Source organism: Chiloscyllium plagiosum, unplaced genomic scaffold (assembly GCF_037043375.1).
Source record: "Chiloscyllium plagiosum isolate Xiang-an unplaced genomic scaffold, Cpla_swu_hap1 HiC_scaffold_43, whole genome shotgun sequence".
Taxonomy (NCBI): domain Eukaryota; kingdom Metazoa; phylum Chordata; class Chondrichthyes; order Orectolobiformes; family Hemiscylliidae; genus Chiloscyllium; species Chiloscyllium plagiosum.
The window spans coordinates 14,495,841-14,620,648 of NW_028270181.1; the positions used below are offsets into that span (position 1 = coordinate 14,495,841).

Consider the following 124,808-nt stretch of genomic DNA (forward strand, 5'->3'; position numbering starts at 1 on the left):
CTAACCTACACATCTTTGGATTGTGGGAGGAAACCAGAGCACCTGGAGGAAACCCACACAGACAGCTTTGCAAGGCTGGAATTGAACCTGGGTCCCTGGCGCTATGAGGCAGTAGTACTAAGCAGTGAGCAACTATGCCACCCCGTCTCTATTTTTTATAAGCAGGATAATGATTGAAACTGTTGTGAAGAAGGGTCAGATTGAACTCAAAACATTAACTCTGTTTCTTTCTCCACAGATGTTACCAGACCTGCTGAGTATCTCCAGCACTTTATGTTTTTATTATCAATGACTAAAATACATCATTAAGTCATCTGTATGTGAGTATTTAGAATTAGTGAGAATTAGAGAGAAATAGAGAATTGCAAATAGCCAGTTGTACTCAGATATTCAAGTTAGAATAAAAACTAAACAGCTAAAATCATAGATATTCAGAGAGTAAAACTATATTTCTGCATGTGAATCTAATATAAAATAGTTGCGAAATATTGCACATAACCTCATCAGGTATGCTTCATTTGCTTAAAAGTACGTACATACTTTTATTCAGTATCAGACCCAGTGGACTCTGCAAAAGATATTAACAACCTATTTATTATTATTAAGGGACTGTATCAAACAGTATTATTCAATTGAACATAAATGACCTTCAAACAAATGCTACACTGAAAAACATAATGCTTGTTAAATGGCACATGTTACATTAACATGTTGCAGTCGCTGTATCCTAAGGATAGATACCTAGAGCAAATGCCAGAAGTACACTATGTAGAAGGTTAATCCAGATGTAACCTAAATTTTGATCGATGTGCATCAGTGAGATGAGACTATGTAAGCAGCTTCTAGATTTTTTATTTCAATGTGCTGTTATGTAAAACCATCATCTTCCCTTTAATGGGAATTGATTTTAGTCAGGCTGCATTTATACTCCTAAGGCATTTTATAAAAACCTAAATTTCACAGCACAACTGTCAACAGATAATATTCCATTCATCAAGTTTGCACCAAATATATCTGAAGGGAAGCATTCTCATTTGTCCAGTACATACATACCTACAAACATAAAGTTTGGCCAATACACTGTCTTTAAAATTCCTCTCATTTGAGCTTTATTCTTGTTTTTTTTATCTTAGGGTCCATTCATATTCAAGTTTGTTCTATTTACTGTTAACTTCTTTCTTTTATTTATTAATTATTATTTGTGCCCTTGTGTATACAGTTATGCTCTCTGCATGTTGGTTATTCCCTTCTTAGAATGGACCAGTTAATGATAACTGATGATAACTGCCATGTTTTATGTCTAAGGATTTTGTTATCAAAATTCAGGACTAGAAGAGTTTAGCTAGAAACCAGAAGACGTTATTCAAAGCTAAGAAAGTTTTCAGTTGTGTGAATAATCAAGGAAAAGGCCATGAAGCTCGCAAGATTGGAAACTGAAAGAAACAGTCAAATCATAGAGCCACACAACATGGAAAGAGATGCTTTTGTCCAACTCTTCAGTGCCGACCACGTTTCTAAAACTAGACTTGCTCCACTTGCCTGTGTTTGGCCCATTTCACTCTCAATCTTTCCTATTCATGTATCTATTCAAATGTCTTTTAAATGTTATCCCCCACTTCCTCTGACAGTTGATTTCAGATATGAACCAGCCTCTGTATGAAAAGGTTGCCCTCAGGTCAATTTTAAATCTTTCTCCTCTCACCTTAAAAATATACCCTTTAGTTTTGAACTAACTAACCCTAGGGAAAAGACCTTTTCTACCCACCTTCTCTATGCCCCTCATGATTTTCTAAACCTCTATAAAGTCACCCTTTAACCTCCTACACTCAAGTGATAAAATTGAGCCTTTCCAGCCTCTCCTTATAACTCAAACCCTCCAATCCTTGCAGGATCCCAGTAAATCTTTTTTGAACCCTCTCTAATTTGATAATATCCTTCCTATAGCAGAGCGACCAGAACTATACTCAGTACTCCAAAAGCAGCCTCACCAACCTCCTGTACAACCTCAACATGATGTCCCAACTCCTATACTCAATAATCTGAACAAGGAAAGCAAGTGTGCTAAAGACCTTCTTAACCACTCTGTCTACCTGTGACATAACTTTCAAAGAACTATATCCCTGAACTCCTAAGTCTCTCTGTTCCATAACACTTCCCCAACCTTAACATTAATTGTATATGTCCTGCCCTTGTTTATTTTATGAAAATGCAAATTAAACTCCATCTTCCACTTGGAAAAAGTAAGGGCTGCAGCTGCTATAAGTCAGAATCAATAGATGTGAAGCTGGAACAGCAGGTCAGACAGCATCCGAGGGGCAGGAGAGTCAACGGTTGAAGCTGAAACCCTTTGTCAGTACTGGGGAGAAAATGGAGGGAAGGGATTTGGGCTGGGGGCAAGGGTATATTTGGACTGGGATGGTGATAGGCAGATACAGATGGGAGTTATTATGATTGGTCAGTGGGAAGGGTGGAGCAGATGGGTGAGTAGAAAGATGGACAGGTTAATACTGCTCGGAAAGGTGAGGAGGAGGGGTGGGGCTAGACATAAGATAAGGCTGGGGGAGAAGTGACTTTGAAGTTGGTGAAGACAATGTTGAGGCCATTGAGCTGTAAGCTTCCCAAGTGAAATATAAGGTGTTGTTCCTCCAGTTTCCACTTGGCCTCACTCTGACAGTGAAGGAGGCTAAGGATTGGTATGTTGCTGGGGGAGTGGGAGGGAGAATTAAAATAGATGGCAACTGGAAGGTCGGGTTGGTTGATGCGTACAGACTGCAGATGTTCCGTGAACTGGTCCCTGAGTCTGAATTTGGTCTCCCCAGTATAGAGGAGACCACATTGTGAGCAATGGATGCAGTAGATGAGGTTAGATGATGTGCAGGTGAATCTCTGTCAGATCTGGAAGGATTGTTTAGGGCCTTGAACAGAAATGAGAGGGGAGTTATGGGGGCAGGTGGTGTACCTCTTGCAGTTGCAGGAAAAGGAGCCGGGTATGGTGGAGAAGTTGATGGGGAGTGTAGAGTTGACAAGGGAGTCGCAGAGAGTTGACAAGGGAGTCGCAGAGAGAGTGGAGCCTGTGGAAAGCAGGCAGTGTAGGGAAGGAAATATATTTTTGGTGGTGGGGTTTGATTATAGGTGGCAGAAATAATGATGCATTGGATTTGGAGATTATTGGTGTGGTATGTGAGATTAAGGGGACTCTATCCTTATTGTTGTTGTGGGAGGGGTATGAGAGCAGAAGTGTGGGAAATGGAGGAGATACAGTTTGAGGGCATCCTTAAATACTGAGGAGGGGAAATTATGGTCCCTGAAGTAAAAGGATACCTGAGATGTCGTGGAGTGGAACATTTCATCCTGGGAGTAGATATGGCAGAGGCAGATAACATTTTTGCAGAAGGGTGGGTGACAGAAGGTGTAGTTGAGGTGGTTGTGTGAGTCAGTGGGTTTGAAATAGACATCAGTGATACTGGAGTGCAAATTTGGTCCCCACGTCTATTTCTTGTGCCTGGATGAAGAACTGGTTGTCGAAGGTGAAAACGTTGTAGTCAAGATTGAAGTGAATGAGTTGAAGGATGGTGCCTAGAATTTGGCACTTGTTGTTACTGAGGACTATTTTGTTCTATTTTGTTCAAAAAGCATAAAATTTATAGACAGTCAGTCAATGTGGCATTTTATAAATTCCTACTTTGGAAATAAAACCAGTCTGTCTCTAGGTTAAGACACAGAAAGACTCCTGCAGAGATTTTCCTGCACATCCAAACACCTCATCTACAGTGCCCAATGTTTTTGATGTGGTCTCTTCTACACTGGAGAGGCAGGATGCCAGCTTGTGGAATGTTTCAGAGAATGTCTCTGGGACACATGCACCAACAACCCCACCACCCTGTGGCTGGGACTTCAAACTCCCTCCCTCTCCGCCAAGGGCAGCAAGTCCTGGGCATCCCCCACTGCCAAATCCAAGCCACCTGATGACTGGAGGAAGAACACTTCATCTTCTGCCTTGGGACCCTCCAACTACACCATATCAACATTGATTTTACTTCAGTTTCTTCAACTCCCCTCCCCCCACTTCATCCCAGACCCAACCCTCCAACTCAGCACTGCCCTCTTGAACTGTCCCACCTGCCCATCTTCCTTCCCACTTATCCGTTCCACCCTCCACTCCAACCTATTACGACCACCACCTCCACCTGCATCTACCTATCGCCTTTCCAGCTACCTTCCTCCTAGCCCCAACACGCCTCCAATTTATCTGTCAGCTCCCCTTCCTCCAACCCCTGCATTCCTGAAAAAGGGCTTATGCCTGAAACATCAATTCTCCTGCTCCTTGGATGCTGCCTGACCTGCTGTGCTTTTCCAGGGCTACACTTTTCAACTCTAAACAAGACCTCACACTTAAAATGCATTGTCTGACCTGAGATGTCACCTCTTTTATGTTTATAAAACCTTAAGTTATCTCAGGGTAGTGACTTGAAAAAAATTTCGGGATGTGTGTATTAATCAATTGAAACCTGCACCTCCATTCTAACTGATTAAAGATTTAGCAGTGATCTTACGTGTGTTCAATTCATTCACATCAGTTGTATGACCCTTTGATCTTTTACTTATAAATTCTGTGTCTAAGGTCTCCCTCTCCCACTAGCACCTAAAGAAGGAGTGAGGCTCCTTGTGTTTTCAAATAAATCTGTTGGACTATAATCTGGTGTTGTGTGACTTTTGACCTTGCCCAACCAGTCCAATACTGGCACTTTCACATCACAGTGAAACGTGGCTGTCATAAATTTGATTTTATCAACAAGAATTTGTTCAAATCTATTTATGTTTTCCCCTTTATGCTTTTATCATCTCTGCAGAGTTTATGTTATTTTTTGTTTTGTGCTCGTCATACAGTCCTAATTGAGGATTATAATTTAATCTTCACTAGTTTTGACAGTTTTTATTTAGAAATTAGTTATGCTTTATAATAAACTGATTATTTCGAGTTAATTAAAGAAACCTAGTGAAAGTAGTCCCTGTCATTCTGGATAGCATTACTAAAGAGAAACAATTGGTAGTTTTGGTGATTGAATCACAACATTTGCACTAATGGAACAATTTGTGGTATAATACGCGTTGATTACCAATACATTCCTCTAATCCAAGTTGTAATAAATTTGATGTTGACAGAATATACCCAAAATGACTTTCTCGTAAGGTAGGCTTTTCAAATGGTTTTATATTCAGCAGCCAACCAGTTGTAGCCACAAACTAAAATTGCAAAACACATAGTGTTACATAAACTGCAGAGGTTCAAGAAGGCAATCACCACCATCATTTCAAGGGCAATCGGAGAATGACGACAAATATTGCCCTAGGCAGGGATGGCCACATCCTGTGAAACAATTTTTTTTAAAAAGCACATGAACTAAGACATCAGAATTCTTCAGTACACAAACTTTATTTATAAAAACAATTTGAAGTACAAATCAACATGTTTATCACATGTTCACAAGAAATGTACTAAACTCATTTCTCATTTCTGCTTTCTCTTAATATCTCAGTTTTATTGCCCATGACCTTTGGTAGTAGTATCAACTAGATAGGGAAAAGAGGGAGGGAGTTTGACATGAGACCTACATATTTTCAACCACAGTATGGATGAGTATTATGCACATTCATCATTATTCCAATTTTAAGACATGCCAAAAATATGAATCCCTCTCTTCGCCAATGGTCGTATCAAAAAATCTAGTTTCTCTGCTATTTCCCTCGATAATGATTGCAGATAAGCCAGAAATGATAAATGTTTTTAATTAGATTCTCTCCATTCTTCCTTCCATTTTAACACACTGTCTGTACAATAATAGATTAAAAATATTTTCTTTAATCTTCTACCAACTTACTGATGCTACACTTAACTATATAGGCACAAATTACCAAACCTATCTAAAATAGAACTGGGAGATACAAGTGATAATTTAGACTGGAAGGTATGCTCCATTATACCTACATCTTAGCTTGGCCATGAAATGCCTATGTGGACTAGCATGGATTGCCTAGAAAGTTTGTAATAAACATTTCCTTGTCCTGTTTTAATAAATAGGTTAATCTTTGAACGTGTGTCCACTAAAATTGAAGAATTTTGAATGAGCACATAAAGCATTTGTACATCAGTACCTTGTGGTGCAAATTTAGATGTTAACTTTTGCTTAAATCTACCTCAGAGTCTTTTTCTGGTTGGCAATAAGAACGTGAACCCATTTAGCACCCTTAATACCTGTCCTGCATTTAATAAGATCATGGTTATACATCCACCCTTAAACTTTAATGCATTAATTTATCACATGCTATCACTGATATTTCATTTTCTTAACATTGCATGGTCAGTATTCTAGAAAGTGGATCAAGTATATTTTCACAATACACACTTATACTCAATTGCATTACATCATCAGACATTTAGGTTAATATTGCCAATTTGAACGAAATCTCTGCAATTGAAACAAGGTACATCTTCTTGCAGTCCAAAAACATTTTACTCCTTTTTAATTAAGAGTGTGCTGTAGTGTTTTCCTCAAGTATTCCCCAGCAGGGGGATCCATTTGCCTTCAGTAGCTTTAAAAGAGTGGAATGCTTTAAATTAAAATGCAGGTTACTCAACATTTCTTCAAGCATACGTTTAATATGATGCCATTCCTTGGTATTCTGAATCAATGTTTGAAAATTACTGTCTCCATTCATGAATAAGATCAATATTTGGGGATTAAAAGAAGGGGTTTATCTAATATCTAATATGTGATGGTGGTGGTATAGCTGCAAAGTGCACTTCTGACTGAGTTCCACTTTACTGAATATTCTGGTCTCACCCACATTTCCCCCCCTTTGACACTCTCCTCTCTCAGACCCCCAATCTCTCACTACTCAATAGCCATGCATCTGTTGGGGCAGCATGTGAAACAGTCAGCACATGTTAAAGTTGAATTCCCTGTTCTGCAGGAGGCTGCAGTAATCTGATTCAGAGAGTAGAACACATAGATAGGCACGCAGATTTTGTGCCTTTATAACCTGTGGAACTTTTAAACTTTGCACAATGTAGAAAATCAACGCTTCTGACTTGATTAGAAACCTTCCCATGTAGCATTTCAATCACATTATTTTAAGTACTTTATAATAGCACGGATATTTCATAAATATAGCTTAGAAGCATCTTCATTCTTTTTCTGTTCGAATCGTTGTTTAAGCTCTGACACCAGGGCACTGTTGATGTTCGACATCTTGCATTTTGCCTGTTGTGGGATATGGGACCCCTTGGAGCTGAGTGATCCCGACACTGTCGGCAGGTTCCAATCTGGCTTGTTGAGACTGGTCGGGAGTATGAAAGATTGAGGAGGAAGCAAAGGTGCACATGGCAACGGAAGTGGTGGACGGTTACATTTAGTGCTCACATCTTGCAAATGGTGGTTGGCTTCAGAAGCTGTGAAACCAATGTTTCTTTTGCCTGATTTCTTATTTTGAAACCATTTAGATCTGCGAGTCTTTGATCTATGGCGTGGCCTTTTCTTTATGATACGCCTCACTGGGCCAACTCTGTTGGACTTTTTGTTCCGCCAAAATAAGATTGTCGAAATTAAAATTGTCAGCATCACAAAAAAACAAACTATGCCAGCTAGCACTCCTAGGGTTTTCATAGGATTATCTTTAGATTGCAACAAAAAGTCTGCCATGTGCCCTTTGCCTGAAGTCTGTAAAAGAGTACAAAGAAAACAAGTGATTTAGTCCCTTAGACTAGGTTTTTCATTGGTGCAACACTTATTTACTATTTAATCAATATTCTGTTTTGTACATCATTTTCTCAAGTGTACAAAAGCCTCACTTGATCTTGCTTCCCTAGAGCAGCATTAATCATATTCCTCAATCATATCAGGCTAAGGTGTGATGCCAAATTCAATAGTCGAGGAATGTTGTTCGTCTCCAGTTCTCGACTAGAATAGGTCACAAGTGTTACTATTAGCATGTAACGTAGATTCATTTACTTTAATTTAAAAGTAATTTCTTCCCTCCTAATTTTAAGTCCTTTCCTTTCATAGATTCTCCAACTGCATGCTAGATAAGTAATCTCCGACTAGGCTTCTAACCAAAGGCAGCTTTAAGTCACTCGCTAAAGACAAGTGCCAGTCATTCAGGATGACTTGTGCTGTGAGATGGCACCTGTCTCAAATCCAGTGATGAGCAGGATTAAAGCTTTCCATATGGGAAAACCATGGTTGACATTGAGAATGTTGCTGCATAACATTTGGAGATTTCCACCACATTTGTGGAATATATGTGGCATTATATACCCAGTGCAGGATATATGGACAGTGGTCCTCACAATGCAAATTTCTAACATCCCATCCAATAAATCTGAGTACTTTCCATTAGCTTTTGTACTCTTGCAAAAGATCACTGCATAGAAAGCCAACATCCATCACATTTCCATGTATCACTTCTGTACTCTTTTACAGACCTGCACAGTATTAGCATTGGAAGAGGAAATAAAAAATTTTGTTTGTATCTACTCTGACATACTGTGGACATCTGCAGGTACAATCCTGCACCATCAAAGAGAGTGCTCTAATCAGCCACTTTTCTTTGTGCAGGTCTCTTGACAATCTTTCGGATCTTGCTGCTTGGGTGTATTCTGGATCTTTTCACAGTTTTCCAGAACATCAGACCGGATATAATTACTGTTAGAGAAACGATGAAGGTGACCATGCTCAAACAAATCCTAAATATTCGCCAGGGCTGGTTCCTTAGGCCCAAAATATAAGAGTTTAGCCTTGATTTAATCTGAAAATGTTAAAACATTGGATTTCAGTGTTAAAGATTGGAGTGTGGTCAATATAGTGTACTAAGATCAGCTTGTACAAATGCAGGATATTCAGCTGTTAAACATTATGACACTTAAGTTTTAAAGCAATCTGGAGATCCTTAGGTAGTGAAATAGAATCAGCAAAAATGTAGAAATGTTTACAAAATGCTCTTCAGTTTCCACTTTACACAATTTTAAGCAAATGAAGTTAAGAGATGAAATTTAAAACTAGTTTAAAAATATTACTTTCTGATTTCAATGTTCACCCAGCTGGGCCTGCGATCAGGGATTTGTGCCTACCTGCACGCTACCATAGGTTTGCCTCCCATTTACTGACAAGTGCACAAGAGAGAAAACAGGCTTTTGTGGAGAACTTTCTTCAAACACAAAATCACTCAGTTTATAAAATTGCCTTCACAGCATATTCCATCTATAAAGGTAGAAATTTTATCTCAATAAATTAATGGTTTTTGAATGCTACAATGATCATTTTTGCCTTTTTACAATTGTTGCATGTTATTGAATTGAATGTAAACCATGACTGCTTGCTACAAAAAGAAAGGTATAGTGCTTTTCATGATCACTGGACATCTCAAAATTCTTCACATCTTTACAATGAAGTACTTTTGAGTGTAGTTACTGTTGCATTGCAAGAAATTAATAACTGATGGAACCATATATATCTTGATTGGATGGCACATTTCTCGTCAAGATTAGCGTGGTGCTGGAAAAGCACAATGGGTCAGGCAGCATCAGAGAAGCAGGAAAATCGAGGGAAGGGCTTTCTTGATGAAGGGCTTTTGCCCGAAACATCGATTTTCCTGCTTCTCGGATGCTGCCTGACCTGTTGTGCTTTTCCAACACCATTCTAATCTTGACTCTAATCTCCAGCATCTGCAACACCCACTTTTGCCTGGCACATTTTATAGCAATGTACTTCTAGCCTGACCATAATTCAATATTTTACTTGCATCTTCTGTGAATTAGGACAGAAGATTAACACTGAGACCTTTTTCCAAAACTGTTTCTATTTGGACTTTGAAGAGAAAACAGTGACTGTGTTTTTCAGTCACAGATAGCCTGAATAATCCTAAAACCAGCCTTTTGTTGGTACTTGAGAGGAGGAAATCAAATTTCCTTGCTCATTCTACCTAACTTTCCCCATCAAGACCATGAATGAGAGCACCTATTTCAGGACAAGGTACCCTTAAATTGGAATAATCACTGCCTCGTGAGACTCATGAGAAACCATGTCATTGAGTCACACTATGCTATAACTTGATCTGACAGCACTGATGAGTAATCAGTAGATTCAAAAGATGATGGGATGTCTTGTTACTTTAAATTATTAATACCCATTCATGCGGATCATTCAAATCTGTCAGACTGAAGCAGTTTAGAATTATATAGAATCCTATACTGTGGAAACAGGCCCTTCAATCCAACAAGTGCACAACGAACCACTGAAGAGTAACCCACCCAGACCTATTCCCCTATCCTACTACTCTATATTTACCCCTGAACACTATGGGCAATTTAGCATGGCCAATTCACATAACCTGCACATAACCTTTGGATTGTGGAAGGAAACCAGAGCACCCAGAGGGGACCCATGCAGACACGGGGAGAATGTGCAAATTCCACACAGACAGTGGCCTGAGGCTGGAATTGAACCCAGGTCCCTGGTGCTGTGAGGCAGCAGTGCTAACCACTGAGCCACCATGCCTTTACATTCTTGTACAGTTTGCATGTACACCTTCAGAGAACATGTACTTACCTCCTCTGTAATGTCGATCCTCACAACTGCTGTTGTGCTGAAGGAAGGAGAGCCTCTGTCCTTAGCTAGCACCACTAGTGACCACTGACAGTCTTTGTTTCTGGTGATGTTGTGAATGACCTCCAGAGATTTGATGTAGGACTTCAGCACAATCTCCCCTGTGGCTTGATTAATGTCAAAAACATTTGCAGGATCTGCTTGCATTATTGAGTAATCTACAATATTATTCGGTTCTTCTGCATCTTCATCTTTGGCCTACAGTAAAAGTACAGACACAATTCAAGAGATCACTTAAAAGTGTGAGTGAATTGCAAGGTGTTGGTGACAGCACTACTTGTGACAGAACTGAACTTCAAATGTTTTTCAACTGTTACGCTGGGCAAAATATTTTCCCCCTTTATTGATATCTGGAATTACAGAAAGATTCAAATAGCAGGGATCTCTACTCCTCTTACCTGCTCTAGCTACCACCCAGCAATGGAACAATTAGTCCTGAAGCCTATTAGAAGGAATCATTCTGTATTTTTTTTTGTTTCACCTTTGCAACTTGTAAATAATCAGAACTGTGCTAAGGAGATCGTTGATGGATGTAGGACTGTAATATATGTGCTTTAAATACTTCACTATTACATCTTCTCAGTTTTGAAGTTTTTGTGATGTTGGTTCAGCATGCTATTCTTGAAACCTTCATCCATCTTTTTACAAACCAGAGGTTTGATTTCACTAGCATACTCATGGATGTATATGACACAAATCACACGAAGAACAGCCACCCGTATTCTATTCCATCTTAAACCCCAAATACTATTGATCCTGTCATCAAGTACCTTATCTTCCTTTGATTGGATATCCACCAGCACATCAATTATTGAATCTGTATCTGTTTTCAAATCACTTTATAGACTTACTCCGCAATGCTTCTTGCAGTCTCCTCCTAATCCAATGTTGTATCATATTGCCTTCAACTGTGCTCTAATATTTGTTCCCTCTCTACGCTTTACACCTGAATTTCTGGTGTCCATGCTTTTTCACTCCTATGCTTTTTAAACCTTTCCATCTTCCTGCTTCCTTCTATTCTCAAAGTCTCCTTAAAACCCTTCTCTTTCTCAGCATCCAGAAATTCACCATGTGACTGGTGCAATCCAGTCCCTTGGAGAGTACAACGTTTTTGTCATTGCCAACACCAACACCAACGTATTGTTCACCTGATCTGATCGATTATACTCTCAAAACTAGTCACAGTCGGTATAGCTAACAGTAAATAAAGTACTTGATTGCGCAGTGTACTGATGCACCATGCACTATGGAACTTTGGGTGGGTCATTTGCTCTCACGTCCCTGGAAATCTGCCTTTCTTACCACAGAAGGTGTGAATCCTTTCAAATCTTTCCTCATTGTGCTTGAGCCCTGTGAGATGGCTGACATTAAAAATCATCCTGGTATGACCACAAATCCAGAGCCCATTATTCTCTAACAGTATCAATGCCTGACAAATATACTCAACCTGAAACTTCAACTGAGAAATGCAATCTCTGTTAACATTGATCTTATTCACATCTTGTATACTAAGGCAATAACATATTACATTATTTTGTCATCAATTCTTACCTCGACTTTCACAGGCAATCCAATGATCATAACTTTCTCCAAAATCCCCTCACTAAATTCTGGGTAGTGATCATTGACATCTAGAACTGTTACAAAGACTTCAGCCAAGCTATGCTTTCCTTCCACATCTGCCGCTTTGATGTGAAAATTGTATCTAGATTGTACCTCAGCATCCAGCACAGCCCAAGGCTGAGTGTATATAATCCCCGTAGTTGGGTGAATCAGAAATCTGGAAAATAAGAATTCAGTAAAACAATAGCCCTGTTTAAAAACACACACTGACAATAAAATGCACTGAGCAGCCTTCTTATTATGTTGTTCGGATGAAATGAAAAGTTTCTTACAATTAATATACCATTCCCTCTGGTATCCTTGTCCCCGCCCCTTTTACTTCTCATTTAGATGCCACCCCTCAGTACATCATCTAAAGCCAGAATGTTATTTTCACACAGGCATTAATGATCCCTGAGCTGTACCTCACCTCTCTCCAGTCCTCCTCTTGTTGTTAAATTATCAGACTGTTTATCCAATTGCAGTACTGGGTGAGCAGACATTTCCTGCAAATAAATATTGGGACATTGTTTTCAGTCCCTACTCTATTCCCCTAGTTACCAACTCTATCCTTGCCCCTGGCTACAGTTTGAGATTAAACTAGGCTGTTTACAATCTTGGTGTCACATTTGATCCTGAGATAAGCTTTTAACCATATATTCATATACATTAATCTCTAAAACCAGTTATTTCCAACTCAGTAACCATGTTGAAATAGCCTGTCACTGTTCATCTGTTACTGAGACCCTTGTTCTTGACTTTGTTATCTCTGGGCTCAAATACGCCAATCTTTTGCTGACTGGCCTCTCATATTCTACTTTAGTAAACTTGGCATCATCCAAAATTATACAGCCTGTTGTCTTGACTCTCAGGGGTTTCATTTCCCTACAACTCTTGAGTTCACTGGCCTACATGATTTTAATATTCCCATCCACATTTTCAAAACCTTCCATGGCCTCACACCTCTCTATCTCAGTAAGTTCCTCCAGTCGCACAGCCCTCTGAGATATTCTGCTCCCCTAATTCTGGTCTCTTGTGCATCTTCAATTTTAATTGATCCATCATTGGTGGCTGTGCAAATGGCTGCCTATACTTGTTACACCTCTTCACCTCTACCTCTCTCTCCTTGTATAAAACATTCTTTAAAATTTATCTTTTTGTCTGAATTTCTGGAACATCATGACATTATTTTGTTTTAAAATGCTGCTCTGAAGCACCCTGGGACATTTTATCACTTTAAATGTGTTAAATAAATATGTCATTCTTGTTCAAATATCAATTCAGAAGCTTTATAATTTACTGTAATGAGGATAAAAAGAAAGTTTAAAGGAATGTCTTCATACAAACAGCTGTTGGAGAATGGAGTGCTTTACCACAGGAGGTGGTTGAGAACATAGCATTTTTTAAGGAAAATTGGATAACCATGTGAAGCAGAGGGAGATGCAGACCAGTAAGGAAAGAAGAGAACAATTTAATATGTAGAGCTTTAGCAAAGATTTTTATAGAATCAGGTTCTGAATATTTTAAATGTTTATGATTCTGAGTTTGGGGAATATTTGGGTTGAGAAGTGTAATACTTTCCATATTGAGCATGCATTGTCAGTACTGTACACTGATAACATCTCTACCTTTTCAGCTTAGTCATCTCATGGGATCCTACAGTGGTGTTCACAATGTACTAACCAAGTTAACTGCTGAGTCCTTAAGGATGGCTTACACAAATATAAGCTTCAAAAAACCATCATAAAATGTGCTGCAATGAGTTGGCCAATTGCATATTAACAGAAACACTCAACTGAGCAATGAAAAACTGTCAGTTCTCTGTTAATTTAAGTTGATTGATGCTGAGCTGTCAGTTAATGCTATTTGATACAGTTCAGAATACACCAGTGTGAGAAGAATCTGTGACAATCTTATATATAAAATGTTTGGGGCCCATATGGCACAGTGGTAGAGGTCCTACCTCTCAGCCAGAAGCCTAAATTCAAGTTCCACCTCTTTCAAAGGTGTGCAATAACATCTCTGAATAGGTTGATGAGGTAACTATCTATACAGAATACTTAATTATTGCAACTACAGAATGGTACAATATGGAGTATGTCTAAGCAAATATAATAATTCAGACTAATTGAGCAGGTACCTTTTGTGCTGTAGAATTTTATATACAAATATTGTACTATTTAAATGATAGCACACGTAAAGTTTATTTTTCAGCATGGTTTTTCAGTTGGGGAAATGCAGTTTAACCCATTGTTTTAAATCTCAGCATTAAAACTTGATGACAGTACACAAGAGTCTTGAAACATTTTTCCATCTGTTCTAAATGCACAAACTGAGGGTCGATTAGTCAGCTCACATGCAGTTCAGGATTACTGCTAACACCACAGGTTTGGTTGCTGTTCCATCCTTCCTCTGCACCTCTACCCCTAACAGTCATATCAGCAAGCCAGGCAGCATCAGGGAATATAGAAGTCGATGTTTCAGGTGTAATCCTTCTTCAGGTTAGACTTGAAACATCGATTGCTACACCTCCTGATGCTGCCTGGTTTACTGTGTTCTTCCAGCCTCCCTGCCTGTCTATTTTGGATTCCAGCATCTGAAGTTTGTCTTTGTCCTGAACAGTGGTATCAGCAGATAATGAGTCAAGGACGTGCTTTTGGGAGCTTGCGCACATAGGAAGAAAGATCATTCAAACTACAGTAATGTGGATGAATGCCACTAGAGGGACAGATTTACCAAGTTACGAATTAACCTGAATTTGAAATTAAAGTGTATGAATGTTGCTAAAAGTATCAGACAAATTCTCCCAGCCCCTGAATGACATGGTTAACGGTGAGACAGTTGGGAAAGTACAACAAAAGTTTAAAAAAGGAGATTCTCGCTATCAAAGAGAAAAGTCCAACTTTGCACATCAGGATTAATCAGCTAGATGAGAATATCACCAGTGACTGACAAGGAGTCTATTTGCTTGCATTAACATCTCAGTATTATCTATTCAAGCCTCGTTAATATGTAAGTTGCTCTTTTCCTAGGCAGAGAAACGAGAGAGCAACAATTTCCAATACAAAAGTCAGAGCGAATACCTTGCAACTCGTTGATCTTGTAAGGTCAACCGGATACTCATCTTGGTCAGCAGTCCGCCCAACTATTAAGAAACTGAGTGTGCTGAACCTGGCTCTGCTTGGCAAATGCCAACTATCCTTTGATATGACACAGCCAGACCCAGGCACAACAACACAATACCTATGGTATTGGTGGACTCTTACAAGGTAGGATCCAATCTCCTAAGTGTTGCTGACAAAACTGGCTGCTCCTCCACTGTCAACGTGAGCATTTTGATAACATTATTAATGGCAGACATCATGGCTTACTCTCATGCCTGGAGATAAACCAGTGTTTAATAAGCAGTCCCCTGCGTGCCACTGACCTGATGCATTTCTTCCTTGGCCAGCTACAGTGCTGTGCTCACCTGAATGTAGTCCCAAGTGTAATCTAGCTGAATACCCACTGAATATCAATGCCTGAGCTTTTGAACGGTGGCAGTCTTGTCAATATTTTCAAAGAGGTGGAAGAGAGGGTGACATTTGGAGGGACTGTTATCTTCATGATGCAGACTGTGTAGGTGTAGCTCTGAAGAACAGTCATAGGACTCAAAATGCTAGATTATATATATATTCCCTACAGTGTGGAAACAGGCCCTCCAAGTCCACACCGACCCTCCGAAGTGCAACCCTCGTCACACTCATTTCCCCTACCATACATTTACCCTTGACCCTATGGGCAATTTAGCATGGCCAATCCAACCTAACCTACACATCTTTGGATTGTGGGAGGAGAATGTGCAAATTCCACACAGACGGTCACCCAAGGCAGGAACTGAACATGGGTCCTTGGCACTGTGAGGCAGCAGTGCTAACCACTGAGCCACTGTGCCATCCCCAACTCTTAACTCTGTTTCTCTCCCTCCAGGTGCGGCCACAAACCTGCTGAATTTTTCAGCACTTTCTGCTTTTATTTCAGATTTCCAGTATCTGCAATATTTTATGTCCAATTACAATTAAAATGAAATAGAATTTTGTGAAGAATGTAATTTGGACATTGCTTTATAATGTTCTTGAACATTTGTTTCAGGAAAAGGCCTGTTTGGCATGTTTATTCATCCAAACTGGACCAGCTGACTAAAAGCTAAGTCATTTACTGTGACAACATACAAACAAACACTTGGCCACTGGGACAATGAAGCACACTTAGTTCACTGTACACTTAGTCTGTGAACCACTTTACTAAGTGTACATTATTGAGAGACTTGCCTAACAAAGAATAAAGAGCGCAATGGAGAAAGAGACACAAAATGATGGCACATCAACCCTGAAATTACACTGTTAGACTTGTGAGTATAAATATTGAAGACGCCTGATTGAAATTCCTGTCATTGCCACTTTTGGAGTTGTCAAACAGTTTAAAATAATTTTGTTCATAAAATGGGAGAGAAAGGAGTTTCAGACAAATGCAATACAATGAGAAAGTCTCTCAGCAAGGCAGCAGTACCAACAGAAATGCTTCAGGAGACATTATAGTTATTCAGATTATGGTTTTTATAATTTTAAGATTGTGCGCCATCCAACACTCACATCAGCAGGTACAGCTGTCATGTATGAATGAATTTAAATATTGCTGATGAAAAGACACAATTAGTTAAAATCTTTCATCTCATCAGGGCAATTTGCAAGAAATACTCTATTTGAGGAGGATACTAATTGATTGTCAGCCATGAAGAATGCACCAGTTAATGATGACTAACAGTGAGTTGCTAACCTTTTTTCATATTTATTCAAGGCAGGTTGACTTTGATTGGTCAAGTCTAGTGTATAATAACAGCATAAAACAGCTAGCTTCAACTGTTGCTCAAATATTGCTCACAGGGTAAATGCTGTATCACCTGTCCTTTGTAGGGAAATTTGCAAAGAAAAACACCTTTGACCACAAGTCCTTCAGAAAGTGGTCAGCAGTTAGCATCTTTGAGAACCTGTGGGAAAAGGAGAGGGTGGATCATGTTGCATGGTTCCGTGATCAGACTGTCAAAGTCGTTTGGCAGAATGCCTCATCACCAGAATGTTTACTTGACATGCTACTATACAAAGTTGAGAGAGTGCTGGAAAAGCACAGCAGGTGAGGCAGCATCCCAGGAGCAGGAGATTTGACGTTTCGGTTATGCGCCCTTCTGCAGTCTCCGCTTTCACCTATGATACTATACAGAACCAAACTGATTTGTGGCAATATATATATACAAAGATATTTTTCATGAATAAAGTACATTTTTGAAATAAAAGATTACTGGGCACTTTTCCAGGGTGAATAGTGATGGCCTCTGTTCCCTCTAAGTCTGTGTGGCCGCACAGCTGCTCAGAGGGTCCATGCATACTGATTGGAGTACGGATGCATTGCCTTGCAGTTCTGGAAGCTGCTGTCGTGCATGGACCTCAGAGATTCACACTGGGGAAGCAAAAACTAGAGAGAATGTAGGTGACAGCCTCGGGCCCATTCATGACCTTGCACAAAATTCAGCAATGATCAGCTCAGGGTGGCCATTATCCTTTGATGTGCCCTATTTTAGCATCAGGCGTACACAGTAAACAATGGCTTGGGCCATGGTAAACAACAAAGCTTCTAACAATTGTGTCACTTGCCAACCAATTGACAATCTCTTCTCATGCACTACAAATGTTGTTTTCCCTTTACTTTGTATTTTGTTGGAACTTGCCCTGATGAGCTCAAGACAAAAAGCTTCAACAAAACATGTATGTTTTATAGCAATACTGAAAGTTTTGGGCTACCAAATGACAACTTCTAAGTGAATTCCACAGCTGGCAGGCTTGCTATTGTGGAGTGCACCGTTTAAAAACAAATCCATTATTTTGAATGCACACTGGTACTTGTCTCCAATCTAATAATGATAATTTGTTGACCACTTTGATACAGGACAATGTACAGTGGGATGTCTTGGAGATGCCAACATTTCAAAGTTGTCCAAGCATTAAAGTAAAATAACTCCCCAGAGTAGCCCTTTATTTACACATGGAAAGTCTTTGACTCTTGTCTCGTCAGAGTCAGCTCCCACAGTATCAGAATCTCTGATACGCCTCTTTTCTCTGACAGCCAGTGCTCCCTGATCGTACCAGATTAACAGCCCCAATCCAGGAACTCATATCCTATGAGGTCCAGCTGCCTGACCTCATTATAATCACAACAAAAGATTAATCACTTGGAAGAAAATAAACACATTTTCTTTTTACTTTCTTTTTGAACAGTTCAGGAGGTCAATGGCAAAAGTGTGAGGGTAGGGAGTGCTTGGAATCAGGAGCTCAATGATTAAACCTCGAGGAAGATATTCACCTGTGCCAACAGCCCTTCCAGGTGAGCCCTGCATTGAGTTGAAGCGTTTTTGTGTTCTTACCTACTATCGGGGGAAGAGAATGGATGCTAGGAGAACATTTCCTCTGTGCATTATTTATAATGAAATTATAAACTCATTTAAAAAGAATGGATTTAAAATTTTTGGATCCTTGACCCACCCCATAACAGAGTGAGACCTTTTTTTTTAGATTACTTGATTAGATTACTTACAGTGTGGAAACAGGCCCTTCGGCCCAATAAGTCCACACCGACCCGCCGAAGCGCAACCCACCCATACCCCTACATTTACCCCTTTAACCTAACACTACGGGCAATTTAGCATGGCCAATTCACCTGACCCGCACATTTTTTTTGGATTGTGGGAGGAAACCGGAGCACCCGGAGGAAACCCACGCAGACACGGGGAGAACGTGCAAACTCCACACAGTCAGTCGCCTGAGTCGGGAATTGAACCCGAGTCTCTGGCGCTGTGAGGCAGCAGTGCTAACCACTGTGCCACCGTGCCGCCCACTGAGCTGTCAGCTGCTCAGGCTATTTTTCCCATTTTAAATCTGCTGAAGATAATCTGTGGTCAATATTGAGCTGACTTGGTTACAGGGGGGTCAGGACTGGCAGTTAAACCTCCATGGTTTTTCAACTTATCGAAAAGACAGAGAGGTGGGCAGAGGGGGTGGGGTTGCCTTGTTAGTTAAGAACAAAATTAAATCTATGGTATTGAATGACATAGCGTCGGATGATGTGGAGTCTGTGTGGGTGGAATTGAGGAACCACAAAGGCAAAAAAAACATAATTGGAGTTGTGTATAGACCTCCTAACAGTGGTCAGGACCAGGGACGCAACATGTACCGGGAAATAGAGAAGGCATGTCAGAAAGGCAAGGTTACATTGATCATGGGAGACTTCAATATGCAGGTGGACTGGGTAAATAATGTTGCTAGTGGATCTAAAGAAAGGGAATTCATGGAATGCTTACAGGATGGCTTTTTGGAACAGCTTGTCATGGAGCCCACAAGAGAGCAGGCTATTCTGGACCTAGTGCTTTGCAATGAACCAGACTCTATAAAAGATCTTAAAGTAAGGGAACCCTTAGGAAGTAGCGACCATAATATGGTAGAGTTCAGTCTGGAGTTTGAAAGGGAGAAGGCAAAATCGGATGTAATGGTGTTACAGTTGAATAAAGGTAATTATGAGGGCATGAGAGAGGAACTGACTAAAATAGACTGGAAGCAGAGGCTAACCGGGAAGACAGTAGAGCAAAAATGGCAGGAGTTTGTAGGTATGATTGAGGACACTGTACAGAGGTTCATTCCCAAGAAAAGAAAGATTAACCGGGTAGGGATTAGACAACCTTGGCTGACAAAGGAAGTCAGGAAATGTATTAAAGAAAAAGAGAGATCCTATAAAGTGGCTAAGAACAGTGGGAAATCAGAAGATTGGGAAGGATACAAAAGCAAACAGAGGATAACAAAGAGTGTAATAAGAAATGAGAGGATCAAATATGAAGGTAGGCTAGCCAATAATATTAGAAATAATAGTAAAAGTTTCTTTCAGTACATAAGAAACAAACGACAGGCAAAAGTAGACATTGGGCCACTTCAAACTGATGCAGGAAGCCTAGTGATGGGAGATAAGGAAATAGCAGGAGAACTTAACAAGTACTTTGCGTCAATTTTCACAGTGGAAGACATGAGTAATATCCCAAAAATTAAAGGGTGTCACGGGGCTGAGTTGAGTATGGTTGCCATTACGAAAGAGATAGTGCTAGAAAAGTTAAAAAGTCTTAATTTTGATAAATCTCCTGGCCCCGATGGGATACACCCTAGAGTACTGAGAGAGGTGGCTGAGGAAATAGCAGAGGCATTGGTTGAGATCTTTCAAGAGTCACTGGAGTCAGGAAAGGTCCCGGATGATTGGAAGATGGCTGTTGTAACCCCCTTGTTCAAGAAAGGATCAAGGCAAAAGATGGAAAATTATAGGCCAATCAGCTTAACCTCGGTTGTTGGTAAAATTCTAGAATCCATCATTAAGGATGGGGTTTCTAAATTCTTGGAAGAGCAGAGTCTGATTAGAACAAGTCAACATGGATTTAGTAAAGGGAGGTCATGCCTGACAAACCTGTTGGAATTTTTTGAAGAGGTAACAAGTAGGTTAGACCAGAGAAACCCAGTGGATGTGGTCTATCTAGACTTTCAAAAGGCCTTTGATAAGGTGCCACACGGGAGGCTGCTGAGCAAGGTGAGGGCCCATGGTGTTCGAGGTGAGCTGCTGGGATAGATTGAGGATTGGCTGTCAAACAGAAGGCAGAGAGTTGGGATAAAAGGTTCTTTTTCAGAATGGCAGCCGGTGACGAGCGGTGTCCCGCAGGGTTCGGTGCTGGGGCCACAGCTGTTCGCATTATATATTAATGATTTGGATGAGGGAACCGGGGGCATTCTAGCAAAGTTTGCCGATGATACGAAGTTAGGTGGACAGGCAGGTAATACTGAGAAAGTGGGGAGGCTACAGAAGGATCTAGACAGGTTGGGAGAGTGGTCCAGGAAATGGCTGATGGAATTTAACGTGAGCAAGTGCGAGGTCTTGCACTTTGGCAAAAAGAATAAAAGCATAGACTAAATGGTGAGAAAATTAATAAAGCCAAAGCACAAAGGGATCTGGGAGTGCTAGTCGAGGATTCTCTCAAGATAAACATGCAGGTTGAGTCCGTGATTAAGAAAGCGAATGCAATGTTGTCTCTTATCTCAAGAGGGTTGGAATATAAAAGCAGAGATGTACGACTAAGACTTTATAAAGCTCTGGTTAGGCCCCATTTGGAGTACTGCGTCCAGTTTTGGTCCCACACCTCAGGAAGGACATACTGGCACTGGAACGTGTCCAGCGGAGATTCACACGGATGATCCCTGGAATGACAGGTCTAACATATGAGGAACGGCTGAGGATACTGGGATTGTATTCATTGGAGTTTAGAAGATTAAGGGGAGACTTAATAGAGACGTACAAAATAATACATGGCTTGGAAAAGGTGGATGCTAGGAAATTGTTTCCGTTAGACGAGGAGACTAGGACCCGTGGACACAGCCTTAGAATTAGAGGGGGTCATTTCAGAACAGAAATGTGGAGACATTTCTTCAGCCAGAGAGTGGTGAGCCTGTGGAATTCATTGCCATGGAGTGCAGTGGAAGCCGGGACGCTAAATGTCTTCAAGGCCGAGATTGATAGATTCTTGTTGTCTAGAGGAATTAAGGGCTACGGGGAGAACGCTGGTAAGTGGAGCTGAAATGTGCATCAGCCATGATTGAATGGCGGAGTGGACTCGATGGGCCGAATGGCCTTACTTCCACTCCTATGTCTTATGGTCTTATGATGCTCACTGTCAATAGTTGTCTTTATTGGGCTTAAAGTGAGAGCACACTAACTCAAGATTCCCTCTGACTAATGCACCTAACACTAGTGAGCAAACCCTAGTCATGCCCTACACCAAAACATATCCCCTCTCTCCACTCAAACCTAGCTCCAGATAAAGGAAGACTGGGTGGAATACCAGCTTGATTCCTCTAATCAAAATCTGAGCTGTGATGCCAACTGGGTGAAAGTATGTTGGATTTAAGTTCCACCCCAATTTTTTCCTCCTGTAACAAATTCTCCACAAGTAATATCCACTTCCACTGCAGAACGTATCAGCCCAGAACGTATTCATAATTTCATTTTTCATAAGAAAGCTTCTCTTGTTGAACTCGAGAATGTATATAGTTCATCAGGTGATGTTGACAGACTGGAAAATGATTTATGCTACAAAACTGAAAAGGTGAATTTTCTTCACAGGAAGATCTGGTAAATGTTCACTTGTTTGCACATATGTGGAGGCAAGAGTTACTGTTCCAATCATGGTGTTGCATAGAAGAGTCTTGCATTTATATAAAACATGGCAGCCCTTTTGAACTATATCGACACAGATATTTCGGCCATACTGTCCAGAGCTTTTGTTTGGCTGTGGTAATGATCCTGGCTGGTTCGGGGATCCCCGGGAGGAGGAATCCCATATAAATTTGGGTTTTATTATTTCTTGATGTAAATCTATTTTGAGCATGTATCTAGTTATTTAATTATTTGGTTGTTTACTGCTAGTAATGTATGATATCCTATTTTATGTTTTGGTTGTTTGTAGGATACATTAGTGTTAGTTGGGTTTTTTTCCCTTTTTTTGTTATTTTTTTTCTTATTTATTTAATTCTATATTGGTGCTTACACTTGTTTGTATTACTTTCGTAATTTTGTAAAAAAATCTTTAAAATTTTCTTTTTTCACTAAAAATACCTTTAAAAAAAGGAAGAGTCTTGCATTTTGATGCAATTTACATTAGATTTGGAAATAAATGAGGAAAACAGACTTCCCAGATACTTATTCAGCAAGCCAGTGTATCTGTCAAGGGAAGAATCCAATCAAAATCCAAGCAATTTTAGTTTTGTTTAACTGGATTTTGTTTCTAATTGCAAAAATTGTGTTACCCATCCCTCCACCTTTTCTGTGAAATGAAAAGCAAATCAAAAACATTACTTACAGATCAGCTCCTGTTCCATATATGGAATACTTCACATCTCCCCACATTTCTGAGTCGGCATCATTTGCCTGTGAAGATAATCAAATTCTAGGATTATGACAACATAAATACTATTTATATAATTATCTATTTGATAGTTAATTACCAGCATGCTACAAAACTAAATAGAAAAAGCAGCTCGCAGTCACTTAATGCCACATGTTGAATGGTTCAATGACCTGAATTGCTACCTTACATCTGAATTGTTCCCTTACTTTTGTTCTCCAAATTCCATTTGTTTTGTTCATAAAGTTTAGAACAGAAAATAAGAATTCTTGTATACCTTAGGCTTATTTTGAAAATATATTTACCAACATAAAGGGAATTGACATTAGTGAGCAAGAGGGAAGATGTGTACTAAAGGAGGGTCACTTCAAATGCCAATAGATGTACAGCAAACTTTGTTTTAACTGGTACCTAATCAAATGGCACCCTTGATAAACTGGCAAAAATTATATACACCAAATACCATGATCTAACACAATTATGCTGTAAATGAAGTATAACAGTGTTGTGTATACCTCCTGCATTAGATTGGATTCACTACAGTGTGGAAACAGGCCCTTTGGCCCAACAAGTCCACACCGACCTTCCGAACAGCAACTCACCCAGACCCATTTCCCTTTGACTAATGCACCTAACACTATGGGCAATTTAGCATGGCCAATTCACCTGACCTGCACATCTTTGGACGGTGGGAGGAAACCCACACAGACACTGGGAGAATGTGAAAACTCCACACAGACAGCTGCCCAAGGCTGGAATTGAACCTGGGACCCTGCTGCTGTGAGGCAGCAGTGCTAACCACTGAGCCACCGTGCCGCCCACGTTTCTGTTATTTACTGTATGTTTTACTCTGCTTTTAGGAGGTGTGTTGATGATTTTACACAGATGTTTTGAGGAATGTTCATGCCCTCTGATGCCTTACACCAGTTTTGGAATTTCCAGTTTGCAGGCTCCAGTTGCCTCCTCTTCACCATGGATGTGCAATCCCTCCAGTTGCCTCCTCTTCACCATGGATGTGCAATCCCTCCAGACATCCACCTCTACCAGCATGGTCTCAGGACTCTCTGCTTCTTGGACCAAAGGCCCGAACTGTCCCCACCCCAACCACCCTCCTCCACTTGGCTGAGCTCGTCCTCACCCTCAACATCTTTTTTATCTCCTCTCATTTTCTTCAGGTCAGAGGGTTGGCCATGGGTATCAACATGGGCCCTAGTTATGCCTATCTCTTTGTGGGGTATGTGGAACAATCCTTTTCCAGTCCTATTCCAGCCCCCACCCACAACTCCTTCTCTGATATATCAATGATATCATCAGTGCTGTTTCCCTTTCTCATTCCGGAATTGGAAAGGATCATCAATTTCACTTCCAATTTCCTCCCTGCTCTCACTTTTACCTGGTCCATCTCTAACTCCTCCCTTCCCTTTTCTCGACATCTCCGTTTCTATTTCTGGGGATAGACTAGCCACCAATATCCACTATAAACCCACTGACTCCCACAGCTACCTGGACAATATATCCTCATATCCTGCTTCCTATAAAAGATCTATTTTATTCTCCCAGTTCCTCCATATCTGTTGCATTTGTTCCAATGATGCCATCTTCAACAAGGGAGCCTCTGAAATGTCCACCTTCTTCCTCAACCGAGGATTCCCCAGGACAGGGCTCTCATCTGGGTCCAACCTGCACTTTACCCCCGCCCCCTCTCTTTCCTCCCACAACAGTAATAAGGTTACCCTTGTCCTTACCTCCCATCCCACCAGTATCCACATCCAGAAGATCATTAGCCACCATTTCTGCCACCTCCAACGAGATGCCACAACCAGACACATATTTCCCTCCCCTCTCATGTCTTTCTTTCACAAGGACTGTTCTCTCTGGGATACCCTGGTCCACTCGTCACCCCAACACCTCCTGACAGCTCCACGGCGCCCTCCCCTACAATCACCGAAGGTATAACATTTGCCCATTTACCTCCTCCCTCTTCAGTATCCAAGAACACAAACATACCTTCCAGGTGAAGCAGCGCTTTACTTGCACTGCACACAATCTAGTCTATTGCATTTGGTGCTCACAGTGTGGTCTCCTCTACACAGGGGAAACAAATCATAGACTGGGTGACCACTTCGCAGAACAACTATGGTCTGCCCACAAAAACGACCGTGAGCTTCCAATCGCCTGCCACTTCAACACATCACTCTGTTCCCTGGCCAATATCTTTGTCTGGGGGTTGCTACAGTGCTCTAGTGAAGCTCAGCATAAGCTTGAACAACAGCATCTCAATTTCTGTTTGGGGACCCTGCAGCCTTTGGGACAATATCAATTTCAACAACTTTAAAGCTTGAAGTCTCCTGTATCCTAGCATATATATATATATACACACACACACACAACCTTGTAATACATAGTCTGTTATTATACACAACGCATTGTTAGCCACTAACAGTCTCCATTAACAGCTATTTGTCCTCCTAGCCAAATCATTATCCACTCCTTTGTCTGTCCAATGGTTTTTCTCTCTCTCTGGCTCTACATCCACCTATCATTTACTCCTTACCCCCTCCAGGAACCTATCTTCTGCATAAAACCCCATATTTTCCTACCTACCATCAGTTCTGAATAAGGGTCACATTAACTATGATTTCTCTTCACAGATGCTGCCTGACCTGCTTAGCTTTCCAGCAATTTCTGTTCTTGTTGTTGATATCTCGAAACTTTGCTTGGGCAGGTTTTACTGCATGATTGATTATTCAGAATATTTGATCAATTACACACTCCTGATCCTGTTGGTGTCAGTTATTAAAAAGGTTGCTGCAGCTGCTGGATTAACAATCTATAGGTCACAAGTCAAAATTTCATCAGTGAGATTTATAGGCCAGCACCAGAGGATGATTATATTGATTGTATTGTTGTACAATCAGAATTGTTCACTAACATCCCTCAGGATAGGAGTCTTGCTAACCTTGCTGGACTAATTTACATATGAATCCAGTTACTTTATATGTGGTTTGTGATGGCAGGGAAAATAGAAATGGCTATTAAATATTATATAATAAAAGGTGCTTAATACATATCTATTACATTTTGGAATTTGAATTTCAAACTAGATTCAGATGGACCTGTGAAACTAATTTTCTTTAAGAAGGTCATAAAATAATTTGTAAAGTTTCCTAAATACATCAACTTCAAGGAAGCATTGGATTATAATCAAGAGTTAGGGAGCACCCCTACGGTGTTAATGGATAAAAAGTTTATACTGTTGGTTTATGTTGTATTGAGTAAACACCTTAAAATAATTACAAACAAAAATAGAAATTGCTGGGCAAACTCAGCAGGTCTGGTAGCATCTGTGGAGAGATAGCAGAGTTAACATTTCGGGTCCAGTGACCCTTCTTCAGAACTGGCAACTCTCTCTCACTCCATGGTTGGGATGTCACTGCCAGGGAACCCAATTGTGGGGAAGCCCTGGTAGTGACCATTTAATATTGGACTTCACTCACTGAAGATTTTCTGATCATAGAAGCCCTACAGCATGGAAGCAGGTCATTGGGTCCATCCAGTTCCACACCTCCCCTCTGAAGACATATCACCTGACCCACACTCCCCCTCTATCCTTGTATTTTCCAAACGCTAATCCACCTAACCCACACATCCCTGGACACTACAAGCAAATTAGCATGGCCAATCCACCTAACCTACACATCTTTGGATTGTAAGAGGAAACCAGAGCACCCGTGGGAAGCCCACGCAGACATGAGGAGAATGTGCAAACTCCACACGGACAGTCAACCGAAGCTGGAATTGGACACAGATCCTTGGATCTGTGAGGAGGAGTGGTAACCACTGAGCCACCGTGCCACCTATCAAGTTGGTTTGCGAAAATCAGTGCCTATGGCCGTTGTTGAATCCATTTAGAGGAGGCAAGATTATGACAAGGGAACCCTAATTTAATTTCATTTGGATTTCGCAGCAGGATGCTCTAATCAGGCTATTCAAGAATGAAGAGCAATCCAACAGGGTCCCAATCCCACATCCATCCACTGTGTTACGACCCAATGAATACTGGGTAGGAGTCACGTGTTGCAGTATACCAAGGAGCCTTACAAACAATCATACTGCTGGGCTGAGGTCAGCTAACTAAGGCCAATGGAATGAGACCCGGAAGTGCCTCCCTTGTTTGCAGGAATCATCCCATTGCTGAGACATTTTCACAAATTGGGGTAGGTAAGGGGCTAACATTTCCGGTTTGCTGGAACTTTCCAACTCCAGATGAGACAAGATTTGCAGCTGAAACATAGGCACTGAGGGGAGGGAGTGGGAAATGAAAGGACAAGGTAGAGGTGACTGCTTTAACCCACAAGGGACCCCCAACTCCAGTAGACATGACTAATGGGCCACGTCTATAGCTAGAGGACTCCCCCTTCATGTTTGTGGCCCAATAGCATTTCAGAAGTCACCTCTGTTGTGAAGTGCTCTCTCTTTTTCTCCCTCTTCAGTAATTAGCACCTCACCAAGGATCAAGGCTTGCAAACCATCCCACCATCCTTAATGGAACAGTGGGTGTTCCCTCTGGCTACTAATGGCCAGTGTTGGGTGGCTATGGAGATGCACATCTGATCCAACATTGTAGCCCCAACCCCAAGTGGAAAATCTAACCCTAGATGTCAAATTTGGGACTGGCAGATCAGGGAGTTTAATTAGCCCACTGCCTCAACCAACTGAGCCACCAGGGGAACTACTTAAAATAAATGTTTGCAAGATTATCGAACAAATATCCTTCACTTACCGTAACACATATAACAGGAGAACCCCCAGGAGAGTTTTCTGGAATCCGTGCAATGTAGAACTCGGAAGTGAATTTAGGAATATTGTCGTTTGTGTCCAGCAGCTGAATGATAATGTCAGCCGTGGAACTAAACTTTTCTGGAGTGTCTGATTCAATAGCAAGGAGCTAAAGGGAAGTGACAATGCATTAATTGAAGTTGCAAAATCTCCAAAACTAAAATAAATTTGACAAAAGTTGCTCAGATAGTATAATTCACTTACCTTAAAACGAAACAATTGGATTATTTCATAGTCAATAGCAGTCGAGTTCTCCACTATTATTGTGACTTGTGCCTCATTGATGACAATTTGGGGAATAATGCGGAAAATACCATCGGGGCCCTCTAGCCTGAGGTTGAATTGTGCATTTGTTCCCTGAAGTCAAAATGTCAGAGATTTGTTAGGTCTGTATTTATTACTGCCAGCACATTAAAGAAATTCTGTCCTAAGGAAGATGTTTAGAAAATCTTTTCTTTACTGAAGATTTCTGCACAATTTTCTGAATCCTTCACAGCCATGACAGCAAAATGCCTATACAATTGTAAACAAATGAAAACTGGTCTAGGGAAATTGTTTTGTTTAAACATCATGCCCTTTTAATATTTGGCATAGGGAGGTTTTTACTTATGAAGCCTTTGAGCACTCACTGACATTTTTTAGCCAAGGTTTAATTGTCATTTAAATTTGATTCAGTCAACAAAATTCAGGAAATGAAATACAAGCCTACAATCCGTTATACAGTATTGGGCTGATGAATCAGACAGGTGTGTCCTCCAATGGTCCCAAACAGACATTAGTCCTTCATAAGACAAACAAGTCCAGTTAGGACACACAAGTTCCTCAAGGCCACCTAGGAGCCTTAATGATAGATTAGCAGGGACTGGACATTCTACTACCATAAGAGTGCACACTCACTCCAAAATTCACTGTTTTACAGGGAAGCATAAACCCTCAGAAATTAGTTGCTTTCAATACATGATCATGGTATATTAGTTTTACTGCATTCTATAATTTCTCAAGTCTTTGCTTAAAGATGGAGAGATTGTAAACATTGTCCATCTAAGCAGAGAGAGCTAGCATTGATGTGTAAAGATGATGTCTAATTAAGCTAATAGGATTGTTTTGAAGAAGTGGCTAAAGCAATGGTCAAGGGGTATGCCTATTTCCAGAAAAAACATCAATAAAGTCCCTCATAACAAAAATAGTAGTTACATTGGAAGCCCATGGAATTGAAGGTTAATAATTGACTTGATTAAAAAATTAACTGAGCAGTAGGAGACAGAGAGTGAGGCATAATGGGCATTTACTCTAACTGGAAGTGCCTCATTGAATCCCAAAGGAACCTGTGTTGGGTCTGAACAATTTACTGTTAGGTGGTTATTTATGGCTGGCATGGACATGATAGGCTGAAGGGCCTTATTCTGTGCTGTGGATCTCTATGATTCTATGGCTACAACTCTATAACAGTGGGTGCACAAGTTTCATGTGTTTCCTGGAACTCGGCAGTGAAAGCAAAGCAAGTGATCTGGGGGATTGAGCAAATGACAGGTAAAGCACTGACCTCTCACACTTTCCTGCGCGCTTGTCTAGTTATGTGAAATACTTGTGCTCACAGTACTCAATCTGTGAGTTTGCTTTGACCACTTAACAAGTGATGTCTGTTACTTTGAAGATGACTTTCATTGCTTGGGAGACTTCGCCTCTAAATTCCACTTGCCACCAGATCAGCAAAGATACCACTTATGCTGCTTTAGTTTGGGTGTCAATGATTTGCCAAGCTGACTTGCAGTAATAAAGGATACTCCTGGTTTCCAATATAACTCAGGTGTCAATCTGAACAGCAACCCAGAAAATCCAAGTGTGTCAACAGAAAATACTTTGTTAAAAGCAAGAAACAGGTACAGAATATTTAGAATGACTAATATTATCAACTGACTGATAAAAATAAAAAAACAAACTTCACTGCAAATATTTCTAACATCACTTAAGAGCAGAGATTTTGAAGGATTTTTTTAAACCAGTAGATGGCAATCTATTTGTGAGATAATTTTAAAGGGATGCTGGCAGAGACCATTTTGCAATTCCATGAAAATTCATAAAATGGAATTCTCGTTCCAAATCGTGCCCTCTCAAATTTAGTCTGTGATGCACACTGTAAACTTCAAATGTCAAACAAGTAGACAAACCTGATCAGAGTCATTTACTGTTATTTTCAGTCCGCGCAGTATCTCTCCTTCCGGGGGATGTTCATGCATTGTGATCTCAAATTGTGACTGGGGACCATTCTCACCATAAAAAGTGGGGCGATGATTGTTGAGATCCACCACTTGGATTGTGACCATAGCTGTCATAAACGTTTGTGCATCAACATCCGGATTAACCTCTGAGGCCTTGGATGAATCACAACAAAACATCTAGGTGAGTTGTGTCTGCATTGTTACATTTCACTATTTGCATCTGAAGGAACACATGTTGATTTTTGCAATGACACAGGATTCAAAAGCACCAATGCAGTGCACTGTGGAAAGGGATGGTGCACTCTATATTCACTAAGATTACCATTTCAGCTGCATTACTGTGGAAGTTCTAAGTCCAAATATTTTTTGATTAGAAAAAACACATTGAACTGTTTTGGAGTAACAGCAACTTCAATGAATCCCTGTAGAAGATTGAATCCCTAGCTAGTTATGATGGTAATGCATGGACACTGATTTCAATGAGAATTCAGACTTTCTTTCCTCCAAAGAAATACGACCCGTAGAAGTTCAAATTATGAAGTTGTGAAAAGAACATACGCAATTAAAAAGTATGAGGTTAAGTGAGAGGGCAACACTTCAGTAGATAGAGAATATCAAAAAATATAAATTGTCCACTTTGGCAGGAAGAGTAGAAAGGCAGCATATTATTTAAATAAAAAGAGAACTTTGAGGTGCAGAGGGACCTGGGTACCTTGGTACATGAATTACATGAAGTTAGTCTGCAGGTACAGCATATAATTAAGCAGGCTTTTAGAACATTGTTGTTTATTTCTAGGGGAATAGAATATATACCGAGAAATAAAACAAAGAACTACAGATGCTGGAGTTCTGATACAAAGGCAAAAAGAACTCGAGAAACTCAGCAGGTCTGGCATCACCTGTGGAGAGAAATCAAAATTAATATTTTGAGTTCGGTGACCTTTCCTCTGAACAATCTTGGTCTCTTTATTTACCAAAGAACGTAAATGGCAATTCAGAGAAAATTCACCAACTGAAACCTTGAATAAGGGACGTTCATCTTATGATACTCACTGGAGTTGAGAAAAATATAGACCTTGGCTTATTCAGAAATATAAGATCCTGAGAGGTTTGCTAGGGTGGAAAGGAAGTTTCCCCTGTGGCATAGACTAGAAACAGAGGGCACAGTGTAAAAATCAGGGGGCTTCTATTTACGGTAGAGATGGTGATGGGAGTCATGAATCTTTGGAACTGTCTTCCCCAGAGGACGGTGGAAGCAGATTTGTTGAATGCTTTTAAGTCAGAGGTAGATTCTTGGTAGGCTTTCAGAGATGAGTGAATGGTTGGGGCCACAATCACATGATGAAGGGTTTATGCCTGAAATGTTGATTCTCCTGCTCCTCAGATGCTGCCTGACCTGCTGTGCTTTTCCAGCACCACACTCTCAATCCACAATCACATCGGTCGTGATCTTATTGAAAGGCAGAGGGCAATCAAGGAGCCAAATAGCCTACTCTTGCTCCTAATTAATTTGTGCAGACATTACAATGCACAGATCAATCCTCTTAAGTTTTAAAGTCCCATGGAATTCTTTCAAAGAAGAGAAGTGGAGACCTCCCTGGTGTTCTGGTTAATATTTATCCCTTTGCCAATTTCACAAAAATGGATTATTCACAGTCACATTAATCTTTGTAGGACCTTGATGTACGCAAATTATTTACTGTGCAATACTTTATTGTCTGCAAGGTGCTTTGGGACATGCTGAAATGCTATAGTGGAAGGTACTATATAAATGCAAATCTTTCTTTCCTCAATACTGCTTGATCTTTGCTTCCAGCTCAGCGCAAATGCAAACGGTGATCTTCAATCTTCAGCCAATAGTATACCAGTAAAGGAAGATGAGGGAAGGTGTATGATAGAGATCAACTCATTACAACAGCTCCTCTCCCTCTGAGAAAATCTGACATCTCTGCTGAAAACATCAGGTGCTGGGGAATCATAGGGTTGGTACTTGTTTTACTGTTCCAATGGAAAACATGTTGAATCATCAAAGAACTTTGCAATCTCTTTATCAAGAAGTCAGCTACTAGTATAGCTGAATTACTGTAATTTTATTTTTACGCAATTAACATTACTTGTATTTTAATCAACCTATTTTTAATCAATTAGTATTGCAAAATTACTTTAATTTTATTTTTATGCATTAACACAACTTATATTTTTAATCAATCTATTTGGACATGTTATGACACACCTCTAGCATAGGTGGGTTCAAACATGTATGCCTGGCCTAGTGCTAGGGATGTTACCATGAACCACATAACTTCAATTATCCTGTAATCATCTTCCCAAGGTTTCTTCAAAAATATCACAGGCTCAAACATTTTATTATTCTCTTACGCTATATTCAAGTTTAATTTCAGAGAACTGATTGATAAACCGTTATACGACTTCAAGTAGCACAATTTGAACGTTTTTAGACAAACATTTAATATATTTGTTTGTATCAGTGTGTAAGTCAGTCATTGTTCAGACACACTGTATGTGTTTAGACACATTGCTGAAAACCATGGGTCCCACATTGAACAATTCCTGCATCTTTACACTTGGTAACTTAAATGATTTGGAGGTGCCAGTGTTGGATTGGGGTGGACAAAGTGTTTATGCCTGAAACGTCAATTCTCCTGCTCCTCGGATGCTGTCTGACCTACTGATCTTTCCCAGCACCACACTTTTCAACTCTGACTCTCCATTATCTGCAGTCCTCTGGGATGGACAAAGTCAGAAATCATATGACATCAGATTATAATCCAGCAGGTTTATCTGAAATCACACTCTTTTGAAACGCTGCTCCTTCAACAGGTGACACGATCTGATGAAGGAACTGCACTCTGAAAGAATGAGATTTCAAATAAACTTGTTGGACAATAACCTGGTGTCATATGACTTCTGACTTTATAACTTAAATGGACAGCAGACCCTGTGTTGGATTTGCCCACTCAAGCAATCAGCTTGATTATGCCATAATATCTCTCATAAAATAGTGGTACAAAACACTTCAGGCACCTTCAATATTCATATCCTTATACCTATTACATGGCTGCGGTTATTTATGGATTTTATTGACCCACCTGAATTAGAAGTTTGTAAATGTCCTTCTGAAGAAACTCTGTGGTTCGAAGGAGAGTAATAGCCCCAGTTGTGCTATTAATATCAAAAGATCCATCGTTTCCTGTTAAATTGCACGTTATTGATAGATGTGAACAATACTAAAATCATACAAGTCCTATTTTACCAAGCTAACCATACAAATTGAAATTTAATCTGATTGTCACTTTTATTTGCACCATTGAATCAAGGATACCTCACTTCCCGCAGCAAGAAAACTGTTTGCTCCACCTACCATTTGTTTGGGAAGTTGTTTGTTTCAAAATTCTATGCACTTACTATTTTTCTTTTTCTAACTGGACAATGTGAGCAAAAGAGAAAGAAAGTGAGAAGGAGAATTGTACCCAAGCCCTGAGATTGATTGACGACTTGAAGATTGATGCAAGTCCCCGATATGGATGTTCACAGGGATTGAGTCTTTATAATTAAAGCCAGATTCAGATCTCCAGATCACGCCACAGACCCATGTTACAAAATTCTAAACCCTACAACCAGTCAAGTTGTGACAAAACTAAGATTTGCATTTATTTGGCAATATCATGACATTTGAAGGTACTCTCCAGCCAATGAAGTACTTTGATTGCATGGCCACTGTTGTAATGTAGGAAATACAGCTGTCAGTTTGCACACAGTAAGCTGCCATAGACAGCAATGTGATAAGAGCCAGGTATTGTTTTTGTTATGCTGACTGAGGGATAAAACTTTCAAGGAAACTATGGGGTCGTTTCCATCCACCTATACAGACTTAGCTTAACACCTTGTCTATCACTCCTAATAAAAGTCACCACAGACTTACTGGATCATAAGGCTGCTCTCCTGTTAGAGAAAGGCAACTGATGGTGGCTTAACCAGAGGGTTACCACACCTCAAGCAAGGGGAAAGGTTGAGAAGGAAAATCCTTAATGGTGACCTCAGCCAGTGTGGTAATTGAACCTGTGCTATTGGCATCAGAGTGCATTGCAAACCAACCATCCAACCAATGGAGCTAATTGAATCACCAGTTCTCCCTCACTACTGCACCAATTGAGCTTGTACTTCAAAACTAAAAAAGTGGGAAAGGAAGAAAGAAGGACCAGTGACATCAGAAAGAGCAAAGAAGAAATATATACTTAATTCACACATTGCATTGGATGATGAGTGCTAGTTACAATTTCATGGGAATGTGTGTAATGACTGTTGCTTTTATTGCTGTATAATACTGCTGTGAAATGATGAAATCAGAGCTTCATGCATTAAACATTCACTGAACTATGTAATCCACTTTCTGCTTCAATGTTTCCTTGTATCTCACAAAGAATTTCACTGTTCACCAGCTCAAGACCTGGCATGAAGCAGCTCCAGTCTAACCTGGTACTTAATGCAGAGCATGGTGCATGTATGGAATGAGTTACCAGAGGAAGTGGTGGTGGCTGGTATAATTACAATATTTAAACGCATCTGGATGGATATATGAATAGGAAGGGTTTAGAGGAATATGGGCCGGGTCCTGGCAGGTGGGACTAGATTGGGTTGGGATATCTGGTCGGTATGGACTAGTTGGACAGAAGGGTTTGTTTCCGTTCTGTCCATCTCAATGACTCTATGACTCTATTGCTGGTGGGGATAAATGAAAATCAGATTTCACATCCGGTAACATCACTATCATAACGAGTAGAAAGCCAATCACTGCACAGCTTATTACTGAGATTCCAGGTTTATGGTTTCAATAGCCACTTACACCAGCATCATGGAGCATTAGTTGGCTCTTTATAAGAGTCAATGCAGCAATTTTCTGGAGCGGAACAATAAGCTGGGAGCATAACAGCAAGGTAGGGAGCTAATACAATAATCATGATTCTTCAGCACATTATTCCTATTTCATTGAATTCATCTCTAAAACTTAGAGGTGGGTTCCTTTTAATTTTGAAAATTCTCAGCATGGTGTCAATTGGTGCTCAGACACTAGAATTACATGTTAGCAAGCAAAAAGCACACTGAACAGCCCTGTTCAATTACCGAAGTCCATGAAGGTCAAACAGGATAAATCAGCAATTTTTAAAAATGCCAACAAGGCTAGGCTGTCTGGGTTTGAACACGTAGATCACTCAAACTTGGGACTCTATAGACCCACACAGTGTGTAGTCAAACATTTCATACAGGCCACTTGCATTCTGGAAAGGTTGAATCAGTTTCAATTAGTTAAGGGCTAAATGTTTAGTTATATTGTAACTGTTAAATGGGGACCATAGATGTATGAAGGCTGGCTAGAAATATAAAAGCTGCAGTAGCAACAATATAGAGTTGGCCTTTGGTGAACTAGAGACAATGCCTTTGAAAAACATAAAAGTCATCATAATCTTCCCAGACCATAGGGCTCAGAGAGAAATGACTGGTGGTGGTTGACCTAAGGATCACCACATCTTAGGCAAAGGGTAAGGTTGTGAAGGGAATCCAATATGTTAACTCCAGCTGGAATAGAATTTGAACCCACACTGTTGGCATCACTTTGCATCACAAACCAGTTGTCCAGCCAACTGAGTCTACTAATGTCCCCTAATTGCCTGCAAAGGCTGTGAGAAAACAACAGGTAATATAAGACACCTGTACAGTGAAGTGTGGGAATGGTAATATGGATGTTGTTTTGTTTTGTACAGAAACTGGAAGTGTTTGCAACCCACAAGAGTTTTACATTTCACGGTGATAAGACTGTTCTCCTTGCATATGCATGAAATGAACAATCGTTAGCCTGATTCCTGAAGTCTTCTATTATCTCACTGAATTGTATGATAACACTTACCGTGTGCAATAGTGTAACGGATTGGATTGGGGTTCCCACGGTCTCCATCATAGGCCATCACAGTAAATATTTCTGAACCCTAAAAGGAAATCAAATAGACAGTCTGTATAAAACTGAATAATATGTTTTGGCATACATTATTGATGTCTGTCTTTTCTGCAAATTTTGATTATTTTCTCCAATATAGTTCTGTTATGGACCAGACCAAACCCTCTCAAAATATTCAGAAGATAGTCTAGACCCTAACTTTTACTTGTTTTCAAGGTAAATGGAAGATATTGCATTCCAGATGCAATTTGATTAATCAGACTACTGGATTTAAAGCAAAACATTTTTGATGTATCCACTATAGTTAAAATACAACAAAAGAAAAAAGAAATTGGAATAAATTAACTCTGTTGGAAAACTTAACAGAATAATTGACACAGTAGCTATTACTAATTAACTGTTCCAATATAGAAACATCCCATAAACGCACCCTTGGCAGAAGGTAAATTCAGAAAACAGATGGTCTCACATGCAACTCCAGTACCAGGGAGAGAACCCACAACCTTGGCTGTAACAGAGAGGGGAAGAAATAGCTTTCAATTCCTTAAGACCCCAACAGCAACTGCTGAGAGCTAAAACTAAAAATCCTGGTTCTGTGGGAGCTTGACCACACCCATTCAGGTTGCTTCTATTGTTCTAACTTTTGAAAAAAAACCTAAGGCCTCACAAGCTGTTTACTCTAGCAGATCTGGTAAATTGCTTGGCAACTCCGTTTTAAAACCTCTCTTCAATTAAAAGGACAAAATATACCTCTTAAAGCCATAGTATTGTCACAGCTCCTGTTCACTTCATGCTGTTCTCCTTTTGGCACCTCTTAACAATGACACACTCACAAGTACAAAAGTATATTCTTCCTCCATACTTCAGTGTATACTCCTTTATGTATTATCCAAACATATTTAAGTATTTTCTTACGCGTATTCTCCAACAATACCTTAAACAATTTTAACTCTAACAATGGCATCATCCTAAGCATCAATATTTTCAAAGTTTGTTACTGTTCCCGAGTTCAAATGGCTGATCAAACACAACCAGAAAACTCTTGGAGGTTTTTTGGAATTAAGCTATATAAAATAGCACTACGTTTGACTTGCCACTTTTCTGATGCTTAACCAAAGCAACCATGTGAATGCTAGCCCCTGTTTGAGAATAATAGTTATACCATTGGTGAGAAGGTTGTGGGCTTATGTCTCACTTTAGGGACTTAAGTACAGAATCTAAGTTGACACCATTGTACGGAGGAACTGTTAGCTTTTATTTTAGATGTTATAGCAAAATCTGTCCACTATGCAGGGGCTACATCTGAAAGTGAAATACTAATGGAGAAGAGAGTTTCAAATTTATCACTAATTGCTCAAGTCATAAAGTAGTTATTGGCAAATTCTTATTATTATTTTATTAGATTCCCTACAGTGTGGAAACAGGCCCTTCGGCCCAACAAGTCCACACCGATCCTCTGAAGAGCAACCCACCCAGACACATTCCCCTAACTAATGCACCTAATACTATGGGCAATTTAGCATGGCCAATTTCACCTAACCTGCACATCTTTGACTGTGGGAGGAAACCGGAGCACCCGGAGGAAACCCATGCAGACACGGGGAGAATGTGCAAACTCCACACAGACAGTTGCCTGGCGCTGTGAGGCAGCAGTGCTAACTGCTGAGCCAGCGTGCTGCCCCAACTCGGTCCTCAGCGGAAACTTATCATTGTTTTGCACTTTGGCTTTGAATTCTTTATATGAACCATCTCAACTTATATCTGAACACATGACTGCTAAATGTACAGATATTCAGTTACAGCATGAATGAGTACGTGATGAATCACTACTCACAGGTTCGGTATCTTCATACACGTATCCAAAATATGGTGTGCCAGAAAATATGGGAGGAGTGTCCTGAATATCCAAAACATTGATTGTTACAGTGGTTGAGGAAGAGCAAATTCGATGCATTCCTCTCAACTTGCCACCTCCATCCTAAAATAAAATTGAAATCATATTATGGACATTAGCTTTCTCCAGATGCCCCTCCAACCTGACCCCCACTACGTCAGTTTACCTTGGCTTTAACAGTAACAAAGTGGGTCGTAGACTTCTCAAAATCCAGAGTTACACTTGATTTTAGACGAAGGACCCCACTGTATCGATCCATTGAAAACTTGTTCTTATGCATATTCTGGAACAGAATGTACAGAAGGAGCAGCAAATCAGAGATGGAAAATAACTACGAGAATCTAAACAGTGAAAAGCTGTTGAGCAAGAAATCAGTTTTTAAAAAAAGACAAAACTTTAGTTAAAAGTTCACTATTCATATTTTAAAAACATTGCATAAATAAAGGGGCAATTTTAATGCTTCCATATAATGTAATATGAATAATATTGAGTCAGACATCTCCATACACATCGCCTGAGTTTACTTTTCACTTGAGGTCAACAGAAGGCATCTGAGATCTCAACTCTTTCATTTTTGGCAGAAGTTAAAATAACTCCCAACATCTCCCACAGATACTGTGGAAAATGCTTCATCAATAACCCAAAACTTTGGAGCCTTTCAGGAAATTCCACATTAACCACTCAGTTGTTTCCAATGTTCCACAATTACTTAAGTGTTTTCCTAATATTTGTTTAGGCCTTTCTGTTTCCTGCTGAATTCCGTTGTTTACACAGCCTAAATGGATACTCTGCCCTTTGGATTTCTCACAGTTATTAATACTGATGTCAAGTCACAATATCGTAACAACAAACACAGAAACATGGTCACTTTTGCCCTCTTCTGTTAAATCGTACTGTTTATGTGAAGAAGGTCACATTTCCTCCTTGATTTCTTGCGTGTGACAACAGTTTCATATCAACAGTAACTAATACTGCAATAGAGAATGAATACCTGCAGAAAGTAAGTGACACTGCCTCCAGATCCATTGTCTTTGTCCACTGCCTGCACCTTGAATATGCTGGTCCCCGAAGGGGTGTCCTAGCAGACCCCAGTCCAAGAAAACACATTAGTCAATTTCAGATTACATTAATTTGTCAGTTGCCAATTAATTAATTAATTAAATAAGAGATTGTTCCTAAAAGAAATTTACCTCAGGGATATTAATGATATAGGGTCTATTAATGAACTCTGGGCACTCATCATTGGCATCTGTTACAAGTATTCGAACCTTCTCGACAACCTGAAAACACAAAGAGTTCTCCATCTATCATTTTTCACTGAAAGATGATTTTGCAGACCGGTTCACATGCAACTCAATCCATTGTTTGGAATCACAGATAAGAAAAACCATGTTGTGCATTTTATGCCTAAAAGCAATAATTAGACGTAAGTATCTTCCCTTGAAAAGAATTCTCACAAAATAAAGCCTCCCCAATCAATGTGACACTGAAATTAAATATCCACCCTAAATGTTCCTGAATTGTTGTGCTCTGTGAAATAACACTATGTTACTTGAATAACATTGTTTCTCAAAAAGATATTTCAAAATGAAAGAGAATTATACCACAGAAGTATTGATAAAATCAACTCATAAACACATTCAAACTATTTTGCTAAATCAAGACTCTGTGCTGGCTTGCTCTAACTATGATTTTTAAAATAAGTTGCAATTAACCGCAATATTGTTCCTAATTAATTTTAAATGCCACAAATCACAGAGACCTATGCCCAAGACCATGCCATCATGAAAAGGAATGTATTGCCAGTGTGATGTTGAAATACATCCATGTTTGGTGAGGAAAGACTCGTGCAGACTCTAGCTCAAAATGGTTGCTATTTTGTCTTCTGTTTACTTCAGTTGGTGCTTTGAGAGTGTTATCCTCTTCTTGTGCTTACGTATATATCACCCATCTGTACAAGCTAGGAAGATTAGAATCTTGAAACCTAGCACTGGCAAAGCCTCTGATGAGATTATTGATAACTTGTATTTAACACAGGCTGCTGTCTTTCAAGCCACATGCATAGGTGACAGAAATTGTTAACTATTTCTCCAGCTCAAATATCTCCTAATTATTGTTTTAGCTTTGCATCTCGATTGCTTCATGATGTCTTCTAGCAATGTTCTCAATGTCCACACCACAGTTTTTAGCCTCACTCTTACTGTAAAACAGAAATGTGACAGATAATGGAAGGTACGTCCCAGTGTTCTGTAACTTCCCTACGGGTGAAAAGCAATAGGACAGTGGCTGCCAAAATAGAGGGATAGTATAAAGCATGTATGTCAAATGTACATCGAGTGCAGACATCAAGTTAGAGACGCGGTGGGGAGATTCAAGTTGTGAGGGGTTCCAGTTGGAGGGATTCAAATAATCACAAACACAACAAGCAGATTATTAGATGAGGAGATGCAAAACACTGGGATCTGATGAAATAAATTCTTGACCCTCATTTGGCTGAGAGTTAGTGAGACAAAGAAACTTGTTGACAATTGCTTTTGGTAATATCTCAATGGATAGGTAATATATCTGCAGCATTTAGGGTACTCATTGAAGCATTTATTTTAATTGTTATATAGATGATGTCTTGGACTTTAAGTACATGGTACTTTGCAATGTGTAAGACGTCTTACTTTATTCACACTATCAGAAATACCAACAAGTACTTCAATTTCATCTTCTTTCTGCAAAACAAAAACAACATATTCAATATTATTGAATAGAAAAAGATGGTCATCATTATAATAGTGTTCTCTTAGCTAGGAACTTCAATCTCTATAACCATACTTTGGGAAATTTCCTCCTTGGTCTTAAACTCTAGACTTTTCCTGGATTCAATGGTCAAAAGGCAGTCAATGTGCATAAGGTAATCTGACATCCTGATTCCCATTACCCCCTTCCAGGAAAAGCTATCTAACCTCTAGAGGACAGATTCAGAGAAGGTGGTGCCATTGTAATTTGGAGTTTGTGGCTGTAAACACAGTCACTGACCCATATAGTTCCTTTAAAGTGGAGCTGCAGTGTTGATAAGATGGTGAAGAAGGCGTTTGGCATGCTTGCCTTCATTGTGCATTGAGTATAGGAGTTAGAACATCATGTAAAGGACATTGATGAGGTCATATTCTGGAAGCAAAAAAATTTACTCTTATTTTCAAGTTAGAAAGCATTAGATAAGTATATGAAAAGGAACAAGGGAGAGTATGAGTCATAGGGTCATAGAATTATACATGACAGAAACTGACCATCTTGTCCAATTCATTCACACTGACTAAATATCCTAAACTGATCTTGTTCCATTTGGTAGCTTTTGGCCCCATATCCCTCCAAACCCTTCCTGTACATGTACCCAAATGATGTCCCTTTAGATGTTATAATAGTACTACCCACCTCTATGTCCTCTGGCAGCTCTTCCATACACGCACCACCCTCTGCATGAAAGTTGCCCCTCTGCTCTCTTTTAAACCTTTTTCCTCTCACCTTAAACCCACGCCCTCTAGCTTTGGAATCCCCTACTCTGGGAAAAAGACCTTCATTATTCACCCCATCCATGCACCTCATGATTTTATAACCCTCAGCCTCTGATGCTCCAAGGAAAAAGTCCTAGTTTATTCAGCCTCTCCCATAGCTCAAACTCTCCAATCCCAGCAACACCCTTTTAAATCTTTTCCTTTCAAGTTTAACAACATCTTTCCTGTAGCAGGGAGTCTAGGAACTGAATGCAGTATTCTAAAAGTGGCATCACCAATGTCCTTTACATGACGTCCCAACTCCTATACTCAATGAACACTGAAGGCAAGCATGCCAAACGCTTTCTTCACCACCCTGTCTACCTATGACTCCACTTTCAAGGAGCTATATACCTGCAACCCAAGGTCTCTTTGTTTGAGGGAAATGACAACCAGATGAGATTCAAGTAGAACATGTTGAAAAGCTGCTACTAGCATGGGGCGATGGGCTGAATCTTGCAGTTTCTACAATTCTATAATTCTACAGTAATGGTCAGTGTCCACTATCATTGAAACAACAAATATAGTAATAAAACAAAACAGCAAAGAGCTTTACCTCTCTGTCCAGCTCCTCCACCAAAGTGACATCTCCTGTTTGTGGTTCCACTGCAAAATATTGTTTTGTTCCAGGTTCAAAGGTCATGTGGTAAGTGACTGAATTTCCCTCTGGATCTGTGCCATTTAAAGTGTACAGATGTGATCCTACAGAAAAGTTAAACATTTAGAGTTTGTAACAACAGAACAAAGTTTTTGATAGTGATTTACAACTGGGGTGTGTTAATTCAATTATATTTTAGTTCTCAGATGTTTTAGGGCTCAGATGTTTTATGGATTTTTTTTGTTCATGGGACATGGGTATTGCTAGCTCAGCCAGCATTTATTACCCATCCTTAAATGTCCTTGAGAAGGGCATCTAAGCTGTTATGAGAGATTTGTAGGCCGTAGCAAAGCCTAAGATGAGTGTTAATTTTCAGTTTACTGTAGAGCATGTGCCATTTTCCTGCACTGCTGACAACCCCACCCATTACTTTGCTAATGGTCAAAGGGCAGGGTTGGAATTCTCCTCGCTTTTATGGATAGAACATACTTAGGTAATTTTCCACATTGCCTGTGTTGTTGCTGTCCTGGAACAATCAGGAAGCAATAACAATGAACCAACAATAAAACTTTTGGCTTATCAACCTTCAAGCACTTTGAAAAAAAACCTTAGAAGGTGACATGAGACAAACATATCAAGTGCTGAATGGACCATATAATATTATAATCATAGCTCTAAACCACATTCTTGTTTCATAGATTTCCATGGAGTCTGACAGTATTTTTTAATGAAATGCTCGGTAAGGGCTTGATTCCAGCCTCAGAGTTTGCACATTCTCCCTGTGTCTGGTGGCCTCCAGGTGCTCCGGATTCCTCCCGCAATTCAAAGATGTGCAGGTTATGTGAATTGGCCATGCTATATTGCTCACAGTGTTCAGGGATGTATATGTTATGTCCATTAGTCAGGGGTAAATGTAGAATAATAAGGTAGGGGAATAGGTCTGCGTGGGTTACTCTTCAGAGGATCAGTGTGGACTTGTTGGGTCAATGGCCTCTTTCCCCAGAGATTCTGCAATTCTATGAAAACAAAACAACGACAGAGCTTGCAACTTTGAATGCAGCATCATGCATCATTTGAAGAAACTACCAGCTAGGACAGAGATGGAGACATGTCATTTTGTTTTGCTGTCATGTTTGTCATTGCAATGGTGAGGGACACTGATTGTTATTATAGAATTAACAAATAGCAACAATTGCAATTTACAAAGAAGGTACTCAGCCCATTGTCCCTGTGTTAGTACCATCTTTTCAATTAAGTTATATTTGAATCTCATTTGGCTGTTCTTTCCCTCATACTCTCCTACATTCTTTCATTGAGGACCTTGATTAGTTTGAAGAAGGAAGACAAGGTGGGTTTCTGACACGCACTGAAGGAAGAATAGAGCTGGTGCTTCACAAAGCGCTCACTCCCATTAAACATCCTGATTTCATTGCTCAGCCATTTTATAATTCCGGATTCATGAGGCCAACAAAGTAATGGAAGATATATTCTGAACATGGGCTAGTGTGAACAACTCCTCTCACTGCATATTGAGAGGAAAGCTGTCTGTCGTAAAGAATCAGAAGTGAGGCAAGACAATGTTTTGTGCAGTGAATTATAATGATCTGAATGCACTGACTGAAAATGGTGATGGAAGCAAATTCAGTAGTACCTTCCAAAAAGGAATTGGATACATATTTGAACGGGAAATATTCACAGAGCTGTTGGGAAGGAAATGTGAATTTCTTGTGACGAAACAATTCTTTACTCAGCCATAAACATTTAGAAATAGAACTGCATGAGCGGTTAAACACAAATCCATTATTATCTCTTCAGAGCAGACCTCCTCTGTGGGCACATATGTGTATGGTAGGGGGGCAATTTACACAATGCAAATTTCAATACATAGCAAGAACAAGGGAGTGGGGTTAGTTGAATGGCTGTTTCAAGAAGCCAGACCAAGCATAAGGGCTGAATGGCCTCTTTATGTGTCCGGCCATTGAATGGTTCAAAGATTTGATGAGGGATTGAAAAACCTGCTGCTGAATTGGATATTGTAATACACCCAAACAGAATCTTCCAAAACAACTCTGTGATATAGGTATAGATATGACAAGGACAGTAGATGTAAATGAACAGCAAAACCTTTGTTCCCGTCCAAGCTCCATACCAACTTGACTTGGAACTATATTGCCATTCCTGCACTGCTATTGGATCAAAATCCTGGAATTCCCTTCCTAATAGCATATTGCCTGCCGTACACAAAAGGACTGCAGTGACTTCATCCTCTCCAGGGCAATTAGGGTTGGACTATATATGCTGGTCTCTCTCGTGATGCCCACGTCTCATGAACTAATGAAAAAGCAAAGAATGTGTTACATTTGCTCGGGATTAGTGACCTGAAGGATTGCTTTGCTGGCAATATACCAGGTGTAGACTTATCCACCAACAGTGTGTTGTGTCTAGAAAATAGAAGAGGAACCTATGCAGACCTGAGTTACCAATAGTTCTGGAATCTGTCACTGACTTTGAGACCTTTTGGCTGCTCCATGTTAGGGTCTAAAATATTCAAATTCATCCATTTCAGGAAAGTAAATTGTGAATTTTGGTCATCAATTTTTCATAAATACGTACTGAGCTGTAAACAAGTTGGAGCTCTTAAAATATCCTCATAAAGGAAAGATTGAGGGGACTTAGAGTCATAGAGATGTATAGCACAGAAACAGGTGCTTCAATCCAACTCAACCATGTCGACCAGATTTCCAAAATTAATCTAGTCCCATTTGCTAGCATTTGGCCTATATCCCTCTAAACCCTTCCTATTCATAGAGTCATAGTCATAGAGATGTCCAGCATGGAAACAGACCCTTTGGTTCAACTTGCTCATATCGACCAGATAACCTAACCTAATCTCGTCCCATTTTCCACCACTTGGCCCATATCCCTTTAAACCTTTTCCTATTCATGTACCCATCCAAATGCCTTTTAAATGCTGTAACTGTACCAGTCTCCACCAATTCCTCTGCCAGCTCATTCCATACTCTCTGCATGAAAATGTTGCCCCTTACATCCCTTTTATATCTTTCCCCTCTCACCTTAAACCTATGCACTCTAGTTTTGGACTTCATATCCTGGGAAAAAAACCTATCTATGCCCCTCATGATTTTATAAACCTCTATAAGGTCACACCTCAGCCTTCAATGCTTCAGGGAAAATAACCCCAGCTTCTTCAACCTCTCCAAGCTCTCCAACCCTGGCAACATCCTTGTAAATCTTTTCTGCATCTTTTCAAATTTAACAACATCTTTCCTATAGCAGGAATACCAGAATTGAGCACAGCAGACCAAAAGTGGCTTCGCCAATATCCTGTCCAGGCACACATGACCTCCCAACTCTTATACTCAGTGCACTGACCATTAAAGGCAAGTGTACCAAACACCTTCTTCACTATTTTGTCTACTGTGACTCCACCTTCGAGGAACTATGAACCTGCACCCCAAGACTTCTTTGTTCAGCAACACTCCCCAAGACCCTACCATTAGATGTATAAGTACTGACCTGATTTGCCTTACCAACATACAACACCTCACATTTATCTAAATTAATCTCCATCTGTCATTCCTTGGCCCATTAGTCCATCTGTACTCTGAGATAACCTCCTACACTGTCCACCACACCTCCAATTTTGGTGTAACCTGCAAACTTACTAACCATTCCTCCTATATTCATATCCAAATCATGTATATTTTCTGCAGTTCAGAAGAATGCAAAGTGCTCTCACAGAAATCCACAAACTTCTCAAAGGGATAGACATAGTAGATGCAGAAAGAATGTTTCCCTATGGTGTAGAGTCGGGATTGAGGGGACAGAGTCTCAGAATAAAAGGCAAATTACTGAGGAAGAGAGTCTTCATCAGAGGGTAATGAATCTTTAGCACTCTCTGCACATAGCACTGTGGAAGCTCAGTCATCAAGTAAGCTCAAGACAAAGATTGGTATATTTTGAGTACCTAATATCATCAAAAGATATGGGAATAATACAGGAAATGATCAGCCATGATCTAGAATGGCAGACTGGGCTGGAGGAGTGAATAGCCTATTCCTGCTCCTGGTGTTACAATGCAGAGAGTATAGGCTGATACGCTTAACAGTTATTGACTAAGTGCAATTCTGGCAACGTTTATGAGTGTGAATGACAATCCTATATAGAACCTTTCATAACCAATGGTAATAATTGGAGAATTGTGCACTGTGAACTCTTTCCTGATTTCCCAAGATCTGTTGTAATAACCAGAAAATTGGCAGTGTCATGAATTATAAATTCCACACATCACACTTGTTAATGAAACTATGTATTCGGAATAAGCTTTACAAACGTTAACCTTTGAATATCAAAGAACTATCTCAAATACATACCTATAGGCGTATCCTCAGGAATGCTCAACATAGCCATGTTCCCATTGGTGCTGTTTGGTGCATTGTCATAGAAGTAAGGAGCATAGTCTGCTAGAACTAAGAGGAAAATGAAAGTCCTTGTTAACTGATCCAAAATTTAACAATTATCAAATGTGTTATGCCACAGTATAATATTCGCATTCAAAATTATAAGTCTAAGTTATTTATAAATACCATACCAAAACCTAATGATTACTGGATTTTATTCAGAAGCAACAATGTCAATATGGAAGCAGTTTCATGTCTCTAGATGGAAGTGTTAGCTAATTGGATCAGTTTAATCACAAATAAACTTTGAAAATAATGGCAGAATTTATTACATTAAATATATTTTCTGGTAATATTTATTGTCTGAAGTGAGGAACAGACATATAGGAAGGAAATATAGAGTTTGTGAAACATCACAAGCTTGGCAATGGTCAGAAAACAATAAATACGATCATGAAATGTCTACTAAAATGACCAAACCTGCTTCCTAAAGCTAAAATACATTAAATCATTCACTCAAAGAAATTGATGCTATTATTTGAAATGAATATTTGGATGGTACAGTACCTGACATATGTGAGAATTGCATTTAGGATTATTGGGGATTACACAGTTTTGATCATTCTAGTTCAGACCTTATTTTTAACACATGTAACGTAGAGAAAATGTACTTACGTAGGGAGATATATGTCACAGCTAGAAGAATGGCTTGCTGGTATATCTCTACATACTTCATTATAGCACAATAACAGAGTTGATTTTTCTGAAGTTAATATTAATGTTATTCCAGAGGGAGCATTCTGATGACCAGTGGACAAAATCTAGGGCTGGACAGAGGAACCAACAGCCACTAAGATTTTAATCCGATGAGTCATCGCCTCCAAGCAGAGTTGAAGCAGCTTTCTTATATAAATCCGTCAGCCAACTGACAGCAGATTTAATTCTGCAATTTACATGATTGGGAATTTGTGTCTCTTCCTAAAAGAAACTAACCAAAAATTCTTGGGGTGATCTTTATTTTTCTTCATTTGTGCAATGTTGGATTCATTGCTGGACCTGCATTTGTTGCCTGTCCCTGATTTCCCCTTGAAGTGAGTGGCTTGTTCAACCACTTGAGAAGGCAGTCAGAGTCAACCACATTGTTGTGGTTCTGGAGTCTCAAGTAGGCCAGACCAGGTAAGGATGGCAGAGTTCCTTCCCTAAAACACATTAATGAATCAGTTTGGCTTTTATGACAATTGACAATGGTTAAAATGCTTGCCATTAGGCTAGCTTTTAATTTTTTTTTTGTTTATAATTGAATTCCGATTGCATCATCTGTTGTAGTGGATTCAAATCCTGGTCCCCAGAGCATTATATTGGGTCTGTGGATCTCAGTAACTTTGTCCATCTTGTTAAGATTACAGAGCAGTGCTAGCTTTTTGTGAGCTATTCTTACATTGAACAATCCAAAATGATTACAGATGAGTGTGAGTAACAGTAGGAATATTTATCATTTAAGGAATAGGTTTCTGCAACTTGTCCCTCTTATTTTTTTTGACTACCTTTTGTTTCCAGTAGGTTGAGGCATATTCATTGTTTTTCAAAGACAGCTGATTGTGCTAATGTTCTTTGTTGATGGTAAATTGTATAATATTTCCCATTGGCTTTACAATTAAGGTAGCACAATCTTCAATGAGAAAAAAAATTAAATTGCACAAGAAGGTGCACTGTTAACAAAGTCCAAAAATTCAAATATCCTATCATGTGAAAGAAAATCCCAAAGCAACACAACTCTTCTTGTGGAAAAGATAAATCCACCATCAGAAATGATTTTAATTAGGCCTGCTTTCTGGTGCAAAATGGAATGTCTATGCATATATGTGCAATGTAGGCAATTGGCCATTAGGTATTTTTCATAGAACGACAGAAAAGGAATTCATGTTTATGTGGTTGCATTCAGATTCTCAAGATACCCAGAATGTACTTCACAGCTGAAGGATTATTTTGAACTATACCCACTGTTTTTTGGAATGCCAATATGGCAGCCAACAGGGGCACAACCAGTAAGGTGCCAGAAACAGAAAATGAGAAAAAAGGCTAGATAACCTATTTCAGTGATGGGATGAGGGATAAGGATTGGTCAGGACACTGGGAGAATGCAATTAAACATCTCTGAACACTGCTATGGAAACTTTCATGCTCAGCTGAACATTTATCATTGGAATAATGCATCAGATATTCAACAAAGCTTTATTGAGGTGGTTGTGATAAGGTTTTCATGTCTTGTTGGTGATAACCTTCAAGATTTTACTGGGGGTGAGAACTCCCTTGAGTGTCATTCAAATTCACCCAGGTTATTATTTCCATTGAGCTTTCTGCAGAACAATTTAGGGCGGCACGGTGGCACAGTGGTTAGCACTGCTGCCTCACAGCGCCAGAGACCCGGGTTCAATTCCCGCCTCAGGCGACTGTGTGGAGTTTGCACGTTCTCCCCGTGTCTGCGTGGGTTTCCTCCGGGTGCTCCGGTTTCCTCCCACAGTCCAAAGATGTGTAGGTCAGGTGAATTGGCCATACTAAAAATTGCCCGTAGTGTTAGGTAAGGGGTAAATGTAGGGGTATGGGTGGGTTGCGCTTTGGCGGGTCGGTGTGGACTTGTTAAGTCAAAGGGCCTGTTTCCACACTGTAATGTAATCTAATCTAATCCCTAATTTATTTCAACATTTCAGCAACTAAGAGTTGAGGATCCGAGCAGCAGGTTAATTGTAAATGCAAATCTTGTACCAAACTGAAAAGAGCCACCATCTCTATGAGAATTACAGCAGCATTTGGACTATTGAATGGGCTTGGTTTAATTTGTCAGATAGAGTTTTGCATCCTCAAGAATCAGTGTTAAGACAGTTTCTAATTGGATAAACTAAAGTCTTACTGGGTTTGGATGCTTTGATTGAAGAAATCATTATTAGTTTCATTTCAACACTACTTTGTGAATTTCCTCGTCTCTCTGTGATGCTAGATGTGATCATGGATACAATTCTATGGGCACAAGTATCCTTCAATGCTTTGCCCAAATCGCCATTATTCATTAACCAAATGTGATGGTGAAATGGTCAAAGGAAGAATAGACAGCCACGCATGTGTTCACTTGCAGTAAAGATCACTGAATGGTAGTCAGAATGTTGGTTTGTAATCAGACACCAGTCAAGTTGAAGCTTTCCCATAATTAAGTTGCTCACTGTTGGACTTCAAGTGCTAAAGACCTTCTAATACTTACCCTTTTAGAAACATGTGCTGTTCTCATTTGAATCTATTCAGTCAACCAATAACCTGGTTCAAAAGTTAATAAACAAGAAAGATGTTTAAGTAGCACCTTGGAGCATTAATATGCTGTATAAATGCAAGTTGTTGCTGTTGGGATCTCAGAGTTCCAATATGTGCAATTTGTACAGAATCTAAATGAGCCAGTAAATGATAATCCACATTGACATCTACTTGGAAGTTATAAATAACTAGCTCCAATAAATCTCAGATTCCTCAGCATTTTCTAGTAAACTGTAATAAGCAGGTTACGTTCTAATCTATTGGAAACTTCCCTCAAAATCAACCTCCAACCTCCTGCCCTTGCCTCCTTCAGGATGACACATTCAAGTGGTGATGGGTCACCTCGTTGTTCATCTTCTCTAAGCAAAGAACTGTTAAAAAAATTTGGCAGAGAGGCTTCTCAAGCTATCAATGCATTTGAATCTCCTACCATTTAAATGTATATTTTTTAAAAAACTGTCTGTGGTATTAAAATAAATCAGAGTTTGCTGTTCACTCTGTTAAATTAAGATTGATGTCAATCATTATAGATTGGTACTGCTTTTCTGACTTCACAACAATTCATTATCACATTGGGGTGCCTAACTGCAATTTGTTTGACAGTTCCAAATGATTATAAATTCTTTGAAGTGGGACTAAGAATTCCAATGCTTGAATTCATCAGGGATTAAAGAAAGGCAAATATGGTCAGTATGTTTTATCAATAACAGTGTTTCTTTTAGAGAGGGAACAAATGAACTTGATTTAATGTCAGAATGGTTCCTGAGATCTGGCCATTGTCAACACTGGGTGATGTGACATGATATGTACAAAGACAAAGAATGGTGGATAGGATGCATGGGTTGACCATAAACTGGCACTGTGTTGACATAGGAAATGTAAAGGGCTATTGGATTTAAAGGGCATAGGTTAGCTTGGAGTGCATAAAGCACTGTGTATGTGTGTGGATAAGGTTATATATTGGCATGGAGTGTATAATGGGTTATGGAGGCTGGGTAATGGGGCATTCATGAATGGATGAGGCAGAGGGAGTGTGAGGAAGGAAGTAAGAGGTAAAGGCTGTAGCTTGCTTTATTATTGCATATGATGATGGCAACACTGGCAAGATGAACATTTGTTGTACATCACCAGTTGGCCCTTCAACTTCACCTAATTGCCTTAGGGTAATGAAGGATAGGCAATAAATGTTGGCCTAACCAGTGGCATCCACATCCTGTGAACTAATTCGTTAAAAACTGATTAGCTCTCAAAGACATTTCAGTGGACATTTAAGAATCAACCATATTGCAGTGGATCTGAAGTCATATGTTAGCCAGACTGGTTAAGGACAGCAGATTTCCTTCCCTAAAAGACTTTAATGAATCTGCAGGGATTTTACAATGGTTCAATATTTGCCATTAGACTATCTTTTAATTTCAGATATTTTATTGTTCAAATTTGACCATCTGCCATGGAGGGTGGTGGGGGAGAGGTGGGGGCTTCATGCCAATGTCCCAACATCATTAGTTTGGGGTTATGAATCCCAACACCTCCTTTATCATGGCTTCAATAATGAGGTGCGCCAAGTCAGGCATTCTAAAGGTCTGGGGTATTATTTCCTGAGACGGGTTTGCAGAGTCAGCTCCTAACTATGTGATCCCAACCCAGGAGAAGGAAATCACACCTATGTGTCCAAGCTTAGTTTAAGAAAAAGACACTTATTCGAAGTTTTTTTTTGAGATTGTTTTATGGTCAATTAAAAATACAAGACCATACAACAAAAGGAATTTCATTTTTTCACTTTAAATTTTATGTCATGTTTGGTAATGTAGTGGGTTACATTGTAAGAAATCAAACAGGTTAATGTTCTAAAAATGCTTAAGGTATGGTCATGGAGACATTGCCATTGTTTGTATGGGTCTCTGGGACACTGTAATTGTTTATGCAGTGTGTCTAGAAGAATGCTTCAACTAATGAGGTACGGTCAGTTCTGCTATAATGCTTGTTTCTTTAACTCGAATAGACAGTAACGTGATTGAAGAATCAGTCCATTATTTGTGGAATGCAAACTTTCCTTACTTATATTGGCTACAACATGATTCCGGCCCCACTTGTTTAAATGGTGTTGCTTACTGTGCAATTTTCTTATCACGTGGGATCGCATGAGAATGGAACTATCGCGTTATATCAGAATAGACTGTAATAAAAACAGAAAGTGACACTTAACTGGTCTGACAGCATCCATGGAAAAGAATCAGAATTAACAGCTGGAATTTAATTTGGTGACAGGGGCCATCCTTACCAGAGAATCAATGCTCCTTTAGGGAAAGACTTTGCGGAATTAAGGAAATACCATCAAGCTTTTAGCCATCGAGTGGAAGCCTTTCCTGGGGTTTAGAACCTAGGAGCACAAATCTCATCCGCTAATTCGAGGTCAGCAGACCTTCATTACCTGCAGTGCCACTAGTTTCATTTTGCTTTTCAATCACAGTGAATTAAAGCCGACGATGGTCATTTTCCCTTAGTAACTATGGTTTCCATAGAAACTTCCAGCTCCATTGAAAAAGAACCAATTGTTCTGATGACTCGAGAAATGATGATAAATGGGAACAGATGGTAGATGTGTTATATTGAAGATAATACTTAGATTAGCTTGAAAAGTCAGCGATTGTTCTTTCATAAAAGATCAGAATCAGCCATTCATTATGGTCATGTCTTGTAAATATGACACAAATGACTTTCTGAAGTCCAACAGTTTGCATTGCAATTGCAATTTCCTGTCAAACATAACAGCACAACTGCATTATTATTTTATTTTTCAACTTCCCATCTGTCAATAGGCCAGATTAATATTATTAAAAGATTAATAAATAGGCATTAGGAGGCCACAGGAAGGGGCAAAGGCTTGTGGAAGAGAGAGGCAATTGTAAGGGAGGGGTGATGGCTGTACTTTGAGGCATTAAGAAGAAAGAACTTTTTTATTCATCAATGGCAAAGCCATGCTGCCCAACCTCATAACTGCCCTTGAGAATGTGGTGGTGGTCAGCCATCTTGAGATGTTGCTGTCTATGGAGTGAACATACATTCAAATGTTGTTGGGGAGGGGTGAGAGATGGGAACCAAGATTTTGATCCAGAAACAGTGAAGGAACAATGACATAGTTTCAAGTTAACATTGTGTATGACTTGGATGGAGCTTGCAGGACACTGTATTGACATGTATCTGTTGCCCTTGTCCTTGTAAATGATGGGGCTTGCAGGTTTGAAAGGTACTATTGGAAGAAAACAAGTGAAAGGCAGAAGACTGGAGGTTCAGGCTTGGAAGAGAAGAGGTAATTCAGAGTGAGGGTAGGGGTGGAAATCAATGCTCGAGAAGAGTAAGAGGAATGAATGAGAAAGAGGGAATACTGCGTTTGCCCCTGGGGTTTGTGGAGGAAGGTAGGTCATTGCAGCAGGAGAGAGACAGAAGCAGTGGGATAATAGAAATCCTCTTTCAGAAAAGTGGATAATTTTCCTGGCCATGTGGAGGCTGAATCAAAACTTATGTGCAGCTCACTGCTCCCACTATCCTTTCACTGTCAAGATTCTCAAGTCCCAGAAACCTATACAGGAGCTATCAAATTTAAATTAAGGTCCCAATTTTATTTTGATGCCTGATTTTAAAGATGTTAATGGTGTGTTCCAACTCATATGCATGCCACTGTCAAAATGACCGATGTGACAGATTGGGGTCACATTCCCCAGCTTTTCAATTTAATAGCCAACTTGAGCAAACCCCTCCCACCCTGTCAGGAGAGAAGAGTTAACATTGAGGACCATGTATCACACTTCTATCAATTGGCTTTTCATTTAAATCAGTTAAAAAAATGTCCCTCCAAAATGTCCTGTGAATTTGTTGGAAGATTTGAACATTCAAACCACAATGCCTTTTGTTAATCATCCAACAAGGTGTTCGCATCCAGATATACATATTTTTCACAAAGTCTTGTCTGACCATAATCATGTACTGGACCAGTTCACACAGGACAATATGTTGGAAGTTGGAGAAGTCTAAACCCAATTCAACTTCTCTAAAATCCTTTGGAATCTCCAGAGGTTGGATTTTTCTTTCAATTACATTTTTCATGTCATTTTTTTCATGCTTTCTTGTCAGCTTTGCCTTGGTAGTAATGTGCTTCACCTCAGAAGCAGCAACTGAAGGGTTCCAGCGCTATTCCAAAGACTTGGAGCTTGACTTTCATTCATAAAATTATCCAATACCCTGGGAATCAGCTTGTTTCTGGGCCTGCCCAGTGGTGACATGATGCCACAGTGATTTTAACTACTGGGCCTCATCACCTTCTCACTGGCTCCCAGGACATTTGGCAACCCATTGCAGCATTTGGTTAATTGTGTGGAAGAGAGTCTCATCATAATGCAAAGGCTATTCCAGAAGAACAACGTGCCAGGAGATATAGTGAGTTAAACTGTGAGGTTAAATCCCTACTGTTAAAAGCTTGCATTATAACAAAGAAACAAGCCCATTTCGCCTTGAAAGATAGCAATTTGAGCATTGACCTGTAAGCGAGAATAAATGATATAGAAAATGCACGTTGTGGCACTACTTTGAACCAAATCATGACCTGAGGTCAACCTGGCAATAGAGGAAGGGGAAAATATAATTTTAATTTAGATAGTACTTTTCATGAACTCAGGATGCCCCATGTGGCTCACAGGCAATGTAATACCTTTGAAATGCAACCACATTGATAGTGCAGTGAAACATGGTTACTAATTTGAGTACAGCAAGATCCCACAAACAGAAGTGAGATAAAAGGCCATAAAATGTGTCTTTGTGCTGTTGGCTGTGGATATTTATAATCTGGTCAGTAGGGAGAATTTTTTTCTTCTTCAGGCAAGGTGCCAGGAAATATAACTCACCACCATAGGAGACCCACAGCTAAAAGCTGTCACCCTCTCTGTGATCCTCAGAACTATCAGCTGAGGTAAAATTTCTGAGTTTGGACTTGAAACCACAATCTTTCTAAATGGGAAGTGAGAAAAGTACAACTAACCCAAGATTGGTGTCCAAGACAAACGTCCAATTGACATCTGGAAGCATACGTGAGTTATCTTCCAGTTTGATTTTGGAGATAAGTTCTTGAATCCTTTAAGGAACAGCAGAATACTATGGTGGTAGGGAGGCTATGTGAATGCAAGCAAGTGGTTAAACTGGACTTCCTCATTTAGCTTGTTCTTGTAAAATATACAAACAGAAAACAGGAGCAAAGTAGCTATTCGGCCAGGCAAGGCTACTCCATCATCAAATGATTGTGGCCAATTATCCAACTCAGTACTCTGTTCCTGCTTTCTCCCCTTACTCTCTGATCCCTTTAACCCCAAGAAATATATCTAACTCCTTGAAATAATTTGGCTAACCTCCTGATGAAGGAGCAGTGCTCTGAAAGCTAGTGCTTCCACATAAACCTGATGGACTATAACCTGATGTTGTGTGATTTGTAACTTTGTCCTTCTTGAAAATATTCAATGTTTTGGTCTCAGCCGCTCTCTTTGGCAGAGAATTCCACAAGCTCACCACTCACCACAAACAAATGTGTATGAAGAGGGGTATTCAAAAAGTGTTACCAAAAATTATACGAAGCTTTACACTCCTTCTCCTGTTTATTGGATGTTTAAAGTTTCTCAATGACAATTCTACAGCCTGAAGTCTACGTTAACTAGACATCATTGGTTCCATTGACACAATTCACAAACACTAACCATCCAAAGCTATTGGGGTTAATGTAATTTTCATCGTAGTTTGAGAGAGCCATTATCCAACCTCTAAACCATTTTATGTTTCATGTTTAGTAGCCTGGCCTTCTTTCATGCTTCTGCACTGCCCAGCTATTAGTGATTTCATATTTTCCCCACCTGCATGTAACCAGCTCTCTGGTAGGCTAAACAACAATTAAATAAACAATGGATGCACAGCAACTTAGCAAATCAGAATGATTGAAAGTAATGATGTCAACACTGATCATTAAACTTTGAAACATACAAGAAAGTGGAAGTGGTTGAACTACATACAGCTACATCTTTACATAGGGATTTTAACACTTCACAGTTGGGTAAGATGGAGTTTGATTTTTATGTGTATTCTGAATTAGCATCAGTGATTACACCAAAACCCAACAATGACTGTGTTTCTTATGTAAAATTCTTAACCCGTTTTCAAATCTCTCCATCACCCTACTTTCTCCCTTTCTCCACCAAGCCTCTGGACCCTCCAAGATCTCTGTACTCCTCCAATTCTAGCCTATTGTAAATGCTGTTTACATTTCTCCACCAATGGTTACTGTGCCTTCAGCTACTTCAGTCTCTGAAATTCTCTCCCAAAACCTTCACCTCTCCATCTCTTTCAGTCTTTAAGATGCTCATAAAAATTTATAACACTGGCCATGTTGTTAATCAAATCCTAATATCCCATAATTGGCCTTGGTGTCAAATTTACGATTTACTCCCTTAAAGTATTTTGGGACATTTGACCTGAGTTAGACACAATATAAATGTGAATTATTGTTCTTTAATTAACCTGTGTGTTTTCTAACAAATTTTTTTATACCTCTCATTTCAGAAAATACTTCTAGCTTCTTTCATCTATTAATCACATGATCATCTTATTGTAAGAGTTGCTGTGTATTTGTATGTGACAGCTGTTACTTGTCATTAAAGTATTTCTTTAGAAGACTGCCATTGGAATGTGATTGATTGGGAAACAGTAGGTTTCTGTTCTACCTTTATAACCTCAATTTGGATATGTTGTAGAAATTCAGTTGGACAGTAACTGATTTTGGGAGGGACACAGACAAACCAACAAAGTAGGTAGACACAAACCAGATGAACTTGATGGCAAAGAACTGTGAAATTATACCTATTACTAGGTGAACACAAAGAGGTAAATGATACAATTTTCAAAAGGGATGCAGGAGCAGTGTGACCTGAGAGTGTACATATGCAGATTTTTGAAGGAGCAAGACAAGGAGAAACTGTTTCCAGTGGCTGAAGGGTTGGTAGCCAGAGGTTAAAGTGGTTAGCAAATAAAACAGTAATGACACAAGCAAACACTTATTTACACAGTGACTTGTAGTGAGCTGAAACTTGTTGCCTGAAGACTATTGGAAGCAGATGCAATTGTATCTTTAAAAAGAAAATTGGATAAATAGACTGGTGATAAAAGAGTCTAGGGCTATGAAAAAAGAGCAGCGATCTAGGACTGATTTGATAACTCTGCCAAAGAGTTAGCCAAAATTCAGCAAGAAATTCATAAAACCGTAGAACTGTGGTAACGTTGAATGAGGCCATTAGCACATGTACAATGGGAATAAATTATTATGATTAGGTTTCTGTGAGTGTAAACCTCAGGGGAGATTATCTGTGGGAAGACTAACTGTGTAGTTAAAAAAAAGTGCTGAGATGCTGGGGGTCTGTTACACCCACTCCTGATCTGTTTTAATCTCACAATGACAAAATTTGAAGGTGCAGATTATTCTATCCTGAAAAGTATTAGACAGTTCCATTTGGAAGTAAAAAAGATGTACCGTTTCAGTACTTTCTCTCACAACTTGCTACTCTAAAGTATCAACAAAATAACTTCAAAATTCAATTGTTTTTCCAAACAATTTACGTACCTTCCTATTAATGACTCTAACTTCCATCTTTATTTATCCGTCTTTGCTGTCTGAAGTCAAAAGGTTTGTCCACTGGTAAATCTTATAACTTTGTTTGTTTTGATAATTAGTTTTAAGAAAAAATCTAGTTATGATATTCCCATCCCTCCTGCACCTTTCATTGCTTCATTTGTAATGTATTGTAATCAGTGGTTTGGCAAATCTAAACCGATCATGACTGTGGTCATACAGTGTAGATCTATCACAAAATTCAGCAAGAAATTCATAAAACCATAGAACTGTGGTAATGTTAGAGTAGAATGAGGCCATCAGCTGAATGTGTCTGTCTTGGCTGAATAAACTGGCAGTCCATTCTAATCCCATTTTCCACTACCTAGTCAGTAGTCTTACAAGTTAGCGTTTCATGTACAGACCCAGTTTTCTTTTTAAATGAGTTGAAAGTTTCTGCCTCAACCACCAAACCAGGCAGTGAATTCCAGACACCCATCGCCTTCTCATGGAAACATTTCTCCACGTGTCCTCTTTACCCCTTCTACCAATCATTTGAAATGCGTGGCTTGATGTCCATTTGTTGTTGAAGTGGCCCTGCTTTCTTCTGTCCTCATTGTGAGAACTGCTCTTTGAATGACTGCTCTCTCTGGCACTTGTTCTGAGCTGACTTTTATTTGGTAAATGTTCTGAAATTACATCACAATGGCCTGCACTGGTGTTGTTGGGGCAATGGAATTTTCAAAGGGTATTAAGGTTCTTGATAGCAAGGGTCCACTGTATTGGGCATTGCCTAGCAGTTTAAGGAAGTCCATTCACATGGCTTGAAAGTGTAAAGATGCAATGGGACAGCATATAACTGAGTGAAAATGTTGTGTCAAAAGCGTGAAACCTGAAAAGGAAAAGGATATCTTCAGTGCCAGATGGCAAGCGAACACTTGTGTGGCAAATATCGAGCAGAATATGATGAGTTAGGAAGCTGTATATAAGTGAGTAAACCCTGCGATAATTGTTAATATTCTAATCCACTTGCCTGGAATTCCAAGATTCAAAACCAAATTACTATCAAGTTAAACATTGGATTGAGTTTGAGAACATTAGTATTTAAATAAGCGGGTATGATGGGGCTCAGCTGATGATGAAACCAGATTCAGATTCATTAGAAACTCATTCAGATAGGCCCCACAGAGTTTTAATGGTTGGAGTTTTAAAAAGTCATCCACAGGATGAGGGCATTGGTAGCTAGGTCGGCATTTAATGCCCTTCCCTATTTACCTGAAGGGCAGTTTAAAAGTAAACTACATTGTTTACTTGTAGGCCAGATCAGGTGAGAAGGCAGTTTCCTTCACCAAAGGATATTAGTGAACCAGATAGGTTTTTCTGACAATCAACAATTGTTTTATAGATGTCACACGCTCAGTGACTTCCGCCACCCCTACTGCCATGTCTGCTACCACTTCCGCCCCCACCAACGCCACTCACCTGCATTGTGCTGACACGCCCCCCACAGATCCCACTGTCACCATTCCCGGCCCCCAGAACCCTGAGGGGAACACCACCCCTGCTCATGACTCCACCTTCTTTCCCCCGACCATCACACCCACTCCAGTTACTGGCTCCGCCCCCACTCCCAGCTCCACACCCACACCAGATCCCAGCTCCCAGCCCTGCCGAGTTTTCACCATCCCTCCAGACCTTCCCCTCACTGAGGATGATCGATCAGTCCTCAGCAAAGGACTCACCTTCATCCCCCTCCGTCCACGCATCAATGAATTTAATACACGCCATGAAGTCGAACACTTCTTCCGCCGCCTCCGCCTCCGAGCTTACTTTCACAATCAGGACTCCCGCCCACCATCCAAGGACCCCGTTGCCCACCTCCAACACACTGCATCAACCTGGACACCCCGCGCTGGCCTATTACCTGCCCTCGACCTCTTCATTTCCAACTGCCGCCGGGACATTAACCGCCTCAACCTGTCTATCCCCCTCCCCCACTCCAACCTCTCACCCTCACAATGCGTAGCCCTCCAATCCCTCTGCTCCAATCCCAACCTCACCATCAAGCCAGCAGATAAAGGGGGCGCAGTGGTAGTCTGGTGCACTGACCTCTACACCGCTGAAGCCAAATGCCAATTCGAGGACACCTCTTCCTTCCGCCCCCTCGACCATGACCCCATCTCCCAGACCATACAGAACCTCATCACCTCAGGGGATCTCCTGCCCACAGCTTCCAACCTCATAGTCGGGGAACCCCGCACTGCACGGTTCTACCTCCTTCCCAAGATCCACAAGCCTGACCACCCTGGCTGACATTGTCTCAGCATGCTCCTGCCCCACTGAACGCATCTCTACCTACCTCAACACTGTCCTATCCCCCCCTAGTCCAGGAACTCCCCACATACGTTCAAGACACCACCCACGCCCTCCACCTCCTCCAAGACTTCCGTTTCCCCGGCCCACAACGCCTCATCTTCACCATGGATATCCAATCCCTCTACACCTCCATCTGCCATGACCAGGGCCTCCAAGCCCTCTGTTCTTTCCTCTCCCAAAGTCCCCAACAGTACCCTTCCACCGACACTCTCATTCGTTTGGCCGAACTGGTCCTCACCCTTAACAATTCCTCCTTCTAATCCTCCCACTTCCTCCAGACTAAATGGGTAGCCATGGGCACACATATGGGCCCCAGCTATGCCTCTCTCTTTGTTGGCTACGTAGAACAGTCGATCTTTCGTAATTACACCGCCAACACTCCCCACCTCTTCCTCCGCTACATAGATGACTGCATTGGCGCCACCTCGTGCTCCCGTGAGGAGGTTGAGCAATTCATCAACTTCACCAACACATTCCACCCTGACCTTAAATTTACCTGGACCATCTCTGACACCTCCCTCCCCTTCCTGGACCTCTCCATCTCCATTAATGATGACCGACTTGACACTGACATTTTTTACAAACCCACCAACTCCCACAGCTACCTGGATTACACCTCTTCCCACCCTACCTCTTGCAAAAATGCCATCCCATATTCCCAATTCCTCCGCCTCTGCCGTATCTGCTCCCAGGAGGACCAGTTCCACCACAGAAAACACCAGATGGCCTCCTTCTTTAGAGACCGCAATTTCCCTTCCCACGGGGTTAAAGATGCCTCCAACATATCTCGTCCACATCCCACATCTCCGCCCTCAGACCCACCCCTCCAACCGTAACAAGGACTGAACGCCCCTGGTGCTCACCTTCCACCCTACGAACCTTCGCATAAACCAAATCATCCGCCGACATTTCCGCCACCTCCAAAAAGACCCCACCACCAGCAATTTATTTCCCTCCCCACCCCTTTCCGCCTTCTGCTAAAACCGTTCCCTCCGTGACTACCTGGTCAGGTCCACACCCCCCTACAACCCACCCTCCCCCACTCACCTATTGTACTCTATGCTACTTTCTCCCCACCCCCACCCTCCTCTCACTTATCTCTCCACCCTTCAGGCTCTCTGCCTTTATTCCTGATGAAGGACTTTTGCCCAAAACGTCGATTTTACTGCTCCTCGGATGCTGCCTGAACTGCTGTGCCCTTCCAGCACCACTAATCCAGATATCTGGTTTCCAGCATCTGCAGTCATTGTTTTTACCTAATGGTTTTATAGACATCATTAGACTCTTAATTCCAGACTTTCTTTAAAAATTGAATTCAAATTCCACCATCTGCTCTGGCAGGATTCAAACTTGGGTCTTTGGGTTAATAAGCTAGCTAGAATACCACTAAGCCATCACCCTGCTCTGCATATATACATCTGTAAATAGGCATGCAGGATAGGCAGGATTGGAGCGTGACATCAATCTTGTGTAGACCTACCATTTCAGAGCATTCTCTGCCTGATAGCGCCAGCTCTTAAGTGCTCTCAACTGAAAACGAGCCTCTCAAGTGAGGAGCTGCTGATATTTTGTTTTGTTGCCGCTGAGTCAATGGAAATCTCATGTTCTGTTTTGTTGGAGGAGGTTTGTAAAATTGTTGGAGTTTAAGGACCCATGCTGGACATTTCAAAAGAGTTCAGTGGCTGTGACCAGAAAGGCAGCTTTCTCTTCTGGGGGCTGGATGTGCACGAACACACACAGAAACATTGAAAACAGGGACAGGAGTAGGACATTCAGCTTTGAGAGCCCGATTTACCATTCAATATGATCAGCTCTTACTCTTATCCTGCTTTCGCAACCTCCCCATGCCCTTTGACCCCTTTAGCCTTAAGCACTGTATCTACTCCCTTCTTGAAAAGAAACACAACAGGGAGATAGAGCACAGGCAGTGAAGAGCGAGGGATGTGCATCAAGGGAGAAGAGGGTTTTCAATTGCCTTCATTCCTCAGACCACTGAGTATAGGAGTTGGGACATCATGTTGACGTTGTACAGGACATTGGTGAGGCCATGTTTGGAGTACTGTGTACAGTTCTGGTCACCTTGGTATAGGGAGGATTATTAAATTGGAGAGGATTCAGAAGAGATTTACCTTGATGTTGCCAGGACTGCAGGGTTTAGGTTATAAGGAAAACTTGGACCGAAGGGTCTGTTTGCATCCTGTTTGACTCTATGACACTAACAGAAGTTTATTTATTCATTTATGGTATATGGGCATCACTGGTTAGGTCAGCATTTATTGCCCATTCGTAATTGCCCAGAGGGCAGTTAGAGTCAACCATATTGCAGAGGTCTCAAGTCACATGTAGGCCAGACCAGGTAAGCGTAGCAGACTTCCTTCCCTAAAGGACATTAGTGAAGTAAACGGTTGATTGGATCGATGGGAGGGAAGGGTGGGATGCAAAAGAACGCATCCATAGCCACATGCACCATCTGTGCCTTATACCATGACACAACAGAGTAAAGATGAAATGTGATTTGAGAAGGTGGATCAGACAGGGACCTAGCATTATCCTGCACGTATAAAGGTAAAATAATGCAGATTCTGTAAATCTGAAACAATTGCAGAGATTGCTGGAGAAACTCAGCAGGCACGGCAGCATCTGTAGCGAACAAAAAATATTAGAGTTCAAGTCTGGTATGACTCTATTTCAGAACATAATAAACATTTCATTACGCATTTCGTGCACTTGCAGCCTGAATGTGCCTTCCTTTTAAGCAGTACTGGCAGTACTTCAGAAGTAGAAACCTGATTGTAATCTGTACTGACTCGCACGCACCCTCTATGCAGGAATGCAGTCGGAAGCACATTAAGCTTGGGATTGATCACCATGAAAATGCAGAGGTACAGGCAGCATGAAGTTTGTGCTGTTTGCATCACCTCAAACTGGCATAGGGCGATTGTGCATTCCAATCCCTGTGCCCGAAATCAGTACTACATTATTATCCATTGTATACTCTGTGAATAAGCAGGAACAAAAGGGCGAAATAGTACATACTGTTAAGAGGATTGTCGTTTCAAAATCTGCTTACATTCAAAGTACAACAGACTCAGACTCAACCATCAGAGAAAATGAACAAAGAAGTCATTAAGACATTCCATTCATATTACACTCAGTGTTACATTTATAGTTGTTTTATTTTATGCCTTGTGCATAACATGTGGTTAGTCCAGCAAAACGTGTGTACAACGTAATATGACAAAATGCATAGTGGAAAAAGGTGTGACTGCAAGTGAGATAACAACCACTGATTACCAAATGAGATGTTGCTATGTGAATGTGTTCCACCTAGTCAATTCTGAAGCACAAGTCTCAAGTTGAGCAAATAATCTTTTTTTTTTTATCTTGAATCATTTTTCTCTGACGTCCATTTAGATTTGAAAATGAAAGGCGAGGGAGGGGTTAATAGTATTTATACAGCTTGCAACAAGCCTGCTTGACTGAACTATAACTAAATTTCATGCTAAACTGCTCAGCTTGTCACTGTGCTGCAGCCAACTGTGTATTGATAGAATACTGTGGACTGCACAGAAAAAGTGTTTAACATACCAGACTGTATTGGATGGACAGGAATTCATCCTCTGTTCTGACTTGCTTGGTGCTCCTTCTCCTTTTATCACCCTTGTAAGAGGAGCTTCCTGTTGAATGTACCCATGAGGGCTAGCAAGATCCAATTTCTCTGCTAGAGTCCTCAAACTTCAGGATCTCTGACTCCTTGCCCTCTTTCCTCTCACTCTCTCCTTATCTGCTACACAGCCAAAAGAAACTGAATATTTAAGGTGTAATCACTGAGGCACTGCCGCCCCTACACACAGACAAATGGGACCACCGTCACGCTTGCAGGTCTTTTTATTCATCCTAATGCTACTTCTCAGATTTGCCGTAATTCACTCCCAATGCTTTCCTTTGCACTAATAAGAAATGGAGTGGGCAAGATAAAATTGTAGTCTTTTGGGCCTTTGGTAAGCTCAGTTGCTCATTAATTAGTTCTCAGATCAAGGCAGACAATTTCAGTACCTGCTCATCTTCTGTGAAATCAGGAGCTGTGGTGATGATATGGAATTGATAAACTGATTGGGACAGATGGAGACAGTCCAATTTCTAGGCGAAAGTGAGGACTGCAGATGCTTGAGATTAGAGTCAAGATTAGAGTGGTGCTGGAGAAGCACAGCAGGTTGGACAGCATCCAAGGAGCAGGAGCCCTTCATTAGGAATGAACAGTCCAATTTCTGCCATACGATCCAGCAAATTCCTTTCTGGTTTGAAGGAAAGTATTACAACAGGCTCTAAAATGCTGGAAGAACAATATGTAGTAGGCCAGAAAATACACAGCTGAGGCTGCGGACCTCATTAGAAAGTAAGAGTCTTTCCAGTCCCTGAATGATGTAGGCTGTGGTAAAGATATTGGGAAAATTGGGTGGAATATCCAATAAGATCCTTTTCAACACTGAGATCAAAAGGTTGCATTTTACAACCAGGTCCTGAACATTGAGGTTAATCATGCCTAATCATGGAATTATAGGATCCCTACAGTGTGGAGGCAGGTCATTGAGCCAATTGGGTCCACACCGAACCTCTTAAGATCATCAAACCCCACACCCCACACCCTTACCCTATCCCTGTAACCCTGCATTTCCCATGGCTAATCCATCTAGCTTGCACACTATGGACAATTTAGCTTGGCCAATTCGCCTAACGTGCAAATCTTTGGACTGTGGGAGGAAACCGAAGCACCTGGAAGAATGTGCAAAATCCGCAGTCACCTGAGGTTGGAACTGAACCTGGGTCCCAGGCGCTGTGAGGCAGCAGGTACTGAACTGTATGTGTTTCAATCAAACAGCAACATCTCAAGGTCAATGGGGAATCCTCCTCTCTCAGGTCTTAACACAGTAAGTCAAAATAAATGTCTGATATCAGCCCAGGGCCTTGAAAACTGTCAATTGGCTGCTCAAGGTGATCACAGTCAGGATCCTCTCCTTGTACAGGATGAGGAGCCAAATGTCAGATGGTCCACTACCCAGGTCCTCAGATTCCTGAAGAAGGGCTTATGCCCGAAACGTCGATTCTCCTGTTCCCTGGATGCTGCCTGACCTGCTGCGCTTTTCCAGCAACACATTTTCAGGTCCACTACCCACCTTGGCACTTTATGTCTTACTATCAGACATTGTCTCCTGGACTGAGAATGAAACAGCGATTGAGTGAGATGAAAACATCTGGTGCTGATGTAGGTGAGGAAAGGCTGGTTAAGTTTCTGAGTGAGTGAGTAGGAAACATACAATATGTGCAGTCTGGCTGGGTCAGAGCAAGTGAAGGCAACTCTTGAAGGAAATAGTGAGGGTGATAAAACATGAAACTTGGTAGGAGGTGGTGTAGTAGCAGAGGGAGAGTAAATGCCAAGTGCAGAGAGAATATGTTGCCATTTACCCTGTTGTTGACCTCCTTCCTACACTGCTAAGTGTTCCTTTGGGTAGTGGAAGCCATACTGACTAGGTATCAGCAACATAAGACAAGGCTGGTAGGTTCTAATGTCATGTCCCCTACTGTTGGTCCTGGGGTAAGAACGTAGATCCCCCACTACACCAACCTAATGCCAGGTTACTGTTTACAAATCAGGATTCAATTTCTCATGTAATGTTCTCTCTAAAATATCGAAGATAGTTGCATCCAGAGTCATATTTGTTTGTTTCATTGTTTTATTGACATAGAGTCATAGAATCATAGAGATGTACAGCCTGGAAACAAACCCTTCGGTCCAACTCGTTCATGCTGACCAGATATCTTAACCTAATCTAGTCCCATTTGACAACATTTAGCCCATATCCCTCTCAACACTTCCTCTGCATATATCCACACCCAGATACCTTTTAAGTGTTGCAATTGTACCAGCCTCCACCATTTCCTCTGGCAGCTCGTTCTATAATGCACCATCCTCCGCATGAAAAAGTTTCCCTTTTAAGTCTTTCCCCTCTCATCTTTAACCTATGCCCTCTAGTTTTTGACTTCCCTACCATGGGGAAAAGACTTGGCTCCTAATGGGGCAATCCATGCCCCTCATGATTTTATAAACTTCTATAAGGTCACCTCTCAGCCTCGGTTGCTCCAGGGAAAACAGCCCCAGTCTATTCAGCCTCTCCCAATACCTCAAACCGTCCAACCCCGGCAACTCCTTGTAATCTTCACACACTGCTTTTGTTCCTTAGGGGAATAATGGGCAAGTAAATACACACATTTTATCTCTGTGTGTGTGCATTATTTAGACTGAGGCACAATTCGACTCATTTGGCAAAACAGGAAGTAGCATGTTGCTATTTTAAGGTATAACAGCCCTGTATTTTGTGTATATCAAGGAAATGTCACATCCTCAGACTGAACCTTGACGTCTATTCCCTCACTGGAAAGACTGGAATTATACTGCAAGCCTAACTCTATACCTGTGCTGCAACCATATACATAGATAGTTTACTCTTTGTGGACCTCTTTTATTTAGTCAGCAATTCAAAAGCAAGTTGACAGTGTCTGATGTTGCACATTGAATCTATGTACCCAAGCGCACCTCTGAGCCTAATGATAGTCAGCACAAACAGTGTAGACCTAGGGAAAAGGCATATGCTGAACATTGAGGCAATAAATACAAAGCACATTGGTGTTTTAGATTAGTTACAGTGTGGAAACAGGCCCTCCGGCCCAACAAGTCCACACCGACCCGCCACCCACCCAGACCATTCACCTACATTTACTGACCTCAATCACCTTATCCAGCTTTCAGTTAAATGCATTATTGGACATTCATCTCATGGCTTGCTGAACACACAAGAATTCTGCTATCTGGGAACTTGTGGGCAGTTTTGAAACGCTCAAGTTTTGCTCCTTATTTATTAAAGTTTGCATCTGTCCTGGGAATTAATTATATACCACTTTCACACTGCCACCATGTCTCTCTCTCTCTCTCTTTGGATAATATATTTGGAAAGCAAATGATCACTGTTAATTAGTTCTGTTTTCCACTTTAGACATATGCAGAGATACATTCCCACCAACCATACAAGCAAAGGCAAATCTTAAATTGGTAAGTTTGAACAATGTTTTGCAACTTGATAAATATATTAATAACTGAAGTCAGACAATTGAAAAGAAAAATAAGACTTCTGTTATCAATTGGTTTTGTGAGATAAATGCTCGGAACGCTGTGAAGCATTCAAACTTCGCACCTTACTTGATTGCCACATGCAAATGTTACTAAGAAGAGAGCTCCAGGTGTCATGCCTTGACGACCCCTCACTGTAACTCCCCTATGCTTCTGAATACTGAATGGTGATTGTCTCAGTCAAGGTCTTCCTTGAAAGAATGGCAGGAGGCTTTGAACACCAGGGTAGCCTTGTTGGTCCAAAAGAAATGTAGAAGATAGGTGCAGGAATAGGTCAAAGGACATCTCAAGCTTCACCATTCAAAATGATCAAGATTGATTTCGAGTTCAATACCCAAATCCTGCTCTACCCCCATATCCCTTGATCCCTTTCACCACAAGAGCTACATTTACCTCCTCCTTGAAAACATATAATGTACTGGCTTCAACCACTTTCTATGGCAGTGAATCCCATAGGCTCACTACTCTCTTGGTGAAGAAATTTCTTCTCATCTCAGTCCTAAAAGGTTTACCCCTTATCAGCTGGACTCCCCCACCAGCAGGAACATATCTCCTATATCTAACCTGTCTTGTCCTATTAGAATTTTCAGGTTTCTATAAGACTCCCCCCCACACCCTCCCCCATTCTTTTAAACTCCAATGAATATAATCCTAGCCAACTTAATCTCTCCTCATATATCAGTCCTGCCATCCTTTGCTGTACTCTCTCAGATAAGGAGAACAAAACTGCACACAATATTCCATGCAATGTAGCCTCATGAATGTCCTGCATAATTGGAGCAAGGCATCCCTGCTCCTGTATTCAAATCCTGTCACTATGAACACCAACATACAGTTTGCCTTCTTTACTGCCTGCCATACATACGCTCTTGCTTTCAGTATAGTCTTTGCCTCCTTAGGTGTAGTCCTGCTGCATCACCGTCTGGATCTTTTTGATAGTCTTATTCTTGGAGATCCTGTTGGGAATCCATCATTGAAACGTAGAAAGTACAAGCATAAGTAGTTAACTTGGCTCTTCAAGCCTGCTTCCCCATTCAACATGATCACCGCTAATCAGCCAACTCACTATCTTTTCTCCCATACCCTTTGGTCGCTTTAGCCCTAAGAAATATATCTAATTCCTTCTTGAAAACATTCGATGTTTTGGCCTCAAACCACTTTCTATGACAGAGAATTCCACAGGTTCACCAGCCTCTGCATGAGGAAATATTTTCACATCTCAGTCCTAAATGGCTTACCCAGTGGCCTTAGACTGTGAGACAAAAACAGGAATTGCTGGAAAAGCTCAGCAAGTCTGATGAGAGAAGTCAGAGTTAATGTTTTGGGTTGAATGACCCTTCCTCAGAATGATTCTGAGGGTCACTTGACCTGAAATGTTAACTTTGATTTCTCTCCACAGATGCTGCCAGACCTGCTAAGCTTTTCCAGCAATCTCTGTTTTTGTTTTTGATCTACAGCATCCACAGTTCTTTTTCAGTTTTTCTCAGACTGTGAGCCTTGGTTCCAGAATACGCAATATGAATACATCATGAATACACAATGATTTTGCAGTCAGTGACAAAGGGAAGTGCTCACTGTTCATTATGCTGGCAGCTGCATCGCATCATTCCTGTGGAATTTTGAAGGGCAATTTGCAGTCATTGTGTTCCTGATCTAGTATGGTGCCCTCTGCAATGGCAAGGCAGGAAACAGTGAGGCTCTTCAACCAATCTCATTGAGGAATCCTCATTGAAACATGCAGAGGCCAAATTAGGAGTTGTAAAATACAAGGTAGAAATTAAATGTAAATTATGTATAGAAAGTGAAATAAACATTATAAAATCTCAAACACTTCTGAAGGACTTGAGATTCAACATTTACAAAATTAAACCTCCATGGCCAGAAAGCTTCTTTGGCAGAAATTAGACAGTCAGCAGATCATAAAAGTAAAAAGTCACTTACTTCACCAGACCTAACTTTTCCCAGTGGAGTTTAGAGAGTATGTACTCCTCCATCACACTTTTACTTGTATTTCAATGTTAAGTTTCATGGCAACATAATGTTGCCAAGTTTACTGGGTACCACAGTTGTTTCACAGTGCCAGAAACCTGGATTGGATTCCAGTGACTGTCTGTATGGAGGTTGCATGTTTCCACTGGCTGCTTCAGTTTCCTCCCACAGTCCAAAGACATGCATATGTGGACTGGCTATGCTAAATTGCCCCACAGTGTTCAGAGATGTACAGGCTGGAGTGTTAGTCATGGTAAATATGGGGTTACAGGAATAGGGTGTAGGACTGGACATGGGTCAGATGCTCTTCGGAGGGTCAGTACAGACACGATGGGCCAAATGGCCTCTTTCGCACTGTGGGGATTCTATGATTCTAACATACAGTAAATGACATACTTCAGAAGCTGCAGTTTTATTTACTCCATAGTTGCAATGAATGCTGTTAATGTGATTATTATTATTAAAGAAAACACTGATCCATTGATTCCCAACCTGATATAATGCTGTAGACTGGGTTATGGGTTGATGTCTCATCCTGACCATACTGGGCTGTATTAAAGAAAATATGACATTTAGTATTCAAATTTGAGTTGAGTGACAACTGCTCCTCCATTAAAAAAAAATTTGGCCTTCCCAAACAGGCTATAAAATAAGTATTTTTCCAACCTGTATTTTTGTCATTATTTGATAAACATTGTAGATGCCCATAAAAGCCACAACATTTTTGCTTTGTACCAGCTGTTGCTTAGTGAACAGTTCTATCACATCTGAATGGTTTTATTTCTCATACTCTCACTCACATGGAGGCAGACAGTCCAATGTAGTACTGAGGGAGTATAAAAGCATTGGAGGTATTATCCTTTGGATGAGATGGCAAATCAATGCTTAATCTGCCTCTCAGGTCATTGTTAGAGATCTCATGGTGCAATTTCAAATTAGAACAAATGCATATCACAGTGTCCTGGCCAATATTTACCCTCCAGTATCGCTAATTAGAAGATAATCTGACTGTTGACACATTGATATTTGTTGAATCTTGTTGTACCCAAATTGGCTGCATTCCCCACTTTACAACAGTGATTAGACTTTAAATGCATTTAATTCACTGCAAAATGCTTTGGGAATATAAGAAGTGATTTTTGAATGTAAGCCCTTTTCTCGATACTTCCAATTTAAAACGTTTCCTCCTTCTTTCAACAGGCACCATGGGAGCAAGATTATCTCTCGATGAAACTGACCGTGTTGTCATTGTTGGTGGTGGTTTCGGAGGGATTGCTGCAGCAAAGCAATTATCATACTATAGGATCCCTTACACATTGATTGACATAAAGCATGCTTTCCATCATAACATGGGAGCTCTTAGAGCATCAGTACAGAAAGGTAAATCAGTAAAAAGGAACAATTCCTAAATATGAATTAGGCATATGAACTTGGAGCAGGAATAGGCCATTCAGCTCCTCAACTCTGTACCACCTTGATATTTATTATAAATAAGACTTCGTATGGGTTTCAGCAAACCATGATCAATATCAGGACAAAATGAACACAAAACTACATTACAAGTAAGAGAACTGCAAGCACTTGAGCTCATTATTGCTCCTTAATTATAAACTGAATTTCTTTTAGGCAATGTAACAATTATTTCAAGCCATACCAACAGCTTTAGTGTTTCATCGACTGCATGTTTCAGCAATTTGCTGATGTGATTCTGTTGTTTGCTCTGTTTAATGAAAGAAATGGGGAAATAGCTAAATTTCTGAGGAATATTTTTAAGAGCTGCATACCATATGTCATACTATTGAGTACTGTAGGATAGAAAATTACTCTATGGAAAACCACATGATCTGTGAAATGCTGAATTATAATCTGACATAGGTACTGGGAAATGCATTCAAGAGTATTTCAGGACTCCACTGTTGTTCTACAGAGCATTGTCACCATAAGGAGAAATCAGAATGATTTTAGAAGCAGTGGATTATGCAGCATAATTTGATAGTTTTAAGAGTTCTTTAATAAATCAGCACTGTCCTTACAATTGTATAGATAGACGTAGTCTGGTTGCTGTTTTAAAGTTGTTTGATTAAATTCTGCCTACAAGACTCTGAAGGAAGATTAAGGTCCCTGGAATTAATGGCCTGGTTTTGCGACGTGCTTTGGCAATAGGAGGCAGGAGACAAGAGTGTCTGACTGGCAGAAAACAGTAATGTACAAATCTCAGCAGTGGCTTGTTCTAGACTCCTTGTTAATTGTACTATTTGTAAACAATCAGAAGGCCAGTGCTTAATAGTACTGTAAAAGCTATGTGACCAGGTGATTGATATAGTGATATTTTGGCAGCATTCAGATGGATGTGTGCAGACTAAGAAATAATGTATTATAAATGTACCACCTTGCATGGAACACACAGATACACATGACAGCTGTGGGAAAGGAAACAAAGTTTGCATGTGTTTATCATCAACTAATTGAAAATAATTTGTTGATGTGTTGGTTAACAACCAGACTAGGTTCAGATACATCTCCAAGGAATCTTAATTGTAAACTTAAATAATTTTTGAGCCTGCATAATTTATTAAGTGAATCATCAACAGGACATTGGTAACTTGGGCACTCAAGTAAAAGCATTGCCGGAGAAACTCAACATGTCAGGCAGCATTGGTGGAGAGCGCGGTGTAGTTAACATTTTGATTCCAGTATGAGTCTTCTTTGAGAAACTAGATCCAAAGAGAATTTAAACTTTCTTTCTCCCTAGATTAGATTAGATTTGATTTAGATTTATTGTCATATGTAGTGAAATAGAGTGAAAAGCATTTTTACATGCGATTGCAAAGAGTTTCTCGATCATTTGAGTTTCTTAAGTTCCTTCTTTTTTTTAATGGTGTTTTGGTCATAATTCAGCAAAAATAGATTGGAAAAGCATCTATGAATTAAAAGATTAAGCACGCAGAACATTCTGGTTTTTATCAACAAATAACAATCAAAATGCTTAAAATATTGGGATGGACTGTTTCATTATAATGAAATTCTGAGTATAACTCTGAAATTATTGTGACTTCAATAATGTTAGCATTCAAAACCAAATTTTGGAAGGCTGTACATCCTACACTCCCAATAAGCAACCAATTCTGTGTTGATCAAATATTTTAAGACAAGGATGAAGATTCTAAATACAAATTGTAAAGTCTTCATCTCCAGAGTTAGTCTCCTGCAGAACCTCAGTATTGGCCATACCAAAGTTCATGGACTTCGAGGGTAGGACCCAATGAGCATGCCTTTAGAAGTTTGGGGTACCCAGAAAAATCATGGAAGCATTGATAGCAGTCAGCAGTTCTAGAATGAGGACTCTGCAGGCTTGCCTTCCTCACAGAAAGGGAATATGGATACTGTTTTGAAACTCCACCAAATGTTATCTACTCCCTGACCTTCAATAAGAATTCCAAGCTCAAAACCTGGTCCCCATTTCTGCTGGGATCAAGTTAGTTTTCCTTGTGTAACTACTGCAACTGTACAATAGGTTGCAACCTGAGGACTGGATATTAGCTCACCACTCCAAGTGCTATCTATGCTGGAAATGATGGTGTGCGGCAGTCCTTGTATTCTAACTGTGGCTTCATGGCTCTACCTACCAATTTTTCATTGGAATTAAAAATAGGGCTATACTGAAACAGTGGGAAGTTTTGAACAGTCAGGTAATGAGATCCTTATGAAAACACTCAGCATTGCATTTATCATCAATAGACGCTTATGCACCTTCCACTTGAAGAGTACCTGCCGTATCCTAGGGATATCCTGGCAAGACAGAGTGTCCAACGTAGCGGTCCTATTCCAGCATGTACACTCTGCTCAGGCAGCAGAGACAAAGTTGACTGGGCCACATCCATCGCATGGAGGATGGCCGCATCCCAAAGGACATCCTCTATGGAGAACTTGCTTCCGGGAAGAGACCCACTGGGTGTCCCCAGCTGTGCTACAAGGATGCCTGCATGAGGGACATGAAGTCACTTGATATTGTTACGGAGTCCTGGGAAAGGCTTGCAGCTGACCGCAAGAGATGGAGAAGCATCCTAAACCAACACTTCGAATAAGGGGAAAAGAAGCCGATGAGTGCTGTAGCAGACACGCGGCAGATCAATTACAACATACAGATGTGACCTCTGTGACCAGGACTGTCACTCCAGCAATGGTCTCTTCAGTCACAAGCAACGTTGCTTCAGGGAAGCAGAAAGCTAGAACAACAAGGATGGTCAGCCATGACCGAAGGGGCCTCACTCACTCACTCAGATGCTTATGAATGATGTGAATTTTATTTTCAGATTATACTCTAGATTTTGGTTGATATTGCCATAAAGTCAGATTGAAATGTTACAAATACTGCCATTACAAGATATTTAACTTCGGATTTTTCACTCTGCATAGGCTCACCCCAATTATTTAATCTCTTGTGATGAAGTGATGTGATGTTTTTAACTACTTCAAGATGTTATATAAATGCAAGTTGTGTTAAATTATGTGTGATTTCTTTTAAGCAGTGACTTTGACAGGTTGAAAGACTTGCTTTCAATACAAGGTCTTGAATAAATAAGTTTGCCTAGGTGCTATCATCATGTGTATGTGTGTTTTTAAATTAGGATTTGCAGCAAAAACGTTCATACCATATCATCCAACATTCAAAAGCAACTTCAAACAAGGAAGAGTCAATGATATTGATTTTGAACAACAGAATGTCATTTTGGAGAGTGGGGAGGTGAGTGAATTACAGAAACCTTTAATAAGGGAATGTTTTGGCTTTTAACCGAAATATCAAATGCTGCTATTCCAATTAACACACTGTCTTTTGTTATGTTTTAAAGGTCATTCATTACACTTACCTTATCCTGGCAACTGGTAGCACAGGCCCATTTCCTGGAAAATTAATTGAGCCAGTTAGTAGGGAAACTGCCATCCAGATGTATGAAGATTTAGTGAAAGAGGTAATGCTGAATTAGATTACAGGGAAACCTTATTTCGAACAGCCATATAATCTTACCTGCTCACGCAACTGGCTATACTTATTGCTATCTGTATTTCTGTCACTTGTTCCTATTGTTTCACAAGACAGTATAGAGCATGATCAGTCCATTTTGCCCTTCTGGAAATGTTATGTAATAAACCTCAGTACTTTAGATGGAAACTTCTGCAGAAATGCTCCATGATCATTAAGAGAAGTCCTCGCATTTTCACCTGACCTCAGAGCTCTGGAATTCAGGTTTCATTAGCTAATGGTCCAAACAACTTGGGCAATTTTCAACTGGCTGTTTCGCCACCAACAGTTGTCTCTCTCTAATGAGAGAGCAGCCTTATGGTCCAGTAGGACTATGGTGACTTTACCTTTAATTGGAAAATACTTCATTCAACACATTGGTGTCCAAATGGTGCAATTCATAGGCAGGCCATTGAATGAGTGAACAGATTGCCAGTTTGTTTCCATGAGATGGTGCTTCAACCTACAAGGTCCCATTCTGGTTCCAGGATCCGAGAGTGCAATCCTGAGATATGAATGGGTTGAGAAAACAGTGCTGCATTGTCAAAGCTGCTGGCCTTCAGATTAGACATTAAATCAAGACCCATTTACCTGTTCAGGTGGTTATCCAAAATCCCATGACACTATTTTTGAAGAAGTTACCCTAGTACCCTGACCAATATTTCTCCCTTAATCCAATATCACCAAAAAAAACAGTTTATCCAGTCATTGTCACTTTGCTGTTTGTGGGAATTTGCTAAGTACAAAGTTTTAATTCATACAGAGTTTGAGGGCATTGCTGGGTGGGCCAGCATTCATCCTCAATTACCCTTAAAAAGGTGATGGTGAGCTGCTGCCTTAAATATTCCAGTCTATTTGCTATAGATACAACCACAATGCCATTAGGGAGGGAATTCCAGGATTTGACCCAGCAACACTGAAGTAACAGCGATATATTTCCAAGTCAGGATGATGTATAGATTGGAGGGAGGTTTTTAGTGCTCCCATGTATCTGCTGCTCTTGTCCTTCTAGATAGAAGTCACCATGCTGCCAAATTTTGTTTACAACAGTGACTTCATTTCAAAAGCATTTCAGTGGCTGTAGGATAGCCAGCATTCAAGAAAAATGCTACGTAAATGCAATTTTTTTAATATGCCCACCATCCATTTGTACTATGTATTGAACCAGCCAACCAGTGAAAGACTCAGCAGCTGAACAACACTTGAAAAACAGATGAAGGAATGTAAAATTGTTAATTTTGTGGGGCCAGTATGAATTCTTTATTTTTGTCAATGTCTTAATTTTTTTCTAATAAAACAAAACCCAGCCCATTGACAACCCATGCCATGTCCAGGTAAGGAGACAGTGTTCGGTCTGCATTACTTTGGTAGGGTTAATAAAAAGGCGAAAGTGAAAATGGTTTGGTTTGGGATGGCACAGTGGCTTGATGGTTAGCACTGCTGCCTCACAGCACCACGGACCCAGGTTCTATTCACTCCTCAGGTGACTGTCTGTGTGCAGTTTATACATTCTTTCTGTGTCTGCATGGGTTTCCTCCCACAGTCCAAAGATGTACAGGTTAGGTGAATTGGCCAAGCTAGATTACCCATAGTGTGTGGGTTAGGTGGATTAGCCATGGGAAATGGAGGGATAGGGTGAAATGTTTTTCGGAGGATTGGTATGGACTGAATGGCCTGCTTCCAAAAGAATTCTATGATTCAAAATGTTTTGTGCCAGTTTTGGCAGGTCGCATAGATACTTGCAAAAGATGCAAAGATTGCTCTCAATATTTCTCCAGATAGTTTGTACTTGATGGTATAAACTGTAAAATTCATTCAGCTGATAACACACCCACCTCTGAGTTAGACAGTTGTGGTTCAAACTCCACTCCAGATCTTCAGATAATCCACTGCAGTATGGAGGAGGTGCTGCACTGTTGGTGCTGCTATTTATCAGATAACCTGGATAAGAAACCCAAGACAATATGTTCCCAATGTTGGGGTGCAAAATATCCTGTGGCAGAATACAAGCGAGAGCAGTGGCAATGAGTTCACTCCAGTGTTCTGGCCGATGTTGATATGTCAACCAACATCACTTTGAAAATTAATGGTTTGGTTTATTACCACATTACTATTAGTGAGAGCTACCTGTGCACTCGACATGTGTTTCCAATATTTCAACACTGGCCAAACTCCCAACAAGTTTCATTGGCTGTTAATCAATATCGAGGGGTCCTGAAATCATGCGAGGTGCCAAACAGATGAAGTTCATTCTTTTTCTATTCTGTACAGATTCAGAAAGCTGAAAATATTGTGGTGGTTGGAGGTGGACTTGCTGGTGTCGAGTTGACTGCAGAAATCAGAACGGACTACCCTGATAAAGAGGTAAAATGATGATACTGTATTAAGTTTTAGACAGACCTTCTGTTTAATAATCCATTATCTAATATCAGTCATTATTGTTCCCTCATGAAACTGTGGTGTAACATTTATATTCCTTAGCTTAGGGGATAATTTAAGCATTTAATTAATGATTTTTTTAAAAAAAGGTCTCATTTCCACTTCTACCTTGTTTGTTTCAGTGCAAAATAAGTGATAAAGTGATAAACCTTTATTGTAGATTGAAACCCCGATCCAGGCTTCAACAGCAACATGCTTTTTGTGAGATGAGTCATGTTCACTTTTCATTCTGTGCATGTCAAGGAACTGAATCTTAACTGTTCACTCCCATGTAATATCAATGGGAAAAGTACAATATTGGGCGGAACGATAGCTCAGTGATTAACACTGCTGCCTTACAGTGCTAGGAACCCGGGTTCGATCCCAGCCTCGGGCAACTGTCTGTGTGCAGTTTGCACATTCTCCTTGTATCTGTTTGATTTTCCTCCAGGTGTTCTGGTTTCTTGCCACAGTCCAAAGATGTGCAGGTTAGGCGGATTAGCCGTGGGAAATGTAGGGACACAGGGATGGGGTGGGTCTGGGTGGGATGCTCTTTGAAGGGTTGGTGTTGACTCAATCAACTGCATCCATACCCTAGGGATTCCATAACTCTATCAAACAAATTAGTGAAACAACACAGATTATTAACTGGAAGTAAAATTTATTTGGTTAGGAGTTGTGATACAGTGTCCCTGCCTCTGAGCCAGAAGCTCTGGGTTTGAGTCCCACTCCAGGATTTGATGCTCTGGGAAGGTATCAATCATAGATCGTAGAATCCCTACAGTGTGGAAACAGACCCTTCATCCAACAAGCCCAAACCAACCCGCCAAAGAGCATCCCACCCAAATCCACTCCCCTACATTTACCCCGAACTAACACATCCCTGAACACTATGGACAATTTTGCATGGCCAATTCACCTAGCCTGCACATCTTTGGACTGTGGGAAGAAACCAGAGCACCCAGCGAAAACCCACGCAGACACAGGGAGAATGTGCAAACTCCACACAGACAGTCGCTTGTGGCAGGAATCGAATCCCGGTCCCTGGTACTGTGAGGCAACAGTGCTACCAACTGAGCCACTGTGCTGCCCTTCCAACATACACCAATAGCAGGCAGTAAGGAACAGGAGGAAACACCCAGTCAGCCAACTGCAGAAGGCAACATCAAACCTGCAGCACTTTAACTAAAAGCAAACTACTATGGATGCTAGAAGGCAGAAAATGCTGGACAAACTCAGCAAGTCTGACAGCATCTGTGGAAACAGAGATAGAGTTAATGGTTTGAGGCTAATATGTTACTTCAAAACTGTTCTGAAGTAGAATCATATCAGAAATATTAATTGTTTCTGTCTCCACGGATGCTCCCAGACCTACTGAGCTTCTCCAGAACAGTGTTTTTATCACTGCAGTACCTTTGCAGATATAACACAGATCAGCATAAAGTCCATGGTCACCTCCATTAGCACGCCTTTTCAGAGCATGATGAGAGGGAGAGTGGCTATGGATATGCACCAAAACCAAAATGTTTATTTGGGCTTCATCAGTAAGCCAATAGTAAGGTGTCCAGGTGTCCACTTGAAGTGATATGAGAGAACAGGGTGGTAGTGGGGAATGGGCAAAAGAAGATAGCAGCTGGCACCAAAGGAAAGTCAAAAGCAAACAGTTTCAGGAGATTCTTCCAGATGAAAGGGGGCAATGCTAAGTTTCAGCTAAAGCAAAATAATCCGGATGCCAGAGATCAGAAATAAAAACAGAAAGTCTGGTGAAGCCCAGGAGTTCCAAGGAAGAGTCACTGGTGACAAAATATTAACTATTTCTCTCTGAATTTAAAATCCCAACAGTGCAGAAAGAGGCCATTGACTGATTGAGTCTGTGCCGACCTTCCAAAGAGCAGCCCACCCAAACCCGGCCCCGTACTCCATTGCTATAACCCCACATTCCCATTGGCTAACCCACCTAGCTTGCCCATCTTTGGACTATGGAGCAACTAGAGGAAACCCACTTTTTCCAGCTCTTCATGTTTTTATGTCAAGGCTAAGCTTTCTTTGTGGGGCTCAAACAAGGTGGCAGAGTGGTTAGCACTGTAGCCTCACAGCACCAGGGACCTGGGTTCAATTCTACCCTCAGGTGGCTGTGTGTGGAGTTTGCACATTCTCCCCATGTCTGCATGCATTAGCCATTGGAAATGCAGGGTTACAGAGATAGGTGGGGGGTGGGTTTGGGTAGGAGTCAGTGTGGACTCAATGAACTGAATGGCCTACTTCCACACTGTAGGGGTTCTATGATTTGATGAAACATTCCTATGTGGACAATGAAACTAAAAGAAAACCTAACTTAAACAGCTTTCTTTGGTTGGATCTTCTTCACAGTCTGTGAATTTAGCTTGAAAGACCACATGGCTTTCCCCACAGATCAGAGTAAAAATGGCACTTGGGGTCCAGATCATATCCTCAGACTCAGGATGGAGTCTTCTCAGGTCCTGAATCACATGGACAATGCTGAGAAATCTGGGAGGCCATTCTCAAAAATAAAACATCATATCTTCAACCAACTCCCTAATGTTGAGAAGAGATTCTTGCTGTTGAGTGGTGATAGACCTAATAACGTAAACTAATGCTCATTATCACTCTTAATTCTTACTTGATTTCACCTCATAAACATGCACTCTCCCATTCTCCCACTTGCCAGATAGAAACTAAATGCCAGGAATTCTCAACATGGAAGTCAGCGCGAGTACCTGGCGACTCCAGCCCATTGTTTGCTCCTCCAGACCTCCATCTTGGATTCGAGACACCAAAGACTCAGGGCACACTCCATGGGCAACTGTTGCATGTCCAAAGATCTGGCAGATACCTCTCTCCATTATGATAGCACAACTCCAATCTACCAGCAGTACGGCTCTGTACTTTGATGTTGCATTTTGGGCATCTCTTGTTGGAATGCTTCACAATTCCACTGCATGCAGGAACAGATACCCAGCTCACAAACTGGACAAGACTGCATTTCAGAGGTGCTCACTCACTCTCTTAGTGATTAATTGCTTCCTATCCATCTGAATGGTCACAAGCATACCTGCCTTGCCTTATCTTGTCTGGCAGTTTAGCACATACATAAAACCAGGCAGCTGGTCATGATTTGTCAGCAGTTAAGGGACTAGACGTTTTGTTGAATGGTACTGTCCTACATCAATTTCACATCTGCTTCCACCATGTGCCAGCCACATTCAAAGAAAACATGCGCTTATTTATCAACAGAGTGGCCATGTCTCAGAGTCTAAGGGGAGCAGTCTTCAGTCAGTCCTTGGTCACACCTTTCAGTCAGGGGTCCTGGCATAGTCAGTCAAGGGCAGCCTCTGACACCAATCCACATGGTTGGGCACAGGCTGATGGCCAGTCAGGATGGTCAAGATCAGGAGATCAGTAACTCTGCATTCCAAGGAGTGGGCCATGGTCAGTCCTGCGGGTCCAGTCTGGGGAGTCACAGGAGGTCAAATGGGGAGCTGTGTAAATACCAGCCAGGGCTCTGGTCTGTCATTATTTGCTGCTGTTGGCTCAGTCGCTGAAGAAGGTGGGCCAGACTTGGTCCTGAGAATCCATCCAGTAAACATCAGTGGGCTCCATCAGGGGCTACTGGTATCGAAGGGAGGCTGGGGGACTCACTTGTGTCGATTGGATTTAGAATATTGAGTGCAGAGAGACTAATAATACTGAAGGGAGACACAAAAAGGACAGATGACAGACTATGGGAGGGAAAAGGATCACACAGAATAGGGTTTATTGACTATAAGCTATATCCTGGCTTCCTGGGGCTTGAGGAGTAAACAGGACAGAAGATTGAAATAGATGGATTTTGTTTGGAATTGGGAAATTCAAAGCCTGTGGGGTTGGCAGCAGGGCTACCTCCAAGGGGATGGTTTCATTTGGGCATTCATCAAGACGGAGAGGCTGAGTCTGAGATTCACTATTTGAGAAGTGACTGCTGGTTCCTACCATTGTGCTGTAAATAACAAGTGTGCAATGAACATCACACCCAGAGTGATCAGGGTAAGTGCCTCTCTTGAGGGAGAATGCTTCGATTTTGAATTATGTGAGGCCCGAAAATGAAAGAGGGTGGGATCCAGGTAAGACAGCTGGCTGATTTTAGCTGCCTGCCCATCAACCTTCATTACCAACGGGATGAAAATTAGGGTCCTCATGCTAAACTACATTCTTCCTTCTACATACCCGTGACAGTGAGTTATCAGGACTGGAGTTCTGAATGTGATGATATGTATCTTTGTTGAATAACCATCTTCCACATTCCTAATGCTTCTTTATAGAACCCTCCCAATGGATTCAGACTGCATTGAAACCATCAATGTCACATCAAAATAATGTTTCTAAATTCACGCCTTGTTCCCTCATTGCCTTGAGCAGTGAAAATAGCTTGGTGTTATTTTCACCAGCATCCACTTTGATAAAATGATTTTCTGAAGCTGATGTGTCTATAAATTTCCAGTTGTGTTTCACCTTAATGTCAGAGTATGCACCAAGGGACCTTGAGCACAATGCTGTTGCTTCTTCCCCTTGGTGTCAACTGATGGCATCATGAATGAGTTTTATGGAGCGTAGGCCATCAGCTCTGTAAACCTGACAAGATCAGCAGCACTGCACACTGAAGCTGCCAACTCTGAAACTATTTTTGCCTCTTTGCAGCCTCAGCACAGATGTAATCAGCATGAATGTTCTTTGACTTCCTTGTGCCATATGTTTTCCATTATGACATCAAGTAGATCATCACAAATGGCTGCAGTGTGTGAGCTGATTCCAGGCTGTTCTTTACGAAGATTCCTGCTGCTTTGAGGGGTGACCAGTTCTGTTTTTCAAGTGGTTTACCATCCTTACACGTTTGCTTGTAATCTCTTAAAAGCATGGAAACATGTGGTGAGGATCTACTGGTTACATTAATGTGGAAAGACTCCATCTCTCCCGTTTGCTGCTGCAGAAGCTAATTAAAAGGTTATTACCATGAGTTCAGATTTAAGCCTGAGTTTTGGGTTAAGCCATTCTTTTACCTCAGTTTTCATAGAACAAGACACATGTTTAATATTTTACTGAGCAGACCATTACACGTCAGCAGAATGTGGACTGGCTAAAATACCAGAAAAATCCTACTCTGCTAAAATCAAAGCCTTAATGTAGCCTTAATCTTGCTGTTTCCTCATAGTGGATGCTCCCAGAGTTGAAAGGTTTAAACAATTGATTGAGGACAAACTCTTCTCGAGAATCCTTAAAGGAGGGAATTGGATGGGAATCTGTCTTTCTAAAATCGGTTCCATCAATGTAATGTGTGCATTTTTCAAAAACAAAGAGCTGGGTATTACAGGCTCCCACTGTGTGAGCTTTCTGCAGTGCGGTATGTTAAACAGGTCTGGTGCCCAGACACTCCTGAGCTCACCTCCTTATTTGGGTGGCCCAGTGGTATCATTGTTAGAATATAAATCCAGAGAACTGGCAAATGTTCTGGGGACCCAGGTTCAAATCCCACCCATGGCAGATGATGGAATGTGAATTCAATAAAGAATCTGAAGTGAAAAATGAATGATGCTCTAGGGAGAGGTTGAATAGGCTGGGGCTATTTTCATGGAGTGTCAGAGGCTGAGCTTTATAGAATCATGAGGGGCATGGATAGACGGTTTAGGTTTAAGGTGAGGGGCAAGATTTTCATGCAAAGGGTGCTGCATGTATGGAATGAGCTGCCAGAGGAAGTGGTGAAGGCTGGTACAATTACAACATGTAATAGGCAACTGGATCGGTATACGAATAGGAAGGGTTTAGAATTAGAAGGATGTGGGCGGAATGTTGGCAAATGGGACTAGATTAATTCTGGATATCTGGTTGGCATGGACGAGTTGGACTGAAGGGTCTGCTTCTGTGTTGTACATCTTTGTGACTCTATGACTGTGAAACCATTGTGGATTGTTGGGAAAAAACAAACTGCCAATCTTACCTGGTCTGACTTACATGTGACTCCAGACCCACACCAAAGTGGTTGGCTCTTAACTGCTATCTGGGCAATTACAAAAGGGCAATAAATACTAATCTAGCCAGAGACACCCACATCCCATGAGTAAATAAATAGCAATCCACAACCAGTCCATTGTATGTAAATAAATAATTAAAGCTCAACCAAATTTTTCAATGCTCAATTGTCTCTAGCATTACATTACCCAAATGGCTGAAATGGGCATGTGGGTAGGAGTGGCAGTTTGTTTCCTTTCACAAATGTGGAAGTGGTGAGGTGGTGATTTCTTCAAATAATTCCCTTTGCCGACCGGCAACTCCAAAGGATAGTACCCAAGCCTTCCTTCCTTCTGGCATGGAATTTGCAACATGAATTTCCAAACCTCTCCACGTAACCTGTTCCCAAAGTTATCAGACCCTCCCGACTTCTCTGAGTCTGGTGACCCATAAGGTCTTCATCCTGTTGTAGGACCAACAGCTCCGATTCCAAAATGATTTAGCCCAGTCTCAGTGTCTCTGGCTGCAAGGCAGGATTGGTCACAGTCTGTTGGTTTGACATCACCTTTTGCCCATGCGCCACCATTTTTTAACTATCCACTTAAGGCCTGCTTTATTAAGACTCAGAGCTTCATTTCATCTCCATACAAGAACATCTGACTCCTATTGGTCCATGGCTCCAGTCAAAGGAACAGTGATGATTTTGTAAACTTTCCCCCGCAGTGTGACAACAATAATCCTTTCTGCATTTTCCTGAAAGCAACTGGCTCCATTTTTTGACTGGGGCATCTTGTCTTCCTGTTCACATAGGGGCGTGGATTTCGCAGAGCCCACTGGAGGGAGCAAGTTGACAGACAGGCTCAGAACCACGGTGACAGCAAACTGGCCGTTGATGGATTCATTCATATTTGTTTTAATCAAATTTCCCTCCAAACCTACAACCTGAAGTTACGTATTCCATCCAGCTGTGATTGAAAACAATATTATGATGCTTTGTGATTCAGGGGAGATGTGAAGGGATCAGCAGTGATTTCTACCAGAGGTTCAATTCCCCCTGTCAATCCGCACTGTCAAGTTCATTACATAAATAAGGCTCCATGGCTGACACCCAAATGATACTTATGTCTCCCTTCATCTATTGAAATGGCCTTCATAGTAAGAAGAAAGGGTTAGAAAGTCGCAATGAAAAAGGGTTAAGCTGTAGTTATTCTTTAAACAACCAATAATCTTAATATTAACTTCAATAACATAACATTCCTCTCTTCCTTAGCATGTGCTACTCTGCTACTTAGATACACAAGATATTTCCATTCATAAGATACATACAAAAGGACAGGAGAAAATTCTGAGCATGTTTGAACTTCTAATATCAGGCTTTAATCTTCATTATGAGCTAGTTTTAGTGCATTAATTCAGGCCTCTGTGTTGAATTCATGTCAGAATGATTATAGCAGTCACTAAATCCATTTCAAATAACCAGCAGAAACAATGTATGCCAGAAATTGCACAGAGATAATTAAATAGTTTATTGCTCATAGAACTCACAAAACTTTCTTTCTGTTGTTTTTCAGGTAACCTTGATTCATTCAACTTATGTTCTGGGTGATTCTGAGGTTTTACCGAGTGTAAGACGTGGAGTCAAGGAAATTCTTATCAATAAAGGGGCTCACCTTCTACTAGGTAATATCAAATCAGTCAATCATATTTACTGTGGGAATGAAAAGCTAATTTGTGGAATGCTTAAATCAGGTTGTGTGATGATTGTATTGACAGATGCTTTGTTGTAATCTGAAGTATATTTTCTTACCATTTGGTTCACTGTATTTACAGAAACATTTTAAATAGCTATATTTGCAATACATATTATTTTCCCCTCTGTTTCTGTTGAGCTTGTTTATTTTATTTGGTCTGTACCCTTTTCAAAGTGAAAAATATACTTAAATAAGATAAAGCTAATTTCTATCAACTTTAGTGAAAATCAACTTTAGTGAAGTTTAACACATTATAATTTGGTAGGTACTCCAGATAAATATATCTAATTTAGTCCTGTCTTCTGATATGTTTTAATGAATGAAAGTAATTTTTATTATTTAAGTAGAGGAACATTGTTCAGAGAAGTATGTTCAGAGCAATATGGGACCTTATCAATCCATTAACAATAATGGAATGGCAAAAATGTTCCAAAAAGTCATCTTCCATTTATTTTGTCCTGTAATTAAGAGGGTTGTGCATTCCATAACAATTGTAAAATTGTTCTGGGGCAGGGCGGTGCAGGGTTCAAACATTAACAAAATCTATTTCTGCACACATTGTCCTCAAATGTTGTTTCTACATAATTTTAAGGTTAGACGATTTGAGCTACACAGAGAGGCTGAATAGGCTGGGGCTGTTTTCCCTGGAGCATCAGATGCTGAGGGGTGACCTTATCGAGGTTTATAAAATCATGAGGAGCATGGATAGGATAAATAGACAGTCTTTTCCTTGGGGTGGGGGAGTCCAGAACTAGAGGGCATAGGTTTAGAGTGAGAGGGGAAAGATATGAAAGAGACCTAAGGGGCAACTTGTTTACTCAGAGGGTGGTACATGAATGGAATGAGCTGTCAGAGGAAGTGGTGGAGGCTGGTACAATTGCAACATTTAAAATGGAGCTGGATGGGTATATGAATGGGAAGGTTTGGAGGGATATGGGCCAAGTGCTTGAAAAAGAGACTAGGGTAGGTTAGGATATCTGGTCGGCATGGACGGGTTGGACCAAAGGGTCTGTTTCCATGCTGTACATCTCTCTCTATCTGATTAGTTTGGACCGCATAATGTACAATTGGCCAAAGAAGCTGGTGAATGACTGTCTCCATTCCTCTGCCACTGGTTTTGTTAAGGTTGGCCAGTAGTAGATATACAATAGTAGATACACATCAAGCCTTATTCTACCTCTACCTTACTAATTTGAGGAATAACAGTCTGCACACTGTTCTGGTAACAGCATTTTTAAGATCTCAATTGATGGGGTGCTGTCTGCTTGAATCAGTAACCCACCACTCCTTGACATAAAAGTATCACATTTTTGAACAATAACCCTCTTGTGTATTGGTTCAAGAAATGAAAACTGTCTGTGGGAAGAAAATTGTCTGATTATCTGACAGAATATTTTACATGTTGTTGTTTTTCAAAAGGGCAGAAAGTCAATAACCTGTCTGAACTAACTGTGAACAAGGTACAGAAAGACACAAAAGTGCTGACTAATAAAGGTCAAGAGATTAAAACAGATATGGTCATCTGTTGTACCGGGATAAAGATTAATTCCTCCTCATATGCCAATGCCCTCAGTAAGTTATACTTAGAGTATTTTATAGTTTGTTAAAAAAAATTGTTTTTATTTCTGTGGCATGGACTTGGCCATGTATTTTTTATTTCATGTGATGTGTACTCCATTTTCATCAGTAAATCAATAGGTGGCACATTGGTCCAGCACTTAGCACTGCTGCCTAATAGCACCAGGATCCCAGGTTCAATCCCAGCCTTGGGTGACTGTCTGTGTGGGGTTTGCACATTCTCCCTGTGTCTGTGTGTGTTTTATGCATTCTCCCCATGTCTGTGTGGGTTTCTTCCCACAGTCCAAAGATGTGCAGGTTAGGTGAATTGGCCATGTTAAATTGCCCATGGTGTTAGGTGCATTCGTCAGAGGGAAATGGGTTTGGGTGGATTACTCTTTGAATGTTTGGTTTGGGCTGAAGGGCCTGTTTCCACACTGTAGAGGATCTAATCTAATAGCTAAATATTAGCATTCAAACAGAGTCTTAGCTACATAGGACTTAAAATTATGGCACAACTACATGAGAAGAATTTCTCCAACACTGTAGCTCTAATTTAATAAAGGTAACTCAGTCAAATATTAGTGGTTTATCTACTTAACATCAGCACAAATGTCATCTGTCTGATTTATTTTGCTTTTGAAGTTAGCTTAAAGGTTTTCCTTGAGTTTCATGTTTGCTTTACAAATATCAAACTAATACATATCCATTTTTTCCTCAATCTGTTGATGTTGATGGTTTTAAAATCCTCACAAGTAATTATCAAGAGGTGTTGAATAAATTCAAAGTACTATTGGAATGAAGACACTGATGAGAATGGGACATTTTATTTTGGATACCTTACTGATTAATAAAAATAAATATGGATCCCTTGCAAAAATGAATTATAAAGATATGGTAAAGACATGAAATAAATATTTTGTATTTGTCTTCACAGAAGTTAAAGGGGGAAGATTGCATTAAGACTTCATTAAAGGCTCTTTCCTTTAATACATGTTGTATTCAGAATAAGTTAATTGTCGACTCTTTTTCTTTTAACAGAAGATAAACTCAATGAAAATGATGCAATAATGGTTGATGAAAATCTGAATGTGAAGGGAATGAAGACTGTTTTTGCAATAGGGGACTGTGCAAATGTGAACGAGCATAAGTCTGCCTATACTGCTGAATTCCAAGCACTTGCATGTGTGAAAAATATTGTTCATGGCCTTAAACATGAACCTATGGAACCGTACAAACCAGGTAAATGTGTTAAAATCTACAGAATGCACAGAAACTATAATTTGCATTTTTATAGTACTTTTATTGTAGCAAAATGGCTGAAGCATTTCACAGAATTGTGTTAATAGACACAATTTACACTGAACCACATAAGAACATATAGAGCTGCATTAGAACACATAAAGGAACAAATTACTGAAAATAACAAATGCTGGAAATCACAGTGGGTCAGGTACCATCCATGGAGAGACAGCAAGCTAACGTCTCAAGTCTAGACGACTCTTCATCAGATGAAGAGTTGTCTAAACTCGAAATATTAGCTTGCTCTCTCTCCATGGATGGTGCCTGATTTACAGCATTTGTTATTTTTAGTAAGATCATTTAAAGACCGGTGAAGATTTTCAGGAGTACTTTGAATGAGGAAGGGTTAATAGAAGAAATTTCAGAGCTTAAGGTCTAGGTAGGTGAAGATGGATCTCCATTGGTCGAACAATTACTATTGGGGATTCTCAAGAGACCAAGAGGAGGACTGAGATCACAGAGAACTGTAGGCCTACTGGAAATTACAGAGATAGACAGAGGCAAAGTGAGGGAGGATCAATTGAGGTGTTACCACACCAGGAACCAATGTAAGTCAGCAACATAAAGGATATGGATGAGTTGGCATGATTTGGATGATATCACATTTATGAGGATGTGAAGTAAGGTTTTGGGAACTCAAGTCGAGAAATAATAAAGGCATGCATGAGGATTTCAGCAGTAGTGGAACTGAGTGAGGAATGGATACAAGCAATGTTGGAGAAAAAGAGGACTGCTCAATTTGGGGCTGGATAAGCGCCTCCACTCTGAGGAACCTTCTGTCTTATTTGAAAAGACAACTAGCTTTCTTGTCACTGTTACTTTTATTGGCAATCTACCTTCAAGAGCTGACCAGCCTCTCTCAAATGATCTCACCAGCCAGGGTGTTCTCTGCCCTCAGTCTGGATATGAACCTTATTTGACCTCAACACTGGTGTCACAAAGCCCACTGAGAAAATCCTGCCTCAACATGCTCGGACAACAAATTTTATAGATTGAAAAAAATTTATGCTCTCTCCAGGTGCTGAAAAGAAAAGAACTTTGTCCCTAGCAGCAGGTCTGTCCTTTGAAATCTGGCATCGGAACTAAAATCCACCTCCCTTAAAATGAATGAAAATCTCTGCCTGATAACCCACACAGACATGGGGAGAATGCATAAAACACACACAGACACAGGGAGAATATGCAAACCCCACAGAGACAGTCGCCCAAGGCTGGGATTGAACCTGGGAACCTGGTGCTGTTAGGCAGCAGTGCTAAGTGCTGAACCACTGTGCCACCTATTGATTTACTGATGAAAATGGAGTACACATCACCTGAAAATATCCTCAATGTTTTTGAGTTGTTTAACTCTGTTCCCTGTATATACAGAAGAATGACACAAATGACTCATAATTTAATGATATTGATTGCTATTTATCATTAAAAATCACACTAAGCCAAAAATACCAAAAGCAGTCTTTCCATCTTGAGGAAACTTTGTGAGGTAAAACAAACAAGTGTGGATGTAGGAAATCTTAGACTGAAAGAGAAATTGCTGGAGAAACTCACTAGATCTGGTAGTACCTGTGAACAGAAAGCAGAGTTGACATTTTGCATTCAGCGACGTTTCATCAGAACTGGAATCTTTGTGAAGATGGCCAAGGCAAGGTGGACCTAATTTGTCTGGAGATCAAAAGACTATCTACATGTTTTGCCCCAATACACACCTTTTATACAACCTAATTAAACTAATTATAGCTATTCTGCAGTTCAGAATGAGATAAATTCAATGCATACTAAAATGTTCAAGAACATGTGTGTCATTCTCAGAATAAAATTAGGTTGATCACTCAAGTGTGTGGCAAATGAAATGAAGATGGGAGGGAATACTTTTGTAGCTAGTTATAAGGGAACCATGGCAAAAGATTTCCTTTGACTGCTTGTAGAAGATATTCCAAGATCTTGTTTCTAAATTATCTTTATGTTGCATCTTCCAATGCTCAAACAATGCTCAACGCTGTTCAAGAATTGAGAGATGGCCACAAACTCTATCAACATATGGGATTAGTTTGGATAAGTTGTTGCTACTCAGTGGGCTGAGAGACCTCTTCTGTGATGTATGACTATGATTCTATGAATATACATCCTTTTGATGAGCACAACAGACCCCGAATCAAAATGTTTTCCTTTTCTCACACAAAACTTGAATGCCACTCATAAAATATTTCAATTTATCTTTGCTGGATTCTTTCTAGCCTTGCCACAAGGTCATAATATAAAGATTTTTTTAAAAAAGTGAATAATGTAAATAAATTATTCCCTGGATTTTGGTAATTGATGAAGGCTCTTATTCCACGTCTTTACTTTAGGTGCTCCTTACATGTTAGTGACGATGGGCCGAAATGATGGTGTTGGCCAGATGTGTGGTTGCAATGTTGGGAGGTTAATCGTAACTTACGTCAAAAGCAAGGACCTACTGGTTAAGACAAGCTGGAAGAAAATGGGCCAACGGATGCCACACTGACTAAGTTTAATTCCCACATTATATAACTGTATTCTCCCTTTCTACAGTGTCTCAGTCAATGACCCAGTGCCTAATGTTTATATCCCTTTTTGAATCCTTTTAATTTCTATATATACTTCTAAAATTTGTTTTATATAATAAAGGTTAGGGATAATTTGGCCTGAGATATAATTCAGTGCTTATTTCAAAGTCACAGATTTATCCTGACTTTAATTTATATTTTTTATAGTAAATAGTAAAACTTGCACAATTTGGGAAGCAGGAGTCTGTCTATGGTTTGACAGCTGGGAAATCAAAAAGGAGAAGTTACATCACTACCAGCAGCTGCAGAATCCAATGACAAGATTAGAAGTCTTCACTAGCAGTTTCCATTATGAGCATGGACATAGATAATTGGACTCCAAAAGGTGATACAGAAATGATAAAAATGGAACTGCTGTAATAAAGATTCTGTAAACTGGAAACATGTGTAAGATTTTTAATATGTTATCGTTGGGGAGGAAAGTTATTGGAACATCAATGATCAATGCTGTAGACTGTAGGAATCTCGTTCCATTTTCAATTTGACACAACCCATGTTTTACAGGTATTGTGTCTCCTGTACAGATATGAGTGACTAGAAAAGGAAAGTTTCCTTTCTTTTTAAATATCTCTGGAGATCTCTTTTATATCTACCTAGGATAAGCAGACGTTTGGCTTAGTATGTCAGGTGAAAGATCTCAGACAGTGCAGCACTCTCTCAACACTGCATCCAATCATCAACGTGGATTTTGTGCTCAGGTGTGAGACTTGAGCACATATCCTTCTGACACGTTGCTAAAGACCTACTTCTGTGCCTAGGCTGCATGTCCGTCCTATCAATCATTGCTAAATCTTTTCTTGAACTCTTCGCCCAAAGGCAGGTCCAACCCACAAAGACACAATGTGCACCATGGTAGGGCAAGGAGGCAACTCCCAAATCCACTGTGATATTGACACCAATGTAATCCACACTGCAATCCAGTGAGCCAATAGCTCCCAAGGAGTCTGAGTCTGGCAACATACACTTTTGGTGACACACACGTTGTAGGCCAGACTATAGTTAGTGTTAGTTGAGACTCTAGTTTTCTTCTATCACTTGGCCGATCAGGAACCTCTCCTGCTCTTGCCACCTGCATTGTGGTATTCCAGAAGGATTTATAAATTGCTCCTCTCTCTATTTGGCCATGTTGTAAATGCATCTTTCTTAACTAACAAGCCAAGGAGTAGGACTGGAACCCAAAGCTTGTGGTTCAGAGACAGGGTTGCTACCAGAAGATCTTCCTCTCCTTTTCAATTATAACACGATTATCTTAACCTTGCTGGTTGTCAGTCAGATCTGTCTTCTCACATCTAATTCACTTCAACAATCCAGGTGATAAAAATGTTTCTTGAATTATGCAAAACATTTATTCCTTATATCATTTAAAATAAACAAAACTGCTAAAATATTCAGAATCAATTATATTGTATAAGGTAGAAATTCAGCACTGGATGATTGCATCTCTGGAAGATGGATCATTTGAATTCATATTATTTGTTCAGGTTTTTCACATCTCTTTTAATCTCATTTCATAAATATGTACGCCTGCAATTATTGATGTGTAAACCACATCTCCCACCTAACAATAATTTGAAAATCACATGCCTTCCTGAGAAACAGATGCTAGGGATCTATTCTTCTATATACAGTGAGAAAGATTGACTAGGATTCACATTTGTCTTACAAAATAGGGAACAATTTTATAAACATTTGCCCTATTTTATTCCTTCAATATTAGTCAAGTGGCAGTGTTTTTAAACCAGGGTTCCCGGGAATCCAAGAGGTTTCTGAGCATCACTAAAGGGTCTGTGCAGGACATTTGAAACGCAGAAAGTTTTGTAACTTTTCAAGATGTTTTTACATTTAATGGAAAGCAATCATTCATTCAGTTGTGTTTTCCTTTCTTTTCTTATATATAACATGTATAGTTGGAAGGGAGGAGGGAAAGAAGGTTGGGTAGCATTAAAACTTACAATTTTAATAAGGTTCCTTAGTCAAAAAAAGTTGAAAATCCACTGTGGTGTAAGACAACAGTTAATATAATCACCACAAACTTAAATCTATTAACTTAGAAAGAAAAATAACAGCACTTATTGGATTAAATTCATTTAATTACCTGCTCATTCATCCAATTTGCTATTTCTGACTGTAAAACATAGGATCTGAAATCCTTTAGAGATGTCCTGTAATTGTGATGAGGCATCATATGGAATGCAATACCATTCTTTCTTAAGTTGAACATAACTTCTGTGGGTATGTTTATCAAAATCAATCTGGTTTAAATGTTACAATAAAATGCAATAAATGTTTTAAATTCATAAATAGACAGAGAGCAATCATAGTGTTCCTTTTCAAGCCTGCATCTTGGATGAAATTAATATAAAAATTAATATAAAAACCTTTTTGATTGCGAGCAGTTTAACTTTGTGAAACACCATACTTCCTTTGCCATGCACAGGTTTTGCTCACTCAGCTACATAATCAATTTATCATTTGTAGTCTTCTTTCTCACTTTCTTTTTGAGCAGTCAGATTTTTTTTCTTACTTAGTAACACTTTATCATGACTAATACTATAGTGATACACGTTTAAGCTTACTCCTACTATATTGTGATATTTATGTTATCCTTCACTGATCCGTACATTTAGCAGACTGACAGCACTATTTGACTATTTGAACACAATTTTGGAACCATTATGCAGGCTGTAGATTCTAAACTTGTGGGATGATGCTGCAGGGAATAATGAAGGCCATTAAATGTCAGATTAAGCTAATTGAAAAGCAATGTAAAGATCAAGGCAACAAAAATCTTGGAAATGGCATTTCAGAAGTGGAAAAACAAGAATGCATCAATCCATAAAGAAGGCATGAGGGCAGATTTTCATCCACAGGAGCAAACTGATGAGGCACAGAGGGAAGACTGACTAAGTCAAGATCTCAAACATGGAAAACAACATGCCATTGTTGAAATTTCTTCACAAATTAGTATTTCCATACCAGATGTTTCACTGTCTTAATCCAGTAACTGTACTGGCATTGCTGAGGTTCAGAAGGAGGAGGAGGAGATGAAGAAGGAACAGCCTTCACCATCAGAATGAGTGACATGAGGATCCACGACTGGAGCTGAGGATGAGGAAGTAGTTCCTGAAGAGGGGAACCAGGGTCTTCACTGCAGTCAAATGGTCCACTCAGAGGGGGCTCTGTTGCAGCTTCCTGTAGGAGGGTGAAAGGAAATGCTGGAGGTGTCTTCACAGGCCTAGGCGCAACTTCCCTTCCATTTGCTGCCGCCTCCAAGCAGATCTGCAGCTGTGAAGATGGTGCTGAGGCTGTGGGTCTGAAGACCACAGCAGCATTGGACTTTCTGACATCAGATCCTTTCAAGCCTCAACTGGGCACATGCGTGGCATCTCTCCGTTGACAAGTGTACAGGTATTCCTGAGATAATCACTTTGACAGGTAAGCAATGCAGTCAGTCCAGTTCACTAGGGCCCAGAGAGCCAGTGAGCAAATGGATTTACAGCTATCGCTCAGGTCTAAGGGCCACTGGTAACTGGCATGTGGCAGTCAGAGGTTTCTGGCACCATCCAGCCAGATTCCTGAGCAGGAAGGGATTTCACTCCCTCAATGTCCAGCTTGTTTGTGAGCACAGGAAACAATTCCTGTGGATGTGAGCCCACTATCCAGGGAGCTGTCACAATCTTTCCATTCAACACAGCTCCCAGGTTCCTGAAAGTTTGCTCTCCTGGCCTTTGGGTGACAAGGGGTGCTCCAGTGGGCATGGCTAATGACCCCAGTGTGAAGCCCTCAGATTGATGGTGAACAGCACAACATGGGGCGGCATGGTGGCTCAGTGGTTAGCACTGCTGCCTCACAGCAGCAGGGACCCAGGTTTGATTCTAGCCTTGGGCAACTGTCTGTGTAGAGTTTGCACATTCTCCCAGTGTCTGTGTGGGTTTCCTCTGGGTGCTCCAGTTTCCTCCCACAGTCCAAAGATGTGCACGTCAGGTGAATTGGCTATGTTAAATTGTCGGTAGTGTTCGGTGCATCAGACAAATGGGTCTGGGTGGGTTACTCTTCGGAGGGTCGATGTGGACTGGTTGGGCCGAAGGGCCTGTTTCCACACTGTAAGGAATCTAATCTAATGACAGCCCATGTTTACACCAGGGCCAGCAATGAATAGCCAATTGGTCTTTTGAATTGCTCACAAGGAGAGCTCCCTTGTTATTCTGCCAGCCTGGTGGGTTGTTCCTTGGTATGGGTGAGAACTGGCCGCTCATGCCCAGTTTGGTGCAGATTTGTACTTATTGTTCATTTTTATCTAGAGAAGAAGAAATGTAGTAAGAGCATTAGCATAGGTAAATAAGCCTGCATTGATAGACACAGATTGAAATGTCAATGTCCAGAGCTGTGATTGTCCATGTGTGTTATTATTAAGAAAATGGGGGAGTTTAGGTATTCAAAAATTCTGAATGAAAGGTGGATCAGTGTTTTCAAAATGACGCAAATGAATAAAGCTTCATATTATGTGCGAGATACCAGTGCAGTGTTTATCCTGAGCCATGTTTTGTAGTGGTATCCTTGTCCATGCAAGCCTTCAGTGAAACACTGTCTGATGTGTTCTCCTGGTTGTGATAAAAGGTCAATGGGCTGACAGCGTATCAGCGACTGAACGTTGTAGCTTCTTTTATATTTTAAGTGTGAATCCTTGTAGATATGTTTGTAATACGTATTGTGTCTTTTTTAAGCTAACTCATTAAGGAACAGCACTCATGTGATTGTCAGTTACTGGCAGCACATGTGGGAATATCAGAAATGACCATGATGATTCTAATTCTGTTGCTTTATGGCAATTACATTTGGAGATAGTAAACACATAGACAACTTCAACACAATTCTGAATCAATAAGAGAGAAAACACTTACGTAGTGCTTTTCTATATTGCAACAGTGGCTACACTGTAAAAGTACTTCATTAGCTGTAAAGTGCTATGGGACATCCTGAAAGGTTATGAAAGACACTACGTGAATATTTTCTTTCACTTTTTCTTGGATTTTGGATGTCACAAAACACCTTGCAACCGAATGCTTTTTTTTGAAATACAATCACTTGTGTGATTAAAACAAACACGACAGCCATTCTGCATTCAGTGAGGTACTTACAAGCAGCGAATAAATGAATGAGCATTGATGGATGAGGAATGTTGGCTGAGACACTAGAAGGGCAGCACATACTCCTTTACATAATGCCAGGAGATCTTTTATTGTAACCTGAATAGACAAGATGACACGTGGATTAACATTTTGCTTGAAAGACAGTACTACCTCAGCCTCTTCCCTTAGATTAAGTACTTAATGGAATTTTAACCCACAAACTCTCACTCAAAATTGACAATGTCAGAAATTGAAGTAAGTTTTATATGTGGCAACTGCTCTTTGTTTGTGAATGCTGTATTTTTTCATAACAATGAATTGACTAAATGTTAGCTGTTTTCATACCATTCATGGGATATGTGTATTTCCACTTTTTCATCAGCAGTTCAGTATCTTATATTGTCAGTGTTAACTCTGATCAGGTATTGTCTCAAATAAAAGCAAAATACTGGAGATGCAGGAAGTGGGAAATGAAAATAGAAAATGCTAGAGAAACTCAGCACGTCTGGCAACATCCATGCAGAGAGAAACAGGTTGATGTTTCAGGGGGCATAGCTTTAAATTAAGGGGGGTAGGTATAGGACAGATGTTAGAGGTAGGTTCTTTACTCAGCGAGTCGTGAGTTCATGGAATGCCCTGCCAGTAGCAGTGGTGGACTCTCCCTCATTATGGGCATTTAAGCGGGCATTGGATAGGCATATGGAGGATAGTGGGCTAGTGTAGGTTAGGTGGGCTTGGATCGGCGCAACATCGAGGGCCGAAGGGCCTGTACTGCGCTGTATTCTTCTATGTTCTATGTTCTATGTTCAGTACGACTCTTCCTCAGGGCTGGAAATTTGTGGGTTTTATACTGTTGACAAAGGGGGTATGTTCACTAAAAATTTGCCAGACGTCTTCAGCTTTTTCTGTTTTTAATCTTGGATATTTAATCACATTGTTGAGAAGCACTGATATGCTTACTGCGAGCCGACATAGGCAACTGCCCCTCCCACTCCACCGAGGCCAAGCAAGTCCTGAGCCTCCTCCATCGCCAGTCCCTTACTACACGATGCCTTGAGGAAGAACACCTCATCTTCCACCTACCTGCAACCCCTTGGCATCAATATGGATTTCACCAGTTTCCTCATTTCCCCTCCCCCCACCTTACCCCAGTTCCAACCTTTCAGCTCAGCACTGCCCTCATGGCCTGTCCCACCTATACATCTTCTTTCCCACCTATCTGCTCCACCCTCCCCTCTGACCTATCACCTTTACCCCCACCTCCATCCACCAATTGCACTCTCAGCTACCTTCCCCCGGTCCCACCCCTCCCCCTCCCCAGAGGCTCCCAGCCTCATTCCTGATTAAGGGTTTTTGCCTGAAACGTCAATTTTCTTGCTCCTCAGATGCTGCCTGACCTGCTGTGCTTTTCCAGCACCACTCTCCCAACTTTAATCCAACAGAAGCAGAGGTGGGATGAGGAATAGCAGGGAAGCAAGATGCAAATAGGAAGTTTGAAAGCAGTGATGTCCAGGGAACTGGAAGAAGGCAAAGTGCAAATCCAAAAGTATCAGTGCAGATGATGGAGTTACGCAAGGAACAGCTGCAGGGAGGTGAGGAGCTCCAAGCTACAGACAGGTAGGAAAAACCAATAACATTTTGTATGACAAACACTAATCCAACTCATCTTGTATATCTCAAAATAGAGCTCCAGTACAACCAGTACCTGTGGTTTTTATTATTCAGTTTTTATCAACTGTGTTTTGCCCTTTGGGAGAGGTTCGGGGGTATGGCGTTGGACAGCAAGTGGCATTGACATGATCATATCAAATGGCACAGGAGGATTGAGGGCCCACTATTACTTATATGTAAGATGGGACCAAGTCTGCAGCACTACTCAAACCAGCAACAGAATTTTCATGGAAGTGAAGAGTGGGAGTGGGGACTGGGAATAAATATTATTATTTAAATCATACGGATTGTTAAAAAAAGGCATTGGGTCAAACTCCTTTCATAACAGCATTGCGAATATCTGTAGCAGTTCAAGGGAATGGGTAATTATTTAGATTTAGATTCCCTACAGTGTGGAAACAGGCCCTTCGGCCCAACCAGTAACCCACCCAGACCCATTTGACTGATGCACCTAACACTACGGACAATTTAGCATGGCCAATTTACCTGACGTGCACATCTTTGGACTGTGGGAGGAAACTGGAGCTCTCAGAGGAAACCCACGCAGACATAGGGAGAATGTGCAAAGTGCACACAGATAGTTGCCCAAGGCTGGAATCATACGTGGGACCCTGGTGCTGTGAGGCAGTCGTGCTAACCACTGAGCCACGGATCATCATCTTCCCAAGGATAACTACAGATAGGCCATAAAATGCTGGCTTTGTTGACATTCCAATGACTGTCATAAGTTTTAATTTACTTGGCATTTATAAAATTGGCCTCTTTAAAACTTCCCCTAAAAGATGTTAACAGAGTTTTTCCTTGGTACATTTTTAAATTTCAAAAATATGTTATTCATAAAAACAATCTACATATATAGTCACAAACACAGTTTTGTTCTGTGCCATAGCATATGAAAAAAATATACAAACATTGGAGTTTGACTCCATCCAAACAAACCAAAAGTGTCTCTTACATCAACAAGACTGTATTTACATGCATTTGAAGAACTGGGTTGTCTGTAACTGGAAAAACTGGGTTGTCTGTAACTAAAACAACCCTCATTTAACTTCAGCAGAAACACCTCAGACAAGCTATTTTCCCACTGTATTCCAAGCTTTATTCAATCCGTAGTTCTGGACCTATGCGGTTTGATCAGGGAACAACCAACAGGATTCTTTTTCAGCACGGTCTGGAGAACGCTACGTGCTGACCACTTCCTGATGCACTATTAAGTCGACACTGTGAAGCCCCATTTACAAGTTCACGGATGTGTAGTAACAGACTGTGACTCAACAGTTGGAGTTAAGTTTCAATTGTACCTTACCAATTAAATCCAGCGGAATTTTTAAGATACGGGGTAAGTTTCAACAACAACACCGTATTACTGGGGAAAAATAATGGGGGAAGTCGTTCCTGTTTTGAAAACTAAATCAATTTGAGATGTTTTTTCCGGGTTATTCAGATCTCTCAAAACTGGTTGTTGGTCCGAAAAGTTGACAAAGCGTTTCTCGGATTGTAATTGGACCTTGAGTGTTATCAGAGAAAGCTGGAAATAGAAGGGGAGTTCATGTGACAAACAAGGCCGAGCCTTGGGGGTTCAGCACGGTTTGTAAGTGAGCGTGTGTACTGGGGAAGGCTCTGCTGGGAGACTGGTGAGTGTGTTCCTTCATTGATTCATACGCCGGGGGTGTACATGCTGCTGGAGTTTGGCCCCGGCTTTGGACCTGACCCTGCATTCCGCCTGCAGCGAGACCAACATTGCAACGCGCCGCCTTCCTGGAGGCAAAATGCAGCATGTTGGAAACGTCATGCGACCTCTTAATATTCTCTTTTAAGAGGAAGGGTTGTAATTAGCAAACGACATGTTAAAATTAGTTTGCAAAAGCGACCATTCCGGCTTTCCTGCGGAAAGTGGGTGATTAGATGTCCATCGTGGCGATTGGATACAGGATCCTCCCTTTTCCCCTCTGCTAACAGTTTCAGTGCGGTCTAACACAGTCATTCCTTCTCCAGATACACTGGCCTTTCCAAACAAGCCAATAATCCTTTTATTTAGAACTCTCTACGGGGAGGGGGCGGTGGTAGAGGTCAGTCATGTCCCTGATTTTGAGATGTCAGATCTCCAAGAATTGAAAATCTGATCTCCACAGTAAGGTATTCTGGAAGGGACTATGAACTAAAACTGTGTCTATTTATAAATGGTCTTTGTATACATTTTCGTATTCTGCTGAAACAAAAAGTATGCAAGATGGCAAAGGTAGCTGCTAACTAAAGTTTTTAGAATCGTCTGATTTGATTATTGAGTCTGTCACTTCTAGAAAAAACACAGAAATTGTTGGAAAAACTGGCAATTCTGGACTCGAACATTAACACTGATTTCTGTCTACAGATGCTTCCAGATCTGCTGAGGTTTTCCAGCAATTTCTGGTTTTGTTTATGATTTCTGGCATCTAGTTCTTTCTCTCACTTCTCGGTTGACTTGGGAAGCTTGTGGGCCATGACTGAGCATCCTGGTGGAGATGATCCAGTGGGGGTGGGGTGTGGAGAGGTGTGGTTGCCATGAATTGAAACCTCCAGGAATGCATCCTTAGAGTTGGCAATCTTACAACCTTAACACAAATAGAATGTGTCTCCTGTATTCTGTGGTAACTAAAACTTAACTTTTTGATTTGTAAGGTATTCTCGCGCTCTCTCTCTCTCTCTCACACACACACACACACACACACACACACACACACACACACACACACACGAGAAAGATTTTAAAAAGACATGGGGGTAGCTTTTTTATACAAAGTGGTTTGTATGTGGAATGTAATTCCAGAAGAAGTGATGGACGTGGGTACAGTTACAACATTTAAAAGACATTTGGATAGATACATGAATAGGAAATGTTTAGAGGGATATGGACCAAGCGCAGGCAGGTGGGACTAGTTTAGTTTGGTATTATGGTTAACATGTACAGAAGGATCTGTTTCTGTACTGTATGACTCTATGACTTTGTGACAGATTGGTCAGGAAGATATACTAAATGGTGTGGCCAGAGAGTTCTCTCATTTCTTTTGGATCTGCTTAAACAATTAGGTTGGAGTGTTAAACCATGCTTGTGAATCATAATTGTAAAAGTTAAACTAGAGATGGTGGGTGATTCAGCATGAAGAGAAGTTGCACACAGTAATTTGGAGCTAGAACATTCCATTTGCAGGAGGAGGATGAGCTAAATGGGTGAAATGGTTGCCCTTTCTGAATTTTATGACAATAAAAATCAGGAGCTGGAGTAGGCTATTCAGTCCCTTGAATTTGTTCTGATATTTAATAAAATCACAGCTGATGTGATTACAACCTCCAATCCTCATTCCTGTCTATCCCTGATAACCTTTCACCTCTGCCTTAAAAAAAAATCAAAGATTCTGCTTCCACAATCTTTTGAGGAAGAGACTTCCAATCACAGTCCATCTTCTGTAGGAACGTTTCTTGCCTCCATTTTAAATGGGCAACTCCTCATATGTAAACAATGCCCTCCAGTTTGAAATTCACCTATAAGAGAGAATATCCTTTCCACATCTGTAATGGCAAGACCTCCTTAATTCCTCATTTCAGTCCAGTCTCTCCTACTTTTCTAGACTTCCATGGATACAAGCCCAGCCTTTCATCAAAAGATAACCCACACCTTCTGGGCATTAGTGTAGTAAAACCTCTCTGAACACCTCCCAATGCACTTACATCCTTTCTTAAATTTTGGACAGATGAAATAATACCTTTTTTGTGACAGTATTCAACAACTGGAACAATGATACTATGCAATATTACTACATGAAATCACCTTGTGTAGTTTTAATCAGTTTCTTGCAGGTACAATTTTTGCAATGTAAAACTGAAATCAAATGTGTCTGCCTCAAAAATGACAGTATGGAAAATGGCAATGTCAAACCAGTGTCTCTGTGTTTGGTAAGATAGCAGGAGACGTCTGCATCACAAGATTGACCCTCCTGAGTTCAATCATTTATCTACTTTCAGAAAGGGTGGGTTGGAATGGAATCACAGGTCATTTCTTCCAAAACAGTTTCCAGCTTTGCATGAGTTTTCAATCTAACTATCAATGGAATCTTGTGGTTCTTTTTGTTTATAAACATTTAGAAGTAATTTGCTTACTTTGTCCTAATAGAGGCTGATTGCATTTGAGAGTGATTTTACTTAATGTGTGTAAATTCTCATCTGCTGTAAATGGCAATAATGACAATTCTGGATCTCAGCTTTTAGCTTTGGCAGGTGCACAAATGTTCCTGACATCAGTGGAGTTTCCTATTCACACTGGCAGCTGCATTTGCACTATGTACTGTTTGACCAGGAGCACTTGCTGTAGTCATGCTGAAACTTCATGTGTTAGAGTTTGGAACAAATTTGAGTGAATGCAAATGTTGCAAAACTCACACATGCAGGAATTGAATTTGCTTGTATTGGAACCATTGGTGTGCTTGTAATGCAAATAATTAATGAATTATCGGTGCATTAAAGTAAATTATTAAAGTAAATAGCTGCAGTGATTTATCGGGAATACATTTCAAAGTACAATGTAACTGTTGCCATCCAATGTGTTTACAAAGAGTTGATCTAAATAATGCCACAAACATTTTATTTAAATACTGCTGCTTTTGTTTTCTCTAGTCCCCCCAGGAGAATTATGGGCGGGACAGTATCTGTCGATGAAAGCTTCCACGTTGTGATTGTTGGTGGCGGCTTTGGAGGCATTGCAGCAGGAAACCGTTTGAAGTCATACAATGTTCCATTCACGTTGATTGATGTGAAAGATGCTTTCCATCACAATCCAGGAGCACTCAGAGCATCAGTGGAAAGTGGTGCGTTAACAGAAAACGAATGTGTTAATTGTGAGAATGGGTTCTGTGCATTCCAACATTAATATGTATGGAATAAAAGGGACTGTGGTAACATGGATATGAAATTGGCTGAATGACAGGAGTAGTGAGTGAACTGGAGGAAGGTGAATCTAAGAATGCTTGCTATTCCTGATTATATATTATTCTAAAGTAATGCAAAAAAAAGACACATTTTGTGGAAGCTTTGTCATCAGGACAGTTTGGAACAATACCAATTCAAGGGGAGGTGATGAATGAGAGAAGAGCGTTAATTGGTAGAGATGTTGTCATGTAGATCATACCCATTAATGCTGATTAACTGCCAAACTTTGTTTCAATTCTAAACCAGACAGATTCAGGTTAGTGTCAGAGAGTGTGGTGCTGGAAAAGCACAGCTGGTCAGGCAGCATCCGAGGAGCAGGAGAGTCGACGTTTTGGGCAGAAACCCTTCATCAGATTGCACGAAATGTCAACTCTTCTCCTTGATGCTGCCTGACCGGCTGTGCCTTTCCAGCACCACGCTCTTCGACTCTGATCTCCAGCATCTACAGTCCTCACTTTCTCCTAGATTCAGGTTAGTGCATTGCCCTGTGAATCAATGAATGGCTGTCACCTATTTTGTTGTTGAAACAGGCATATTGCAAGTAGATGTTCTTTCTGTCTGCAAAGATGAGGGCCCCATGTAATAATATGTAGTTTTCAGCATACCCAAGTGTGCAATGCTGCAAGCCTCACAGGCAATTCTAAATAGGTTGTCACTGTAAATTTTCAAAGGATTATCCATAAGGAAGTTGCATATATTGATAGAGCAAAAAATAAAGGATACAGTTCTAATGCGGCTGCAGGAACAGAAAAACCTGGATTTAAATGTCTATAAATCTTTGAATGAGCTGGGACATGTTGAGTGCATAATTAATAACTGAAAATGTGTTGCTGGAAGAGCGCAGCAGGTCAGGCAGCGTCCAAGGAGCAGGAGAATCGACGTTTCGGGCATGAGCCCTTCTTCAGGACTCCTGAAGATGTTTCCTGAAGAAGGGCTTATGCCCAAAACGTCGATTCTCCTGCTCCTTGGATGTTGCTTGACCTGCTGCGCTTTTCCAGGAGAAAGTGAGGTCTGCAGATGCTAGAGATCAGAGCTGAAAATGTGTTGCTGGAAAAGCGCAGCAGGTCAGGCAGCATCCAGGGAACAGGAGAATCAACGTTTCGGGCATAAGCCCTTCTTTTTTCACTTTTCCAGCAACACATTTTCAGCTCTGATCTCCAGCATCTGCAGTCCTCACTTTCTCCCTGCATAATTAATAAAGCAAACAGCCTCTTAGGCTTTATTAATAAGGGCATGGAATATAAAAGATAAGGTTTTGTTAAATGTATGTAGAATGGTGGTTTAGCCTAAACTGGAGTATGAAGGGAGAATCTGAGGAGGAGGCACTTCGGTAGGGTAATGTCAGTAATCTAGTCCTGAGGCCCACGTAAAAGTTCTGATTCATGGATTAAAATCCCACCATGCAATTTGAAATCAATTAATAAATCTGGAATATAACACATTTTGATAACAGTGACCACTAGCAATTGTTGTAAAAGCCTTCTGGTTCAATAATGCCCTTTTTTCTCTTTTTAAGGAAGGAAATCTGTCCTAGCCTGGTCTGACTTGCAGGTGACCCAGATCCACGAGAATGTGTTGATTCCTAATGGGATTTCGTTCAGGAGAAATTAAGGATGGGCATCAAGTGCTGGGCTTGTCAGAAATGTCAACAAATAAAGGAAAAAGAAATGTGGCTCCACTTGTGAAGACATTACAGTGTGTAGAAAACATTCACCAGAATGACTGGATCGGTATATGAATAGGAAGGGTTTAAAGGGTATGGGCCAAATGCTGGCAGATGGGACTAGATTAGTTTAGGATATCCAGTCAGATTGGAAGAGTTGGACCGAAAGGTTGTTGTGCTGTGTAATTCTGACTGTAGGGATAAGAAATTGTAGTTACTTCGATAAATTGGAGAACTTCTGATCTGTTTTCCTTGAAGAAGAGGTTAAGATGAAATTTGGTAGAGGTATTCAAAATGATGAATGATCTGGATAGAGTAGAAAGGAGGAAGATCCATTATACATTAGTGCAAAGATTGAGTATAAGGACAGAGATTTAAGGTAATTGGTGAAAGACAGGAGGTGACAGGAGGAAAAACTTTCTCAAGCAGTGAGTTTTATGAACTGAAGGCATTGGCTGAATGTGGTGGAGATGGGCTCAATCAATTCTGAGAATTGTTTTTATTGCAACAATGTTCTGTTGCTATCCAGAGGGCTTTTTTTTTTTCAATTAAAGCCAAAGCTAACCAGTAGCAGAGCAGGGATCCTGTGAATCTCCCAAAGATACGATGCACATTTCACAGGTATCTGATTAGAAGAGCTTCTGTTTTCATCATGTCTGTAGAATACTGTGAAGATTGACTCCTAAACAAGAGCATGGACACCCCTCAAGGATCAATGTCTGAACTGTTATGTTGGCTTCATTGATGCTGGAAGTTGTAATTAGATTGCTGTGTCATAACTAATTGGGATAGTTTGCTAATTGTGATAGTTTAAATTTGTCTGCATTTGAGCAACTGTGTAACTAACTTCAAAGAATCCATATGACTATTTTTAAACCACTTTTAAAATTCTGTATATGTTAGTATAGTATGAACGCCCCTTGTTTTTGAATTCAATATTTTAACACAGACGTTATTGAGTTGTTGAATGTCCAAGTGGAATAGTTTGGGCTCCTCATAGTCAAACTATGAGGAAATCTAAACCAGGATCCATTGTTGAAGCCCTGCATTAAATGAACATTCCATGAGAGAGAGAATAGACGGAACTAACAGCATGCTATATAAATGCACAAACTGTTGACTGAACTGACAAACGATGGTGAGATCTTTGCATGGATAACCCACTTGTTTTCCAGTGTGAAGAAAGTTACATTCCAGGAGTTGGGAACAATTTAATGAAAACTCCCCAGCAGTGTGAAGTTTGAATAACATTTGAATAATATTGTAGTAATAATAATAAAGTTGAGGCATAGAGTGCATATAAAAAGTTAATTAATAGGTAGATTAAAGAAGTACTATTTACTTCAATGCTTTCCTGCAGCAAAATCAGCAACTTGTGTTCCAAAGTGTTTCCCAGGGAGTTTCAAAATAAAATATGAATGAACTAAATAAGGAGATATTGGGTGAGATGACCAACAGCTTTTGGTCAAAAGTTGTTTTTTAAGAGCATCTTGAGGGAGGAAGGAGAATTCAATAGGAAAAGAGGTTCAGAGATGGAATTCAAGTCTTGATCTCGTCAACTGAAGGCATAGTCACCAATGGTGGAAAGTTTTAAAAATTGAAGATATTGAAGAAGCAAAACTTAAATGGGTTTCCTCCCACAGTCCAAAGATGTGCAAGTTAGATGCATTGGCCGTGCTAAGTTGCCCCATAGAGTCCCGGGATATGCAGGTTCCGTGAGTTAGCTATGTGAAATGCAGGGTTACAGGGATAGAGTAGGGGGTGGGTCTGGGTACGTTCTCTTGAAGAGGGTCAGTGTAGACACGATGGGCCAAATGGCCTGCTTCCATACTGTGGGGATTTTATGTTTCTAAATGAGCAGATCAGTGGCTTAGAAGGTTGATTCAGGCATTAAGGGATTATCTGTTGATGATAAATTGAGTATGTTGTGTCTTTACAGATTGGAGTTGAGAAGAATGAGAGGCGACGTTATTGAAATAAATAAGATTCTTCAGGAGCTTGTCATTGATGAGAGGTTCTTTCACCTTGTGGGAGAGTCTAGGACAAGAAGACATATTCTCAGAGTTAGTGGTTGCCCCCTTAGGACAGAGATGAGGGTGAATTATTTTCTGAGGGGAGTCGATATGTGGAATTCTTTACTGTAGAAGATGGTAGAGGCTGAGTCATTAAATTATTTAAGCTGAGAGACAGATTTTTAATCAGTAATGGAATTAAGGGTTATGAGAAAAATCAAGAAAGTAGAGCTGAAGATTATCAGTCGGCCATGATCTCGTTGAATGGCAGAGTAGACTAAATGGGCTAAGTGGCCTACTTCTGCTTCTACATCTTGCAGATATCTAAGGATTTGTGAGTTTGAATTGGAGAGGTAAGAGGGCAAGCCCATATAGGGATTGAAATCAAGGATAAGAATTTTAAAATTGAGGCATTGCTCAACCAAGAGTCAGCGTTCACCTTTTAAATTCAACATTGAGTATGATTTTCCAAATTCAGAGCAAGATGTCAAAAATTACTGACCGCAAAATTGGTGTGGGTGTTATTGATTTGTCCATAGATTAATTATTAATACTGGAATTAATGGTTTCTTGACCATTTGAGGAATGTATATCTACTTGGAGATGCATTCTAACTGCTGTAACATCTTCAGTGTTGCTTTTTAGGATTTGCAAAGCAGACATTCATATCATTCAAAGAGACATTTGCACAGAACTTCAAGCAAGGCAAGGTCATTGATATTGATTTAGAAAAGCAGGATGTTATTTTAGAAAATGGAGAGGTAAGTCAGAAAAATAAATCTCATGGATGTATAACCCAGTTACGTTATTTGTGTGTGATAAATTGGCTTTAATCTCTCTATTATTTTGAAGACTCTACATTTTTCCCACCTCATTTTGGCGACTGGTAGCTCAGGACCATTCCCTGGAAAATTTGTTGAACCGGTTACAATGGAGAATGCCATCCAGATGTATGAAGATCTAGTAAAACAGGTAGTGTCTTGTGGTAAACCAATAAAATTTTACAAAATTTATTCTGCAATTTCCATTCTGGTTCTAAAATAGTACTTCTAGCAACAGTGTGTTTCTCATGTGATCATGTGTTTTCGACCAGGTTCAAGAAGCTCAGAGAATTGTTGTGATTGGAGGTGGATCTGCTGGTGTGGAAATGGCAGCAGAAGTCAAAACTGATTACCCTGATAAAGAGGTATTGATTTACACTGATTGCCCTGTATATGAAAGGTTGCCATTTAATGCTGTTCTCTAAGTTGCTCTTTAGTTTCTGCAATTTAATTGTTCTGTGAAGCAGGCAGTTTTTTTGATTGAATAATAGACAATATATAAATCCTCTGCCATTATTTGGTTTGCTAAAGTTTAAATAGGAAGGTGCAGTGGGTGGTGTCCCTGTCTCTGTGCCAGAAACTTCGGGTCTAAGTTTCACCCCAAGAGTTAATGATCAAGGAAGGGTGCATTCCCAATGTGACCAAACAGGTTGAGTGTTCCCTTACAAATCCTTCCCATATACCAGTGGCAGGCTGACGAGTGGGTGAGATTCCTGATCAGCTATATAATCAGGGCCTCTGCCATCAAAATCCTTAGTTTTGGATTACAACATACATCTACAGTAATCACACTTTCCAGCACTTGGCCCATAGTATTCAATGTTATGACATTTAAGGTGCTTATCTCTGTACATAGGAAGAGGCCATTCGGCCCAACAAGACCACGCTAACTCTTAGAGTAAACTATCTAATAAGTCTTTGTTTTTGGTCTTCTTCCAAGCTTCAATCATTAATTTTTGAGTGTTTATTCAATTGATTTTGAAAGTTACCACTGAATTAGTTTTCATTACTTTTTCAGGCAGTGTATTCTGCATGTTCTATGTTCATAAACCCATAGAAATAATATTTTAAAATTTCAGAATAGGTGTAACCATTTTTGATTCCTTCTTTGTGGTTAACTATTTGTTTCCACAATGCTTTTTTAAAATTTTAATCTGTTTCCATAGGTAACTTTGATTCATTCCAAGATTGCTCTGGCTGATGTTCAACTCTTACCCAGCGTAAGGCAGGGGCTGAAAGAAATTCTCTTGAAGAAAGGAGTCCAGCTTCAGTTAGGTAATAATACCATTGAGAATATTTTTAAAGGCATAAATTTCATTCCAGTCCATTTTTTAAAAAAAAATCTATAATTGTTTGCATTTTGAAAGAATAGCATTGGTTTTGCTATATTGATTCTATGCTTTGTGAATTAAGAAAGTCTGTTCATTGCTATAGTCATATACATCTAATACTTGGTTCTGCGTCTTCTAATCACAGCAAATGTAAGAAATGCACAGCAATTTAGCAACTGAACAGTTAATGTCACTAGTATAGACTCATCCAGAGGAACGCTTCCTACTAGTTTGGTTTTAGTTTGGATTTCTAATATTTTGTTCTCTTTACTTTATACCAGTCCCAATTCACTTTTCCTCTGAGTATAATGATATGAAAGGTTGGGATGGATGAGTCTTCTGTCAGTCATGATCTCAAATGTGAAACTCGCTGGGTCTGTTTTCCCTGGACTGTTGGAGGCTGAGGGATGATCTTTTAGAGCTTTTTAAAATCATGAGGGCCATGGATTGGATAAATAGACAGTCTTTTCCCTGGGGTGGGAGAGTTCAGAACTAGAAGGCACAGGTTCAGGGTGAGAGGGGAAAGATATAAAAAGGACCCAAGGGGCAACTTTGTCATGCTGAAGGATGGTGCGTGTATGGAATGAGCTGCCGAAGGAAGTGGTGGAGGCTGGTACAATTACAACATTTAAAAGACATCTGGATGGGTATATGAATAGGAGGGATATGAGCCAACTGCTGGCAAATGGGACTAGATTAGGTTAGGATATCTGATCGGCATGGATGAGCTGGACCAAAGGGTCTGTTTCCATGCTGTACATCTCTATGATTCTATGAGTATGAGTCTATGACTGAGTCTTCACAGATGTAACCCCATTAAGACCTGCTTTTGTTGAATTCCCCAAGAAGCTTATCTTTGTCTGCTCCCTCTTTCCACTTGGTTTACTTGAAGGTGCCAAATAATTTTATACATCTCAAACAAGAAATCAGCTGAAGAAAATTGATCTGGTGGGAGGCTAAGGGCACGTAGTGAACATATTGGCATGTTTAACTGATTTGGCATTTGTGCTTAGTGTCAAGCCAAGTTGATTTTGGACCGAACTGATTATGTTCTTTCCCCATCCGGAACCTATTTCCCAGATGGTTCAGTCCATCTTGTGCTTGATTTTTGATAATGTGTTCTCTGGTACCTTGTCTGAATTCCATTGGAATTAATGATTCCCTTGAACTTTGAACCCTTGAGTAAAGCATTAAGTTGCTCTGAGAACTGCTTCCTGTGGATGTTCATGCTCTTCTTTTTATTCGATAAAGGACAAAAAGTCATCAACATCCAGGACCTGGTGATGAATGAAATGAAGGCTGACATGAAAGTACTGACTGACAAAGGATTGGAGATTATTGCAGACCTGGTCATCTGTTGTACTGGAATAAGGGTCAATTCTTCAGCTTATTCAAATGCTTTCAGTAAGTTCTAATTCTAATGTAATACATTTAAAGTACTGCTTCTATTCGTCCATCGTGATAAAGCTATGTTTAAAAGCCACTTAAATATCATTTCACATCATAAACAAGATAGGGACTTTCAGATAACTTAGCTTTTCTGAACATTAAGAACAATTCCTTTGTCACATTTTATATATAATTTCTGTGTGGAAAGTCATTGATTTGAATAAGTGGTTTAAACAAGCAATTTATTCGAGCCCAAAAAAATTGACTTATTGGTCATATAAGCAAATATAGAATCACTCTATGTGCTCTCTCTTCAAATAATACTGAAAATGGCAATGCTAATTTTCAACACAAAAATATCAGTAGGATTGGAAAATTACCACTGCTAGTGGTATCTGCAAACAGAACTTGAATTAGTGTTGTCTGCTTTTAATTAGATTATAAGACATACAATTTGGGGAGAGGGCTCTTCTGGCATAGTGGTAGCACCTCTATCACTGAGCCAGGAGGCCTACGTTCAAGTCCCAACTGCTCCAGATGTGTGCAATAATATCGCTGAATAGGTTTGTTTAAAAATACCTATAATTTGAGAAGTAGTGCAAACAAGGAATTGATTTTTTGGATATGTGCTGCATACACTTTAGTGTGCGCGTGCAAAGGATTCTGTCTGCCCTTTACTATATGAAGACCATCCACTTTTTTTTTTTTGTCCTTTTTTTCCTTTCCCTCTGTTTTGTATTTTTTCAATTTCATTCTTTGTGTAACTAGATTTTTTTTTCATGTATTGAAGACTCTATTGACCTGGACATGCCTTTAAAATATATATGTGTACGGGTGCTGTTATTTTCAGATTGACTAGGTAACCTTTCTATTTATTTGCACCTCTTCATTCATGAAAGCAAAAATGTCTGTGAATCCTCAGACAGTCAGGCAGCATTATTGAGGCGGAAAAAAAGTCAACATTTCAAGCTGCTGACACTTCCACAACTGATGAAAGGCCATCCTTACGAAATATTAGCTTGTGTAATTTGCTGTGGTGGTAATGACAAGCTTGAAATTGTTACTTCACTGAAACTGACAGCCAGTATCTTTAGGAGTCTGCACGCGCAAAATAACACACCAGTCCAGACTGTGCTGTGAGTCAGCGAGTTTTGCGAAGATTTGTAGCTCGGGTTGAGGTTCTGGATGTAAGTTTGCTTGCCGAACTGGAAGGTTCATAGCACATAGAACATTACAGCGCAGTACAGGCCCTTCGGCCCTCGATGTTGCACCGCCCTGTCATACTAAAAGAAAGCCCATCCCACCTACGTCCATATGCCTGTCCAATGACAACTTAAATGCACTTAAACTTGGCGAATCTACTACCATTGCAGGCAAAGCATTCCATACCCTTACTACTCTCTGAGTAAAGAAACTACCTCTGACATCTGTCCTATATCTATCACCCCTCACGTTAAAGTTGTGTCCTCTCGTGTTTGCCGTTCCCATACTTGGAAAAAGGCTCTCCCTGTCCACCCTATCTAACCCTCTGATTATCTTGTATTCTCTATTAAGTCACCTCTCAACCACCTTCTCTCTAACGAGAACAGCCTCAAGGCCCTCAGCCTTTCCTCGTAAAACATTCCTTCCATACCAGGCAACATCCTAGTAAATCTCCTCTGTACCCTTTCCAAAGCTTCCACATCCTTCTTGTAATGCGGTGACCAGAACTGTACACAATACTCCAAGTGTGGCCGTACTAGAGCTTTGTACAGCTGCAGCATAACCTCCTATTTCCGGAACTCAATCCCTCTATTAATAAAGGCCAAAACACTGTATGCCTTCTTAACAACCCTGTCAATCTGGGTGGCAACTTTCAGGGATCTGTGTACATGGACACCGAGATCTCTCTGCTCATCTGCACTCCCAAGACATTTCAGACATTTCATCACCATACTAGGTAACATCATCAGTGAGCCTGTGGTGAAGCACTGGTGTTATGTCCTGCTTTCTGTTTATGTCTTTAGGTTTCCTTGGGTTTGGTGATGTCATTTCCTGTTTTCTTTTCCTCTCACAGAAGGTCGTAGATGGGATCCGAATCTATGTTGATGTCTTTGTTGATGGGGTTCTGTTGGAATACCATGCTTCTAGGAATTCTTGTGTGTCTCTCTGTTTGGCTTGTCTGTTCTAGGATGGGTACGTTGTCCAGGTCAAAGTGTTGTCCATTCTCATCTCTATGTAAGGATATTAGTGATAGTGGGTCATTATCTGTTGACTGAATAGATATCCTAAGTTCATCAAGTCCTATTTGCCAGCACTTGGCCAATATCCCTAAACCCTTCCTACCATACACCTATCCGGATGCCTTTTAAATATTGTACGTGTACCAACCTGCACCACTTCCTCTGGCAGCTTATTCCTTCCATGAACCACCCTCTGCGTGAGAAATTCTCCCCTTAGGTCCCTTCTAAATATTTTCCTTCTCACCTTAAACCTATGACCTCCAGTTCTGCACCCGCCCCCTCCTGGAAAAGACCTTGTCTATTTACCCTATCCATACCCCTCATGATTTTATAAATCTCTAATGTCACCCCTCAGCCTCTAATACTCCAGGGAAACAGCCCCAGTGTTTTCAGCCTTTCCTTATAGCTCAAAACACTTCAACCCTGGTAACATCTTTGTAAATCTTTTCTGAACCTTTTCAGGAAGGATGTTATCATATGATCTGAGGATATGAAAATCTTAACTCTGGTTACGTGAAGGATGGTAAATGTAAAGTCACCATAGCCTTACTGGACCATGGGGTGCTCCCTCATCAGTGAGAGTTGACTGTTGGTGGGTTAACTTGAGGGTCATCACACCTCCAGCTTGGGGAGAAGTTGAGAAAGAAAGTCCTTCACGGTGTTCTCAGCTGGTGCAGCTGATGGCATTACACTGCATTACAAACCAGCCATCTGAGCCAACCGATCCCCTCCTCACTCGTCCCACTTGACATGTTAATGGAAGCATGCAATTCTTTCTAATCAAATAGCTTAATGTTAGCCAAGACATCGATGTGCCTGTGAACGTAATATTTGCATAAATCAGTGAGCTGTAATATACGTCTGGATCTACTGATACCACTTTAACTGTATCAGCTTGTATGTTATACGGGATAACATAAGCATTGACACATCAGTTAAAGAGAACATGTGGGAGGCAAAATACACATTATGGACAGCTACCACTGCTTACCACAAAGAAGCCACTCCAAGATATCAATGGTAAATATCTGTAACCCTTATTGAAAACCAACTTGAAAACAATCCTGAATATCAAAAACCTCGGATGATCAAGTGTCAGCTAATGTGAGTACAGATTTGTAGATAGACATTGACCAGCCAGAAAAAGGCTTCTTTCTTGCTGATTAAAATCTCAATTCCTGCAATTTCCAATTTTAAAACAAAAAGGTAGTCAAAGGCTCCATGCTGCATAGTTACAAGCCTTTTGTGTAGGAAAATTCAACTTAAATGCACTTAATCATGCTAATAAAGGCTTACCTGTATTCAGCAGTCAATCAGCACCAAAATGAAGTGAAGCCTATGATGTCATCAGTCCTTATTTGGCACAAACACCACCTGCAGGCACAAATCTGCTACTACAAGCCTACATTTCATACAGAAACCGTTTTAAAAGAGCACCGAGGAAAATAAAGGGAACCAGAAGCCAGCTCTGAAAGATGTACAGCACACCAATCATGCATAAAGGGAATGAGGAAGAACATGATTGTGCAGTAATACTGAATGACAGCAAGATACAAAATGCAACAGAAAACAACTCCTACCACTCCAGATAGATATTCTAGCACCAAGTTAGGATAAATTATCAAACCTCAAGTGAGTTTGAATTGTTAATCTTTTAAATTCTTTGTTTTTACCTGAGTTATATAATTATTGAAGTGATGGTACATCCCTACGTACAAAGTGTTTGGGATTTTAAAACATTTTTTGGGACAAGAAGATATTGTCTGGCTCACACTCTGTATATTTGTACACTTTGAGACATGCTCATGATATCACTATATGTAACCTGAGGACATATAGATCTTGGACTCCTCTTGATTCTGGTCACCTTGAAGCTTGTGATGCTGAATGAAGTAAACTACAGCAATCTTTGTAACTGATTAGCCCAATATTAGCACAAACCCTGCTGAGCCTGTGAATTTAATATTTGTAAATATACTATATATGTGTGAGCTGTAATAAATTTCTGTTGGATCTTTCTATACTACATTATCTTCTGCCAGTTTTTTATTTTGAGGGATGTTGTGAACATTGGCACATTGTTTTGTTCAGAAGATGGGCCAACAAACCAATTTCAAACAGCCTCTACCTGCACTCAAAATAAAGGACATAATGAGTATATGTAGTATGTCACACAAGAATTGTCATGGAGATATAACAATTTGTGGAGAAATTAATTGCAGTCTTCCCAAAATATAAATCTGTTACAATAATTAAGGAGAAAAATCAACCAGCAAATAAGTTAAAAGAGGAAATGGGAGTCAAGGCAAGAAGAGGAGCATTGATTAATTTGGCATTAAATGAGGCATTTGTGTATCTAAATGAAGGTTCTGTTCAGACCAAGAGCTCTGGAAATAAAGCACATTTCAAAAATTTTAAACGATCATTTCTTAGAATGGATGATGCTCTGAAGGCATGGGATGGATGAGTTGATCTTTTTTGCCAGGTCATCGAAAATTGTAAAACAATGAATCAGCATTAACAACTGTCATTACTTAAATTTACCTCTTTAATAATTGTTGTTGAAATAATGAGTTACTGAACAGTTTAGACCACAAACAATTAATAGTTAATGACTAAATGACTGAGCATCCAGCTATGATTGCGCTCACTTCCTGTAAATTGTAACCTCTTAGATGGTGAACAAGTTAACAACATGGAGTTGTTGGTCTATTAGAGGGGTGCTCAACTTGTGATCCACATGCCACGTATTGCTGGGGTCTGAGCATTTCATACAGCCTGATGTCTGCTCTATTTGGGGAGTAATAGACAGGCTACCTAATATTCATGCTAACTTTTCTTTCCCAAACATTTGGCATTGATAAACCTTTCACTACCTTGATTGATCAGTGTTACAGTGCCCTCTTTGGGCCACTCAGTCAGGACACTCCAATTGGCTAATCAGGGTGTGGCAGAATTTAGAATTAAGTTTCAGAATTCGTTTTGTAAAAAAGCACCTTTTAAGTTCCTTTGGTGGTTTGGGGAGGCTGGCGGTGGTGGTGATATGGTTTCTTTCACTTAAATGCAAAATGTTTGGTGTGTAATAATCCTGGTGGAAATTTTGGAGTGTAAAACCCCTGGATTATTTTCTTGAGCTGAAAGGGCCTGAGTAATACAGTCAGGAGTGGAGGGGAAAGGGAAGAGACAAAAGGAACAAATGAGTCTAGCTCAGTGTTTTCTACGAGAGCCAACCCATGTTGGCGTTAGTTAAAAATAACTCCGTAGCTTGGCTCCAGTCTTCAATCCTGGTCATCATCAATTGGGGCTGTTTTTTTTTCCCCTCGTCTGTTTAACCAAAAAGCCCAAAAACTTGGTGAATTACGTACAGTTCTAGTGACCACCTTTATAGGAAGAATGTAAAAGCATTGAAACGATGAAGAGGAGATTTATGAAGATGTTCCTTGGTATGGAGGGAAGGTCTTATGAGGAAAGGCTGAGGAACTTGAGGCTGTTTTTGTTAGAGAAAAGGTTAAGAGGTGACTTGACATACAAGATAATCTGAGGATTAGATAGGGTGATTTGGAGACGCCGGTGTTAGACTAGGGTGTACAAAGTTAAAAATCACACAACAACTATGTTATGGTCCAAAAGGTTTATTTGGAAGCACTAGCTTTTGGAGCGCTGCTCTCCACGATCACCTGATAAAGGAGCAGCGCTCTATAAGCTAGTGCTTCCAAGTAAACCTGTTGGACTCTAACCTGGTATTGTGTGATTTTTTAGCTTAGATAGGGTGGACAGTGACAGCCTTTTTCCTCAAATGGTGATGGCTAGTATGAGGGTACATAGCTTTAAATTGAGGGGTGATACATACAGGACAGATGTCAGAGGTAGGTTCTTAGAGAGTAGTAAGGGCATGAAATGCCCTGCTTGCAACAGTAGTAGACTTGCCAACTCTAAGGGCATTTAAATGGTTATTGGATAAATGTATGGATGATAATGGAATGGTGTAAGTTAGATGAGCTTCAGATTGGTTTCACAGGTCAGCGCAACATTGAGGGCGGAAGGGCCTGTACTGCGCTTGTAATGTTCTATGTAAGTGGTTTTCCTATTAAGTTTTGCTGTTTAGGGCTTTTCAATGGTCATTTCTATTCACTATTCATCCCAATTATCAATTTGTTGTTTTTGAATTTGTTTTTGTGGTTCATGTTTACTATTGTTGCAACCCTTATCTTGCTGAAGTTTTCTTACTGGTCCCTTGAAAATTTTAAACGTGTCCCTCCCTGCCCTGTCCTCATGCAAAGGTGAGAGAGCCTTGTGTTTGTGGGCTGCTGGTTGTCAATGTTGTCAGATCTTTTGCTTATGAGTGATAACATTGAGTTGATTTCCTTCCACCTCTGGGGAAAACCATGTCTAGGATGTTTTGTCAATAGTGGAGTTAACTATTTCATTTTGATACAGTTTATGCAAGTTTACTTGCATAAACAACATGTACAATTAAGTGACATTAACCTTGAAATTAGCTAATTATTGGCATGCAACCAGTCCAACGAATACATTGACTTCTTGTGAAGTTAGCCTTCTACATCTGACCAGTAAAAGTTACTGTGGGAGAAGACATTGGAGGGTTCCCTGAGTGAAGAGAATCTGCTGAGGTGACTCCATTTTCAAGCAAAAATCCTTTCTATGCAATTGACCAGTCTGGGTGACATGTATGTCAGAAGCATTCAGTTTTTATTTAAAACAGTTAATCAGTTTTATTCATCACAGAAAATCTTTGAAGATGTCAGTGAGGCACAGCTACCTAGACCAGTCAGGTGCTGATTTTTTCAACTCCTAAGCTTTCAACCTTTTAACAATGGGTCTGTTAGACGATCAAATAGTGAGGCATAAAAATATCATACTTTAGGTAACTGGCTGAAGAACAGTTTCTTAATATTGACTGGCTTATCATTGGTAAAGAATTCTGTGTCTAAATGTGATCTTAATAGATCTGAATTCCCATATTCAAGTTTGCCTGCTACCTCCATGTTGTGTGGATTCCCTTTAAGTTAAAACAACATTTAGTATTTCTGGCAATTCCCAGTGTTTAGCTGCAGTCTGTACTAAAATTATTCTAATCCTCCCTATTAGACACCTCAAAATAATCCTTGATTTCTTGTTTAATATGGACAGTTCTAATCTATTGAAAAATGGTCTTACTGTTGAGTCTTTTTGAGCTGAGACTTAACTATGTTGTTGTGTCATCAAGTAAAGCATGATCTGTGTACATTTTCAGAGACTGCATTATATATTTGATGTTTTCGCTCTTTCCACAGAAGATTGTCTTGCTGAGGATGGTGCGGTACTGGTCAACCCACATTTGCAAGTCATTGGGATGGAAAATGTTTATGCAATAGGAGATTGTGCAGATGTGAAGGAACCCAAAATGGCTTATCATGCTGGACTTCATGCAGTGGTTGCTGCAGATAATATTATCAACAGTGTTGGCAAAAAAAATCTGAAAGTTTACAAACCAGGTAGGGGTTCTGCAGATAGTTTTATTTTTAGCAAATTACTTTCATTCAAAAGACAATAAAAGTCAGACCATGTTTTTAATTTTTTTGATTAAATATCTTTTTTTGTTTCCCTGCTCTCTTCACCATCCTCCCTTCATTCTAGTCCCATACAGAAATACACCAGCTTAAATGAATGTGAAGTGAGGTGGATGTTTATCTCCCTCAGTAAACTAGCATTTGGAAGTAGCTGCCTCCAGTTTAGGAGGTCCATGCCCATTGGAATGATGATCTGAAAGTATGGGAGCTTGGTGCAATTGAAGCAGCAATACATAATGTTTTTATTTGGCATACAGGGTATGTGGGAATGAATTAGTTCACTACAAAGAGATGTCACCCACTTGTAAGACTCAATTCAATTAATGCTGCACAATAACTAAAGCTCGGCCTGTTTGCTATATTGTCTACGATATAGTATGATATGAAGAATGAAACATTCATTTAATGCTGAGCTAGTGTCTAACCAACTATTTTTTTTTTGCCGTTCATTCAAGGGATGTGGGTGTTGCTGGCTGGACCGCATTTATTGCCCATTCCTATTTGCTTTCAAAGGTGGTGGTGAGCTGCTATCTTGAACTGATGCAGTCCTCATGTGGAGGGGTATCCACAATGCTGCTAAGATTGGAGTTGCAAAAATTTGATCTAGTGACAGTAATAGAACGGTGATATAATTTCATGTTAAGATAGTGTGTGACATAGAGGGGACCTTGCAAGTGGTGGTGTTCCCTTGGATCCATTGTCCTTGTTCTTCTAGGTGGTAGATGTTATGAATTTGAAAGTTGCTAGGAATGAGTTACTACAATGTATTTATGGCACACACTGCTGAATGCAGATGGTGAAGGACTGAACGTAGATGGTTTGGATGAGATGTCACTCAAGTGGGCTGTATCCTGGATAATGTCAAGCTTCTCATTTTTTATTGGAGCTGTACCCAAACAAGTGGACAATATTCCATCACACTCCTGACTTGTGTCTTGTAGATTGTGGATAGGCTTTGGAGAAATAAGAGGTGACTGCGTGATCTTAAATTGACATAACGTATGTTCTTGATTAGTTCGGAGTCCAGGGTTATGGAAAAAAGGCAAGAGAATGGGGTTGAAAAGCATATCAGCCATGATTAAATGGTGAAGCAGCCTAAATGGGCCGAATGACCTAATTCTGCTCTTATAACTTATGGCCTTGTATGGTATTCTAGAATACTTGGCATGTAAGTTGGAGTAGATTGTGGTGTAGTGAGTGCAGGGTGCATAGCTTGTATTGTGACCTTTTGTAATTTGTATTGTAAGCCTTTTCTGCCATCTATCATCCTGGTGCACGAGTTATGCAGCTGTGAATAGTTATGCATTCTTGAAAATGAAGTAAAGATGGTGTGGCAGAACACCAGGGGAATATACTATTATATAGTGGAATGAGGTTTTGTACTGGATCATGCAGTATTTCTAATCTTACCGGGTGTTACTAAATGCAACCAAGGCTTCTCCAAAGATAAGTATATGATACTTTGTGAATTTGAATGATTTTATTGTTTTGTGTATTTTACAGTAGGAATAATGCACAATGAAAAGCTTTCACTTATTCCCACGGTTTAGTACCATGAATAATTTTAAGAATGATGGAGAAAAGAAAGATAGAGCTTAAAAAAAGTTCATCAGTCTTGAGCCAGCTCACCACCATTAACTATGCTGTGTCACCATCCCTCCTCTTCCACCTCACCACTATCTACACCTGACCCAAGCAACACTGAAGTTGCTGATACTCACTTAGGCACCATCTTTCCCCAATGGGTTGACACTCCTCCTGTGCTGGACCAACAGTTAAGAGTCGCTGATTCTCGGGTGACATCTTTCGCTGTTGGGCATACTCACCAAAGTCACCTCCATTGTAGCAGTAGCTGATTCCAATGCCAGGTCCTCTGCTCACCCCAGAAAAGTAAAGATTCGCTTGAGGTGTGCACTAAGCTCTTGCCACTGTTGACCGAGCTCCGGGAAAGAGGTAAGTAAAATTATAGGGAAAAGAAATAAAGAAAAGCTGTCAGGGTAGATGAACTCTGACTCAGGAGCTCCACTGCGCCATCTTGTTCAATACTTCCACAAGGTCAGATGCAAGCTGACATTAGAGGCTTGGGCAGTTCCTGTGTTTGATGTGCAATGAGTCAACATTATCCCAGTTTCTTAATTCATCAAACTCCTGAAATCAAATTCATCAAGCCAGTCATACCATGATGGCTGCATAAGCTGAATTATTGTTATTTTTTAAAAGAGAATCATTACACAGAGATCCATGAAAAACATAGAGTGTTATGGCAGTGATGCTAAAGTTGAGGAAAACATATATCTGTTACTGCTTCAAATGCATTGAATACTGTCTAGCTGATGTTGAATAATTGCAGGAAAGTTTGCATAGTCAGAGCTGAAGTCTAAATTGTGTCAATGTTAAGATCATTCCTAATTTGAAGCCTATTAGTTGCCCTTTTTTATTTGCCAAATCAGACCTTTCAGCAACATTCTCAAGATGGTTCTGATGATATCAATATAACTAATCTATTGCTCTAGAGTTACATGGAAAGTGCTCTGTACCGACACACTATAAGAATATTGCCCATTTTAATAGGATGTACAGGAGCTGAGTGGACAGGTCATGGAAACTACATACATTGGTTATTGCACTGCACTCTAGCTTCTAAAGAACACACATTTGTTCATAGTACTGATGTTTCAGAGGCAGACATTTTTAGTCAAGATGTGATGACACACTTCCAGGACAGCGGCTTGAACTTTTAATTCCTGGTCAAAAGAGCCTTCATACACTATCAACCAGGGTGGGAATCAAACTCCAATGCAGAGTACAACGGATTAGCAGCCAATCTGTTTAAATTCCCAGCCACCTCATCAGTGTGTACTCTGTAGGTAATGAGTGCGTTGGTAGAGTTATGGGTTAGTTAGTAAATTTATAAAATGTAATGTTTTTGTTTCTTTTTACCTTAAATCTGTCTGGTTTCTCCTGCATTCTTTAGGGCAAAGAGATAACTTGAAGCTGTTTTGGTGAATGGTATTTTTTTGTCTCCCTAGGTTCTCTGACTATGCTATTGTCAATGGGTAGGAATGATGGAATTGGCCAGATTTTCGGTTGTCATGTTGGAAAATTCATTGTTGTCATGGCGAAAAGTAAAGATCTACTAGTTTGGAAAAGCTGGAGAGAAATGGGTCAAACAAAACCCAGCTGACTACAGAGTGCTTGACACTCTTTCTCCCGTTCTGGAATGTGCCTTTATTGGTTTCTTTTAATGCATATTTAATCCTTTTGAATTAAAAATTATGATGCTGTAACTTTATAAATAATTTGCAAGTAGAAATGATAGAACCTGAACAGATATACAGTAGTCAACCATAACATGACACAAAATATCAACTACATGTTTTATATGGGTGCAGAAAAAGCAGCTTGATCCCGTTTCTGTTCACTGATGCTTATAAAGTTTAATCACTGCAAACAATAAATAGACTTTTAAAATCCACACTAAGTAATCTAATCTAAAATAGTGTTTTTGTATAGTATTTGCACATCAAATATTTATAATAAAGTACTTTTCAGATAGCAGGGAAGAAACCATCTACATTGCATTTGTATCTGTTGGAGACCGATTTGTATGAGCCAAGACCTGTTTTTCTTTTGATCAGGGAATGCATGTGTATCCAAAACTAAAAGTGGTGAGATGATATTTTCAGCAATTATTCTGGTTGAAATTTCTCAGCTGGTCACAATGTAAATGGGCCTGGAAAGCCTAAGTTTAAATTCCAGTAATGAGTTCATTGATTCCAACAGAATAATTGTTCAAACACTCTAATTGGCCTTATCAACTCTTAGTCAGAACATTCCTTTCTGTTACTATCTAGGACGTCTGCTGGAAAAGCAAAGTATTGGGATCGTATCCAAAGACTGGGTCGGATTTGGTTTTGTTTCTTTTTTTTTTTAAACCCCTGGTTCCTATCCCTTTTATCTTTTCCTGTTCAGGCTCCTTATTGAACAGTGTCCCTGAGATTGAGAAACAAGAGTTAAGTCTCAATTGACTTCTCATCAACATCTTTAATAAATTCCTCTGAATTAATGTTTCTGAAAGTTCAGAAATGCCATATGTTGTATCCCAGTGGAATCCCAACACTAGATTAAAAGCTTGATCACCAACAAATCCATATATGTTAAGGTATTTCTGTATTATTGAATTTTGATGTTTCTTCTGGACCTTTCAATGTGAACATCATCACTTTAGTTTTTTTGTGACTTGAGAGAAATTAAATTATCAAGTTGCAGCAAACTAGAGGTGCTGAAATCAGGTTGATCAATATCCACTTAAAAATGTTGGCTATGATGAAATCTGCAGCATTAGATCTATCTTTTCTAAATTTAAGTGGGTAACTGGAGCAAAATTGTGTTGTCCACTGTAGCTGTCTATAATGATGGCCTTTATGGAGTATTCTAGGCCATGTGAACTTAGCACCATAAAGTCCAGGACTCTAATCCAGTGATGATGAACGGTTTGGCAATATAAGTTCAAGGTTTATGATTTGGATGTAGTGATCGTCTCCCAACATTGAGTATTCTCCATTGCATTGATGTAGAAAGACTGGTAAGTTATAGAAACTGCATGCTAGCAATGTAGTGAGCAGCTATTCAGTCTATTCTTACCATTATTTTCCCATGAAATACCAGTCAATTTTTATTTTTGTGATAAAATGGCCAGGCTGAAAACTATAGTCAGCTATTTCTTTAACCAGAATTGTATAAGTGCATATCAAAGGACTGAACAAATAACTCAATTGACTTTATTCTAAATCACCACATTATTGAAGGGTAAGCCTCAGCACTTAACTGAGATTGTATGTAACCTGACTAACATGGGCTCTTATGATGCAGTGGTAAAGTCCATACCTCCTAGAGCAGATTGATTAGAAAAAACTTACAATCTGACTAAACAGTTAGTGTTCTCCCAGTTAGGTATAGATTCGGAAAGCACGGAAACAAACTCTTTGGTCCAACCAGTCTAGACCAACTATAATCCCAAACTAAACCAGTCCCACCTTTGTGCTTGGCTCATATCCCTCCAAATATTTCTCATTAATGTACTTATCATTTGGTATCTCTTTCATGTGAACATCTCATCCATAAGTCCAAGTCTGACCTTGCAAGAGCATTAAAGCTCAAATCAGCACAAGGCTGAATTGAAACCAATATTTCTTAGCAGTAAAGATATGTACTCATGAGGAACAGGTGCAGCCCTCAATTGCAATATCTGAAATATGCTGCAAATAATATTCACTTCTAAATGAGCTTCTAATGAACTACTTTTATAATTTCTAGACTCATGCCTTAAGATCAAAGAATAAAATTTTAACAATTTTGAAGTTTTATAGTATATGCTTAAACCTCTTTACCAAAAAGGTCAGTTTTAGTGAGGAGATAGTTAGAGATAAAGTGTTTTGATCATTGACCCTAACGTCCTTGTCAGGCGTGATATCATACTTTGCTTAAGAATGTTCCTATAAAATCCCTTGGTCCATGTTAATGTAGTAAAGGTGCTATATAAATGGAAGATGTTACTTTATGTACTCAGCTCTAATCTGAGATTTCTGATTTCATTGCAGGAGTTTGAGTATCAGTTACTGTCAGCAAATATGCAGTTATTCTAAGATTCAGCACACTGGAATTGTATTTACAGAAAACATGTGGTTCCCTTTGTAAGATGCTCTGCCCCCATTTGGGTGGAGGGAGAAAATTGTTGATTGGTTTTGTATGAATCAGCAGACATTCTTTAATCTCGGTCCTAAAATATTGTTAGGGCACTTATGCCTAATTTCTGGCTTTGCCGATGCACTGGGATATTCTGTCAACAGTTCAGTTTAAATTTGTGTAATGTTTGTTTGAATCCAGTTTAAACTGCTAAGAAAACATGGTCTCTTTGGTTTAAATAAAATGTTGCAAACCTTTACAGATCAAGTGACATATTAGATTTAAGAGTTTTTGCCCAAATAAGATACCTCTTTTGAGTTTTAGCACATTAATCCCCTCCATTTTGATATGTATTTATTTTGTTTCAGTTGTATTGACATCTCCATTAAGCTAAAATACTTCATACATACTGATCTTTATTATTGCCAAATTATCCATTTTGATAAATGATCCTTTTTATTGCAAAACAGAAGTTACCATTTTTATTCTTTGACTGACACTTCAATTGTGTAAACATGAAGGCATCAAATGGGCATTGTAATTTCCACATTTTTTCAAGCAACATTTAAAGCTGGGTACTAATTAGAGCACCCCACAGAATTCTACTTCAGTTTTATTTATAAATTCTTGTCACCTTTCAATTCTTGTAACTCAGGTCATGAGTGTTGAATATCATGATCACACTAGACCTTTGTCTTATGCTAGAAAACCAAAAATGCAGGTCAGTCTTTGAAAAAGCCCAGTCCTGATGCAGGTACATATTTGGGTAATGTAATTGTATTTGTGCTGCCAGTATAAACTTGATGTAGCCAGCCCAATGGGTTTTGCCAACCCTCTAATTCTGCATTAAGAATGGGCGGAGATAATTTTGAAACTCAATTAATTGACATCAGTAAACAAATTCTAATATGGCAGTTGTTCTAAACTGGCATCCTTGTCAGAAAACAAAACATTACATTTTTCTTCAATACTCATGGTTGCTGGCTTTCAGGTGGTCAAGCCCTTATTACCTGTTCAGCTTTACCTCTAGCTGAATGACGCTGACATATGGATATTACTGAAAGTAGGTGCTCAATAACTAAATAAATGCTGCAGCAAAGAAAATCCCACCTGTACAGAAATTCTCACATACAAGACACCTGATGTGGAAACATGTAATTAGTGCTGTGGTGCTTCTAGTGTCATGGTGTCCACAAGTTGGAAACATTAGAATTGGCCGTGTCCATACAACTTCAATATATTCCTATACTTCTTAATACTCAAATGCAATGTCAAGTAATCTAGAAAGTTGTTTCTTCCTAAAAATAAAAGACAATAATGAAGATATTTTGTTTTAATGAATATATTGATGACAATGAATTAGCCATTTTAAAAACACAAATGCATACAGAATGGATATGTACAGAACATTTAGAACATTATAACACATTTGAACATGTTGAACAGCAGATTTAAGGAAATAAATGGTGTCATCTTTGTGGACATAATGGCACATTAAAACAAGTCTTGGACCACCTTATTTCCTGACAGTATGTAACACTAAGACAGACTTTTACTGAAACAACTAATGTTTAAACAAACCGTTTTCCCTGACTCCATTGTTTGCTGATGGGGTAAGGAGTACAAGATGGGGGATAAATGAGAGGTGTTTTATTTCTCACAAATGTTTATGTACTATCTTATGTCAGTGTCTGCTCCCCAATTGGTAAGGCACTACACTAACAAGGGCCTATGTTGTAATTTGCAGCTCAAATACATGGAACATTTTCAGATCTAAGGTAATGTTAGGTACGCAGAATAAAATGCTGATCGTTTGTGTAATTGTGAAGACACATCAAGAAATCTCGGTTCAAATACAAGATGAATGTGTTAGAATATTTAAATGATTAGATTTCAGTCATCTGATTATGGATGTTGGTGGGATTGGAAGATAAGGAATTTAAAAAAGATTTTGAGATCTCTCCCAAGCCTACTGCCACTGCGTTTTCAGCTTGTGTCAAGTGTATTTTCTCAGCACATTAAATAGATGAGAGCGCAACACCGTGTTCCCAATATGTGGCATTATTTTTCTCAATTCACCAAAATACATCACCGGGTGTCTTTAACACATTGGTGATTCTGGTGATAAGAGAAATGATTGAGAAGGCTTAGGAATTCACAGTATATGTTTGAATAAAATTATCATTACTGTAAACCCTTTTAAAAGAGTTACTTTGGCAATTTAATATTCAAAAGGTCTTGTATATTCTAAAAGAAATGTGGAATTGTAGTAAGGACTAGAACAGACTGTATTGTGGTTGGTGCAGGGACATCCACCATTCTGTGAATGTGGATATTTTGTTTGTAGTAGCTTTAGTTCTGGCATTCTTCATTTGCTCCTGTAGAAGGACCATGTCCTAAATAAGACACATGTACTAAGTATAGTATATGTAAGATAAACATTTCATTTATACTTATTCAGAAACATTTTATCAAATC

General features: G+C 40.1%; 3 protein-coding genes across 12 annotated transcripts; 2 read left to right on the forward strand and 1 right to left on the reverse strand.

Annotated features, from left to right (window-relative positions):
- Nucleotides 1–5,415: 5,415 nt before the first annotated feature.
- On the reverse strand, nucleotides 5,416–47,592 carry LOC122541871 (cadherin-related family member 1). 3 transcript variants are annotated; one of them, XM_043679022.2, is made up of 17 exons: nucleotides 47,437–47,592; nucleotides 46,735–46,830; nucleotides 42,299–42,444; nucleotides 40,870–40,920; nucleotides 39,391–39,480; nucleotides 39,192–39,278; nucleotides 38,367–38,483; nucleotides 38,141–38,284; nucleotides 36,259–36,337; nucleotides 33,446–33,546; nucleotides 30,285–30,488; nucleotides 28,321–28,473; nucleotides 28,061–28,225; nucleotides 23,233–23,300; nucleotides 12,213–12,441; nucleotides 10,605–10,859; nucleotides 5,416–7,718 (listed from the first exon to the last, which is right to left on the reverse strand). In XM_043679022.2, exons 1-17 carry the CDS (start codon nucleotides 47,495–47,497, stop codon nucleotides 7,161–7,163), a joined length of 2,604 nt encoding a protein of 867 aa, XP_043534957.2. In that variant the 5' UTR covers nucleotides 47,498–47,592; the 3' UTR covers nucleotides 5,416–7,160. The 3 variants fall into 3 exon arrangements, with proteins under 3 accessions (XP_043534957.2, XP_087838436.1, XP_043534958.2); XM_043679023.2 differs by having other exon boundaries at nucleotides 7,708–8,805; XM_087982310.1 differs by lacking the exons at nucleotides 39,192–39,278; nucleotides 39,391–39,480.
- Nucleotides 47,593–47,785: 193 nt separating this feature from the next.
- LOC122541868 (ferroptosis suppressor protein 1-like) lies at nucleotides 47,786–96,608 on the forward strand. Of its 3 annotated transcripts, none has more exons than XM_087982405.1 (9): nucleotides 47,786–47,937; nucleotides 70,446–70,625; nucleotides 73,874–73,989; nucleotides 74,096–74,215; nucleotides 76,537–76,629; nucleotides 84,255–84,363; nucleotides 85,854–86,006; nucleotides 87,033–87,233; nucleotides 96,393–96,608. In XM_087982405.1, the coding sequence occupies exons 2-9, from the start codon at nucleotides 70,451–70,453 to the stop codon at nucleotides 96,401–96,403; spliced, it is 978 nt and encodes a 325-aa protein (XP_087838531.1). In that variant the 5' UTR covers nucleotides 47,786–47,937; nucleotides 70,446–70,450; the 3' UTR covers nucleotides 96,404–96,608. The 3 variants fall into 3 exon arrangements, with proteins under 3 accessions (XP_087838531.1, XP_087838529.1, XP_087838530.1); XM_087982403.1 differs by lacking the exon at nucleotides 96,393–96,608 and adding an exon at nucleotides 89,642–91,493; XM_087982404.1 differs by lacking the exons at nucleotides 47,786–47,937; nucleotides 96,393–96,608 and adding exons at nucleotides 67,121–67,178; nucleotides 89,642–91,493.
- A 1,184-nt stretch (nucleotides 96,609–97,792) lies between these two features.
- Nucleotides 97,793–120,212, forward strand: aifm2 (AIF family member 2, ferroptosis suppressor). Of its 6 annotated transcripts, XM_043679008.2 has the most exons (10): nucleotides 97,809–98,017; nucleotides 98,123–98,312; nucleotides 101,335–101,516; nucleotides 105,958–106,073; nucleotides 106,165–106,284; nucleotides 106,406–106,498; nucleotides 107,300–107,408; nucleotides 108,716–108,868; nucleotides 116,370–116,570; nucleotides 119,675–120,212. In XM_043679008.2, the coding sequence occupies exons 3-10, from the start codon at nucleotides 101,342–101,344 to the stop codon at nucleotides 119,827–119,829; spliced, it is 1,122 nt and encodes a 373-aa protein (XP_043534943.1). In that variant the 5' UTR covers nucleotides 97,809–98,017; nucleotides 98,123–98,312; nucleotides 101,335–101,341; the 3' UTR covers nucleotides 119,830–120,212. The 6 variants fall into 6 exon arrangements, 3 of the variants coding, with proteins under 3 accessions (XP_043534943.1, XP_087838527.1, XP_043534939.1); XR_015754257.1 differs by lacking the exons at nucleotides 98,123–98,312; nucleotides 119,675–120,212 and adding an exon at nucleotides 112,385–112,707 and having other exon boundaries at nucleotides 97,793–98,017; nucleotides 101,326–101,516; nucleotides 116,370–116,507; XR_015754255.1 differs by lacking the exons at nucleotides 98,123–98,312; nucleotides 119,675–120,212 and adding an exon at nucleotides 112,382–112,707 and having other exon boundaries at nucleotides 97,794–98,017; nucleotides 101,326–101,516; nucleotides 116,370–116,507.
- The last annotated feature ends 4,596 nt before the right edge of the window (nucleotides 120,213–124,808 follow it).

Bases quoted from the DNA above. Each gene is read 5' to 3' on its own strand.
- LOC122541871 (XM_043679022.2), bottom strand. From the start codon at position 47,497: ATGAAGTATGTAGAGATATACCAGCAAGCCATTCTTCTAGCTGTGACA. The intron at 39,481-40,869 runs GTAAGACGTCTT...TTGTGTTTTCAG, and splicing joins TTTCTGATAGTGTGAATAAA to GTTGTCGAGAAGGTTCGAAT. The intron at 12,442-23,232 runs GTAAGTAATGTT...CTTATTTTCCAG, and splicing joins TATGGAACAGGAGCTGATCT to ATTTCTGATTCACCCAACTA.
- LOC122541868 (XM_087982403.1), top strand. From the start codon at position 70,451: ATGGGAGCAAGATTATCTCTCGATGAAACTGACCGTGTTGTCATTGTT. The intron at 70,626-73,873 runs GTAAATCAGTAA...TTTTTAAATTAG, and splicing joins TAGAGCATCAGTACAGAAAG to GATTTGCAGCAAAAACGTTC. The intron at 76,630-84,254 runs GTAAAATGATGA...GTTGTTTTTCAG, and splicing joins CGGACTACCCTGATAAAGAG to GTAACCTTGATTCATTCAAC.
- aifm2 (XM_043679008.2), top strand. From the start codon at position 101,342: ATGGGCGGGACAGTATCTGTCGATGAAAGCTTCCACGTTGTGATTGTT. The intron at 101,517-105,957 runs GTGCGTTAACAG...GTTGCTTTTTAG, and splicing joins CAGAGCATCAGTGGAAAGTG to GATTTGCAAAGCAGACATTC. The intron at 106,285-106,405 runs GTAGTGTCTTGT...GTTTTCGACCAG, and splicing joins ATGAAGATCTAGTAAAACAG to GTTCAAGAAGCTCAGAGAAT.